Here is a 134,805-nt window from a genome sequence, read left to right as displayed (position 1 = left end):
AGCTGAGCCCTGAGCTGGCCTGAAGGGGAGGGGCAGCTGGTGGCTCCCGGGGCACTAAGGAAGGAGAGAATGCCACCTCTCCTTCAGGGTCAAATCCTAAGCCAAGTTTTTTAAACCCCTAAAGCCTGCTGGTTTTTTTTTTACTATACCCTCCTAAACCTCTAACCCCCTGAAATTTCTATACCAGGGAGCTAGGCCCTGGAGCTGGAGGGAGAAGGTACCCCGCAGCCCTAGGAGAGGAAGGAGGGAGCACACCAAAGTGTTACTGCACCAGTTCGACCGGCCACAACAAGGTAAGGGCCCTGTAAGTAGGTTTTTTAGGCAAGGAAAGGGTGGAGACACCCCTCTGTGGGGTATTCTCCGCTCTACTTCATTGATGGAACAGAGGGGAGGAGACCGGCACAGAGGGGAGGAAACCGGCACGGGAGAGACAGGAGGAGGGCTGCTGCGGGCTGGACCCACAGGCCGCGGGCCGGCCTGAGAACGGCCCAAGCCGAGCCCAACGCCACCCGGGCCGAGCCCAACTGGACTCGGCCTGCGGGTGACAGGCCCCGGCCATGGCTGCCCTAGGGCTGAGGGGCAGCCAAGGGCCGCCGGGTCTGCCATGCTGGCGACCGACGCGGCCTCAAGGCCGCCAGCCTCAGCCGAGCCCCACCTCTCCGCCGGCCGAGAGGTGGTGGCGTGACTTCCACAAGAAAAAGGGGGAAAAGGGAGAAGAAGAAAACGGAAGAGGAAGAAGAGCAAAAAAAAAAAAAAGAACAAGTACTTACCTCGGACCACGGCCTTACCTCGCCGTGGTCGGAGCCGGTGAAGTCCTCCCGGAGGAGATCGGCCTCGATCCCACCTCCCGGCTCTTCTCCTCTCCTCCGGCATCACTTCGGAGAAGGGGGAAAGAGCCAGCCTCCCACCACCGCCGCCCCGAAAGGGGAGCACCACTCCGGCCGGTGGATCGGGAGCCTCGCCTCCCCGGTCGCCTGCGAGAGGAGGGGAAGAACCGGAAGGCGGCGAGGGAAGAAGAAGAAGGGCACCGGAAGAGGAGGAGGCCGGGGAGGGTTTCAGCCGGAGCAGGTGGGTTTCGGTGAAGGCGAAAGGGAGCCGGCGGAGGGGGGAGATGGAGAGGCACGGGCGAAGAAGGGGGCTGAAGCCTCCGGAAGCTCCCAGAAAGGAGAAAAACAAACAAACAAAAAAAAAACAAAGAGGGGCCTTAACGGGCTAGCGGGTCGGATCCAAGCCCAGATCCGAAACCCATTAGGCCCAAATGATTCAAATCGGTTTGGGTGAGCCCAATGTAGGGTTGATCCAAGCCCAATCGAATTAAACGGGTCAATTAAGCCTAATTGATATTGGGTTTGAACCCAACCAAGCCTGAATGAACCCAAATTAAGCAAATTGGGCTAAATTTGAACCCAATTAAACTGGGTCCGAACCATGTTCATAACAGGTTGACCCCAGCAGGCCCAATTAGCCCTAAATCAGGCCCAGACCAGGCCCAATTAAATTGGCAGAAGGCCAAATTGGCTAGAAAAAGTGGACTTAACCACAAATCAGGCCCAACCTTTCCCATAGAGGCCCAATTAGGCCTGGTAGACTCAAATTTACTTTAATTGGGCTAAAATTTATGATAAATAGAGGATAATGTGAGTCTTATAATATGGTTCTAGGAATTAAAGACTCATCATCCGGACTCAAAGAATTGATGACAACTTATAGTGAGTAACCTGTTCTAATCCTGTTATGGATCATGTCATGTTATTAATGTTTCCTCACCATTTTTTTAAGTATATATGTTTCATGCATGATATGTTACAATGCATAAGTAACTTGCCTGATCTTAGAAGCTATGGCCATGTATGCAACATGATTATGCTAATATTTTAATCATGCATGTAAGTTTATATAATCTTAGCTAGCCAAGAGGCACTATAATGGGCTCAAAGATGCTACTGATCGAATGCAACTGAGCTGGCCTTGCTAGTGGCCGAAAATAACTTCGCTGGCCTTGTTAGTGGCCGAGAATGACTAGCTAGCCCCGCCAGTGGCCGAATGGACTTCGTAGTAGCATCCGAGAGAATGGACCACGGCATGCCGGGGGCACGGTTAGATAGGCATATTTTATGACTTGCAATACTGCTTTGTTTAACTTGCATACATATTATGCCATGATAATTGTTAGATAAACATGCATGTCAGCTTCTCAAACCCTGATAAACATGTTTAGCCTACTAGTCGATCCGGTAAGATTATGCATGATTACTTACTGAGCCATGTAGCTCACGTCTGTTTATTTTTCATTTTCTTTCAGATCCTCACCAGTGATTGCCATCAGATGTATTTTTATTTTGTTACAGAGCTTCGTTATTTTTGGAGAAGCTTATATACTTTTGTACATCTGAACAGCATAGAAGTTCTGTATTTTGGTATCAATCTTCAAGGCTGTAATGCAAATATTTTAATATATGAAAGTTTGAAATCTATTGGCTACCTGTTACCCCTGTACGAGGCTGCGTGCTATTGTGGGCGGTAGTCGGCAATAGTACGGCCGTGTCACGGATCCGGGTTCGGGACGTGACAACTATTGTGTGATCTAATAATGGATTTGTGCGGCACTATTTTTTTTTTTTTCGTGCCACAGGTGCAACCCCTATTCCATGGTGAGTTAGTGACCCCTTTGTGTGACCTTATGGGTGTTTGACTCATTCACTGCAGTTAGCATTTTTTTAACCAAACTATGTACCAAGTTTTCTTAGCCAAATTAAAATTTTAAATTGTTGCTGCGACCAAATTAGCTTTGCAACTATGCATAGATGGGTCTTTGAATTATTATTGTAAGTTGAGCTTGCAACAAAGTTTAACTTTGAGTTGTTTTATCAAAATATCTAGTTTAACTTTGAGTTGTTTTATCAAAATATCTTTTCCATATATGTATCATGTAGTACAAATTATTTGAGAAATTAATGAGAGCGACCATCCATTCACCATCTCTTATTTCTTATTATCATGGAAGAGGTAAAACTGAACTGGTTACAACAATAAATCAAAATTTTAACTTGGCTAAGAAGTTTCCAATCACAACATTATCTCATTTTAAGCTAATTCTTAGAATTCTTTCTTTAATGCTGCAGGTAAGATGTCACCATTGGGCGATCTGTTCTGTAGTGCTGTCGCATACTGTGGGCAATAGCTTTGGCATTTACTTTTCTTCTCTACAATATTACTGAAAATTGGAACAAATGAGTCGCACCCTTTTCATGAATTGAAGGGACATCTTCTTATTGCGTTTTTGAAGGTCCTTATTGTTAATTTAATGTTGTTTGAATCCCATATATTAGCACGTACCTGTTAAATGGGTTATTTCTATCATGTTAGTGGAGTTGTCCAGATGCAGTACTGCCAGCTTCAGCGACGAATCAAATCCGCTGCTAAACGGCAGTTGCTATTGGCCATATTCGAAGGTTTTCAGCTTTGTTACTTTGGGTGGCAATGTGCTGTTTTGAATCGGACCATACATATGACAGTAACATATGCAATCTTAACCTATACCTAAACATAATCCCACATATCGGATCTTGCAACCCATGCCTCTCAGTCGTGACTCAACCGGACCAGTATCAGCTTTAACCCATATGAAACTCTACTTTTCTTACTCCAGATTGCAAATCATATCCTGCAACATGCATCATGGCAATCAGGTTGTCTAGGTTAATCGCCGATATGAGTGCACAATGAATAGGGCCCACAAGAATGAAACGATCTGATTGGTGGGGTGCATAGATATAAAGAGAAATTAAGGGCCGGTCAATCCTTGAACTGGCCATTAACGATTGGTCCCTGTGGACCATTTCCATCATCATACGAGAAAATCTTTCCGCTCTTCCTGTTCTTTTCTAGTTTCCCACCCCTAATGGCTACCTCCGATATTTTTCTATTTTTCCACTGGTAATCCGTCGAAGGATCTTCCCGACTTCCTCCTAGGGCTCGTTTGATTCGCGGGAAAAGGAGGAAAAGTGTGGTCAACGAAAAAGTAATGAGATACCTCTTGTTTGTTGGAGTTTTCAAAAGAGAGAGACGAAAAAGTTGTATTCCCATGAGAATATGATTCCTACATTTCATGGAAAAGTTACTTTCTCATGAGGCGTGAATCACTCCATTTTTATTTTTTTCTGAAAAGACCCTTCAGCATTAAAGAAGAATTAAAGAGGCATTAAAGACCTAATTTTTATTAAGGGCATAACATGAATTATACATAACTTTTCTAGAAAAGTGGATGGCCAACCAAACATAAGCACTTTGAAAATTTGTCACTTTCCCATGGTTAACCAAACATGCCAAAAGTACTTTCCTAAGCATCCTCTTTCTAGAAATTTATTTTTCAGAAATCATATTTCTAGAAGAGAAAATGTTTTCCGTGAACCAAACGAGCCCCTAATGTAATCCCTAGTCTCCATGTTCAATTTTTCGAGTTCATCCCAGTAGGCCTTATCCCATTTTTCCGACCGAATCACTGCCCTACAGCATTCCGTCGACAGCTCTTCCCAAACCTTTCCCTAACTCTCCCGACTTCGCCTGACTCAGATTCAACCAAAGCTTTCATGATATTCTGACTCTCTCTCAATCCATCTCTTCGCTCGACACACTTCCCAAACTGTCCCATCTTTCCTAATTTACCATCCGGTCAAAGAGTTTGAAAATTCAATCTTTATGGCTTCAAAGTGCCCAACTTCCACACTCACAATTTTATTCTTCTACGTGGGTAGGGGTTTGTCATTTTGTCTCCGGTCCCTAAGTCATCTCTGCAGCCTCTCACCGGGTATGTTGACTGTTACAGCATAATTAATCTCATTTTATTTCGAACACTAAATTGTTATATAGTATTATAGATCATTTGTTTTAAAATTGTAAAAAATGATTAGAATTTGAGAAAATAATAGATAGAGAGGTTGAGATAGCACATTTGAACATAATAACCGAAATCTCATCTTTGCATTGTAACCATTTTGGTAGGGTCATGGGGTATCTTTGAATTTTTTAAGAATTGAAATAGCTATTAGGGCCGAGAATTAGGAATTGCTTGGACCGAAAATGGCAGTTGGTCAATAGAGAGATTTTGTTATAAGGTGGCCATCGGAAGAGTCGGAAATTAATTTCCTCCAGTTATAATTTATAATCCCAGATGGCTTTAGAACACTAACCAATGCACAGTCACGAGGTTCAGCTCAAAAAAAAAAGAGACCTGTATTCCATCCAATTTAAAAGATTGCCCGTCCAAATGTGTTACAGGTCAGGCTTCCAGAAATTTCGCCATCCGTAGTTGTAATTCCAGGGTTAATTTTATAGCAGTGGCGGCGCGGCAAACAAACAAACAAGAAAGATGTCCCTCGTTGATATACATCTCTTTAGCCTATCTCATAGTACAGAACAAACGAGCAAACAAACAAATGCAATAGAATAGCGCATCCAAACATGTTTGTTATTTCTTTCCCCTGTTTGTAAACAAAAAGGATAGAATATTCGATCCCTGCCCCCATGCAAATAATCTCTCATTTAAAAAAAGAAAGAGAGAAAAACGAAAAAATAAAAAAGGATATTATATTTACTTCCATCAAGAACCCTGTAACCAATGCCTAGTAAGAGAAGGAAGTCCGAGGTGACGATTCTTGAATGCGTTGGCTTGCTAACTGATGCAACCTTGCAAACACTCCCACCATTGGCGCAGTGTTGTAAGTGCATGCCTCCGTCTGCATGTAATTCCCTCGGTCATCGCTGAAATTATCCTGGAAGTCGGGGCCACCGACAAGAGCCCCGACGAGCACATTCGGGTTGGCCTGCCGCCGGTGATACCAGTCATCATACCCTTGGGTGCACCCCACGAAACCCTTGCTCTCCTTGTAAGACACAACGGATGCCCCCCGGTGGTGCACCTTCCTTGGGTACCTAGGGCCATAGCCCACGAGGTAGCTGATGCCCATGGGATTGGAGCCCAAGATGTAGTCAGCCTGGGATCTGGCCAGAGCCAGCAGCTCTCCTGGCTTGACGACCCCATCAGGGCAATGCAGCTCCCGACGTAGCTCTGTTAAGTAGTCGGAGTAGATAGTGAGGAGGAAGGCAGCGCCGGATACATACTGCATGTTGTTCCATTGGCGAACGTAGAGAAGGCCGCCGGGGGTGCGGTCGACGTTGCTGCCGTTGTTCTTGTCAAGGCAGGCACATATGTAGTATTCAGCCTTTGACCTGTACTGTTCCAGTATGTGGTTGTGCTTCTCTGGTAGCTCTCCTCCAGCCAACAGCTGCAGAAAGTAGTCACTAGTTAGACTGGTGTCGTTACTTTATTCTTGTAACCAAGAACATGTAAGGCGACAAAGGATCGAGGTTCTGTTTGGCTGTGGGGGAACTTCATGTAGTTACTTCTAGTATGGTCCCTTTATTCTTGTTGCAAGGGTCATGTTATATATAAGGCTGGAAAAGAGACCATGTTCCTCTGTTTGTGGGGTTAGTGGTACGAGGCTTTGTAAAGAGTGTCTGACCGAGATTTGCCGTGAAGATCCAAGTGGGAGATGTGGAAAAAGAGGTTCGGGGTAAAATGGGGCAGACCAGGTGGTTTAGATGCCCCAGGAAACAAAAAGAATGGTAGCCAACATGGGTGGTACTCAGATCCCCAAAACTGACCACATGGGCCTGGGCTGAAGATTGGGTTGCGTGTCTAAGGTGCAAAGCCTCTCTTTAACTGCCCATACCTTCCCATGTTCTATGAGGCTTCTCCCCGTCCAATATTTTATTGGGCCTGAGGGCCCCCCCTGCAGGCGTCGGTTAGGATCCCTGGCGGCCAAATTTTCAGTGATGAATTAGCTAAAATTTGGTGACTAGAATGGTGGGATTTCTTTTCTATTACTTCAGATTCTTTTTTATAGAATAATTTTTCTGTATTAATCTTCTCATGCCACGTGTTATAGAAAAACTTTTGTGTGCACTAGATGAGCTCCCAAAAGCATCACTAATGTTTAATAGATTATGTTCCAACGGCATGCTTAGCTATTTGCGGATGATGTGGTATGGCACAGCACCCTCTATTTCTAAGCATGTTCCGGTTTCAACTAATTTCCTATTGCTTTGGCATTATTTGAAAAAAAATAATAAATCAGAAGACAACGTGTCATCCTCACTCCTCTCCGCACACCTTTATCACGTGCCAAGTGTCAAAGACGAACGTTAAATTAACCAAGCTTCTACTTTGTCCGCATCGCAGCGTGGAAAAAAGAGAACGACAGAGTTTGAACCGAACTTCGCCTTCAGACTGCACAGATGGCCTTACCTTTTCTTGTCGTCTCTTCTATCCTTCTCATCAAAGAGAGAGAGAGAGAGAAAAAGAGAGAGAGAGAGAGAGAGAGAGAGAGAGAGAGAGAAGAAGAAGAAGGAGGGTGGTGTGTTTGGTTTACCTTGGCAGCAAGGATTTGAACACCAGCATATTTGACATCCCAGCTGAACTCGGCGATGGCCCATTCGGTGCCCCCGAAGCCGTGTGCCCTCTCCACCGCGTAGTCCAAATACTCCTCCCGCCCGGTGGCCCTGTGGAGCCACAGCGCGGCCCACAGCAGCTCGTCCCTGTACCCGCTCACCGACGCATAGTAACTCTTCACCACTCCTACGCTCCGGTCATACTTCCCGATATACTTGTCCCCAAACTCAAACAACTACATTACAAAAAGAAAATATTTGTTAATAAAAAATGGGACCCTTCATTTGTTATTCCCCTTCTTGGGATGAAGTTTGGAAATCATACGAACGTGGGACTAGATATATATACCTGTTGGGCATGATGCAGCAAGAGATGGGAGTAATGTGGGTTGGATTTCTTGAACACGATGGATGCCGCCGCCATGGCTGCCGCGGTCTCTCCGGCGAGGTCCGATCCCGGATTCTCCATATCAACCTTGTACGCCTGCCGCGACGTCGTCATGTCCTCCGGCCTCTGCCAGCAGTAGTGGTCCGTGTCCCCGTCCCCCACCTTTATCCATCAATCAACACCACAAAATGCTTACTGTACAACTCTGGGCCATGATCTAGCAGATGAAGCCAAATTCTACCCCCAGAATCCTTCCTTACCTCGGCCCAGAGGACGTTGGGTTGCGTGTGGGCTTTGATGAAGTAATCGGTCCCCCATTTGATGGCCTCCAGGGCGTGCTGGTACTCGCCGGCTGCCGCAATCTCGTCACCGTACTCGATGGTGCTCCACGAAAGCATCGTGACCGTGAAGGCCATTGGCAGCCCGAACTTCACATGGTCTCCTGCATCGTAGTACCCTCCTACCAGATCCACCTGCGCAGTATTTATTTTTAGTATTCCCTTTAAGCTAAAATTCGATATAAACCAAGAATACAACGAAAACGGGGCCATTTTGGTGCAGGAAGGGAGAACTGACTCCTTGTTCGAGGCCGTCCGTGAGGCCGGAGTGGCCGCGCCAGGTGACGCGCTGGTTGTGGGGGAGGCGGCCGGAGCGCTGGGCCTCGAAATAGAGCAGGCTCTTGGAGAGAGCATTTTTGTAGTCAAATTTGGCAGCAGCAGCAGCAGCAGCAGGGAGGAGGATCCATACAAAGGCTAAGATTAATAGTAAGCTGGAGGAGAGAGCCTTCGTGGTGTTTCTGCTTGCAAAAACCCCTTCCATTCTCACCACTACGGGAGGAGCAAGCGAAGGGAGAGAAGTCGTCAAGCTTTTAGGGGGATGCGCTATAGACAAAGCATGTGCGACTCGCATAGGGAAAACAGAGAAAGAGATGAAAAGCTCCTCTTAAAAAATTTTCCCAATTCCTGCTTCACTCTCACGGTGTCCTTAATTTCTGGGCGAGCACAAACAAAATTGTGGAAGGGACTCTGAATCTTAACGAGTGAGATTGGGCAAATGTGGAAAGTTGCTTCCGTTTATGAAGTTCTTTGCCTCCTCCGTTGGCCCCCAAAACTTCGCCGCTATTGCTTGAAAGCACCGTTACAACGGCCGAGGAGGTATTAGTAGGAGCCTCAAAAGGCGTGGGAAATGGCCTGATGGATGGGGCGTAAGAGACTGGGTGGATCAGTAAGAGTAGAGAATCGGCACACGGTCTGTATGTCTAGAAATTGTAAACGGTGGACCAAGTAACGCTCGCGAGGTTCCAATGTATTGGACTATTTGACTATTTGACCCTTTCATTCAAAAAAAAGAACGCTTGGGACCGGTTAAACACGCCAATGTCTTCACCAAATCAGAGCTTGTTCCCGTCATTCTGATTTCGCTAAAGAAATATTTTTTAGGCATTAAAGAGAGGTTGGAAGCGCCGAAGTGCTTCCGCATTAAAAGAGGCAAGTGTGATCGCGTGACCTTGGGCTGGCCACCGGCTGTTAAAAAAATAAACTGCTGGTTTAAGAAAGAGTCGCGCATATTTTTATTGATATACATAATATATATATATATATATATATATATATATATATATATATATATATATATTGATGTATTCTAAAAATAAGCTAAACTATAACAACAGATCTTCTATATAAAAAATATAATTTTTAAAATAGTGCTACGCTATAACAACTTTGTGACAACATATCTTTTATATAAGATAAACAATAAGCTAGCCAAGAAAATGTTCAAATCTCGCTGTAGTTGCCACTATAACAGCAGATCTTCTAAGAAATATAATTTCTAGAATAGTATTACGCTATGCCAACTATATAACAGCATATCTTTTATATAAAATAAACAATAAGTCAGCCAAGAAAATGCTCGAATCTAGTTGCAGTTGCCATTCATGGAGGAGCTGATTGCGATGGATTGGTATCCGTATATGCCCCCTCATGATGGATGTGCCATCAGCAAGGCCTATCTTGGATTTAAGAAATTGAAAGCGTTGGCGAGCTAATGGTTTAGTCAGCAGATCTGCTAGCTGATCAAGAGTGTAGATATGATGAACACCGACTTTTTTTTTTCTGCACAAGATCACAGACAAATAGCAGGTCAACTTCAATATGCTTCATGCGGGTGTGCTGCACAGGATTGAGACTAAAATGATTTGCTTCTATGTTATCATAGTAGAGATGTGGAGCATGAGGGAGCTTGAGACCAAGTTCAATGAGAAGAGAGTGCAGCCAAAGTGTTTCGAAAGTAGCAGCTGTTAAAGCATGAAATTTTGCTTCAGTTGAAGAGTGAGAGATGGCGTGCTGCTTACGAGCTGTCCAAGAGATGGGATTCTTTCCAAGGAAGGTGATGAAGGCAGTAGTGGAAATCCGAGGGTCATGATCCCTAGCCCAATCAGCGTCCGTGTAGGTACATAATTTCAGTGCACTATCCTTTCAAAGGTGAATGCTATCAAAAATCGTATGCTTAAGGTACCTGAGTAATCTCTTGATAACAGCCCAGTGTGTGGTAGTAAGCTGATGCATGAATTGGGAGAGACGGTTGACAATGAAAGCAATATCTGATCTGGTGAGACTGAGGTACTGAAGGCTATCAATGACTTTGTGAAATGCAGTGCTGTTGGCGGGGGGTGAACCATCGAGCAGAACAAGGGGAGTGCTTGTGGACGGGAGGGTCTGAACCGTCTTGGCACCATCCATGTTGGTGCGGGTTAAGAGATCGTGCACGTACTTGTGCTGTGAGAGAAAGAGACCTTGAGTAGTAGGTATCACCTCGATGCCCAAGAAGTAGTGGAGATTACCCATGTCTTTGATAGAAAATCGGGAGCCAAGTTGTGCTATGATCTGGACACAAAGGAAGAATCACTGCCTATTATAATAAGATCATCGACATACACTAGGCAGTAGCAAGTAAGACCATCGGAGTTATGGATAAATAAGGAAGTGTCAGTGCATGAATGTGTAAAACCATAGCTGAGAAGAGTTGCTCGAAAGGACTGGTACCATGAGCGAGGAGCTTGCTTAAGATCGTAAATGCTCTTCTTCAATTTGCAGACACAATAGGGCTTAGAGGGATCTTCAAAACCAGGCGGTTGTTTCATGAATACTGAGTCTTCGAGAGTACCATGCAGAAAAGTATTATTTACGTCTAACTGTCGAAGAGACCAACCTTTCATCACGACAAGGGACAGTATAAGTCAGATAGTGGCCGGTTTAACAACCGGAGTGAATGTCTTCGAGTAATCAACTTCAGGGCATTGGTGAAAACCTTTCGCAACTAGACGGGCTTTTATACCGACTGATAGAGCCATCTGGGTTGTTTCACACGAAACACCCACTTACTACCAACTAGATTCTGACCAGCATGAGAGGGTACAAAATCTCGAGTTCCGTGCTTGAGAAGAGCCGTGAATTCATCCGATATAGCTGCACGCCAGCGAGGGTCCTTGAGAGCTTGACTAACACATGTAGGTTCTAAGGGTGTAGGGAGTGGATATTTTGGGGCAACAAAGAGTTGCTTGGGTCGGTAGATGTTGTTCATGGAGCGGGTAGTCATGTGGTGGTTGCGGATAGGTATAGGTGGCAGAGGTGGGGCCACGGGTGCATCGATAGGAGGTGCATGTGTGGGGCTTGGGTGGGATCGCGAGGTGGACAGGGAGGACTTATGGGGCTCGATCGAAGTGGACGGGGAAGAGACCTCACAAGGATGTACTTGCATAGGTGTTGCGGCATGAAAGACCCCCAGCAGCACAATAGAGACTACTGGAACTCCAGAGAGATGCTTTTCACATGGTGGCAGAGTCGATTTTGATGCTATGGTGGACTCTCTGTATGGGTAGATAGATTCGTCAGATTCGTCGAAGGTGACATAACGGGAGACATAGAGTCAGTTTGTGGGAAGATGGAGACATAGATAGGTTGGTGCATCCTAAAATTAAGCTAAGCTACAACAGCAGATCTTCTATACAAAAAATATAATTTCTAAAATAGTGCTACGCTATAACAACTTTGTGACAATATTTCTTTTATATGAGGTAAACAATAAGCCAACCAAGGGAATGTTTGAATTTCACTGCAGTTGCAGCTATAACAACAGATCTTCTAAGAAATGTAATTCCTAGAATAGTGCTATGCTATGACAACTTTGTAACAACATATCTTTTGTATAAGGTAAACAACAAGCCAGCCAAGGAAATGCTTGAATCTCACTGCAGTTGCCATTCACGGAGAAGCTAATTGCGGTGGATTGATAACTGTCCGTATACCGGCCACCTTCTGATTTCAATTGTACCATCTTCTTCCGCCCAGCGGCCGCCTCATTGCAGATCTTAGTATTGATCTGCGTGTAAAATATGTTATACTCCTAATGATAACCTATCATGGCTTTATAATTTGAAAAACCCAGTAATTCAAATTCGTTTATGCTTTTCCTTTAAATCAGCTTCTTTTGTCCCCATACAGGAAAAAAAAGAGGGGTGCAAACGCAAGTTCAAATATAAATAGACCTGGCTTTAGATCCAATACTTAGATTTAAAATTGATCATCAATGGGAGAAGCTGGATCTAGCCAAATCTCTTGGAAAAAGGCTTATATTTAAGTTGATATATCTAAATTTTGGAGCTAATATTTTTTGGTTTTGGCATCGATTTTTTCCTTCAGAATTTACCTAAAGTTAGTTTTGCAAGAACCTACTTTGCCCGACCATCTAACCTCAATTCACCCAGTTCAATCTTTATTCTCATAATTGGTGATGTTAATGTTTTGAGGTTTATTTGTTAACAAATTGCTACCTTTTCAGATTGATGAAATTAGATCCATCTTGTCATAATTTTATAGTCTAACTAAAATATCAAGAATGATCGAAGTATTAGTTCCATGTGGCTAAAATTATATATTTTTTTTATAAAAAAATGAACGTGGTAAAATCTAGTGGGCACCTCACAACTTCTTCGTACCTACTAATCCGAGCATATCATGATAGTCCAAATAAATTAATGGCTGCGAAATAGTATGACGCATGACATCTAAAGGAAAAACGAATGCGACATTGCCATTGAACTTTGTTGACCGTTATTGGGAGTTTAAATTAAAGTTCCGCGTATCACGCCAAGTTTCCGGCAGTCTTCCATTTCAGTTTCGGATTTTTGTCGGTAGCACCGCCACGTGCCCGGCGCCCCCGCCGTCGCCCGAGTCGATCGTATCGACTCGACCGCCTCCGCACTTTCCATTTACTGCGACCGGCTGGGCTAAGTGGCAACTGGCTCACCCGGTCACCGACCCGGTCTCCGTGCCCGCGGTCCCACCTGTCCCTGGCCGACACGGTAATTCTCCTAAAATGTAGAATAAGGGCAAATCAACTGCTTGAGTAGCTTGTCGCTTCGTATCTATTTCTCACCTTTTATTAAATATTCAAAAGTATCTTTCAACCCTTATCTAAATATTAGAGGATGGCCACCTAGGAGCTCTATCTCCCCACCATAGGACCAAAAAAAGAAAACTAGTGCCTTGATCAAGGATATCAAACAGGACTTCGACCCACTCCAGTTGAATAAGAGTAGAGTAGGTAAGGCCAGGGCAACTACACTCGCCTTTTTAGTAGTTGTCCGCCTGGTGAGGCCTCTTGCATTTCGGCAATTGTAGCCCACTTTTTGCTCTTTATGAACTTTTTGAAGAAAAAAAAAACATGTCCAACCAACCTTTAAAAAAAAACATGAGATCAATTATTGATGTTTATATCTTGGCATATTTAGATTTTAGCTGAAATAAAAAAATCTTTCTTCGTCAACGAGAATCCATCTTTTCGATAAAAAGATCATTCACTATTTCCATCTTTGGTAACAGTTGAGGCTGAAAAAAAAAAAGAACGGATGATGCCATGAAATTTAGACTTGTATCTGTTCTTTAACTTCATCTTAATTTTTTTTTTCCTCTCTTGTACCTTCTCAAATCTTTTTTCTTTTTGTACATATACTTACATTAAATTAAGTAAGAAGAGTACCTTATTTTCTCCACATTTCATCAAAAAAAAAAAAACCTTCTTCGACGAAAGTGGTCTGAAGACTAGTTGTGGCATCTATATTTTATTTGCTTAGGTGAGAGAATTATCTCCCTTCAAATAGCACCATAAGTAAGAAAATAACCCCTTCAAAACTAACACATGGAAGGTCTCCAGTTCAAATTCAAACATCAACAAATTTTTTGGAAAAAAAAATCAAGAAACTAAAATATAGACCTTAAGCTGCATCATCTGCAATTTCATCTCTAATTTCTGCAATTCGATATGCATGTAATTTCTGTGCACCATCAAATTTTATCATTGCATCATCTAGCAGAAAAGGAATGTAAATAATACATGTTAAATTGCTATGATATGATAAATTTTATAAGTACTGGTTACAAGGATAATATCAAAGAATAACCAAATTTCTGAGTTCATCGTGAGGATGCCTGTTCAGTGTCTCAATTTTTTTCGGACAAAGAAATCTTCAACTAAGCTCACATGTCGAAAATAGCCAGTTGCTTCAAGAATTTCCTTTCCCAAAACCGTGACTGTCCGACCCTTATTCTATGTGAATAAAATAATGTATTTTAAATTCATGTCTTTATGATAAATATTTTTAGCAAACAGTAGCTATAGCAAATAACATTATTTAAATTTTTATTATTATCTGTTCCTTTCTATTGTTTTACTTTTTAAACAAACTGGATCTACGACACATAATAGCTGTTATTTTTTATCAATATAAAATAATAGTTTTGGTTGGACCTCTTTTTTTATACTGCAGCGATATTAAAATTTTCTTGCTTCATTGCATTAAATCAAATAGGTACCAAGGAAAGCGATTGGAGAAGCAAGTCCAGTGTCCCAAATATACAGCAAAGAGATTGGCAGAGAGATGGAAGTAGTTGGCGACAGCTCTAACAAGAGCTCCACAAGATGACAGAAAAGACTTTTATAGCGGTTTAGGCCGAATTTCCTGCCAGCTCCGGTCTTGGGGAGGCTCACCTCGCATCATTTTTCCACGTTGTCCCACTCCATTGATTTGTTACTAGATTAGTTGAACCCAAAAGCCATAAGAAAACGATGGTCATATAAATCAAATATGTCTGCCAAAATAATTTAGGTGGAGTTCGTCCATTGACATGTTCTCCTCTGAATGTCTTATATTTCCAAGAGCACATATGAGGTTGGATTTGGAGGTCTGCAGAAATGTAGAAAAAATTTATAAGTTTGGTATAAGCGTGTTCCCTCGGCATAATTCTGTTGACTGGGGTTGTTAGGCTAAACCTTCTGGAAGAAATGATATTGATTGAGTCTAAATTGCAGGACAAGGCAGTAAGATGCGACGTATTCTGCATGCTTATAGTATTATTTCAGTATAATAATCCATGATACAAGGTGACGTGACAATGAGCTAGATGTGCACTTCCTCTATATTATATTATTTTATGCAGTTCATATCATTGAACCTACCGACTAAAAATCATATGGGGCAGGCACAAAAAAAATAAAATAAAGAGAGTAGAATTTTTTTTTTTGATACACTTTTTCTTATCTACCTTAATGAGAAAATTTAAAAGTCAAATAGAGATAAAAGAATTTCTGCTAATGGAGCCTATCAATCCTCTAACTTAAAAAATAAATAAAAGAAGAAAGAAATTGCACGCGCCAACGGAGACTATTCGTCAAAAAAGATCATCTGTATTCTTTTTCTTTCTCGTTAAGCCTCTCTTTCCATCATCTTCCTCATCAAATCGTCTCTCCTATCCGTGAAGTCTTCCTTCTCCTTCCGAATTCTTTTCTCCCTTCTTTCTATAAACTATATATTGATTTACCTAAATGTATGTATTGAAACATTAGATGACTATTTTGCTAGGTGTGTATCACCTGACTGTGCAGCGTGCACTGGTGAATATATATTTTGGAAAATATATATCGATTTACCTGAAAGTATATATTGCATTGATGTTGGGTGTGTATCAGAAAAGCTTATAATATATATCAAAAAGCCAATAAGTGTATATCATTTGGCAATATAGTGTATACTGGTGAGCATCATATTCTGAAAATTATATATCGATTTACATGGAGATGTGTATTGGATGTTTGATGATTATATCGCTAAGTGTGTATCAACTAGCCATTACTATGTATTGGTGAACATCATATTTTGAAAATTATGTATTAATTTATCTGGAGGTATATATTGGGTTGCTACTAGGTGTGTATCAAAGAACCTTACAGTATGTATCAGGATACTGATGAGTATGCATCACTTGATGAAGAAGAAAGAGGATGCGGCAGTCTTTCTACGCACACAATCTTTATTGACACGTGATTTTTTTTATATTTTTTTAAGTTATAGAATTGATGAACTTCGTTAGTAGGAGAAATTTTATCTCTATTTTACATTTAGGTTTTCTCTTTAAGATTGCTGTAAGAGAAAATATGGCTAAAAAAAAAAAAAAGTCATGCCCTATCTAATGTACTATAGTGCCTGCTTATATAATTTTTGTTCGAATCTGCCTATTCAACCATCTCGCATTCTTAAGAGTACTGCACCAAATATTTTTAAGATAAAGCTTTGTGAAGTGGGTCAAACGACAAAGTCTAAGCGGGCTAATGAGCAAGCCAAATATAATTTATGAAGGAAAAATATACTACAATACACTTTGGCCTAAGTTTCACAGAGACCATTCCAAAACTACTGTACCAATTATGAAATTACTGAATTGATGTGTGCATATTTGTAACTTGGCATTCATTTATATAAAGATTAGATGTCTACAAAATAAATCATGATTTAAGGAAAGGTGATCCAATTCATACTCAAGTTGCAATGCTTTGAACATGGAAATGATTGATTATGCAGTCCTCCTCTTTATTGCTTCTAATTATTTTATCATATAACTCATTGATGAGAAAATTGATTTCTCCCCTTTTTGAATAAACACATTTTATCTCGAGTAGACTGGTTTCATGCAAGTAATTGATTTTACTCTACATTGACTTGTATTATTAGCAATATTTACGTAGAGAAAGTTTGTAGATTCTTTGTTCAGAGGGAGGAGGGTGGCAACATGGAGGGAGAGAGTAATCGTAATTGGTTCCAAGGAATTGGTTAAAACATAAAAGTAAGGCTAGACCTTCTTGGCGCAATCTAATACCTCTTATCTGTCAATCTTCCTTTAGAGATATGCATGATGAATGCAGGAATGACAGTCAATTCTTGAAAGATATGGTGCAAGTGCAAGACTTCGTAGTGCAAGGTTTGTGCTGCCATCAAATTAGTCAAAGCTAAACTTGCCTTATAATGAAAATTCTTTTAAACATTTAAACAAGATATGACACTCAATTAGCCTCCATGCACAAGATAGAACTAATCATGCTCCAAATATCTAAGACAATCTTATCAGTCCAAGGCACCTATTTATATGCCTATTGAACTATCAATATTTTAGCACACACTATTGCAATAGAAAATCCTTCTTTTAATATCTAAGTATATGGATGGATGGATGGAGAGAGAGAAGCATAATCGTAGTCATAGCAATCACCCTTTTTTGAACCATTTGGGATTCGCTTATGATTCTCATTTATCAAGCATTTCTATCTAGGGCCACCTCTTATATTATTCCAAGTTTTTTCATATTCTTTCTTGTAACTTCTATCCATATTAATTCAAGTATTTCTCTCAAGGTACACCGTACCGGTGCGAACCAGACGGTACAGGATGTACAGTACCGTACCAGTTCGGTACTGAAATTCGGTACCGATATCCGGTATGGATGGCATACCGACACTTGGTACGCTAAAAAAACTCCATATCGTACTGTACCGATATTGTGCCAGTATGACACTGGTACAAGGTCCGTTATCGAGACGACGAACCTTGATTTCTTTTCTTTTCTTACAACCTTCAGTCCAAACTAAAATCTCTCTCTTTATAGGAGCCTTCTTAGATTTTATTGTACATGTTCATGCCATTTCAATCTATTTTTTATCAATTTTTCTTAGTTTGAGCAAGTCACTATGAATCTATGATCCCTTTTGCTCTTATTTGAGCAACTCCTGCAATTCCTCCAATATATAAGCACTGAGGTTCCCAAAAAATAGAAACAAAGAAAGGAAAAAAATCACAATGTTGATCTGCAGATGAGCTTAGCTTTCCGAACATTGATTTGCCGATGGCTGCTTTTTTTTCTCTAGTCTTCCCAACCAAATCCATAATACTATATATTGAGAAATTTAGATCTTTGAAGTGCAAGTTGTTTGGTGAAGCGTGGAGTTGATCGTGGACCATGTTTGGATCTAGAAAATATCCAAGTTTAAATAAGCGCGGCTCGAAATCTAGTTAAACTAACTGTATTTTTGGCCCAAAGCCTGGCCCATGATCAACTCTTGCGAAGCGACGCCTTTATAAAAAGTCCAATACAACAGCATTCATGGACGGCAATTAGGCCTGCACTTTTAGCACATCGTCGCAGCGGGTGCCTGGAAACGAGCGGGTTATGCCCAACCTTATAGTGAAAATTAAAGTTGGATCGGGCTGAAAACTCGCTCTTTGATTAAACTGTCCAATTGAATTCCATACAATGACAAAATTTCAATTCGCAGGCAGAATTTTTTGGGCTCGAGTTGGGCCTTGGCCTGGTGGTTTGGGTCTCCATACAACCTTAGTTTAAGGCAGGCTGAATGCTGATGACACTATTAGATGTAGCCTCCTGAAAGGTATCAAGATACATGACAATATGGTTAACCTAAGAGCATAGAATAAAAGTATATCACAGACAATTTTGATTGTAGGTTGATGGCTGTTGGCTGTAGGTCATCTCTTTTGAGTGTACTATGTCCATAGCATGCGGTTAGATATTGCATTTGATGCGTGCATTCCATATGCGATGATTAAGATGAAGAGTGCATAAATTGTTGTACTAGGAATTCTAAGACATATGTTATAGTAGCATTGGGATTTATAAGAATAAATCACTAATCTCTATTGTTGCCATTGCATATATGGAAGACAATAGAGCTTTGTGTGTCATTTCATAACCTACACAATAAGTTTTATTCAGAAGAATAAGCTACACAATTAGTTGTCATGGCTTGCCTATAAATGATACTCTCCTTAGGAATTAAAGCCAAGTTCCAATAAGAAATTTAAGAAGAAAAATGAAAATAGCCTTGCAAACAACTTTTGTAGATGGCAATGGATATTGATAAACAACACTTATTATCTAGGTAATTGTAGTACAACCTAGAATTCTTGCACAATGGAGTCAATCAACTAGTTTGTGGAGGAAGAGGATTTAGGAATCTCTATATACACAGCACATATTGAGTCCATCATTTGAAGATTACATAGCTCTGTTTGTTCACCCAATTAATCCTAAATAGATTGTCCTCTGAATAAAAACTATACTACTAATCAAAAAGATAAAGTTTTAAAAAAGAAATAGAAAAAGGATATCAACTAATACAGATATCCCAGCCATCTACGCTGCATCATTTAAAAACGGCTATAAAATAACGGCTTTTTTTTTTGGTACTTTGGAAGAGATCCGTTGCGTGGCATATCGGCGTTCTTGAATTTGAAATGTAGCTTGGCGTTTACGCTAAAACCCGGTCTTTGTTCTTACATTATACTTGTGGCCCACCCCTTATCCACGCATCATGGCGTAAATTGCACGGACTCCTCTCTCGTCGCTCCGTCCTTCCTCTTCGCCCTCCTCTCCTCCTTCCCTTCTCCCTCTCCTCCTCTCTCGTCACTCCGTCCTTCGTCTTCGTCCTCCTCTCCTCCTTCCCGTCTCCTCTCCCTCTCCACCACTCTAATGCAGTCATCAGCTATACTTTACCCCCCACGCGCCAAGAGCATCACCGCCTCGCTTAAACCCAAAGGCCTCTCTCTCTATCCCTTCCTTCAAAGAAGACGCAAATGCTTTCTTTGTTTCAAGTTCCCTCCCCAACCCAAAGAAGTATTCCAACTCTCCGCCGTAAACGAGCCTCCTCCTTCCCCTCTCACCTCCGACTCAGGTTCGCTCCTGCCCTATTTTTCTTTTCTTTCCCAGGCTTATAAAACCGGCGCCCTTCTTGACGATTTCTGTGACTCCTTTCGGCCCTTTTGAAGGCACGGATGGGGAGAAGCCGAGTCCTTCACAAGAAGAAGAAGCGGGAGGTATCGACCTGAGTTGGTTGCCGGCTTTCCCTCATGTTCTCACGGCCTCCATGTCTAATTTCCTCTTCGGGTATCATATCGGGTGAGTTTTTCCCTTGGCTACTATTTTTTTTTATTTTTTATTTATCTTCATTTGTCTTTCTACCTACCAAGAACCGGTTTCTTGAAAACTTAAGGACCCAGGAAACCTAGATTGATGACTCGTTTGGAAAGCGTCGAAGATGTGGTCATCGAGACGAATGGGTGACCAAATACTCATAAATCCGGATCTGAAAGATGTGTTGTTTTAGGTTCGTCGATTATGGTCTTATACAAGAAGCCAACTGGTATCATCAGCTTTTGCTCTTCCACCCTCTTCTTTTTTTAGTTCTTGTACGTTTGCATTAACCGATGATATACCCATTGAAACAGACGAGGTGAAAGAGGAAAATCAAAAGATGGGTTAGGTTCGTTGATTTGGTCAAATAGAAATTAATGGTGTCATTTTTTTATTTTTGCATATTGTCAGGACTTGGGAGTGACCCATTTGAGATGAAACCTTTGTGTTTGCCAATTTGTTTATCCATAATATTGTGATTAAGGTCTATCTTCAATTCTCATGCATATTGACCCCAAATTTCACTTAATAGGGACTATAATCTGTTAGGCTTTCACTTACGATGGACTGCTGAAAATGCTTTAGAATTCATTTCTTAAATTGCTTTATGTAGCTCCTAACTAGGGAATGTAATGTGGGGAACTCATAAACGACATGGGTACTTTTGTTTCCATGACAAATCTGTGTAAATTTGCTCCTTTAAATCACGAAGATTTGGTATTGCATTCATTTGTGGCTGGTCAGTATGGTATGATCCTCAATATGGAGGGGGTATGCCTCAGTAATTACAAGTAAAAGAAAAGTAAAAAAAAAACCCCCAAGAAATACAAGGTTGATATGGGTTGATAAACCCCAATATTGTGCAATACCAAATCAGCTTATGGTCAGTATAGTACATAATAACTGGTATGTAGCCAGTATGCATAAGACTCCAATCCTTGATCATGACTAAATTCTGTTTACTAGCCATAATAGTTATCTATCCAGATGTGTGACACCTCGTAGATTATTTTTTCAGAACTGATTTATCGTCATCACATCTCTTGTTTTATTCTCCAATTGTAAACCTTTAGAGGAATGATGAAGGGTTGATATGCTTACAGGGTGATGAATGGTCCAATAGTAGCTATTGCACGAGAGCTTGGCTTTGAAGGAAATTCCTTTCTGGAAGGTCTTGTGGTGAGCATATTTATAGCTGGTGCATTTATTGGAAGCATTTGCTCTGCATCATTCGTTGATAAATTTGGTTGCCGACGCGCACTTCAGATTGATACAATACCATTGATTCTTGGGGCACTTTTGAGGTTCATACTATCTGTATTTTATTGGCATTATCATGATTTACATGTTTAATTTCTTTATGCATCTTGAAGGATATCCATTATTTGTCATATTATTGATATTGTAGTTCTGTTTTGATCATTACTTATAAGTTTGCAGAATATAATATCAACAGATGCATTCAAATGGTGAATGCCATTCACCATTTGAATGCATCTGTTGATATTATATTCTGCATCAATACCTTTTTAAATTTAATGTGGGGTTGCTAACTTCTGATTTCCATCATTGTAGTGCACAAGCCCATTCCTTGGATGAGATGCTCTGGGGGAGATTTCTTGTTGGTCTTGGCATTGGTTTAAATACTGTACTTGTTCCGCTTTATATTTCTGAGGTAATATATTGCATCACGAAGATGAAACTAAGTTGGTAGTAATGCATTGGAGTTTTTGACATCATGAATACCTATCAAGTGAAATCAAAATTTCTTTTGCTAATAGTGCTAGAAATATCATATCAATCTTCTTCCTAAGAATTTATTTTAATTGCTATATATATTGTGTCATTTTGTCTGATAGTGGATTACCGCACCATTTTTAGTTTTAACCATCTAGAACTTGATTTCAAGTTCCATTTTGCCTGAGCAATCAGTCAATTTTTTCATGCTAGCAGCAGCATTGAATTTGGAAGACGTCATATACTGCATCATTTTTTTAGTCCTTCCGTTTAACCATTGGATCATAATCTAGATTAGGCTGCATTTGCTGACAGCATTTGTTATGCTATTATATGATCACCTTGTCCTTGCCAGTGTCACGTCTTACTTTAGCAGCTTGGTCTTCCTAAACAGGGTATTTTATCTGCATTGTTTAACTAGTCAAATTTAACACCTTCTAACTTCAGTTGCAGCAGTTACCTCAAGTAGCAAATAGTGACATATGATTCTTTCTTTCTCTAGCAGCATTGAATTTGGAAGACGTCATATACTGTACCATTTTTTTAGTCCTTCCGTTTAACCATTGGATCATAATCTAGATTAGGCTGCATTTGCTGACAGCATTTTCTTATGCTATTATCAAAATCCTGGAAGTATAAACTATGATCACCTTGTCCTTGCCAGTGTCACGTCTTACTTTAGCAGCTTGGTCTTCCTAAACAGGGTATTTTATCTGCATTGTTTAACTAGTCAAATTTAACACCTTCTAACTTCAGTTGCAGCAGTTACCTCAAGTAGCAAATAGTGACATATGATTCTTTCTTTCTCTAGCATGCATATACAGGTTGCATATTTTCTCTTAAGTTTTGATTGTAGTGTTACCTTAGAAATAAATCTTTGATTTTTATATATATTCATGAAATTTTCGTTTCTAATGTTGCATTGCAAAGTCTGTCTCTTTAGATAGTTTTTCATTATGGGAACAGTTGTACATCTGGTATTGCTTTATGTGCACCAACATGCTATATGATTTTTTTTTTCCCTTTCAGTTTCTACAATTTCCCATGCAACTGCTTCAAGTTTTGACTTCCATTTGTTAGATAAAATGATACATATATTTAATCTAAAGATATGATGTTGTAGGTATCTCCAACAAAACATAGAGGTTCTTTGGGAACTCTCTGTCAAATTGGAACTTGCTTAGGGATTATTGCATCACTTTCTATAGGAATTCCTTCTGAAAGTGATCCTCATTGGTGAGGAATCCTTCTGGTATCAATATTTTGATTATTTTTCTAGTTATTATCATCGATACAAAAGGGATCCATGTTTTGCAATTTAAGGGAGCTTTCTCCATTATCTCATGTCAGACCATTTGATCATATGTTGCATAACACTCTAGCTTCAAGATAATAATATCTTTCTACTTAGCACCATTATGGTTAATCTTTTTTTCTCCTTTTGTAAATTTGATGTATTTGGTTTTGTACACTCTGAAGATGAAAGGTGGCAAGGCAGGCCAACAGCTCTAGATTTATTTTCTGAACCATAAATCAGATTCGATAATATTTTGACAGATTTCCATACCTAGATCAAAGATTAGTTGGCATCTGGATCCTTTTGAATCCCAATCCACCTGACTCCAAAATAGTCTGTTGAACAATGTACCATGTTTCTAAGAACTTGAAATGGATTGACATTCACATAGATCACAAATCTGAGGATAAATCAAGTCCATATTTTGATCTCAGCCTCTTATGGATTCTGTATCCGGATTTTGATTTCTATCTATGTCTGGATTTGGATCTTGCAGGTTATCAAGATTTGGTTACATCTAGAAATTCACCTGTTTCTTCCCAATCCAAGTATCAATCTGCAACTCTATTATTTGTAACAAAATCATCTGCCTTTCTTTTATTAAATTTCTCACCTTTCAATAACTTGTCTTTAATGCTCATTGAGTTTGCATGCTGTAAGAGCAGAAAGAATAATGAAGAAGCTCAAACAATGTTTTCACCTTCTATTTATTCTATGAAAAAGCCCTTGATTGTTAACAGCCCCGTTGGAAACATAATAGCTCCGTTGTTAACAGCCCCGTTGGAAACATAATATCTATATATGTATGTATTCATGTATGTATATGTGCATATACATGTATATATATATGTGTGTGTGTGTGTATGATGCATCTGTATACACGCACACACACAAATATATGAGTTAGAGTTCATATATTTTAAAAATAATAATGAGCTATTCGGATTGAAGATCCACACAATTGAGTTTTGATCTAGACCTTAAAAACTGGGTGGAAATTAAAAATGCTATTCTTTTGAGATCTTTAACCTACATAGCAAGTACAAAAATGAACAGTATCTATTGCTATACTATGCCATTATGATGGGTACATAAATTGAAGGTCCACTTCGTGGATCATAATCTACATATCTTAAAATATGTATGTGTATGATACATTTGTACACACACATACACACACACACATAAGTAAACGAGTTAGAGTTCATATATTCCAAAAATAATAATGAGCTATTCGGATTGAAGATCCACACAATTGAGTTTTGATCTAGACCTTAAAAAACTGGGTGGAAATTAAAAATGCTATTCTTTTTGAGATCTTTAACCTATATAGCAAGTACAAAAATTAACAATATCTATTGCTATACTATGCCATTATGATGGGTACATAAATTGAAGGTCCACTTCGTTTATCATAATCTACATATCTTAAAATATGGATATATTTGAATTAAATGGTTCTTCATGATTAGATCATAGCAAAACACAACATCATGCTCTTAAAACCATTCATTTTTTTTTACCCATTTGATGCTTAGGTTAAAGCAAAGTATGACGAACCGGACTGAACCGCCCGATTCTAGCCCATTAAAATTTGTTCTGGCTCTGTACCGGCCGGAACGGATTTCAAACCAATTGGAACTGGCCGAAAAAGGCTCGAACCGGCTGGCTCCGTTCGAACTCGGTGTGAACTGTTCGGTTCGCACCGAGTCGACTCGGTTCGGAACTAGGCCCCCTACCCCTTTGCTTCTTTATTTAAAAGGAGGTGTTGCGGAGACCTTCCCAACACCTTCTCTGTTTCGTTTAGTCTTAAGACGCCTAAACGGCTTTTCCATTCTCCCAATTTGCAAAATCACACCGATTTAGCGCAATTGAAGGAAGATTCAAGCTTAAATAAGGTTGTGCTCTCTCTTTTCTATCTCATTCCTTCTATTTTTTGGCTTGAAAAAATTGCTTAAAATTTGAAAAATAAGGAAAGATCATGCCAAAATTTTTGATTTTGGCTTGATTTTATTATATGTTGTAGATCTATAGATGATTTACATGACATAAAATTTTTTAATTTTTGGATTATATATAATTTTTAAAAATTAAAAATATATTTTTGGATTAAAAATGAATATATATAAATAAATTAAAAAAAAGCCTTTTTTTAGGGGCTTGCAAGCTACTTTTCAATAAAATTTAGTATCTATTTATTCAAGTTTTGATGTGATCATGCGCACAGTAGCCTAGGCATAAATTTGAAAAAAATTGAGAAATAACTAGACTTTGATGCATGTCCACGAGCCTAGAAAAATATATGTAGCATCCATTATTGGGTTCTACATGGATTTGAGTTGAAATTAATTTTGGGTTTTTTGTATGAATACCCTCCTAAATATCGGATTTTGCATGAATGCCCTTCCAAAATTAATATTTGCATGTATACCCTCGTAAAACACTTGTTTTTCCATTCTACCCTTTTTTTATTTTTGTTTTTGCATAAGTACCCATGCTATCTAATGGCGTTAAAAAATTAACGGTTTCAAATTAAAATGACTAAAATATCCTTAATGGGTAGACATGCAAATAGATCGCGATCCCGACAGTAGAGAAAGAAAACAGGGACAATTGCGTAATTTTTATTTTTAATTAATATAAATATGATTTCGTTTAACACCGTTAGAACAACTATTATATTACGAGCATTTGTACAATAACAGAGTTTATGAGGGTATATATGCAAATATGAATTTTGGAAGGGTATTCATGCAAACTTCGATATTTAGAAGGGTATCCATGCAAAAAAACCCATTAATTTTTTAAAATATTTATAGTTAAAACTTATTTTTAAATTTTTTAAAAATTAAAAATATGTTATTAATATCAAAAATTATGAAAAATTAGTAGTAGATATTACATAATTCAAAACTATTTTTTTAAAATAGAAAATATTTTTTTTCTGAGTTTATGATACTTAAAAATAATATATAGTTTATGCATGCTATATAAGATAGGGATCACGATGCACAATCTAGTGAAGCCCGCGAGAATTCGATTGCATATAGAAGATGGGCTTCTTGAGGCCATTCAAGAGGATACGATGCAACTGCAGATGACCTCGCCCATGGAGTATAATTCATAGATGTATCATGTTCTGAGTTATATACTAGATCTTATTACCCGCAACCACAAAAGCCTATAACACATACGGATACGGATATGGATATGGTGTGTTCGAGGCATCTTCCGATGGCTATTACCCTATGCACCTAGAGCATCTTACAGGTCGGATTTTGCTGTCGGCTTATTTGGATGAGCTTCTTCACAGCCATTTTATCAGTCAGTTTATCAGCTAGACGACATCTTTCAGAGCTAGAGCTTTAGTGAGAGATCCGAGAATTCTTATAACCCAGAGCGTGTTCCTTATGAGATGAACATACAAGACTACAATGATGCTTGGTTAGAGGGGTAGGCTGATGTGCCTTCTAACTATGCTAATGATTTGGATATCTACGAGAGGCATTGCCACTCGACGAGATTTTAGATATCGATTTATATGTTGTACTTTAAGTATATGTAATTGATTGTATTATTTTATATTTTTGACCTCACTACTTGATTTGGGAATATTTCATATTGCTTCTTGTAGTATGCAACATTTTACTAATTATTTTATGTTTTGTATCATTTTAAAACAACAAGATGCATCATTTAGGTTAAACTGGGATTGTAGAAACCTCAAAAAAAATCAAAAAAACATCAAATTAGATTTAAAACCTTTGAAAAAGTTGAAAAAGATTGATTACCAATTAATTGAACTTGAAAAGCTCAAAAGAATGGACATGCGGGTATCGTACCGTCACGCCCAAGCGTACCATATGTCGGTACAGTATCGAACTGGTACCGTACCGATCCGTTCGCCGATTGGTACGGTCCTGGCACTGGTTCGGAGGACTTTGGGTTAAAGATCATCACAACACATTTATTGGTTTTTGGGCTTTTTTTTTGATGTAGATCATGTTTAATGGTTTGGTTCTTAAATTTGCATAGTTCTTCATTTATTTGAGTTGTTAAAATCTGTTACTGAAGATTTTATGTTTAGTGTCTAGTCCATCTCTTTCTGTATGTATATATGCAATATGATTCTATTCTTCATTGTATATGGATCATAAATTCTGTTAAAACACTAGAAGATTGAAAGATAACATTGAAACCTTACATTGACAACTATCACAAATCTTTAGTCTACATGAACATGCCAATACATGAAAAAAAGAGCTTGGAGAAGCAAAGTCTGAAGAATGATGCCTATTTTATTGTTCACTCAGGGAAGTTACCCTAAATACATATATGCACACATTTGATGCACTCATCTAGGTAATAAAAATATAAAAAAGAATGCATGCACACATGGTTTACACGTAGCTTAGTTCTATATATGCTCTAACACTCCCCTAGTAAAGCTACAATATATCCTACATAGAGAATTAGCCAAGAAGGAACAATAACCATAAAGTGGTCTTTGGTTTTAAGGAGAAGTCAGCAAGCTGCTCTAAAGAAGAACTAGAATACTGATGGCACCTAAAGTGATTGTCAGCTATTGTTTTTCATGTTTAATTGAAAAATTTAGGGGCAGGGTCCTCCCTAGTGAATGACATGGTTGAATAAACCAGAGCAATGAAGTTTTGGTGTTTGGATAATACCCATTTCTCATCTAAAACATGCTAATAATTTTACATAAATTGTAATCATCGCCTAGATATATTGGAAAATTGTTTTTTGATTATCTAGTAATTGTAATCCATTATATAGATCCATCATAACAGACGAGCTTATGTCAAATTTTTTTGGATTTAGCTTTCTTAGGGGAGAGTTTTGCATAAAAATCAATTCTTGCTTTGAACATGTTGATTTTGTCGAGGTTCATGAAAAATTTAACAAATCTAGACATATTGCGTTCTATAGGCTTAAAGTTGTCTAAATTCCTTTGACCAGATGTACTAGACTAGTAGAATCTGTCTAAATTAGCGCACACAGTATAATGGTCACACTACTGTATTGTGCACACTTTTGGATGGTTTCTTATGTACTAGTACCATATAGTACAAACTAGTTTTTATCAAGGAATGCGGAATTGTCCTAAACCACCTGGTTTATGGTGTATAGAGCCATGCTACCGGCAGACCGGGATGGTTTCAACATTCAAAACGAGAAACTAACAAAGGAGAGGGAGGGAGGGAGAAGGAGGGGGAGAGATGGAGGCCGTTGGAGGGCCACACAAGGCGAGAAAGTGGAGCAGAGGGGCGGAGAAGGGGCTCCAACCTTCGAACCCCTGTTTTGTTCGAAATAGAGGTTCGTCGAGGCTCGTTTTTATTTTGAAAATATTAATTAAAATCGACCGACTTCACTTAAAATTTACAAAATAAAAGACTTCACTTAAAATTTTAAAATAAAAAAGGGCTCTGATGGACCCCTGTTTCGAATGAAATAGAGGTCCGAAGGGCGGAGCCCCTGCTCCGCCTCTCCACACCACTCCCTGGCACTCTGCGGGCCTCCAATGGCGTCCATCTCTCTTCTTCCCTCTCCCTCTCCCTCTCCCTCGCTCTTTTCCTCTCACGTCCTTCGTCTCCCCTACCTTCTCTGTCGTGTTCGGCTGCGTTCCATTGGCCTTCATCATCTCTGTTCCTCCCTTCTTCCCTCTCCCTCTCCCTCTCCCTCTCTATCTTTTCCTTCCATTCTCCCTCTTCCCCATCCTCTTTGCTATGTCGGTATGGGCCCGACATGGAACAACATGGGGGCGTACTGAACCGTGCCGCCAGTCAACCTGTACGGGCCCTGGTACCGGCATAGTGATCCTTGGTTTTTATTGTGCTAAAAGTGCTGATTTTAATAGTTGTAACAAATTTAAAATATTTTTTGCACATGTTTGCCCTACTCTCAAACTTGATGCATTTTTATCACTTGAAACAAAGAATTCCTCATCCTTTATCTTTTATATTTTTTTGATGTGGTAGTTTCACTAATTAATTTAGATCTTAAGTCTGGTAAATTGTCACAAATGTTTATAACCAATTAGATGTGCTGATGTTTTCAGTAATTCTCTTGCTTCCATATTGCTATATGTTTATATAGTGCTGATGCCTTTATAGAAGTATAATAAATCCTCAAGCATGTCAACTTATTCTAAGTTGTACTTATTATGTATTCTAGTGCTTACACCTATCTGGTTTGATATGTGAATTTCATAAAATATTCATTAAGAATTTCTTGGTGCAGGTGGAGGACAATTCTATATATTGCATCTGCCCCTGGTTTTATTCTTATAGTTGGTATGCAGTTTGCTGTTGAGAGTCCACGATGGCTCTGTAAGGTAGCTTAGTTTTTGATTCAAATATGGTTCTTTGGTCAAACTTTTCTACAAGTATGTATATAAAGAATTTAACTTGCATAGGTAGGAAGATTTGGTGATGCACAAAGAACTGTAGAAAAACTTTGGGGTGAATCAGAAGTTGAGGAGTCTATGAAAAAAATTCAGTCGGTCATTAAAAATGACGACAACAATCTGGAGACTAGGTCGTTGGAACTCTTTGTGGAGCCCCACAGCAGAGGTCTCATTTTATGTCCTTTCTTTGGTTTTCATATTTGGTATGTTACCATATGTAGATACAGCTGATTCCATGTCAATATTTTACTCTGATGCATTCAAATTTTTGCCTTGATACCATTTTTCTTCTATTAACGTCTTTCAGGTATTATAGTCTCGTTGCTTAACATGCTATTAGGTTTGGTACCAAATTTTCCAACTTTATTTAGGTTGGATTCAATCCTTTTAAGGTGGGGATGCCACCGCCAAGGTTTGAACCCTAAATCTCTGCGAAGCAGAGAGGGATACCAACCTACTGAACCAGGGCTGGTTGGTAGTTCAGATGCAAGCTTGGACAACAAGTAAGTTTATATAGTCATTTGGAAGTTTTAGTTCACTCAAACATTATGCTTTAGTGATTTCAGTTACAATAAAGTGCTCATTTCATTTTGCCGATAGATTAAGTAGAACGATTAGTATATATTATGAGCTAATGAGAACATTTCCAATGAAATTAGATTGTGGTGAAGGTAGTGGAGATGTAAAATAAATACCAGAGAAGAACTCTAGAAATGCAGGGGCTTGGATCTATGTAGGATAAGGTAGTAGAGATGTATGTTACATAAATTAAGGTGCCATATTGTGCAAATCTGTACACTCAGTACGTGATGTGGCATCTATATCATAGTATACATGTTCTTGTAAATCAGTAGGTTACTTGTACCCGTGTACCGGCATGATTGCCCATGCTGAGTACATATTGGTCTGTGCTGGCACACGTCTTTTTGTCAGGCTCATGCACAGGCCCATTTAAATTACCATGGGCCTAGCATGTGACTGGGAACGTGATCAGCAAAGCAGATAACAATACTTGCCATAGAAGACCACTACCAGCATAGGCATTCTCATGATACTTCAACACATGGTTTCAAGTGCAGGCTGTGCTGATCTATGCCAGTTTGCACATAATTTGCCCAGCCAATACTGGAATCGATCAGCATGAGACATATTCAACTCTTTTTAAAACATTTTTAATAAAAAATTTCAACTCCTTTTTTTTTTGTTTCAGCACGATGCACAGCACGGTGTGGCCTTTGGTTGATTATTCCGTGAGCCTTATATATATAATACAGTATACTGTTTGTTAATGTAATTTGAACACCCTCCATGCCAAAACAATGCACAAGCTTGGTATTGAAAATGATCGAGAAGCATGCTTTCTGTCTTCACAATATAAGATTTGAAAAGATAAAACATCAGTGAGAAATGATAGAGGCAGAAGGATGATGGAGTTCTACGTTAATGGACAACACATTGAGTTGTTAGGGAAGAGATCTGCCTATCTTTTTTAGCAGGGTATCTACTAATATATAGTGTGAGAGGCTCTGAAGCCCACCATGTTGGAGCTTGAAGCTGCAAAACTGCTGTCTACGAAAAATAAAACCACTTGCGTCCCAATGAGAACAAACATATTACATGCAAATAGAGTGCCACCCCCATCACCTGGGTATACTATTATTCTTAAGTTCTTGAATCCTACTGGAATTAGAACTTTTCAACTTCCCTAATTAAAATTCTACTGTTGATGGATCTTTTTTTAATAACTTATGGATTCTATCATGTGATATTTTTAAAATTAGCATCAGGTGTTCATCCTGCGTGCACATGCATTCCACATGCTGATATCTAGTGGAAATAACTGAATAGTGGAGTCAACCATTTCTAGCATCTACCTGTGTGAGTCTGTGACTCCAAGTCTACAAGACCTACATATGCCATTTACAGTCAGCCACATGGTAGTACTAATCATGTGGAGGCATCAATCGGAATAGGGATGTTCTGTAGGAGGAGGTCATCTGCAATAGCTGATTATCACTGATCTTTCAGTGATTATGGTGGTGGTGATGGTGACAATGATGGTGTAAGATTTGACATTTTTATTACACTATTGAGGATCTGAAATGACATGATTGCATGATACCTGAGGCTATTACAGATAATTGACCCATCTTTTGCAGGGAGAGATCCTGCAGCAGTTATATTGAGAATATGCAAGCCAACTTTCTTCCTAATCCTAGTTGCATTTGCAATGCGGTTCCATCATTTAATGTCACCTATGCTTATCATTGCTAGTCAGAAACCCTTTTAGTTGATAACATGAACTTTCTGGCTGCTAACAAAGAACTCGTTAATATACTTTTACTATAACAAAAATATGGTTGCTAACATGAACTTTCTGGCCAAGTATGAGAGCTTAGTGGATGCATGTCCTATCAAGAGATGCAAAAAGAATATTTCTGGTAGGCACTTTCTACTATGACCCATTTACCATTGATATTATATTCCTACATTGTTAAGAAATTTCATAAATCTTGCTGCTCTCAGTCACCATGTGACTTTTTAACTGTCAACAGCTGGTTTCTTTCTTCTTGATTGTTTCTAGGAGGCATAACTGAGGTTCTAATATTAATGCAGTTGCTTTTATTGGAGGGTCCCTTTTCATACTTCAACAGTTTGCTGGAATAAATGGAGTACTTTACTTCTCATCCTTAACCTTTCAAGATGTAGGCGTTACTGATGGTGCATTTGCTAGCTTATTTGTCGGAATTACCAATCTGGCAGGTAGAAAACACAGGGATGCTATTTCTGGGTTTTTATATGCTTTAAAAAGAAGCTCAGCATATAAAAAGAAGCTCACAGTTACTCTTTGATGGCATTATGTAGGAGCATTATTTGCTTTATACCTGATGGATAAGCAAGGAAGGCAGAGGCTTTTGATAGGAAGTTACACGGGAATGGTACGAAGCAAGCTAGTATAATTATCTCGAATTGTTGGAAATTGTTAAAGTCTGTCAATGTTTCTGTTTGAAGAGCATGAAGTTCTATTGATTTTTATGGTTTCCAATCCCTGCAAACCAGTAAAAAGTACTATATGAAATTATGAATGTTAGAGACAAGTTACTTGTTTGATCTGCAGATGGTACCCTGAGAATATTTAGTAATGAATTAAAGTTAATGCTCTTGAGCATTAATTGTTAATCGTGTCATACTATTATCAGAACCCTCGAATCACCATCACCGGTGGCCACCTTTGCTAGTATCTAGGGACAAAAGTTTTTGTCAACTGAAACATGAGCCTGTAAGTGATTGCCTGGTACCTATACATGCAGATTTGTGGGATGAGATGAAAACATGAGATTGATGAATGTGCGCTTTGTTATATCCAAGACATTCTTTTTTTAGCTTTTTGAATTCCAACAGTGCCCACCCACACAAGGCTGTTAGCCAGTGAATTGAAGAAAGGTATTGAACATCACCTCAATTCCAATAATCTTTACTAATAGGCTGTTAAGGGCTCTACAAAGCTTGCCCACTTAGGCCCCATCAGTTCTGCTCTCTCTCATCTATGTTAATATTTGTTGGTGGTTGTATGTGAACTTATCCAAGGCACTCTTTTTTTTTTGCTTTTTTATAGTATATGAATCCTATCTTAGGAGTGGAAGCAGGGATCTTGAGGGCAAACAAATTAATATAATTTATGTCCTTGACAAATTTTTGCTTGTAAAGTTTGCATGTTGCACATAGTTTCACATTACACATCTATAATATGGATATAATCCAAAGTACTGCAAATACTCCTGTTTTCCATCTTGTTTGTGATATTACTTTCTCCATCTTTGTGCAGGCATGTTCAATGTTTCTTATAGTTTATGCCATTAGCTTTCCACAAGATGAAGGGCTCAGCCACAACCTATCAGTACTTGGAACTATCATGTATGTATGTTTCTCTGTATGAACTGATGTCAAGTAGCTTATGTTTATTCAGTAATTCAAATGAAATTTATCTAAAGCATGCTATAGGATAAAATAATTACATAAACACTTGCACGGCTTATTCATTCATGAGCATTTTATAAAAGATACAACAGAACCTGTTAGATATGGATCTAATAACTAACAAAATTTCGGGTGTTCAAGAGACAAGGCAAGCAATGTGATCTTTTCTTGGTTATTTTTAGCTTAACATGTTACTAATGGGTGCAAAACTTAAGCTGTTACTAGGTAATATATGATTTAAACTTCCTTGTTTAGATATAACATGCCCCTTTTTTACCTTTTAACTCATTTGTTCCACAATTTCTTTTTTCATGTAGCTTTTTTCAGTAAATGTAAAGATCATTAAATGAAATAAGTAGTGGTCCCTTTTTTCCCTTTCATGCGTGTATTTATCAGTTATTTAGTTTGTTGATACAGTGGGACATCTGATATCAGAAATGCGGTTGTTTTTGTCCTTTGTTTAGCTCTCTGCCTCCTTATTCCTGGTGCATCTTTCTAAAGGGGCTTTTTCTATTCATGCTATTGCAATTTCCCCATCTATTTATCATATGTAGTGGCGATTTTGTCCTTATTCAGATTTGATAAATTTTCTGTTCCTTTTGTAAGGGAATTAGATGATTGACATATTCTATACTGAAAGCTGGATTTGTTGATGAGTTTTTTGATATGCCAACTACTTAACGTAAGAGAAGGGGAGTCCATGAAAGATTATTCTAACCCTTCGTTAAAGATTTGGTCTTGGTGATAATTTATGAATAAAAAAATTATCCTTAGATTTTGCTCAATGGCTCCATGGTTCATGCAACAGGTTTATATTGAGTATGTCTCTGCATGTGAGTTATATTGAGTATATTGTTGTCGGCTTTCTTTCGGTAGACCTGAGGATGACTTAAAAAGGGTGTCGTTGTCAAAATCTTAACCAAAAAACAAATATTTTTTTTTACTCTTATCATCCTCTATTCGATGAATAGTGGTTGTAGGAAGTCGATCCACAGGAAGGCGATTGGAGTACACAAATAGAGAATAGAAACTCCATTAAGGTTTATTTTTTAAAAAAACTATTCATTGAGGATATTCGATTAATCTCTAACCAAGCAGTGCTATTTTTCTAAAAAATAAACAAAGAAAAGAGAGTTTTTGCGATTAAAATAAGAATTCTAGAATGCATAAAATAAATTGTAGAATATTAAATTAAAACTTAGACACAGATTGCATAAAAGAAAAATTAATAGATTGCATAAAAAACAAAAATTAAACTGAACCTAGAACATGGATTGCATGAAAGAAAATTGATGGATTTCATAAAAAGAAAATTGATTCCAAAAATAAAAATGGAGATTAGAAGCCTAATGCTTCTTCTCTTCTGCAAATAAAATAATAAAAAAAAGAAAATTGCATTGTTTCTCTCCCGTTCTCTCCCACGGTGGAACTCTCTTTTTTTTTCTTTTTCTTTTCTCAAGAACAGAGCATCCTCTGTTCTTCTTTGAATGTGAGCTCCTCCCCCCTCTTTTTCTGGCCCAGCCGAGAACCCACCCCCTCGCCTCTTTCTTTTGAGAGCCTCCCTTCATATAGATCGCCAGAGTCTTGAAGCCAGCCATGGATCCCTTGATTGCGCGTGGAGAGGAGGGGGAACGAGCACCTGGGATCGTGCGCAGGAGGCTGGGGATGCTGGGATCACGGGAGCTGGTCGTGGGAGGGTGATCCGTGGATGATGAATGCGGACGGCTGGATCGCGGACTCGGAAGAATGCAGAAGGGCTGGATTGTGCGCGGGAGGCTGGGGATGCTGGGATCACGGCTTCGAAACGGATGCGGGATCCGTGGATGATGAACGCAGGCATGCATCATGGGAAGCTGGGATTCCGGGAGGTGGATCCGAATGAGGGGCGCTGCGGGATCGCTGGGAGGAGGCGATCGTCCGGGTCGCACGCGAAAAAGGATGCCACGCTTTGGGAGAGCTAATCCGGAATGCACATCCCGACTATTGCTTCATCGCGGAGGAAATGGAAGCAGAGAATCGTGCGCGGGAGGCTGGGATCGCGGAGGGAATCCGGAAGGAAGAAGTTGGAGATCGCATGAGATGCTCGGGAGGAGCGACGGACGCGTGGGATCATTGCTTCTCCCCTGTTTTCACACCGGATGAAGTTGGAGATCGCACAAGACGCTCGGGAGGAGCGATGGACGCGTGGGATCATTGCTTCTCCCTTGTTTTCGCACGGGATGAAGTTGGAGATCGCACGCAGGCTCGGACGCTTGGGTGCAAATGTGCTCGATCAGATCATGGTAGGATTGGGCCTGCGCAATTTGGGGCCATGATGCATCTCTATAAACTCAATTTGTACTAAATGCGCATTGTAACTTTAATTCATAATAACCTTGCCAAACAAAAAAAATAATATTAACTTAGCGATTTTATCGTTATATGTTAGCAGTAATACTAATTCAAGCAGCGTGTAGATCGCACTTTTGTGCTCTCATCATATATCCCTACAACCTAATGTCCGCCGAACCAGTATCGGGACTCGTACCAGTCGACGACCAGTTTGCTATTTTTTCTCATTTTTTTTAAAGTTTAAATTAATGGTAATCATTTTTTTTTTCAATTTTTTCAATGATTTTAAGTATAATTTGATATTTCTTGATGTTTTTTGATGCTTCCTCTTCTTTTCTTCTCCTTCTCCTCTTTCCCCTTCTCCTTTTTCTTCTACTTCTCCTCCTTGTTCTTGTCAATCTTCTTCTCCTTCTTCCTTCTTCTTCTTGGTGTTAATTTATGAATAAAAAAATTATCCTTAGATTTTGCTCAACAGCTCGATGGCTCGTGCGACAACTTTATAATGAGTATGTCCTTGCAAACCAAGGTCTGCCGAATTGGTATCGGGACACGTATTGGTCGGTGGCCGCTTCGCCATTCTTTTCAATATTTTTAAGTTTGAATTAATGGTAATCATTTTTTTCAATAATTTTAAGTATAATTTGATGTTTCTTGATGTTTTTTGATGTTTTTTTCTTCTTCCTCTTCTTCTTCTCACTCTTCTTCTCCTCTTCCTCTCCTCCTCTTCTCACGCCATTTTTTTTCAATGATTTCAAGTATAATTGACATTTTTTGATATTTCTATCCTCCTTCAACTTCACCTTCTCCTTCTCCTTCTGCTTCTTCTTCTTCTCCTCCTTCTTTTTCTCCATCTCCTTCTACTTCTCCTTCTTCTACTTCTACTTCTCCTTCTCCTTCTCCTACTTGTCCTTCTCCTCCTACTTCTACTACTTCTACTACTTCTCCTTCTCCTCCTTCTCCTCCTTCTAATTCTCCTTGTACTTCTCCTTCTCCTCCTTCTAATTCTCCTTATACTTCTCCTAATTCTCCTTATACTTCTCCTTATCCTCCTTATCCTCCTCCTCCTCCTTTTTCTTCTCCTTCTCCTCCTTCTTCTCTTTCTCCTCCTCCTCTTTCTCCTCCTCCTCCTCCATCTCCTTCTCTTTCTCCTCCTCCTTTTGCTCCTTTTTCTCCTTCTCCTTCTTCTTCTCCTTCTCCTTCGACTTCTCCTTTTACTTCTTCTTCTTGTCCTTCTCCTTCAACTATGCATGATAAGGTTAAAGAGAAGAACCATTATACCTTCGAGTGCCTTAGCACTCCCAAGCCAGACGCCTCTTAGCCTATCATTAGGCTAAGCCCTGTTCCTCCGGCCTACCGGGATCCGGTAGCCTCCTTCCTAACCAAGAACGTTACTTGGCTCTCTGATACCAGCTTGAGGGGGGTGAAACCCTCGGATGCGGAAGCGGGGATAGAAGCAAGGAGAAGCAAGAGCGCAAAGACAGAGACAGAAGCAAAAGAGATTTTCTTATTACTTCAAGGGGCTGTCTAAGGTTCCTCCTCCTCAATGTGAAGAGTCGAGCGCCTTAAATAGACCGCAGGTTACAATGGATTCCAATTCATTTTGGAGTCCGGGGTTAGACTGTCTCCTCACATGGACGACAGACAAATAAATACAATAAAGAATGACACGACGTAAAGAAAAGGAAAAGAAAGACCGAAAAAATACGAAGCTATAAAAAGCAGTGAACAGTTTTGCTTTTGTAAAAGGTGCTTTATTGCACAGTGTCCTTGGTCCGCCGAAAGTGGATTCCTTCGTACTTCTTTTTCTTGTCCTCTGCTGGTGGAGATGCCATCCGTCAGAGTGACGTGACATTGGTCTGCTGCTTTCCGCCGAAAGTAATTCCTTCGTAGCCAAGAAAGCATCTTTCCTGCCGAAAGTAATTTCTTTGCCGCCAAGAAAACATCTTTCCTCGGTTGGAGGGATTCCTTCCGCCTGAAGGAAAGGAATGATGTGATCAAAGGCGATTCCTCCTATTGGGTGGAGGACGTCCTTCCTTGTGCTGGCTTCACGGGCGAGCACTGCTGATCCAATTTGATTCAGCTTTGTTCAGAGCATCATCTCTGGACTTGTCCTTGTGCTTGGTGAGAAGTCATTTCTTCCACCGAAAGCATTGCTGATGAGACACAAGGCTTGGTTCTTTTGCCGAAAGTAGATTCTCTCGGTCATAGAACAATCTTGTTCTCCTCTGCTTAGTCAGAGGCAGGTTCTTTGCCCTTGGTTTGGTGCAGCTTTATCGGCTTGAACCTGGGATCATCAAATTGATGCTGGGTCTTGATTGCACCCTTTCTTGGATGGATTGCCAAGATGCTTTGCCACATATGTTCTGTAGCTTCAGCCCTACTTGCCTTATGCATTTGATTATGCACAGAAGTAGACTGTTCTTCTTCCTTTTCAGGAGATGAAGTATCCTCTGCATAAGGATCTTGAGCTTCTTCTGCAAGACACCTGAACATATTAGTATTATCAGGTAAAGAGTTAGATGAACTCTGTGAGGCAGTATCCTTCATTGACACCGTCTTCTTTGATGCAATACTCTTGATGGAGTCTGTCTTATGTTCTGTTTCAAATGTAGAACAGAACTGCTTCTTAAGCTGGTCCAGACATTTGGACATAATCTCTTCAGGAGAACATTGTGGATATTTCCTGGAGAGTTTAGCTTTAAGGCTGGCAAAATAATTGTCAGTAGAACCTTCAGACTGCTGAATTTCAGTACTGTCTTTCTTGAAGGTAGCTAAATCAGATTTAATGGTGGCAATTATATCATCATATTTTTCTCTGGGCATTCCCCGCCACCACTTGTAGAGATATTTTCTCTTAAGGACAGGAATATTTGTCTCCGTGTCCATCTCTGCCGATATGATCCACTTCATTATCCAAGGGATCTTGTTCTGGATTACGAACAACATCGGACATAGCTCTGAAGAGATGCATTCATCTATAAGCTTGTTGATGGTGGGATGATTATCCACCCATTCTTCAAAATGTTGAAGTATTGGTGAGGGCAGCATGTTAATTTCTGGCCCAAACTTGGTCCACCATTTGTGAAACCATCCTGGTAGTGGTTTCTGCAGTATTTCTGGCTCCACCTGTACAAACCAAGAATGCTTTTTCTTGGAATTTTCATAATAGAAAATATTGGTGAATGCCTGAACATAGTCCCAATAATTAACTAGATAGACTTGTCCGTTAGTTGTGATCTGCTTGGCCTAATTTGGGTCAAGTTCCCATTCATTTGGTCTGATCACCTTCAAAATGTAGCATTTGCTAAAATTGATAACTCCACTCCTGATATTTCCATTCTGGAAATTATGTTGAGTTTCTACAGATTTAGTATGGAGCAGGAGCGCCTCCATTACTACTCTGTTTTTTCCCTCCATTGAAGGGTAACCCCGTTCGTCAAAATATTTTTGATGTATGAACCATGGATCACTTAGATGAGAAACTTCACTGTGATCCAGGTACATAATAACCTCCTCGAATTTCTTCTCCGAGTAAGTACTGTCCAGGAGATTCTCCTGTAGTACTTCCTTGATCGTTGGGCTCGACGATGAAGTTGGTTGCAAGGAAGTTCCTTGCCCAGCACCACTGTGCTGTTCATGGTCAACCTTCTGTTTCCCTTTATTGAGATAGGCTGCCAAGTCCACCAGTTTCGAACTGCCAATAAAAGACTTGGTGCTGGGCAAGGAACAGAAGGTTGACCATGAACAGCACAGTGTGCTGGGCAAGGAACTTCCTTGCAACCAACTTCATCGTCGAGCCCAACAATGAAGGAAGTACTACAGGAGAATCTCCTGGACAGTACTTACTCGGAGAAGAAATCCGAGGAGGTTATTATGTACCTGGGTTACAGTGAAGTTTCTCATCTGAGTGATCCATGGTTCATACGTCAAAAATACTTTGACGAACGGGGTTACACTTCAATGGAGGGGAAAAACAAAGTAGTAATGGAGGCGCTCCTGCTCCATACTAAATCTGTAGAAACTCAACATAATTTTCAGAATGGAAATATCAAGAGTGGAGTTATCAATTTTAGCAAATGCTACATTTTGAAGGTGATCAGACCAAATGAATGGGGACTTGAATGTACCTGGATCACAGTGAAGTTTCTCATCTGAGTGATCCATGGTTCATACGTCAAAAATACTTTGACGAACGAGGTTACACTTCAATGGAGGGGAAAAACAGAGTAGTAATGGAGACGCTCCTGCTCCATACTAAATCTGTAGAAACTCAACATAATTTTCAGAATGGAAATATCAGGAGTGGAGTTATCAATTTTAGGAAATGCTACATTTTGAAGGTGATCAGACCAAATGAATGGGGACTTGACCCAAATCAGGCCAAGCAGATCACAACTAACGGACAAGTCTATCTAGTTAATTACTGGGACTATGTTCAGGCATTCACCAATATTTTCTATTATGAAAATCCCAAGAAAAAGCATTCTTGGTTTGTACAAGTGGAGCCAGAAATACTGCAGAAACCACTGCCAGGATGGTTTCACAAATGGTGGACCAAGTTTGGGCCAGAAATTAACATGCTGCCCTCACCAATACTTCAACATTTTGAAGAATGGGTGGATAATCATCCCACCATCAACAAGCTTATAGATGAATGCATCTCTTCAGAGCTATGTCCGATGTTGTTCGTAATCTAGAACAAGATCCCTTGGATAATGAAGTGGATCATATCGGCAGAGATGGACACGGAGACAAATATTCCTGTCCTTAAGAGAAAATATCTCTACAAGTGGTGGCGGAGAATGTCCAGAGAAAAATATAATGATATAATTGCCACCATTAAATCTGATTTAGCTACCTTCAAGAAAGACAGTACTGAAATTCAGCAGTCTGAAGGTTCTACTGACAATTATTTTGCCAGCCTTAAAGCTAAACTCTAGGAAATATCCACAATGTTCTTCTGAAGAGATTATGTCCAAATGTCTGGACCAGCTTAAGAAGCAGTTCTGTTCTACATTTGAAATAGAACATAAGACAGACTCCATCAAGAGTACTGCATCAAAGAAGACGGTGTCAATGAAGGAAACTGCCTCACAGAGTTCATCTAACTCTTTACCTGATAATACTAATATGTTCAGGTGTCTTGCAGGAGAAGCTCAAGATCCTTATGCAGAGGATACTTCATCTCCTGAAAAGGAAGAAGAACAGTCTACTTCTGTGCATAAGGCAAGTAGGGCTGAAGCTACAGAAAATATGTGGCAAAGCATCTTGGCAATCCATCCAAGAAAGGGTGCAATCAAGACCCAACATCAATTAATTATTGACGATCTCAGGTTCAAGCCGGTAAAGCTGCACCAAACCAAGGGCAAAGAACCTGCCTCTGACTAAGCAGAGGAGAACAAGATTGTTCTATGACCGAGAGAATCTAGTTTCGGCAAAAGAACTAAGCCTTGTGTCTCATCAGCAATGCTTTCGGTGGAAGAAATGACTTCTCACCAAGCACAAGGACAAGTCCAGAGATGATGCTTTGAACAAAGCTGAATCAAATTGGATCAGCAGTGCTCGCTCGTGAAGCCAGCACAAGGAAGGACGTCCTCCACCCAACAGGAGGAATCGCCTTTGATCACATCATCCCTTTCCTTCAAGCGGAAGGAATCCCTCCAACCGAGGAAAGATGCTTTCTTGGCAGCAAAGAAATTACTTTCGGCAGGAAAGATGCTTTCTTGGCTACGAAGGAATTACTTTCGGCGGAAAGCAACACAGACCAATGTCACGTCACTCTGACGGATGGCATCTCCACCAGCAGAGGACAAGAAAAGGACGTACGAAGGAATCCACTTTCGGCGGACCAAGGACACTGTGCAATAAAGCACCTTTTACAAAAGCAGAACTGTTCACTGCTTTTCATTCTTTATTGTATTTGTCTGTCGTCGATGTGAGGAGACAGTCTGACCCCGGACTCCAAAATGAATTGGAATCCATTGTAACCTGCGGTCTATTTAAGGCGCTCGACTCTTCACAATTGAAGAGGAGGAACCTTAGACAGCCCCTTGAAGTAATAAGAAAATCTCTTTTGCTTGTGTCTCTGTCTTTGCGCTCTTGCTTCTCCTTCTATCCCCGCTTCCGCATCCGAGGGTTTCACCCCCTCAAGCTGGTATTAGAGCCAAGTAACGTTCTTGGTTAGGAAGGAGTCTACCGGATCCCGGTAGGCCGGAGGAACAGGGCTTAGCCTAATGATGGGCTAAGAGGCGTCTGGCTTGGGAGTGCTAAGGCACTCGAAGGTATAATGGTTCTTCTCTTTAACCTTATCATGCATAGTTGGGATAGTATAGGGTTCTGCAACTAGAAGCATGAACTGGTAGTTATGTTCTATCCTATTTTGGACTATGAATCTACTGATCAGTTATGATATTTAAGCATGAACTGTTGTATGGTACTTTAATATTCCATATCTAAAAGCATCATATGATAGCATTTTATCTAGTATTGGACAATATGAATATGTCTTCATCCTGAATCCGTCATAAGGATGGTTAAGTATACAACTATCCCTCTTCCGGGGATAATGTACTTGGATGGGTTGAGGCCGAGAGCGGGAGGCTGGTGGCGCCCGGAGAAAAGTACCCGTTGAAGGCCGAGTGTAGTGCCGTGTAAGGGGAAAAGGTAGGGCGTATAGCTACGTGCCTGTAGTGATCCTCCCCTGTATGGTACATCGCCTGCGATCGAGGACTGTCGGGTTGATCATCCATAAAATGGCAGGATAGGAGAATTGTGTTCTCCAATGCTAGAACAAAAGCCATCATACTATGCTTTCAAGTTCCATAGAGTTGAACTATCATATGCTTTGGCTTGCTTCTGTATCATATGCTGTATAAGAAGATTTATTTTTCAAATATGGAAGAGAATGTTACTATCATATCATTCATATGATACTGCTTTTATGTTTCAGAATCATACACTATTCATCAGCTATTCCATATACATATCTGAGAATAAGGTTAATAGTAGAGAAATTATATCTTCACTGTGCATGTTCAACTTAGTACTCGCCAAAAAGCCAGCACAGCCTGAACCTATGGAGAAAGTCTCCATATGCCCTGGTTCCAGCCCTATGGAAAATTATTCCATAGATATCGAGGAAAACTCCATCGGCTTAGTCTCCACCCATAATATAGTATTATGGAAGAACTGTTTTTGTTTTTTAATTTTAAAACAATGAGTCTAATAGACCGAAGAAGGAATCTTCAATCTGGAAGTTCCATAAGACAAATCTTAAATAAAGATTTTAAATCTAAAGATAATAAGATCTTTAGAAAATGGTATAAAAACCATTTTACTAAAACTGAGATGAAAATTCATCGAAATCAGTATTTCCAAGACTTAGAAACCATAGGAGAATTACAAGGTTTTGTCCTTTGGTTTTGTAGGTTCTATAAAAATCAATTAGAACTTAAAGGTCTTGAAGAACTTCTAATAAAAGAAGAAGTCTTAGATAATTCTAGGACTAACCCTGATAAATCAGTTAGGGTAGAAAATATATCTGATAAGGAAACCAGTGAATTAAAATCTCTAGATAATGAAAATATAATAGAGATCATTAGTTTGCCTATGTCAGATGTTGATCCTTTCCAAATTAAGGAAAATCAAATAGAGCAACATAAAGTTGAGTCTGATCTTCCAGACTTAATAAGTTTTGAAGAAGATCACCTAGATAATAACTCTAGGCAATTACCAGATCTGATAGATCTGCCAGACTTACCTGAATGGAATACTAGTAAACTCGATAACATTCAAAATATGATTGAAAATTTAATAGAGTTTACTAATATCCCTACAACAGGTAAAGATCCCTTTCAAATTACTGAAAGGAAAATAGGTCAAGAAATAATTGAACTTATGGAGTAAACAGAAAATATTCTGTCTGAAACTGAGTTAGTTAAAATTAGCAACTCAGAAAATATTAAGACTTCAAATACGTCTTACCCAAGGTTTAAGAATAAATTTAGCCTTCCACAAGTAGGAGTAAATCAACTCCCAGAATGGATATTGAATCCTAAATTAGGATCAAATCTGGATAGACAGTCTTCCCTGGCAGTCCATTATTGGAAATCCAAAATAAGGGATTATCCATTAGAAAGCCCTTCTTCAAATGGAGAAGAAGAAGAAAGTGAAACAGATGTAGATTATAGCTCTATATCAGATGGTTCTATTTGGTTAATAACCAAATCTCCAGTGTTGTTGGAAAAAATATGTTAGCCAACAACCATAAAGATTCTGTCTCAGTAAATGAACTGAGATATGAGATTAAGCAATTAAAAGCAGAAATAAAACTGTTAAGGTCACAAAAGGAAGACCAAATAATTAAAGAAAATTTACAGACTACATCTTGTATCTTAAATCAAATAAGATATAATAGATGGACTACAATAATTAATATTGTGGTAAAAGACAAATTAGTCTTACAGAATGTTGTGGCACTAATAGATAGTGGCGCAGACTTAAATTGTATCCAAGAAGGTATAATTCCTACAACCTTCTTTAAGAGAACAATGCAGAATTTAACTGCAGCAGACGGGAATAAGATGAAAATTAGTTATAAAATACCACGAGCCTATGTCTGCAATACAGAAGTCTGCATAGAGACTTCATTTATTCTGGTCAAAAATTTGACTCAATCAGTTATTTTAGCAATACCCTTCCTAAATAACTTAATGCCTATAATCAGGATAGATAGCAATGGCATCTATTCAAAAAGGCAAGGAAAGAAAACTTATTTTCCTTTTCATACAAGACCCCAAAAGGAGGTCAATGAGACTATAAATCTTTTAGTCCAAAAGGAAAGACAATTAGCTTTTCTTAAACAAGAAGCAACAATGTTGCAGATAAAAAACAAATTGCAAGATCCCTATATAAAGGAAAAAATTAAGGATCTTCAAATTCAACTTACAGATCATATCTGTAGTGAATTACCTCACCAATTTTGGTCCAGGAAGAAACATATTGTTTCTTTACCATATGAAAACTCCTTTAATGAAAAGGATATACCTACTGAAGCTAGGCCTACACAAATGAATAGGAAATTCCTTGATCTCTGTAAACTAGAAATAGAAACACTCCTGAATAGAGGGTTGATTAGGAAATCCCAATCCTCATGGAGTTGCACAGCCTTCTACATTAATAAAAACGCAGAAAAAGAAAGAGGTAAACCAAGGTTGGCTATAAATTACAAACCTCTAAATAAGGTTTTAAAATGGATAAGATATCCATTACCTAATAAAAAGAGTCTCTTAGATAGATTAGGAGAAGCACTAATCTTTTCTAAGTTTGACCTGAAATCAGGTTACTGGCAGATCTAAATAGAGGAATCTGACCGATATAAAACAGCATTCACCACACCATTCAGACACTACGAATGGAATGTAATGCCATTTGGTTTAAAGAATGCACCCTCTGAATTTCAGAGCATTATGAATGAAATCTTTAATCCATTTGATTTCATTATCGTTTATATAGACGATATTTTAGTGTTTTCTAAATCATTAGAACAACACTTCAAGGATTTGAAAACCTTTGAAATGATAGCCATAAAAAATGGCTTAGCAGTATCTGCTACAAAAATGGACTTGTTCCAAACCCAAATACGATTTTTGGGTCATTACATAAGCTTCGGAAAAATAGTTCCAATTGAAAGAAGCATTGAGTTTGCATCCAAATTTTCGGATGAAATATTAGACACCAAACAACTCCAAAGATTTTTAGGAAGTTTGAATTATGTGTCTAATTATTATAAGGATTTAGCACGGGACACTGCTATCCTTTATGACAGGTTAAATAAAAACCCTGGTCCATGGAGTCAAACTCACACTAAAAAAGTTAGACTAATCAAGTCTAAGGTAAAGAATTTACCGTGTTTAACTTTACCAAATCCAAATTGGTTTAAGATTGTCGAAACTGATGCATCTGACATTGGTTATGGAGGCATCTTAAAACAAAAGGATCCAAATATTGGTAAAGAAATATTAGTACGATATGTCTCTGGCAAGTGGAATCCTATCAGAGGCAGTATCCAACAATTAAAAAAGAAATGTGTGCAATCGTAAAAACCATTTCTAAGTTTCAAGATGATCTCTTAAATAAACAATTTTTGTTAAGAGTTGATTGCACAACGGTAAAACAAATCATTGAACAAGATGTAAAGAATCTTGTGTCAAAACAAATATTTGCATCATGGCAAGCACAATTAAGTGTTTTTGACTTTGAAATAGAATTTCTTAAATCTGAAGAAAATTCTCTTCCTGATTTCCTAACCAGAGAATTTCTGCAAGGATGATTAAACAAGAATTCTTGTTCTCTTTTGAGGGTATGAATCATCTTAATGAAAAGGTGAAATCATCCCAACCAAAACTTTAAATTGCAAAGTTTCGAAGACATTCTTGATGCAGGTACAGTCAATTATGGCGGCTGCATTAGTCCACGGCAACAAGCCCTGGTAAGTAAGAAAAAGGGGAAAACCCCCAAGGTAAAAAGTTTACCGTGTTATGCATCAATAGATGCTAGAAAATATTATAAATATTATAATACTGGATTTGAAAATAGTCCTCCCTAACTTGTTTACTATACAGGAACAAGGTCAAGACAGAAAATTTTATCTGCTTGATAAACCAGGGGACGCAGTGCTAATAGCACTTCCCACATGTTATGACAGGGGACGCAGTGCTGATGCACTTTTTGAAATAATGGGAAATATCCCCAAGGGACGCAGTGAGGAAGCACTTCTCATAATGAGACGCAGTGCTGATGGACTTCCCGAAATACTGGAAATAATCCTACGGGACGCAGTGAGGCACTTCCCACATTTGGCATTCCGTTTGGAGGAATAGCCCTAATAGCAAATTGCTATATTGCAATAAACGTATTGCAACCAACTTCATTCTTAGCCAGGGATGAAGGGAGTATTATTACTCTCTCAGAAAAGTACTCTGAGTGGTTACATGAACCAGTATCATAATGAAGTTAATCTGAGTGATAAATGGTTCATTGAGTTAAAAATTAAGTTGACTCATTGGCAACAGATTGGTAATAGCCAATTCTGGTTAAAAGAAGCTAATAAGCTCTATAGCTACAAAAGCCGCTAATAAGCGCTATAGCTATACTTGACAGCCTCATCAGCAATGTTTTCGGAAGAAGAAATGACTTCTTGCCTAGGACAAGTCCATAGAAGATGCTCTGAACAAAGCTGAATCAAATTGGATCAGCAGTGCTCGCCCGTGAAGCCAGCACAAGGAAGGACGTCCTCCACCCAACAGGAGGAATTGCCTTTGGTCACATCATCCCTTTCCTTCAGGCGGAAGGAATCCCTCCAACCGAGGAAAGATGCTTTCTTGGCGGCAAAGAAATTACTTTCGGCAGGAAAGATGCTTTCTTGGCTACGAAGGAATTACTTTCGGCGGAAAGTAACACAGACCAATGTCACGTCACTCTGACGGATGGCATCCCCACCAGCAGAGGACAAGAAAAGGACGTTATCAGAGCCAAGTAACGTTCTTGGTTAGGAAGGAGGCTACCGGATCCCGGTAGGCCGGAGGAACAGGGCTTAGCCTAATGATAGGCTAAGAGGCGTCTGGCTTGGGAGTGCTAAGGCACTCGAAGGTATAATGATTCTTCTCTTTAACCTTATCATGCATAGTTGAGATAGTATAGGGTTCTGCAACTAGAAGCATGAACTGGTAGTTATGTTCTATTCTATTTTGGACTATGAATCTACTGATCAGTTATGATATTTAAGCATGAACTGTTGTATGGTAGTTTAATATTCCATGTCTAAAAGCGTCATATGATAGCAAGTTATCTAGTATTGGACAATATGAATGTCTTCATCCTGAATCCGTCATAAGGATGGTTAAGTATACGACTATCCCTCTCCCGGGGATAATGTACTTGGATGGGTTGAGGCCGAGAGCGGGAGGCTGGTGGCGCCCGGAGAAAAGTACCCGTTGAAGGCCGAGTGTAGTGCCGTGTAAGGGGAAAAGGTAGGGCGTATGGCTACATGCCCGTAGTGATCCTCCCCTGTATGGTACATCGCCTGCGATCGAGGACTGTCGGGTTGATCATCCATAAGATGGCAGGATAGGAGAATTGTGTTCTCCAATGCTAGAACAAAAGCTATCATACTTTGCTTTCAAGTTCCATAGAGTTAAACTATCATATGCTTTGGCTTGCTTCTGTATCATATGTTGTATAAGAAGATTTATTTTTCAAATATGGAAGAGAATGTTACTATCATATCATTCATATGATACTGCTTTTATGTTTCAGAATCATGCACTATTCATCAGCTATTCCATATACATATCTGAGAATAAGGTTAATAGTAGAGAAATTATATCTTCACTGTGCATGTTCAACTTAGTACTCGCCAAAAAGCCAGCACAGCCTGAACCTATGGAGAAAGTCTCCATATGCCCTGGTTCTAGCCCTATGGAAAATTATTCCATAGATATGGAGGAAAACTCCATCGGCTTAGTCTCCACCAATAATAATAGTATTATGGAAGAACTGTTTTTGTTTTTTAATTTTAAAACAATGAGTCTAATAGACCGAAAAAGGAATCTTCAATCTGGAAGTTCCATAAGACAAATCTTAAATAAAGATTTGAAATCTAAAGATAATAAGATCTTTAGAAAATGGTATAAAAACCATTTTACTAAAACTGAGATGAAAATTCATCGAAATCAGTATTTCCAAGACTTAGAAACCATAGGAGAATTACAAGGTTTTGTCCTTTGGTTTTGTAGGTTCTATAAAAATCAATTAGAACTTAAAGGTCTTGAAGAACTTCTAATAAAAGAAGAAGTCTTAGATAATTCTAGGACTAACCCTGATAAATTAGTTAGGGTAGAAAATATATCTGATAAGGAAACCAGTGAATTAAAATCTCTAGATAATGAAAACATAATAAAGATCACTAGTTTGCCTATGTCAGATACTGATCCTTTCCATATTAAGGAAAAGCAAATAGACCAACATAAAGTTGAGTCTGATCTTCCAGACTCAATAAGTTTTGAAGAAGATCACCTAGATAATAACTCTAGGCAATTACCAGATCTGATAGATCTGCCAGACTTACCTGAATGGAATACTAGTAAACTCGATAACATTCAAAATATGATTGAAAATTTAATAGAGTTTACTAATATCCCTACAACAGGTAAAGATCCCTTTCAAATTACTGAAAGGAAAATAGGTCAAGAAATAATTGAACTTATAGAGAAAACAGAAAATATTCTGTCTAAAACTGAGTTAGTTAAAATTAGCAACTCAGAAAATATTAAGACTTCAAATACGTCTTACCCAAGGTTTAATAATAAACTTAGCCTTCCACAAGTAGGAGTAAATCAACTCCCAGAATGGATATTGAATCCTAAATTAGGATCAAATCTGGATAGACAGTCTTCCCTGTCAGTCCATTATTGGAAATCCAAAATAAGGGATTATCCATTAGAAAGCCCTTCTTCAAATGGAGAAGAAGAAGAAAGTGAAACAGATGTAGATTATAGCTCTACATCAGATGGTTCCATTTGGTTAATAACCAAATCTCCAGTGTTGTTGGAAAAAATATGTTAGCCAGCAACCATAGAGCTTCTGTCTCAGTAAATCAACTGAGATATGAAATTAAACAGCTCAAAGCAGAAATAAGTCTGCTAGAAGCTCAAAGGGACATAGAGCCTGAAATTAAAAGGTAAAAAGGAAGAATTACATTCTCCTATGTCTCTAAACCTTAATAAGGTATTATCGCAAGCTAGGAATCAATTAGCTTGTAGAGAAGAATACCTGAGTTTTCTGCACCAAGAAGCTAAAATATTTAGCATAGAAAGAAAACTTAGAGATCCTTACTTAATTCAAAGAATTAAGGATCTAAGAAAACAGATAGGTAATAAACTATCTAGGTCTAGGAGAAATATAGTCTCTCTACCTTATGAAGATTTCTTTAATGAAAAAGAAATACCTCTTAAGGCTAGGCCGGTACAGATAAAAAATCTTAATTTGTATAAAAAAGAAATAGAAGCACTCCTGAATCAAGGTTTGATTAGGGAATCCCAATCACCATGGAGTTCTGTAACATACTATGTTAATAAAAACATAGGAAAAGATAGAGGTAAACCAAATTTGATTATAAATTATAAACCTCTAAACAAGGTCTTGAAATGGAAAAGATTTCCATTCCCAAGTCAAAAAGACCTCTTAGATAGATTAAGTCAATCACTTATCTATTCTAAGTTTTATCTGGAATCCAGATATTATTAGATCCAACTAAAGGAATCTGATAAATATAAAATTGCATTTGTTACACCAATAGGGCAATACGAATGGAATGTTATGCCATTTGGTCTAAGGAATACACTCTCTGAAATTCAGAGTATATAGAATGAGATTTATAATCCATTCTCACATATTATCATTAATTATAATGATGAAGTCGTAGTGTTTTCTAAATCACTAGAGCAACACTTTAAAGACATAGAAATCTTTAAAATGGTGACCATTAATAATGGATTAACCATCGCCGCTGATGCAATGAACTTGTTCCAAACCTCAGTTAGGTTCTTGAGCCACTTCATCAGCTTTGGGAAAATTGTCCCACTTGAAAAATCCACTTTACCAAATCCAAACTGGACTAAGATCCTCCATGTATTCACCTCTCTTATTGGTTTTGTTGGAATCTTAAAACAGTTGGATCCAATCCCTGGTAAAGAAACCTTTCTACAGAGTACCTCTGGTATGTGGAATACCGCCCAGATCATAATGAAAGTTATCTCCTTTCAAAATGATTTGTTAACCCGACAATTCGTGCTGAGGACAGACTGCAAGGCAGCTGAACAAATCATCAAAGCCCAGCAGAAAGGATCTGCTCAGTGGCAAGCACAATTATGTGTTTATGATTTTCAAATCGAAATGCTAACAAAAGAAGAAAATTATCTTCGTTACCCCTTGTTTCATGAATTGCAGGGATGATCCCTAGGCGAGACTATCATGAACAAGGCTGAAAATCATCTGCCCGAAATATCAGGGGACGCAGTGCAAATTTAGCACTTTCCGAAAATACTGGGAATACATGGCCCCATTATGGTCATTATGGCAGGGGACGCAGTGCTTATGGACTTCCCACTTATGGCAGGGGACGCAGTGCTTATGCACTTCCCACTCAAGCTACTCCACAGTTAACTGCAGGAAATTTCCCACCAATGGAGCCTAGCAGTTCGAAACTGGTGGACTTGGCAACCTATCTCAATAAAGGAAAATAGAAGGTTGACCATAAACAGCACAGTGGTGCTGGGCAAGGAACTTCCTTGCAACCAACTTCATCGTCGAGCCCAACGATGAAGAAAGTACTACAGGAGAATCTCCTGGATAGTACTTACTCGGAGAAGAAATCCGAGGAGGTTATTATGTACCTGGATCACAGTGAAGTTTCTCATCTGAGTGATCCATGGTTCATACGTCAAAAATTCTTTGACGAATGGGGTTACACTTCAATGGAGGAAAAAACAGAGTAGTAATGGAGGCGCTCCTGCTCCATACTAAATCTGTAGAGACTCAACATAATTTCTAGAATGGAAATATCAGGAGTGGAGTTATCAATTTTAGCAAATGCTACATTTTGAAGGTGATCAGACCAAATGAATGGGGACTTGACCCAAATCAGGCCAAGCAGATCACAACTAACGGACAAGTCTATCTAGTTAATTACTGGGACTATGTTCAGGCATTCACCAATATTTTCTATTATGAAAATTCCAAGAAAAAGCATTCTTGGTTTGTACAGGTGGAGCCAGAAATACTGCAGAAACCACTGCCAGGATGGTTTCACAAATGGTGAACCAAGTTTGGGCTAGAAATTAACATGCTGCCCTCACCAATACTTCAACATTTTGAAGAATGGGTGGATAATCATCCCTTCAGAGCTATGTCCGATGCTGTTCGTAATCCAGAACAAGATCCCATGGATAATGAAGTGGATCATATCGGCAGAGATGGACACGGAGACAAATATTCCTGTCCTTAAGAGAAAATATCGCTACAAGTGGTGGGGGGGAATGCCCAGAGAAAAATATGATGATATAATTGCCACCATTAAATCTGATTTAGCTACCTTCAAGAAAGACAATACTGATTCAGCAGTCTGAAGGTTCTACCGACAATTATTTTGCCAGTTTTAAAGCTAAACTCTCCAGAAAATATCCACAATGTTCTCCTGAAGAGATTATGTCCAAATGTCTGGACCAGCTTAAGAAGCAGTTCTGTTCTACATTTGAAACAGAACATAAGACAGACTCCATCAAGAGTATTGCATCAAAGAAGACGGTGTCAATGAAGGATACTGCCTCACAGAGTTCATCTAACTCTTTACCTAATAATACTAATATGTTCAGGTGTCTTGCAGGAGAAGCTCAAGATCCTTATGCAAAGGATATTTCATCTCCTGAAAAGGAAGAAGAACAGTCTACTTCTGTGCATAATCAAATGCATAAGGCAAGTAGGGCTGAAGCTACAGAACATATGTGGCAAAGCATCTTGGCAATCCATCCAAGAAAGGGTGCAATCAAGACCCAGCATCAATTAATTATTGATGATCCCAGGTTCAAGCCGGTAAAGCTGCACCAAACCAAGGACAAAGAACCTGCCTCTGACTAAGCAGAGGAGAACAAGATTGTTCTATGACCGAGAGAATCTCCTTTCGGCAAAAGAACCAAGCCTTGTGTCTCCTCAGCAATGCTTTCAGTGGAAGAAATGACTTCTCACCAAGCAGCTCTTCTTTTCTTCTCCTTCTCCTTCTCCTCCTCCTTCCCCTTCTCCTTTTTCTTCTTCTTCTTCTCCTCCTTTTTCTTGTCAATCTTCTTCTCCTTCTTCTTCCTTCTTCTTCTTGGTGTTAATTTATGAATAAAAGAATTATTCTTAGATTTTGCTCAACGGCTCGATGGCTCGTGCGACAACTTTATAATGAGTATGTCCTTGCAAACCAAGGTCTGCCGAATTGGTATCGGGACACGTATTGGTCGGTGGCCGCTTCACCATTCTTTTCAATATTTTTAAGTTTGAATTAATGGTAATCATTTTTTTCAATAATTTTAAGTATAATTTGATGTTTCTTGATGTTTTTTGATGTTTCTTCTTCTTCCTCTTCTTCTTCTTCTCACTCTTCTTCTCCTCCTCCTCCTCCTGTTCTCACGCCATTTTTTTTCAATGATTTTAAGTATAATTGACGTTTTTTGATGTTTCTATCCTCCTTCAAATTCACCTTCTCCTTCTCCTTCTGCTTCTTCTCCTCCTCCTCCTTTTTCTCCTTCTCCTTCTACTTCTCCTTCTTCTACTTCTACTTCTCCTTCTCCTGCTTGTCCTTCTCCTCCTACTTCTACTACTTCTTCTTCTCCTTCTCCTCCTTCTAATTCTCCTTGTACTTCTCCTTCTCCTCCTCCTAATTCTCCTTATACTTCTCCTAATTCTCCTTATACTTCTCCTTATCCTCCTTATCCTCCTCCTTTTTCTCCTCCTCCTTCTGCTCCTCCTGTTTCTCCTCCTCCTCCTCTTTCTCCTCCTCCTCCTCCTCTTTCTCCTCCTCTTCCTCCTTCTTCATCTCCTTCTCTTTCTCCTCCTCCTTTTGCTCCTTTTTCTCCTTCTCCTTCTTCTTCTCCTTCTCCTTCGACTTCTCCTTTTACTTCTTCTTCTTCTTGTCCTTCTCCTTCTTCTTCTTCTACTACTTCTTCTCTTTCTCCTTCTCCTTCTCCTCCTGCTTCTCTTCCTTCTGCTTCTACCTCTTTTGCTTCTACCTCCTTCTCCTTCTCCTTTTCCTTCTCTTGTGATAGCATAGTACTTGGCAAGATTGATAGGATCAGAGACAACTCCTGTGATAGGATAAATATCTAGAGTCTAATGATTGATAGATGATCATAAAATGAAACATTTAAGATCAATAACATCATAACATCATATACTTAAGTCATCATTTAGCCAAAATATGGAGACATCTTCCATAAGCTCCCAAGATAATAATTTAATTAAAAATGCTCAATTAATAGAATATCCAAAAAAATTGGATGACATAAACAACCGGACAATTTCAAAAGTAATGCCTAATGAAACATATAGGACTTTTTGATTTTAGTTCTAAAATGGTAATAAAAACCTTAAAACAAACAATCCAAATGGATGGATCACCCCAAACTATCAAGTTATTGAAAAAAGAAGATATTGAAAAATATAAGAAAAAATACAAATTCCTACATATAGGAATGACAGGTAGCATTTAAACCTTTAACTCTATTAGGGACAAATACTAGTCTCATGTCAATCATAAGAGATGGACGATGTAATAATTTTAAGGAATCTTTAGCAGTAGTAGTAGAAACTAGTCTCTGCCATGGATCAGTATACTTTAGCTGTGTTCCAAACCTTAGTCTGTCACTGACAGACCAGAATCTATATGAAGCATTAAAACTAAATGTAATTACATCTGGATATAATTATATACCCGGATCAAAGGTTATGGCAATAAGTTATAGAATATACTACAAGGTACTAAATAGCTTAGCACCCAAGAACAAGATAGAAAACCAAAAGGGTCAAACAACCTTAGTTCTAACGAACTTAGAAACTTCTAATATTGCTACAAATAGATTGATTTCTTGGAATGAAATAAACTTCACAGATGTATGGTCTTTAGAAGAAATAATTCCCACTCAGCCTATAATAAATACGAACATAGATCAGATAATACAAATGACTGATGGGTCAATAGAAGTTATGTTTAATAATTCATCAAGAAAAGTAAAAATCGCTGAAATCGCTAGATCAGATATGAGTTTTCATATTTAATCAGATATGAGTTTTCATATTTAATGGATTTTACAGAGGGAAGCATGTTAAGGAAAGCTCTTAATGAAGAGTTTCAGTCATCCTGGTACTTTAAGAAATTCTCTCCATTAGAGTTGAGATACTATAAAGAAAAATATTATGAAAAATTAGAAGCCTTCCTGGAGGTAGAATATTTTACTCCTTGGTTTCTAAAGTTCTATATAAATGAACAGGAACAAGAAATATTAGTTATCCAAAAAATATGGACGACTGCACAAGATGAAATAATTAATTCACCATTTCCCCGACGACAACTATTAAAACTTCAATCAACAGAAGCAATGGCTTATTCTAATCTAAATAAAATGGAACATGCCCATATAACAATAAGAGAACCTAATTCTCTAATTAGAGCACAAAATTATACAAATGCCTATCTATGCTGTGTAGGATCCCAGTTAATACAACTAGAAACAAAATTAATGGAAATGCATAGAGATATTCAAAGAGATATCCAGGCTTTATCTAAACTTAAAGAAAAGTATGAGGAGAAGAACAAGGAGAAGTAACTCCTATAATCCAACTTTCGCCGGAAGTAAAAAAATTCAAACTAAAAAAACCAAATTCAGAGTTCAAAAAATTTTTAGAAATGTGGCAGACTGTCTTGGCCACCAAAAGGAACAGTTAAAACTATTCCTGATAAGGGAAGGAAAAAAGGCAAAGAGCCAGCTAGATCGGAGTAAACTACAAAGAATCTCCACTATTACTGACAAAATAAGTCACTTGCCAAAAAAAACCAGACTTCACCAAGAAGAAAAGCATCTACTTTTCCTAAAAGAACTTATTAAATCATGCCAGCAAGAAAAGTATTTACTTTTCATAAAACAAAAGTTGCTTTAAGTCCTTTCAACTTTATGTAAAGTCTCTTTAAGTTTTTTCTACTTTATGTAAAGTATCTTTAGGTCTTTTCTAGTCATGTCATGTCTGCCACCATGTTATGTTAGACAGATAGTTTCAACGGACTCCAAACTAAATTGGAATCCCACTTGTTATTTTTGTCATTAAAAGGGAAGGAGCTCATCCTTGTTGAGGCAGAACTTAAAAATTGGAAGAAATAAATCTTTTGTTTCTCCAAACCTCCGGTTCTAGCTTTGTCTCTCTCTCCCTCTCTCCGCTTGACTCTCTCCCTCCCGTTATGCACCTAGGTCAAAGTAACATACAACATATGGATGACCCATGGTTCATATATCAAAAATATTTTGACGAAGAAGAATATCCTTCACTAGAAGGAAAAAACAGATAGACAATGGAGAAAATAGTACTACTTTATGATTATGTAGAAATTAATCACAATTTCCATAATAATAATATGAATAATTATATTAATTGTAGTAAATGTAATTATTCAGCCACAGGAATGGGGACTAGACCCTAAGTGGAGAGTCAAGCGGAGAGAGGGAGAGAGAGACAAAGCTAGAACCGGAGGTTTGGAGAAACAAAAGATTTATTTCTTTCAATTTTCAAGTTCTGCCTCAACAAGGATGGGGTCCTTCCCTTTTATAGACAAAAATAACAAGTGGGATTCCAATTTAGGTTGGAGTCCGTTCAAACTATCTGCCTGACATAACATGATGGTAGACATGACATGACTAGAAAAGACTTAAAGATACTTTACATAAAGTAGAAAGACTTAAAGATAATTTATATAAAGTTGAAAGGACTTAAAGCAACTTTTGCTTTATGAAAAGTAGATGCTTTTCTTGCTGGCATGATTTGACAACTTCTTTTAGAAAAAGTAGATGCTTTCCTTCTTGGTGAAGTCTAGTTTCTTCTGGCACGTGACTTGTCTTGTCAGTAATAGTGGAGATTCTTTGTAGTTTACTCCGATCTAGCTGGCTCTTTGCCTTTATTCCTTTCCTTATCAGGAATAGTTTTAATTGCTCCTTTTTGGGGTTTGGTGGCTAGGATAGTCTGCCACATTTCTTCTATAGGAGTGGATTGCACTTCTTCATTTGGATCTTGGGATTCTCTAGCCAAGCATATGTACTTGCTGCCTTCATCTTCTAGAGTACCTGAGGATGAATGCTTTGATAAAGTAGTCTTCATTGATTGGTCTTCAAATGCTTCAAAGAATTTTTTTTTGACTTTATCCAAGCATTTGGCCATAATTTCTTCTTCAATGATATTTGGATATTTTTGGGGTAATTTATGTCTCATATACATAAATAGATTATTATTATTAGTCCCAGATTGCTGGGTAGAATTAAGAACCATTTTCTCTTTATAAAGAGCAAGATTACTCTTAATGGTGGTGGTTATCTCATTTAATTTTTCTTTTGGCATTCCAATCCACCATTTATAGAGAGATTTTCTCTTTAGTACAGGAATATTATTCCTGTCAAATCTAGTAAAAAGTGTCCATTTTCATATTCATGAAATTATGTTTTCTATAAAATAGAATATTGGACACATGCTAGAACAGATTTGCTCATCCAACATTTTATTTATGATGGGATGATTATCCACCCACGAAAGTTTTATTTATTACTAAAGTGATTTCAATATACCATTTTTGGTTTAGTATATTTAAATATTCAGAAAGGTTATCTGTTTCCTGAATCATAATTTTTCCTTTTTTCCTTTGTTCTAAAGGGAATTCCTTAGATTCTCTGCTGAGTTTTTCGGCTAGTTATTCTAGCACTGATCTGCTTGTTTTCTTGTTTCAATATTGTTATTTCTGTTTTTAATTATTTATCTCGTATTTTAAGTCTGTTACTGAGGCAGGTTTCTTCTTGATTCGAGAATTTTGAAACCTATTTATTACTTCACTAAGTTGGTATCCTAGACTAGGTAATATTAGTCTAGATGATTCCCTGTTATTTGGGTTCTTCTCTAATAAAAATTCTAATAGTTGCTTTTAGTGTGGTTGTCACTAATTCTAATATTTTTAATATTTCTTCTTGATTAGTTGTCAGAACATTTAATGATTTCATTTTTACTAAAGATTTTCAGTAATCTTGACTACATTGTGCAGTATTACATTGACACTAGCTTGAATCTGTGTCAGATTCAGATGAAGTTGAAGAAACGATTTTATTAATATCTTCTTCCGAGGAATCCGCATATTTCGATTCTTCTTCAGAAGATGAATTTAACATTACTTTAGTTAGTTGATTATCCAACTGATCATCAACTTGTAATTCTTTTTTTTTTTTCCTCATTGAGCATCTATTAGTATAGTGCCCAACCCTACCACATCTGTAACGTTTTGGTTCATCTTTAATTGTTCTTTTCTTTTTCTTAAGAGTTAAGAGCATATTTCTCTCTTTGCTGTTGTTTCCTTTTTAAATATCTTTTATCTTTATATTTTTTATATTCTTTTCGAGGTGTTTTGTGTACATATTTTTTGTACTTTCTCTTCTTTTTGGTTAATCCTTCTGGTTTTTGTTGCATATCATATGCAAATTGATGACAGAATTCATCTAATTAGTGTTTTTCTGTGATTCTTTGCTTTTTTAATTGCCTTTTTAGCTTTAAATAATTACATAAAGTTAAACCTTCTTGGACACATGTCGCTATTAACTGTCCATATGTAAAATTGTCGTAATTAATGGAGATTCCATCATTTCTACCCCGTAAGATTTTTCTAATTCTTTCAGCAAATAAATATTGTAGCCCATCTATAAACTTGGATTTCCACATTTCATTATTCGAGTCAGCTAATTGCGTTACTCTAGTCATAAAAGTATCTTTATACCATCTAAAATGTGTTAAAGTTGGACATCTTAGATTTCATAAGAGGGTTTTCATTCCTTCTCCTCTGTTTAATTCTAATCCTATAAAATTTTGGAAGGACCATTGACTGTTACAGCAACTCTATTGGCTGCAAAGTTTACGATCAGCCGAGAAGTGGACCTCCATGTTTCTCCTAGACTTTAAAAGTGATTAAAGAGCATCATTTAGAATGGGGACTTGCAATGATCCATAAGGCACAACTTAAAAGTGAGATTAAAGCAGCCCAATCTCTAAATCTTTCTCCCTTCTTTTACGTGAAATAATTCATCATACCTCATATTCTTGCTTCATCTTCTTCCTCGAATCCAATTTTCAATATTTTAACCTTTCCTTTTTTTTCTTTTAAAAGGGAACTTTGTGTAAAATCTGCCTTTAAAATCTTGACATGTAATATAGTTAGCTCATTTTTTTCCCCATTTTGAAGCTCCATTATCTGTAAAATTCTAATTTTGCTAGTCTTTATAGAATCAAATCCAGTAAACTAGTTTTTTCATTTTGAAATTTTCAATGTAGTGAAGCTGAAGCAGGAAGCTATATAAATACAGTTGCAAGATAGTACACTAAGCAGTCCATGCACATACATGCATAATTTTCTCATATATTTGTTTTCTCATAAGACAAGAAAAATATGTACAAGGAAATAAGTTTTTACTTATATACAAGAGAGCAGGGTACTCTACTGACAGAAGCAAATGATATCTTAAAAGTGTAGCATTCAGTTCTCTTTAACTTCAGTTCAGTAGAACTAATGTTTTGTCATTGACATGTAGGTATATTTTCTCTTTTTCGATGGGCGCCGGGCCAGTTACTGGTATTATTATACCAGAGCTAAGCAGTGCCCAAACACGTTCAAAGATCATGAGCTTGAGCTTTTCCATACATTGGGTATGCTTTCTGAAAGCAATCTATCATGATGTTTAACCCTTTCTCAGAATGATAGTTAATTTGTGTCATTGCAACTGTTTGCCTTTGACATGATATTCATGCCGGCATTGAGCATGGAATTTTGAAATCACTTTCTTTCAAGTGGTCTCAAGTATTATTTTCCCCTAATAACTATTGTTGTAAGAAGGTGTTCACTTGAAGACCACACATGATCATCAATAGGGTGTGTCATCATCGCTAATAGAGTGAGCACTATTATGTGGTAGTCATCATCTTGATAATGCACTGGTAGGAATCTTTTCAACTGCTAAAACATGACCTTACTTTTGACTCTTAAGAGTAAATGGATAATAGATTGATGAGAGCAACTGGAAATAAATATGCTGAGAAGACCTTTTCTTAAATTTACTGAGCCGCTAGATAGCTGTTCGGTCAGTCACGGTGATCCATGCTGCTTGATTGTTAGGTTATAAAAAAATCAATCAGGAGTTCCTCCTGTATTTGTTCTATCTCATAGTTATGCCTATGGTTTGCTGCATTAAGTAACTTCTTTTACTGTATATTGAAAAAAGCATTATATGCACCCAATCAGGAAGTGGGGTATCAGCACTGAGTATTCAGCACCGATAATACAGAAATGTAAAAATTAAGTTAAAATTAAGAGGAGGATTAGGAAGAAGAAAAGAGGATTAAAGAGAGTGTCCAAAGTAAGAACAGGAAGAAACAAAGAAGAGAAGGCTTTGGTGTCTTTCTTCCTAGATAGTAAACAAATATTTTAGCCAATATGTCTGCATATATCTGTTATATCACCCCTGACATCCATGCCTATGAAGACCTTCTAGGATATTGCATTGCTTTCGAGTCAGCCAACAGAATCTGCCATATACAATGTGAAAAAATGGTTTTTTCCCATAACATGAATATAAGTTTTCTATTAAGTTTCATTTGAACCAAATTAGTGCTGAAGTTTAGATACCCCAGTTTTCAGAAGTAAGTTATTGAGAACTTGACAATTATTTATTCCAAAATCAATGGTTATAAGTTGAGACATCATAAACAATTCATTCCTGAATCATGGCATAGATGTTCCAACATTCTTAAATCAGAGTTATTACTTATTAGTGATTTAAGGGGAAAAAGCCAATTATTTCTTTCTTTAAAAAAAAGAAACAAGAAACATGATGGAAAACCATGAGCTCTGTTGCTGTACTACATCCTTAAAAAGAAAACACTTTTGGAAGCTTTTGTTTAGTATAGATCTGAGAATGAGAATGCCTTTCATATAGATCTCATCTTGATTCAGCAAGATCACAAAACAACTCTTTCTTCTTTTCCTCCTATTCCACAAGTAGGCTTATTATCATGTTTTAGGGTTCACCTAATTTAAGTCATCTTGCCCAAGACAAAGCAAGTAAATAGAACTAATCTTGTCCAAGAACTGTATTACAATTTCAAAATAGTTTCTGAATTATTCGGGGCAGTCTCATGTTGAAACTTTAAAATTGAGAATATTCTTCAGTTCCAAAGCAAGTTTGTGGGATATCAAGTTGGAAAACAAACATCCAGTGATTTCTTTAGCATCGAGACTATACTAATTGATTCTTTGATCAAATGTGAAACTCATACACATTATTTAGGATTTAAGCAATGCTCAATGACGAATTATATTTCACTTAGAAGAATCAAATATTACCAGTATTTTTTGCTTGAAGATTTATATCCATTCTTATTCCTTAAGATTGCATCACATTTAATGATTCTGTTCCCTTAGACCATTCACATTAACCTCTTCATTATCATTAGATTCATTAATCTCATTGTTGACTTGTTTTATTCCTATTCACTGGCAGCAATATCATTGTCATCCAAGTCTGTTCCCATGACATGGATTGACTATGGAACATCACTTACAAGTCAAAAGGACTCTATGCGAGGAATCAAAAATTGGATATAAACCTAGATTGGGCCCGCATTAGTTGGTTCCAAATTCTAGGCTAAGGTTTTTGGCAAGAGAGGGATCTGCCATGAAACGTGGAAATTCTTGGCTGATAACTATAATTACATTCTTCAACATAGTTTAAGCCCCACATATACGAGGAAGAAAATTTCAAAGTTTTGCTAAGCTTGGAATGATTCATGACAGGGTTTAAAGTAGAGATCGTTATACAGAAGCACAGTTACTAAGTAAAGAGTCAAATCGAAACAAAGTCTCAAAAATACTTCAACAGTTACAGTGATCTATGAGTTGACAATGCATATTAACATAGTTTGCCCCTTTCTTGATCATCATGATCTTTTGAATTTTTTCCTCTTTTTTATAATCTAAGTTAGCATAGATCTTCGCACATATAATGCACGTGATTTTCCTCTAAAATAAGGACATTTAATGGATCGTCTGTCCTTATTGCATCTGTGTTTGATTGCCATAATTGAGATTAGAAAGGAGTGTAATCTCTATATTGCCCTTGGTAAAACTAAAATGACAAACACGAGAATTCATTTTCCTATTTTTTCAATTGAATAATATTTATATACATTCACAAATTATTGCATACTGGTTTTCTACTCTGCCCCTGCTTACTGAACTTTTAGTGCATCCCGTACTTAGCATTGGATTGTCAGAATTTTAATTTATTATCAGAAGTGTAATTGATGGTATTTTCATTTTGGCATGAATGTGTAACATGTCAGCTTCAATATATCATCAAGGGATTTATGGGGTATGGAGTGTAAAAAATCACTTGCCCTACATGGATTCTCAAAAAACCCCATGGCTACTTGAGCACACAGATTGTTGCAACGAGTCAAGGCTTCTCACATGATTAAGCGCATATACTCTCTAAAATCATAGGCAAGACCTCGGCGAAGCTAATCAGTGGAGGCTAGCAAAGGATTCACTAGATCCCAGCCTAAAGTTAAGCATGAAACTTTATCATGGCTTGAAGTAAGACCAAGCTAATGAGCTTATTATCCTAGGTCGGAACAAGTTAGTTGATAGGATCTCCGTTTTTACGTCCCCATGCTGTTACACGGGAGGGATATGGGGGCACAAAACAAAAAGGAAAGAATCACTCTTGCTACAAAACTGTTACAGTCTTCAGTTTGTAATTATCAAAAAGGTATTGTGGGATGGGATAGTAGTAAACTGCAATTCAAGTGGCCAACTAGCGCAGGGGCTAGAGTCTAGTACCCTACCTGAGATTTTCAGGTGTGAAAGCTCAGCAGACTAGGTAGTGTCTCATATGTCATAACTGCTGTATTGTTCCTAGGAACCGTGCACTTCCATTCTGTGTTCTATGTGCATTGTTGCCCCTCCTGATCCATGCTTGGGTATGTATGCAGTAGACGATTTAGGTTCTATTCTGCACATATGACACGCTGAATTATCAAATGATTTGCCAGCAACGGCATACATACAGCACATGTATTTAAAACCATGACCGCACAAGCATCATTTTGTTCTTTTTCTCAATACGCATATAACAGAACTTTCGTGATGAGACTGACCATTGCTTTTACATTTCCAGATTTGTAACTTTTTGGTGGGATTATTTTTCTTAGAATTGGTGGAAAAATTTGGAGTTGGACCGGTCTATGCAGGGTTTGGAGCAGTTTCTGCGTTGTCTGCTGTATTCGCCATGTATTTCGTAGTTGAAACGAAAGGTCGCTCTCTTGAGGAGATAGAGTTGTCTCTGAACCGTAGTTTCCCCACTGAAGGCAAATGAGGCAACCAATGGCACTTTGTGCGGTCAAGTTTATGCAGAGCAATGGAGCAGAAATTTACCATTTGGCAGTTCGAGTGAACTCGATTGGTATGCAAGCTCTGCTTACAGCAGGCGTCATCATGGTCCTAGAAACATACTGCGGTGAACGGCTACCAGCATCTCCACATTGCTCCAAGCAACAAGACAGGCTGGCTGTATTAATTAAAAAGCAGAATCACAACGATTTAAATATATCATCAAGCCTTGTTTGTAACCTTCATACGAATCTTTGTGCGGATTGCATTTTTATCGCTCCCTTTTTGACCGACCATAATAGAACGGCACTAGCGCATGATGTTATTGTGCCTTGGAAAGCAATGTCTATTGATAAAAATTCAGGTGCAAGGAAACCCAAACTTAGTCGTACCAGGCTCTTGGTCCGGTGCTCGACATGGCACATATCCAGGAATAAGACTGTTATGCGCTGGAGTACAAACAGTACTCATCCAATAAAGGCTACAAAATTGCAACGATCTGGGATACACTGTTCCAAAAAGTGGAGCCGTGCGAGATCCGGACCTTCATCTATTGAGCGGTTAGATCACAGCCCAGGAAGACCTATGTTGAAAAAGCAAAATAATGAGAAACTGAAGCCTGACAGATCAAAATGTTTGGATCGCTCATCCATCAATTTACATTAATATTTATATGTATGGTTGAAAGAACATCACAATGATATTTGAAACAAGAAGGTACCATTGTAAATTAACGCCACCGAACCTGGCAGGTTATATTGTGAGGCTTAACCGTTGTACTTGCCTGGAGGTAGACTTGCATACGAAATGACCTAAAAGTTGATGACTTCAAGCACGAGATACGACGCACATCATGCAGAGTACCAGGAAAAATTAGACAAGTAGCATTTAGAGTTTCTCAAACATCCCAGATATAAAAGAAATTTCGGACAAGCAACATACTTGCACTAAAGTAGTAAGTAGCCCCATTGAGCTAGTATGAAATAAATTAAGCGGGCGACAGACTACAGTAATATATTTTGTCTTTCAGCAATCTACCACATACGATTGCATACCAACTGATTTTTCTCTCCGAGTTCTTCCTCAAAGGACCTACTCAACAAGGTAAAACTGGACTTCAAATTTACATCCTCAGGTGCAACTAAAACAATACTCAATTTCCTTCAGCTTCAAAGTATACACTGAATTTGATTGATGGTAGATTTTTGCAAGAAGGAACGATCGAGGCCATCCCACCAGGTGCAGACACTTCATGAACCAAGAAAACAGATGAAAGGAGCCAAAAATCATGCGCCCCTCTGGTTCAGGACATGAAATGTGCTAAGAGAGCTTTGAGAGTTTTTTGGCTGACGGGGGGCGGTGCATCTTGTGTCGAAAGAGGCAAAGCTCAACTATCTGGTTCCAAACAGGAGATGGGCATCCAACTGGTGATTCCCAAATGGGCTCTCTTCCATGGCAATACCAGTATCTACTATGTTGCTAATTTAGCAAGAATAACCATGTCTAATATTTTGACTTCATAGGTGTCATCCAATTTCACTATGCCATCAGAACCATCAATGCCAATGAGTTTTCCAGTGACTCCGCGGAGTGAGCCATTCATGATCTTGATTTTGTCGGATTTCCTGGGCCTCACCACCTCCAACTCTGTTGGAAGTGCAGTCACAATCTCTTTATTTCCTGCTGACTCAAGGGCAACCTTGCATGATCCATCCTGCAAGTCAAGTCGTCATTTCATGCCAATTACAAAAGACACTGGGATACAAAAATGAAATGATAATATCCAGTTATATGTATGATTTAAATCAACAATATAATCACATTTGCATGCAGTCATGTGCATACCATCAGCACCTCCCGGATGACTCCAACATTAGAATCCTCACCAGGCCTTAGAACATTCACCAAAATGTCAGGCATGAACCAATTGCCTTCTTCTCCACCTGCAACACAGAACCCCATGTTAAAGATATTATTGTCTTGGACATGCTTATTATAAACAATTAATGCTTTATGAACCACAAGAACAGCCTTGCTTCTTGTACTTTACAATGCTACCAGAGTACATATAGTTTTCCGTGTTTTTTTTTTTTCTGAGAATATTTTGAGGGGAAAAGAGGGCATTGGACAAGAGGCAACTTCCCACCCTAGAACCACTAAAAAGATGCTCTCTTAATAACCATTGCACATATAGCTCGCTGCAATCTAAATGGATGCAAGCATGCAACCAGGGGGAAAAATAGCATACAGCAATCCCATGGAAAATGGAAGGCATATTTGGTAAGTTCAACTAAAAGATGCAAACAGGCAAGCTAGGGGTATTTGCAAAGGTAAGTTGATTAACCAAAGTAAACCGGTTCATGAAGATTCGTGAAGGGAAATCGTTCAATGGAAATGTTTGGAGAGGGCGAGAGTTCAAAAGGATCATATAATTCCTGTTCATAAAATAAAGATGACAGCTCTGACCTATTGTTGGAGACATAATATCCAGCCCAACATTTCCAGGTGTCATGGGCTGTCCACCAGGAGTACCAGGAAGATAAGATGCAGAACTTGGGGTCATTGGCTGTCCACCAGGTGTTGATGGTAAGTAAGGGCTTGGCGCACTTCCTGAAAAGAGCAGATAATCAAGTTACACCTGTCATCATAATAAATATAAAAAGGAAATCACCAAGTCACAAATTCATATACCATAGCTGCTTTCCCTTGGTGTTCCAGATTCACTATAACCTCCTGGAGTGTTGGCCCAACCAGAACCAGGAGTAGGGGCTTCATATGACCGGGCAGGTGGAGTTGCTGGCTGAAATGAATTGCCCACACATATAAAGTTGACTAAATAGTATAATTTGAGAGAATCGAGTGACACAAAAAACTAAATGTCTTAATATATTATTATATATACAACACAGTCCATATCACCCAGAATGAGACAAGATACCGAACCTGATATTGTGGACTGATTCCCCAAGTGCCAGGGTTTCCATCTTCCCAGCCATCCCTGGTCAAATTATATTAAGATCATGAAAACCAGTATTAGTTAGCGGCTGTTCATTCCATCTGCTAGTAAAAAAGATATACAAAAGACCTAAGCAACACCAGACATTTCATGCTTCTAGGTAATTTGCCTTCAAATTAAAAAAAAAAAAAAAAGAGCCTGAAGTTCACATATTCGTTATGGGACAGAGTTGAAATCCAAATAACAAGTTCAGAAACTTCATACACACACACATGTCAATCTGTTCAAAGTCAACTTCAAGAGTTGTTCCGGTCACATCTCCATCATTTCTATCATAACTTGCATCCATCTTTTACATTTGTATTTGTCCTTCCAAACGCTCTCCTTACTCATCTATTTTCCATCAGATTTGATTTACCTTATCAGAACCTGAATTTGTAAAATACCAGATATGCATGCTATGTAACTCATATGACGAGATTCAACAGCTCCAATGGATTTGCGCCCCATCTGTCCCCCACATAGCGAGTTGGCTCAAATCACACGGGCTACCAGATCTGCTCCACAATCCATGCTTTCCCTGTTCTTGGTAATGCATACAACTTCCTTTCCATCTATGCCCTAACACCACTTTGAATTTTCAAAACACATTTCTAGATTTTCAATATAACAACATTTTCACACTCATGGTCATGCACTCATTATCTCTTGCTCCAACTAAAATTATGCACCCATCATGTATTTGAACATCATAACATATTTCATTTAGTCACACGGCCATTGAGCAAGCACGTAATTATAAAATGTATATCCATGTCACCAGTTTCACTACGATCCAAGAGAGATATAATAACTCTTTCACACAATTTAAAATGCTTATAAGAGAAAATAACTTAGAGACTCTCCTTGAAATAATTTTTGACCAACGTAATGGCTCCACATTAAGTCACACTATAGTTGCACAAAGTTGTTATAGCTATAACAGAATTCAAAACTTTCCTTTGAAGCATTCATCCACATTTTAGCTTAGTTAACCAGAATAATGCCATCATAGATTTTGTACAAACATTAACCTTCCTCTGAACTATACTCTACTTTTCATGTAGGGCTCATCCGGTGTTGGCTTAAAAGAAGTCCTTTTGCAGTTTTAAAGTAAAAGTAATACTTCCTAAAAAAATCGGGCATCCTAAAAAAATGAAGTGTTTCATTATATCATCTAGAAAGTGCTTTTAAGAGAAGCAAAATCCAAAAAAGTGCTTCTAGAAGAAGCTACAAAAATGATCTTCTAGCTTCTTTTGTGTGATTGCTTGATGTCTTTCAAGTATGGTAAAGCCCATCCATAACAACTAGTTATATAATAGGTGACTACCAAACATTAAATATACCAGAACACACTGTTTGTTTAAGAACTTAAATAACTCTAAATTTTTAGAATTGCTTTTTAAAAAGCAAAAGCAACACCAAACATGCTGTATATTAAACTTAGAAATAATCATTAAAGCACATCCCCTAGTGGTCAGTGGCGAGAAGCTTCTACCAAGGGTGTCGCATCCACTGCAAGATCTCCTAACTATCTCACTCTTGTGCTCGCTTCCTTGTGGTTCCTTGCTCTATTGGAAAACTCCGGTTCCCCATTTCCACACCCATAGTTGCTGCTACTTCAGGTAACCAAGTACAAGCACTAGTCCTAGAAACTTACGAGTATCTTCATGAGTCTCTAATTTCCATCATTTCATCGTCACGGAGTAATTAAGACAATGTGATGGCCTTCTTTCTTAGTGCTTGTCTCGCACTAACAGATACAAGTCAAATTTTGGAAACTGTTAAAAGTTTAATCAACAAGGGCGAGATATCATCATTTAGGGACTCAATAATAAATGACATATCGAGAAAATATGAAATAAATATTGCTAAAAAGTTGAAGTTTATTAAATAGGACAAAAAGAAATTAACTTGTTTAAATATTTTATTATTCATTATGATTTCTCCTTTACATGTCTATAAACTTTTTACAAACTTATGCACTGAAAATTCAAGGAGTAAACATCAAACAATTTTACAATATGCATTATAAATCATATGGTGGGTGTCTCATCAGAATTGCCCATATGATCCTTAAAGAAGGATGTCAAGATTTAAGACAACGGTGTTAGTGAGTCAAGGATGTTTTGCAATGCATTCCACTTCCCATAAGAAGAACGGCCAAGAATTGAACATAACTTTCATGCCCCAAATCTGGAATATGACAAGGTTGTGCTACCATGGAATATAGTCCCCAATAGCAGAAAGCCAACTATAGTAAAATCTGTATGAAAATCCATCCCATATAAAATATGACAAAAATGGTCCAAAGTCTACCTAAAGAACAAGCGCTAGTACGGAGCTTCTAAATTCAGAATTCAAATGTTCAAAGACCAATAACCTTAAAATCCATAAAGTCATTAACTTTAGGTCTGTAATCAATTAAATAACTAAAATTCTGCTACAAAAGCCTCTAAGCTTGTTAGTACGAACTCCAAGCCTAGATCATTCCCCACTCCCAATAACTTTATTCATCTGAAAAGAATAAAATAGTGAGCTACACAGCTCAATAAGTAAACCTTACATTACCTTACTAGATCAAGCATAAATTTAACGCAGCTTAATGAATCAATTAGGGAAAACAACTTTCATTGGAAAATAGAATATTTCATATAACAGTATAATAGAATAAGTTATAAAACTAATCATGCCTTCATATATGTGTAAACCATGCAAATTTCATAGATATGGTTCCAAGTGTAACTAGAGTCATAAAATGTTCCATCATTTAGCAATGTAATAGTTCAAAACAATACTCTCGGACTAATGCTAAGGTCACTCTGTACCCATGACGGGGTTGTAATCGACAATATGCCAACTGCTAAAACCCCTTGGTAAAGTTGTATGGAACAAGCTCCAAGAATATCGACCTGCCCTACTTCTAGAGGATGTACATAGCTATATGAGAGCTTCTAGCCTATTTTCTCAAAACATATTTTCTTAAATCGTACATAAATAAATAGGTTGAAAGACACTAAATGGCATTATAGAGTTCTTTATTCGCAAATAAGTCATTAATAGTAAAATAGTCAAGGAATTATTCTTTTCATAACAAAATACAAAATTTCATAATTTAGAGTTCATAGTTTACAAACAAGTTATTAACATTAAAACATTGATGGAACCATTCTTTTCATGACAAAACATGATTTTCATAATATCATATGCTTGATCATTAATTTTAAGAAAAATACAGAATCATCCAAGTCAAACATCATTTATAAGTTTAAAATCTTAAGCATTGAAAATGACTAGTAGTGTAAAGACTAGTTCCTAAAGAAAAAGGAGTATCAAGATTCCTTGCAAGTTCGAAAACTAGTAAGGAATGTAAGGATTACTTACAAGTCCGAAAACTAGTAAGGAGTGTAAGGATTACTTATCTCTACTGATGAGAAACTCAGATACAATGTTTACCAATCCACACCTAACATGTCCAATTAATTTAAAATTAATATAGATCCAACTTATCCATATTAACCATCAACACAAGAAATAAATTATTGCTAATTCTCTAATTCCATATTTCTAATATTCGATTACCCATAATCTTCCTATCCTTCCTTAATTCAAAGCTAAAAAAATAAAAGTCTAGGGTTTTACTTTGATTTAGAGAATAGAGCATAAAACCCCTTGCTAGGCTCCTTATCCAGATGACTGCACCTCCACACAAAGTCAAGGCCGATCATGAAAAGAGATTTGCACACCAAGGCCGACTTGGTGGTAGCGCCCATTGTCTGAGATCGATTAAAGACAAATTCATCAAATCTAGAAATAGATATCCAATCAAGGCAAGGGTAACATGTTAGGGATTGTCAAGGTTGGGATCCAGGGATTCCCAAAGAATGCTGGGATAGAGGAAGGACAACTGGTAGCATCCAACGACCACATCAATCCGGTCTAGGTAATCCAACCGATCAAACTACCAATCAAGCATCGAGCTAGGGTACAAATAGCTCAATAGAAATTGATGATGATAGTCTAGCGGTACTCAGCAAGAGTCAGGATGGGGGCCGACACGCTATGCAGCTACTAGGGGGTTTCAAATCTTTGGCTTCGGGAAAAGAAATCCTCCGGGTTTCTTATCCCTCGTCCCTTATAACACTCCTACGTGAAAGTGGTAACTCCGTTACCTCTTTCACTCCTCTAGAACACGGAATTTCAGAATTCCGTGTTCCGTTCGCTAGGTTAGTTAGGAGCTCGCTAACTAACCTAGCTCACTCTCTTCCGCGTGACTGTTTTGAGGATGAGTAATTACTGGATCCGCTCGTTTTCTTCCTTCGCGTACTTAGTTTAGTACAATGGAAACAAGGATCTCTTTTACTAGGGTTAATTTGGATCTGTATAGGACTCAACTTCCGGTGGGACGTTCCATGGGACATCGAGATGGGGTACCATCTTGAGTGTCGGGATAAGACCATCCCGCTATTATCCCAACATTCCGATCGGCATGTCTTAGGACATCCCCTATCCCAAGTGTTGGGATGGGGATGCATCCCATTCCATGAAAAAATCGGAATAGCCCCATCCCACAGGATTTAAAGCCTTCTGCGGTACAAGAGTATGAGACCCTCCACCGGGGTTTATATAGAGAGATGAGAGGAAGATAAGAGTGTGTGTGAGGAAAACAAAACAAGGGAGGGGTAGTACATCCTTCTCTTAGGGGAGAGGGGGAAGAGAGAGAGAGATGAAGGGGAAAGACCCTTCGCGATAACCTCAAAACAAGGGAAGAGGGGAGGAGGGTTGAGCGTAGTGGTGGCGGTGGCCGGAGGGCAGTCCCCATGGTGAAGAGAGGTGACATCAAGAGACCAATGACGATAGATGGCCAACGTAATAGGGAAAAAAACATAGTAAAGAAGGGGAGGCAGCCAAGTGCTCAACCTACAGTGGGGAAGGCCGATGATGGCGATAATGACCTCACCCAAAGGTCTCACCTCCGACGAGAGCTATAACAGTAGCAGCCGATGGCCGGAGAAGGTAAAATAAAGAAAAAGAGGTTGAGATAGGGGAGGCCCTAGCAACAGAATCCTGCGACGATTCGACCGACGACTGATCTTAAGGCTAGGGAAGGTGGAGAATAATTTAGGGATGGGGGTCTAGTACCTTGGTTTTGGCGAGGTTTTGAGGTCAACACAGCGAGGGGAACCAGTTGCAAATCTAAGGGGACTCATGGCACGAACAACAACGATTGGTGCTGGAGCTCAAAGGGGGTAGGGAGGGTTTAGTAGCCGGCAGAGACTAGGTTTCCTAGCCCCATCAAAAACAAAAAAAGAATGAGGAATCTAAGGAGGTGGTGGAGTCCACCTCCTCTGTGTTGAATAGGAGCTCTGCCCTGATTATTCTGGAAGCAGGCCTTTGGGCCTTGTTTTGGTACCAAGCTAGGCCAAAGGGCCAGGCTAGACCACCTACCAATTAGGCCGATAAATGGACTAGGCCAAGTTGGGTTAGGTCGGTCAGTGGGCCGAGCCATAAAATAACGACATGTTGTGACTGAAGTATGTGTCACTATGAAGCACATACATAGGTACAAGATATGTTACAATACAGATATGACAATACAGCAAATCTTGAAAAAATAAGATATTATACAGCTAGGATACATTAAGGAATATAACTCATGTATATAATGTATGTATTTTATACATTATATAAGTGTCCATGCACACAAATACATATGTATGTACAAAAAACATCCATAAAGCATAATAGGCTATCAAAATGATATAGTCCATACTTTTTATGGTAGATTAACTTTTATAATTTCATTGTTAATCATTGTTCCATGGACCATAATCCATGCTTTATATTTTAAAATTAGAATCATAGACTACAAAATTGACCCCTCCCCCTTATTTTTAGAGGTATCAAGGAAATATCTGAAATGTATCTGCGAAGTATCCCAAGTGTTTTCTAAATGTTGAAAAAAGGACACTTAAGAATCAGATACCTATCTGAGAAGTATCCAGGAAGTGTTGGTATCCAATGATACAGATACGGCAAATAACTAGAAGTATCTACACTTCCAAGATGTGTCACAATGCGTTGCATGTAACATTATTTCATGCACAACAATTGTCTCTTTCCCCTTACTGCACATCCAATACTTGTACATAGTCAACATCCATGATCCAAGCCTCAGAAAATAATAAAAAAAACATATCATTATTTTCCAGCCCTTAACATTGAGAAGCAATTCATTCAAACTCTTGCATGCTTGCTGTTTTAGGAAAGCAAATGAGATGTCCTAAACCTTTCAAATTCTTGCTGACATCAATATGCCTTGCCAGCATATCCTATAGCCTTACTGAGTGGTTCATCATCCTAAATCCATGATTGTCACAAGGCAGCGATGCCCTACAATATCAGATGTTTCCCAAAAGAATCTAGATTTTAGCATAAAAGGAATATCTATCCCAACAAGAACACCTAACTGCTAACTGTAAGCTTGAAGCCTCTATTTCGAGACATCAAGATTTATATTTTTTAATAGAAGGTGTGATTCTCATCTGTGTGTACCCCTCCAAGCTCACCCAAGTGCTTATAGTGATCTCAAATGAGAAATTGAATGATTAGCAGTTGAAATGAATCATCAAAGGTCAGTTGATGTTTTAAAATCATCCTAACATGTCAAAATGAAATTTCCACCACAGTGTCAGTTGCTTGCAAAATATAATAGAATTCCTATGCATCTTCATTTAAGACGCATAAAGAGATAGGAGATTGCCCTAACATCCTACCTAGCCCCCCACAAACCAAACACTCTTGTCACCATTGTTCAAAAAGGCTTCTCTGATGCAAGACTCACATGGCCTCATGTCTTGGAGAGAGGCTCTCCAAAACACATTGAAGCTTATGGCTGAAGCCTCTCAGTGTAGAGTGTATTGTGCAAAGATGCTCATATAAGGCGCACATATTGCACTTTTTTGTTACAACATATACAGGTGGCCATGTTGGATCACCAACAACGTTGTTATTAAAATAAATGTTCCTTATTCAAACTCTTAACATTAGCTCAAGGATACAAGAAACATGACATTTTATGTTTTTAATACCTACACTAACCAAGACACGGAAACAACAAAAAGCTTGCTCTGAACATTATTAAGGTCAGCCAGACTCATTGTTGGAAGTATCCAACTCTCCAATGTTCACCAATCCCTATATATAAATTTTGCCAGTAAATAATTTGTTAGCTATCCAAGCATTCATTGTGTCAACTTGACAAAAGATGTATGATATGCACTCTTTAAGCTAGACAGTTAACACATTATCAAACAACCTTTGTGAATATGTATAACTTAAAGAACATCAGAAACTAAACTTGTTTGACGAAATATTAATTCCATTCAAGTAACATAAATTGATCCTTTGGCCTTAGCATCATTAAAAAAAAAATTCAACTTTCATAAGCATTTTTAGTTCTTGACATTATGTGCATTGAAATAATTATTTCAAGCTAAACTGTTATCATGTTTATATAATGTAGGCAATGCTACTCGTACTGTGACATGGGTGTCAAGTCTTGATGTATCTAGAAGAATATGACGCATGAAGCTTCATGAAGTTCGATGATGGATGCATCTATAACTTTTAGGTTTTGGTGTAAATATGTATGGCTGTATGTACATGATAAATCATCGGTTGAACAACTTGCTCAATTATTTTATAGATCTTGTGCTTGGCATTATGTGGGGCACATGGCTTACCCAAGGAGAATTTGATGCCAAGATTTGGTCTCTCCAATCAAGATAATTTGTAGTAGATTCGAGAAAAATACTCCCAATTCCAGTTCCACCCTTTTTTTGGTAGATTTTACAGCCATTTATTAGAAAGTGAATGTTCGGGAAGTATTTACTACATGACGGGTGTAATTGCAAACGGATTCATGCATGTTAGCTCAAAAGATTGGACTACCAAGTCCCAATGGCAGAGGTTTGAAAGAGCATTTCATCATAGAATATTGATAAAATTTTCACTAGATGTGACAGTACTAAAAGAAGATCAAGAAAGCAAATCATAGCCCAACATATTACATACAGTATGGCAGATAACGCATGAAGTGAGATAAAATTAAATGCATAAATAGACGAACCTAGCAGGGCTCATTTGAGCCCAGGCCCGATCACGCATTGGCGTCCTCATACCATCATGTAACGGTGTGGCTGCAAAAAAAAAGGAAGAAGATAAACAAAGAAAACAGAGTTAAGTAAAACCAATAAAGATTTTACAATAAGAAAAGGCAATTTAAACAAGCTTCAGGTTTTGATTTGGAATATATATCAAGATGTTGGATGCTCATTACACTTACCTTCAAATTTAGTATAAAATAGCAAATATACATTAGTATCTTATTGAAGAAATTACGCATGACCAACAGACCAAATTGTGATAATGCAAGAAACCCTCTGATATGTACAAAAAGAAGTAAAAATAGATTTCACATTTATCTTATGGAAATTCAAAAAACAGATAATCAAAATTCATAGAAGATATCGAAGCAAACTGACCTCCAGGATCTCTCATTGGAGTCTGCATTGGATGTAGTGGTGTCCGTGATGGATGCATTGGTGTTTCACTACCCATACCATATCGAGATTCACTGGTGAATATAAAATTTAAATCAGGAAAAATATAATTATATCTAGCTTACATAAAAAAGACATCATGCGATATTACCGGAATGGAGTTGCTATAGTATTGGTATCAGCAATATCCTCTCTCTTAACTGCAAATGTATAAATTGTTAGTGTGCAATTAAAAGCAAAATTAAGAAAAATAAGAAGCAAAATTACTATTGCCTGTAACAATTTTCATCTGTGAATCCAGCTCCACACGCACCAATGGACCTGTAACCTCTTTAACCCGGCCACGATATCCCTTCATGGGACCAGATTTAATTTTAATACATTTATTCACTAAAGAATCGTGTCCTCTTCCACCTCTGCCTCGTCCCCCGACTGCATCAGATAAATAAATGGGGTTCATTATAAAGCTTCATTCCATAACGGATTATCATTTGCGCAACTCAACAACAGGTGGTAAAGAAGCATGAAAAAAAAATCATGTAAATAGCAGCAAGACATCAAACATTAAAAGTCATACAGTCTATAGGAGGTCCTCTAGGAGGCAGTCTTCTTGGGGATTGAAGAAACTGGGATGATCTCAAACCACCAAATCTCGAGTCGAAAGGATCTAGACCCTACAGTAATCATCAATGCATTAGACATGATATCAACCAGTAAGATTTACCTACAAAAACTAGCACCAGTAAGATTTACCTACAAAACCTAGCACATCAGATTTCAATAATCCCATAACAACTAAGAGCATTGAAAGCATACCTTTCTGTCATGATTCCCATGGGATCCACCTACAATTATACAGGACTGAGCTTTTGCACAGATAAAACCAGCATGCTCAAGATGATGGCGATCATAGATGAACAAGATCCCTTTATGTATGTGTTCAACGGGACCTTGCTTCCCCTGATTGCGAAAAACAAAAATAAAATCTATATCAAGAAGAAAACACCACAGATATTGAATTTGAGTTGAAAGCATCAAGATTACTTTTTTATCAGGTAATAGAACAGGGAACTAAATCAGACCTTGCACGGTCCCTCAATAACCCTCACAACATCCTTGACTGACACTATATTGTTTGACCGATCTTTGGCATTAGTTCGTCGTTCAATCTTGCTTTTTATTTCTCTCAATTTAACAAGCACGACCTCAGGTCTATCTGGTACACCTTTGAGAACCTAAACACATGCAGAAAACAGTTTAGAAATATAATAAGCTAATGGGCCATTACTACAATCAGGATGCAGGAGTCTTCTGTCTTGCCTGAAATGCTTCACTTTCCACACGTATAATTACACCAAAAGACATATTGCTGCACAACATTCAACTTGTGAACAAAACCAGGAGAAAAGATTCACTGCTTCATATTATAAACCCAGAATAATGATATAAATAATACAGAAAACTTACTCCAGAAGCACAAGATCATGTAACTCATAATCCCCAATTCTTGTAATCCCAGTGGTTATTTCAGAACTCTCCACAACATGATCCGCAAAAACCCGGATCTAAGTGACATCAAAAAATCATCAATAAACCAAGTGTCAGCAGAGGGTAAAAATCATATCCTATAACAAATGCTTTTCCAAGGTTATATTGTAAGAGTACTGCTTACATCTTCTTTTGTAGTGTCTGATATGATGATCAAAACATGGCCTTCAACTTTTACCACCATACCAGTTGCACCTTCTTGAACACCAGAGACCACTTTTACATGGTCTCCTGGTTTAAAATACTTGCATAATTCCTTTTCATTAAAAGCCAGTGTTTTCTGCAATAAGCAATGGAGCTTACCTATTCATTTATCTTTTTTTTTTTTGAAGTTAGATGCTGAAACCAGATACTGAAAGTAGTAAGAACAAATAGTCAAGAAGTGATTACAGGCAACCCTGACATCTTTGGTCTGATATGGACTGTATCATCCTCTACTTTCTCAACCCATCCCATCAGATTTTTGAGATCTCCACGAACAACTATAACAGCATCACCTTTCATGAAATGGCCCTTCTTCCTGTTTGCAAATAAAGTAGATAAACTAGCCACATCCCCATCAGCATCATCTCCAGGCTTCCGGAATTTCTCAAGTTCATCAAAAGTTGGCTGTATGTTTTGTGAACTAATTGATTTTATGGACATTGTTTTGTACAGAAATCCATCTTTGAACATCAATCCATCAACCATCTCAAAGTATTCACCAGTATCTTTGTCCCTTCTACGCTCAACCCGGATATGCATCTCCCTAAACACAATTAGTACCAAAAAATGAGCACGAGTTTTTGTTGTATACAAAATTCATCTTACTAGTAAACAGAGATGAAGAATAAGAAACAGAATTACCTTGCTTCATCAATGTTAAAAAAGCGTGGCGGAGGAACGAATGTCTTCTTCTTCGGAACCTCCCTACCTTCCTGAAAATATATAGAGCCTAGTTAAAATTGCTCAAAAAGACAAAAACAGTAAAGAAACAACAATGACTGCAAGGAACAAGAGGGGGAGCGCGCACCCCCCCCCCCCCCCGCCCCCCCCCCCCCCCCCCCGAAAGGCAGCAGAGGGATGAAGAGCAAATTGAAAAAAATTTGAATCTAATAAAGCTCCAAGAAGAACAAATCATTGAAAATGATGACAACCTCAATTGGTAATTTTGAAATAAGTATGTCACTGCATTTTAAATGAAAAAGAATGCATTATACTAATAAATAATAATCAAGTTGAAAATTTTCTTTGTTCAACCAAAACACAAGCTATAGATATATGCTAGTTACAATGCACATACATATGCATGTGGCTACCAAAAATCTCGAATTGAGGACAAGTTAACTAAAATCTAAATTCTAAAAAGACCTAAAAACATGATTTACTGTGCAGGTACCGGGCTCCGGACCAATTGCCCGGCACTATGGATAGGTACAGGCCCGCGTAGTGTCGTATCGGGCATGTGCCAACACAGTAGAAGAGGCGGGGGAGAGGACGAACAAGGGAGAGAAAGAGAGAGAGAGAGAAGGGAGAGAGAGAAGGGAGAGAGAGGGAGGGGGGAGAGAGAGAGAGGAGGGTCGGTGACCCGGGCAGAAGGCGAAGGAAGGCTCCACGGCCGAGTCCCCTATTTTTGCGAAATTAAAAAAGTGGCCAAACCCTTGTTTCGAATGAAACAAGGGACCCGGCCATGGAGCCCGAAAGAGTATCCTCCGCACGGCTAGCGGACCTCCGGGTGGCTCGTCAGCTCTACCGACCCTCCACCGGTCGGCCTCCACCTCCCTCTCTCTTCCTTCCTCTCCCTCCCTCCCTTTCTCGCCCTCTCTTTCCTTCTCCTTCTCCTTCTCCCCCTCCGACAACGAGTTTCGTTTCCGTTGCCGAAGCCATTCCGGTCTATCGCCGGGACGGCTCAGTACGACCGAAACCATCCGGTTCGGGACGGTTCCGCCAACCCTGCTTGGAAATAATTCACTCATAATTAACTTTTTCTTTCCAATGCATTATATCTCATTGCCTTTTAGTTTAGAAATATTTTCTTCATTTAAGTTCCTAGAGGCCAGATATACCATAAAAAAAATTCTTTAGAAGCCCTTAAGTTCTTTTTTGCTAAATTAGATTTTCTCTCATCTGTTCCTGTGTACTCTATACTCCTCTTTCTATTCTCAAATCCAGCAACACTTGAATCCCTTATTCCATATAGATCTTTTAAGGGAAAATCTAATTAGGGTCATTGGAGAAATAATTTAAATGTTTAACCGAGTAATCTTATTAGGGTTTCTTTTGGAAATGAAAAATTTGGAAACTAAGCTGCTCTTACATATTTTAAGGATACAGTACATACATATATAGACACATACATATATGTGTATGTGTGTACATATAAAGATATTAACATAAATATATGTCAAACACAAGTTTAAGATATATAAATGTATGTATGTATGTATGTATATGTACACACTATATTTGCATGTATCTATATGAAATATCTACATGTGTATATATAAATACACTTATACCAAAAACAAGTTTAATATATAAAAATATATGTATGCATGTCTGCTTCCTTCTGTGTGTGTATGAAGAGGAAAAGATATAATTTCATTTCCTTTTCAATTGTACTGAAAAGAGATTCATACCAATTTATTAGCAAGGGCTTGTAAATCAATTCGTGGGATTAGTTTGACTATCACTTTCTGGCGTACATTATCGACATCAACAACCTGCAAAAGTAAAGCTAGCTGAGGAAAAGATGGACACAGAACACAAGGCACAAAGTAGCAATAAAGACAACCATACCTTAGCAAGATCTCCTTTATAGATACCAATCTTCATCCGAACCCATGTGTCCCTAGAGAGATCAACAGTTTTGCTTTCAACTGATAGAACATCAGTCATTTCTTTTATAGGTACAAGCATCACCTTCGCCGAAGAGTATATATTTCGTAAACCTTTGCAAGCCTGAACACACAGAGGTCAGCAGCAATACCAAATTTTCAGGAAGAGGTGCCAAAAAAAAGGTAGCAATAAAATCCGCACAAACCTCTTTAACATGAGCTTCTTTCTCCGCTTCAACATATATATAGTTTTTAAGATGGTCCAATGCAATAGCGGACCTGATCTGGAGATCTGACCTGTCTATAAATTTTTGCATGAGGCATATAGCTGTTTCACGCTCACGACCAATCTGAAAGACATTTTGAGAGATGTTAATTAATGGAACTAAACAGTTAGGAGGACTATGACTAACTACACTACTAAGATCAAGACTTGAGACAAAAGAGCAAAAATAGAAAACATCATACCGCACATTTCACCATCCACAATTTTGGATCCTTGACTGATGGCAATAGAGCTTGCTGTTCAACATCAGTTGCATCCTCAGCATATTCTATATGGCTTGATTTTGCATATCGTTCATAGACCTGTCTCTCCATCTCATCAACATCTTCTTGATCCTCTTGCATTAGAATTGATGGACGATGTACCCTTCTGTCTTCATCCTCATCAGGTATGTCAGCTCCAGCATCATTTATAAAATCTACATTTTTTGCACCATTTAGATAATTGTTAATCATTGAACAATGGAAGTGAAGATTAGGGACACTAGTAATTGAACAAAGGTTTAAAATTCACCCTGAAGCTGCATTCCTTAAAAAATGTTTATATATAGAAGGTATCGAGTAAAGTCGATGACTTACTTCCATGCATGTGCACATAGACAAATAGCAAGCATAAACATTTACATACCAGAGTATGTGCATTGGTGGAGCCAAAGGTGCCAAAAGGGCACAAGCCCTCTTGACCCAACAAGGTCCTTCACACTTCCACCCTAGCACCTCATAAATAGCCCTGCAGGCCCCCATCCCTATCCACTTCCACCATCACCCCAGGTCCCCAGCCCTCATGCATTACATACCACTTTCCTACATATGAGTGTTCCCAAGCCACTGTCTACCAGGCCCATTCTAGTCTCTCCCAATTTCAACCCCACAAGAACTAGCTATAATCTCCCTCTCCATATCTAGTACCTCATTATCTAAGCTACCCCAACCCATCACTCCTGATTTTCTATCCTATGTTGCTCTTAAGATATTGCAGTTGCACAAGGATCGCCCTTTCTTTCTTGGATCAGGCCTACAGAACTCCATATGATTATTCTTTTTGCTTCTTGATAGATGATCTACCCAGAATACTTATTTAGTTTCACAAATATTTGATCTTCATATGGTTGGCTACTGGAGGAGATAGTTCTGCAGGGGCATCAACGAATATTGATGTTGATCTGAATGTTAAGAGATTGCCTGTTGCTTCTCTTAATTATTACTGAAGTAGCTAAAGATTGATAGAGCATTCGTTAACATGAATGCTGAAATTATACCTCTAATGCAAAAAAAACTGGCCATTGTTTTTTTTCTCCTCTGATGCTCTTTTGTTTCTAATATCTTTTTGTTTCATTTGGGAACAGATCTAGTTTCTGAAGTACCCAGCCAGCTGCCACTATTTGACATCAACAACACAAATAAAACCTAGCTCATACTTAAAAGTTGTTCTATTTCATAGGCATATAGACAATCAGGTACACGTTAAATTAAAAAAAAAGATCCATATATTTAAAGCTCAATCATCGAAATATAAGGCCAAAAACCAAGAAAGCCCATGACCTATATTTGTGATCAAGGTTCAATAATCACCCATTGACAACAGTGTCCCTCACCCCAAGCAGCGAAAAAAAAAAGGCAATTCAGATTGTTAAATATCAATAAGAAGTGGGGAAGATAAAAATGAAAGCAAATCTGCAGAAAAAAACTTCCCATTGGAAAAAGTATGAAATACACAACAAAAACTTCTTTTGCTGCATATTTCTCTCCTTTTGATAATTGTTGGCAATGTTAAATCTAACCAAAGTTTGCTCTTTGTATATAACTATAACCTTGTTCATTGTTAAGAATTTATGAAAAGGTGAGACAGCACTTTGCATCCAAGCATGCCGTGTGCACCAAAATTGCATCTATACAAGAAGTTACATACTATATACCTTGCATTTGTTTTCGAAGACACCCAATGCTTCACCAAAATGCACACCTCAAAAGAAAAAAAAGAAAAGAAAGAGAAGAGGCCTTCGATCTGCCACTAATGATTGAAAGATAACTTATTTATGAGAAAAATGCTCCAAACACGCTGACAAGGTTTTAAAAGAATTTGGTGACAGCAAAAGATGATGTACTTACTACATCCAGATACGTTGCCACTAATTCTATATGAAACCATAAAATTACATTTTTTTTCCTTACCAAAAAATTTATAAATTAATAAATGATTTGTCAGCTATTGAAGTTAATTTGCTCCAAGAAGGTTGTATCAAATTGGATTAGGCTCATAAACTTATTACTTGTGAAATCTTTCCTGTTCCCTTTAATTATTTGCTACATCTTAATCTTCAATTATACTCCCATGACAAGTACTCATGCATCATATTTCCAAAAATACCTCATAAGTTTAACTTCCCTAAATCCTCTCTTTTTTCCCAAAATGCATGGAAAACAGAGAAAAATAAAAATAGGAATGTAAAACATCAGACTGCAAGAACCAAGTAGAACTAGGGTTACCATCTTCTCCTTCCTCTTCCTCTTCCTCCTCGTCACTGTCGACGGCCGCTTCGAGATCCAAGAACTCCGAACCGGAGCGCCTCTTTTGCCTCCGGCCGCGGCGGACATCATCGCCGAACTCCTCATCCTCCTCGTCGTCTTCCTCCTCCTCCTCATCGTCCTCGACGGCGGCGTCATCGATGAACTGGGATCTGCTCCGCTTCCTGCCCGCCTTCCCTTCGTCCTCCTCTTCGTCCTCCAGCTCTTCGTCGTACTCCTCGTCAAACTCCTCGTCTTCGTCGCCGCGGCCACCCCGCCCCATCCCGGGGCGATCGAGATTTTTCCGGGAATTTGATTAGGTTTGGGAAAGGAAAGGCCGCCGTCGCACAACCCCAATTGCTACCTGCTGGTCACGGCAACGGGTAGGGTTTGGATCGATCTCCTTGCATCTGCATCCAAACACAAAATCACGCAAAGATTTCGAACCCGTTTTACGACCTCAATATTATTACAACTACCTCAGAATAATATGATCCGCCTATTACCTCATACCTCAGGGCAACAAGGATGGGTAGGGGGAGGAGGAGGGGACTGCTTGCGAGAAGCGGGAGTGGGAAGGGGAAGAGGGTTTGAGCACGAAGAAAGAGAGGGATTCGCGATTCACTTCTTGAAGCGGTGCCGCTCCCGACACGCAACTCTATTACGTGGGAACTGCCCGATAGCCATATACTGTGATGCACATACGCCCCCTTATTTCTTGAAGAGGATAGAAGATGATGGGTTTTTTTTTTTTTTTTTGGCGCATGAATATTTTTTTAAATATCGAATTTTATATAAATATTTTTATAAAATCTATATTTACATATATATATCCTCATTAAATATTTATTTTGTTATTTTTTTTTTTAATCTTTGTTTTTACATATGTACCTATGCTATCTGTTGCTGGAAATTGGACCCGAAGGTGACCACCGGCGGAAAAGAGGGAGCTCCGGTGGGAGTGGTATATCGGCGGGCTGCAAAAAAACGGATGGCCGGGGTTTCCGGCGCCGGTTCTCCGATGCTTAAGTTAGAGGGGGCTTTTGTGAAGAAAGAGAGATAGATCGCATGCTAGGTCCCAAAAAAGGTTTTTTTAAAGAGGAAGGAGTTCCCCTTTTATAGGAGTAATACAGGGTTACCTGTGATGTGACTGGGCGAATTAATGGGTTACCGTCATGATTGGGTGTGATCTTATGAATTAATGAGTTGCCGTGGGCGACTGGATGGAGTTAAGTGAGTCAACTGGTTGTCGTGGATGGCCTGAAATTTTGAGTAAGCTGGAGGTCTGTGGAGATCGTGCGCATTTAATTGTCTTTATCATACTGGTGGAACCAGGTAGCTTTAAATTGCTCCGCCGTTCCGCACGCTTCAGGGCATCTTTAATGAGGGCTCGAGGGCACGAGGCGACGCCCTTTCGCCTTTTAAGGCGGTTTTGAGCCGCGGGCTCATGATGAGGCTCCGGGATCCGACGGGACGCCGCTTCGATTTTGCTTTTAGAGCGTCGATCCAGGTTGATACGCCGCTTCGATTTTCGGAGCCGACACGTGGCGCGATCTAGACGAAAGGCGGGATCTGGCTCTGTCGATCTAGGCCGTTGGGGGGTTTATATAAACCCTGGCCTGACCCTAAAAGCTCTCATTTGGCCACCGCAGCTGTTGCTTTCCTCTTCTTCCATCTTCTTCCCCATTTTTCCTCCAGTCGTCGCTCAGTCTTTCCCGGCGGTGCCCTAAGGCGATTTCCGGTGGTCGTCTTGATCTCTCACCTTTGGTCGGCGGCATTTCCAGTGAAACCCACGGTAGGTCTCCTTCCCTTGTTTGCTCGGAGGGTTTTTGTCCTTCTGCTTCTTTCTTTTCTTCCTCCTCCTTTGTCTTTCTCTCGGAGATGGGTCACGGTCTGGACGAAGTTGGGTCTGGCTTGACTGGGGAGGAGTTAGAGTTGATCCGTGCCCAGTTGTTCTCTCAGCGCGGGTTTCACCTTGAGCCCGCTGGGTCGGAAGACCGGATGACGAGACCTCCTCTAAGTCGGATTGGGGTGTACATAGAGACACTCTAGGTCGGCCTGCGATTCCCTCTGCACGAGTTCGTGAACGAGCTCATGGTGGCGTATCAGCTCGTCCCAGCGTAGCTCGCTCCGAACTCGTGGAGGATCATCATCGATTTTTTATCCTTTTGCCTCGCGCACGGGATACCGACTTCGGTGAGCGTCTTCCGCCAGTGCTTCATGTTGAAATCCAATCCGGCGGATGGAGAATGGCTCTACCTCGCCCTTCGGGGTGGTAGGCCATTCTTCCGAGATGCTCCTTCCTCCATTCGTGGGTGGAAGGAGAAATTTTTCTTTCTTTCCTTCGAGCGCACGTGGAGATTTGACCCGAGGTGGGGGCAACCCTGGCTCAAGGCCATCAATAAGCTCCCCAAGCTTTCGGCGGATGAGCAGAGGGTCCTCGATGCTCTTCATGGCCTCGGGGGAGACATTCTTCTGAACGACCTCCTGAGTGAGAAGGCCCTAGTGAACGTCGGCCTGAGCTTGGCGCGCCCCGAGGGTAAAGGCGGTTACATTGCTCCTCCTCCGTCTTGTCATCCTTGTCTTATTTGTTCCTTCTTCTTTTTTATTGTCATCCTTTGGTGTCGATCTGACACTTGAGGGTTTTTTTCTTTTCAGATATATCACAAATGTGACCAGCAATGTCGCTCTTTTTGCCCGATACAAGAAGAGGGCAGCCAAGGCTGGCGGGGCTCCACCCGAGCCCAGGAAGAAGGCCAGGTCGGCCTCGATTTCTACTCCTACCGAGGCGAGGGGCCTTGAGGCCGGCGCTTCCGACTTCATCCGGAAGGAAGCCCCTCCCGTCGAGAGCGCTAGCTCGGGCTCATCTGGGGGCGCGGGAGGCTCTGTGGCTCCAGCCTGCCCGGCTCCCATCTCTCAGCGGCCAAGTCGCCAAGTCCGATTGCGACGCTCAGGTCCCGAGCTGGGCAGTGGTCTCGAGATCCCGAGCTCTTCCCATCCTTCTGCTCCGAGCTCGGCCAGACCGAGTTGCTCGAGCTCATCGGGGGCCGACGTCCTGAGCTCGTCTGGGGCCGAGGGCCCCCCTAAGAGGAGGCCCTTCAGCCTGGAGTGGTCGGTCTATGAGGACGACTCGGCCCTCCATGACAGCAACGTTTCACACCAGGTGTTCCGTTGCGCACTGCTTCTAGCCGACTGGGCCGAGTTCGAGGCTGCCAATCTTAGCAGCCTCGTTGATCAAACTTACTGCTCTGCCATCTGAGTAAGTCATCTCTTTGTTTTTATCTCCTTACTTCAATCTCGTATCCTCTTGACTTTTACTCACTTTCACTTTCTTTCTCTACCGCATCTTCATGAAATCAACACGCTGGTGTTCATAGCGTCCGAGTGGTAGAATAAGGCTCGAAGGAGCCTAAGGGCGCAGGAGGAGGCCGAGAAAAAGCTTAGCGAAGCTTAGGCCTCGCGGAGGGAGGCCATTGCGAGGATGGAGGTCGCCGAGGCCGAGCTGTGATCCGCGGTTGAGTGCCTCGACGAGAAGAAAGCCTCGCACGCTCTGGCCAGATTGGAGCTCCGCGCTTCCGAAGCGCGTCTGGTCGACGCTCGTTCCGAAATCACCGGCCATCAATACGAGGCGGGGATCTTCCGCCTGAAGATCGAGCAACTTGAGGCTCGAGAACAAAGGGCTTTGGGGCAAGCTCGGCACGTGGTGCAGATCTTCCGGGAGTCGGAAGAATTCCGCGACTTAATGGAGGAGGAGGTCGTGGATGGATTCATCCGCGGCTTCGAGAACTTCTGGAGGCAAATGCAGCGGTATTGCCCCCAGTTCGACCTCATAGGTATTCGGCCGAGAATGGGGATCGCCGAGAATGAGGGCGCGAGCCCGGGGGTTCCGATGGTGGAACTGGCAGCGCGCCCGCAAGCCTTGAGGCCGAGCGGGAGATCGTTGGGGCCGGCACTGAAGCGGCCGAGCAGATGGCTCGGGAGGCTCTCCCTGGAGAGGTTGCCGAAGGCGCCGCTAAAGAAGTGCCTGAAGCCGCTTCTGAGCTCATCGGCGAGGCCCCGACTGAGGCCATTGCGGATGTTCGCGAAGATGGAGCAGCGGAGGACCCTGAAGCAGCTTCCGCTGAAAATCCCGATGTGATTGTCATGGATGACCTGGAAGCCGAAGCCGAGGCTACTACTGCCCCTTAGGACTTAGTTTTTCTTTCTTTTTTCTTTCTTTTTTTTTCTTTTTTTTTTGTAAATGAGGTCGGCCTCTGCGGCCACTGTACGACCAGATGGGTCGGCCTCGAACTCAAACTTTTACTAAGCCTTCGGGCTTTTAATCAATGAAATATCTTCTTTCTCAAGTTTCGTTTGCACTTGCTTTCATTTGCATAATAGATAAACTTTTATCTTGGCTGCTCGAGTTGAACTCTTATTCGGCGAATATTTACTAAGTTTTCGGGCTCGGTTTCTCGAAAAACTTGTTAAAACTTTGAGTTCGGACTTCGGAGAAATCCCGCTAAGCCTTTAGGCTCAACTTCTAGTTGAATCCACTTAGTCTTCAGGCTCAGCTTTCAGTAGAATTTGCTAAGTCTTTAGGCTCAGCTTCCAAAAAAAGCTTGCTAAGGCTTTGGACTTAGACTCTGGAAGAGTCCGTCAAGTCTTTGAGCTTGGGCTCAATGTTGGTATAGGTCGAGGCTGGGCTGCCATCGGAGCTTGCAGGCCTCTTAGCCTCGAATTTGGTAGAGGCGCTGTTAGGCGGAACTCGAAGTTGAGTTTGCGGCTAGTGCGGCTAGGTGTCCCTGAGCTTGGTCGGGACGTCCTCTGATAGAGTTTGAAGTCGTTGCGGCAGGCCATCTCGAACTAGGTCAGCGTCCGAACTTGGCTAGGCCTTTGTTTGGAGAAATTTGAAGTTGGTGGAGATCGAGCTGGAGGTTGGCGGTGTGGAGCATTCCGAGCTTGGTCGGAGCATCCCAAACTTGGTCGGAGGATTGTGCGCGAGGTCGAGAGAGCTTGGGCTCGCGGTTGACTCTGCGGGGCATTCCGACCTTGGTCGGAAAATCTCGGGCTTGGCCGAGGCTTTATCGGAGATACATACAGGAGGCGGGCCTCGCCTGCTGATCGTTCTGTAATATAACCAGGTAAATATAGAGAAATGTATGTGTTGAGTAGGGTATACCTCTCGTGCAGCTGGAGCTAAGTGTCTCAGGTCGAGCTGTCCGAGCTGAGCTAAGCGACTCTGCTCCGAGGTCGACTTCAGCGGCCTGTAGTCGACTCAGCAAGGTGCCTCCACTTAGATCGGGGAGTGTTGTCGTAGGAGGTATCGGGGGGCGTTGAATGTTGTCGAAAAGTCGTGGAGATGTCGCCACGAGATCGAGGGAGACTTGGCCTGCGGTCGACTTGGCAGTGCTCAACAGTGCTTCCCGAGGTTGGGGGAGACTTGGCTTGCGGTCGACTCAGCGGTGCTCAGCAGTGCTTTCCGAGGTCGAGGGAGACTTGGCTCACGGTCGACTCAGTGGGGCATCTCGAGGTCGAGGAAGGCTTGGCTCGCGGTCGACTCAGCGGGGCATCCCGACCTTAGTCAGGGGATCATCCCGAGGTTGAGGGGGCTTGAGCCCGTGGTCGACTCAGCGGTGCTCAGCAGTGCTTCCTAAGGTCGAGGGAGACTTGGCTCGTGATCGACTCAGCGGGGCATCTCGAGGTCAAGGGAGAATTGGCTCGCGATCGACTCAACGGAGCATCCCGACCTTAGTCGGAGGATCATCCTGAGGTCGAGGGGACTTGAGCCCGCGGTCGACTCAGCGGGGCATCCCGAGGTCGAGGGAGACTTGGCTCGCGGTCGATTTAGCGAGGTATTCCGACCTTAGTCGAGGGATCATCCCGAGGTCGAGGAGGCTTGGGCCCGCGGTTGACTCAGCGAGGCATCTCGAGATCGTGGGAGACTTAGCTCGCGGTCGACTTAGCGGGACATCCCGACCTTAGTCGGAGGATCAACCCGAGGTCGAGGGGGCTTGGGCCCGCGGTCGACTCAGTGTGGCATCCCGAGGTCGAGGGAGACTTGACTTGCGGTCGACTCAGTAGGACATCCCGACCTTAGTCGGGGGATCATTCCGAGGTCGAGGGGGCTTGGGCCCGCGGTCGACTCAGGGGGACATCCCAAGGTCGAGGGAGACTTGGCTCGCAGTCGACGCAGTAGGGCATCCCGAGCTTGACCGGGGCATCCCGAACTTGGTCGAGGTCTTGTCGGAGATAGAGACCGAACTAGGAGTTGTCGTGACGGAGCATCTCGAACTTAGTTGGGGCATCCGAAATTGGTCGGGCATCCGGACTCGGCCGGGCATCCTGAAGTTTCACAAATAGATTAATATCAGAAGAAGTGTTGAGTAATTAAAGAAGAGTCGCAAGTAGATTAACGCGAGGAGTATCGGTTATGTCCTCAAACATCGGAGACCCCTGGGAGCTTCATTGATAGTACATTTGGAGATTCTCGGAGTTCCAACTTCGGAAATCAGGGATCCTTCAAGGGACTCCAACTTGTACGCTCCGGGCCGTTGGACTCGAGCAACTCGGTACGGCCCCTTCCAGTTTGGGGCAAGCTTTTCTTGCTCGGTAGGTTAAGAAGCTTCAGCTTTTCTCAGGACGAGATCCCCCATCTTGAAGAATTTGACATTTACCCTGGAGTTGTAGTATTGCGCCGCTTTCCGTTGGTATCTTGCCATCCGGACTCAGGCAGCCTCCCTCGTCTCTTCAACGAGATCTAAATTGCTTCTAAGTTGAGAGGAGTTGGAAGCTTCCAAAGGGATAGAAGGAGGTCTCGCCAGTGGGGAGTCGGAGTGTAATCCTGTAGGCCCAAAGGTTATTGTAGAGATCTTCGACCCATTGCCCTTTAGCTCGGTTGAGTTTGGCTTTGAGTCCTTGGAGGATGGTGCGGTTCGTCACCTCGATTTCTCCGTTCGTCTGTGGATGAGCGACCGAGGTGAAGCGATGGTCGATGCCGAGCTCGGAGTAGAACTCCCTGAAAACGGGCGTTGTCGAACTGACGGCCGTTATCGGATATGAGGATGCAGGAAAGTTCAAACTTACAGATTATTGACTTCCAGATAAAGTCTCGCATCTTCGGCTCAAAAATTTGGACCACCGATTCAGCTTCAACTTACTTGGTGAAGTAGTCGATGGAGACAATGAGGAACTTCCTCTGTCCAGTGGCCTGGGAAAATGGTCCCAAGATGTCGATCCCCCATTAGGCAAATGGCTAGGGGGCGCTGATCGAGGTCAGTGGAGCCGAGGGTCGGCACTGAATGTTGGTGTTTCGCTGACATCGATCGCACTTTTGGACAAAGTCTAATACGTCTTTTTGGAGTGTGGGCTAGTAATATCCTTGGCACAGAATTTTGTGGGCCAGGGTCCGACCTCCTAGGTGGTTCCTGCAGATTCCTTCGTGAACCTCTCGTATGGCATAATCCGCCTCTGAGGGGCGGAGACATTTGAGAAGAGGAGAGGTGAATGACCTGCGGTAGAGCTTGCCTTCGTACATGAGGTATCGGGAAGCCTGACGCTTAACCCGGCGGGCTTCGAGCTCGTCATTGGGGAAGACTTCGTTCTGCAGGTAGGTGACGAATGCGTCCATCTAGCTCGGCTCAGTCTCGATGCAGAGAGTTAGTTCAGGCTCCTCGGTGCTAGGTACTTGGAGGTACTCGAGCACCTTAATCTTTGAGAGCTCGCTCATGCGGGAAGTCGCCAGCTTTGATAGTTGGTCCGCCCTCGCATTCTCCGCTCTGGGGATATGCTGAATGTCGAAGGAGCCTAGTGAGGAGGTGATGTCACGCACCTTTTGGAGATACCTCTGCATTGATGGCTTCCTTGTTTCGAAGTCCTCCAAAATCTGGCTCACGACCAGTTGGGAGTCGCTGAAGACTTTTAAGTTTCCGACTTTTAGCTCCTTTGCCAGCTTCAGCCCGGTGATAAGCGCCTCATACTCCGCCTCATTATTTGAGGCAAAAAATTCGAAGCGTAGGGCCTGCTCTGCAACTACCCCATTCGGGTTGGTGAGGATGAGGCCTGCTCCGCTACCCTCCGAGGTCGAGGAGCCGTCTATATGTAGTACCCATGGCTGCCTCGGGGTCTCTTCTGTTGGTGTAAGCTCGGGCTCGAGATCATCTAGCAGAGTGCATTCTACAATAAAGTCGGCGAGCACTTGGGCCTTGACTGCCGGCCTCAGGCGATATTCCAGGTCGAACTCTCCAAGCTCGACTGCCCACTTTGCGATCCTTTCCGCACGATCCGACCGTTACAGAACTTCCTTAACAGGCTGGTCGGTCAATATGGCCACAGTGTAGGCCTGGAAGTAGGGTCGGAGCCTTTGGGCTGAGATGACCAGTGCATAGGTCGTCTTCTCCAGCTTGGAGTATCGGATCTCGGCATCCTTCAAGACCCTACTAGTGTAATATACTGGCTTTTGGGACTTATCCTCTTCTCAGACCAGGACCGAGCTTGTCACCACTGAAGAGACGGCCTGGTATAGATAAAGAAGCTCGCCCTACTGAGGCTTCGTGAGTAATGGAGGGAAGGTGAGATAGCGTTTGAGCTCTTCAAAGGCTTGTTGACATTCCTTTGATCATAGGAAGTCCTTCGGCCGCTTGAGAATCTTGAAGAATGGGAGGCACCACTCGGCTGACTTGGAGACAAATCTTCCTAGGGCTGCGACTCGTCCCGTGAGCCGTTGTACCTTCTTGACTGTTTTTGGCAGCACCATTCCTTGCAGCGCTCGGATCTTCTCGGGGTTTGCTTCGATTTCGCGCTGGGTTACCACGAAACCGAGGAACTTGCCCGAGGTAACTTCGAAGGCGCACTTGGTGAGGTTGAGCTTCATTTGGTACATCCTGAGGGTGGAGAATGCTTCATTGAGATCGGCGATGTGGTGCTCTGCCGTCTGGCTCTTCACCAGCATGTCGTCTACATAGACCTCCATGTTCCGGCCTATTTGGTCTTTAAGACCTGGCTGACCAGCCTTTGGTATGTCGCTCCAGCATTCTTCAACCCGAACGGTATCACTTTGTAGCAGTAGAGGCCCTTGTCGGTGATGAAGGTTGTCTTCTCCTCATCCTCAAACGCCATTCGGATCTAATTGTACCCCGAAAAGGTGTCCATAAAGGTCAGCAGCTGGTGTTCTGAGATAGAGTCGATGAGCTGGTCGATCCTGGGGAGGGAAAAGTTGTCTTTTGGATAGGCTTTGTTCAGGTCGGTATAGTCCACGCACATACGCCATTTTCTATTAGCTTTCTTCATAAGGACTACGTTGGCAAGCCAGTCGGGGTAGGAGACCTCTCGGATGAAGCCGGCCTCGAGGAGTTTGTCCACCTCCTCGGCCGCTGCTCGCTGTCGCTTCGACGCAGAACTTCGTTTCTTCTGCCTTACGGGCTTGCAAGTTGGTTTCACCTGGAGTTGGTGGACCATGACCTCAGGATCTATTTCCGGCATATCCGTAGGCGACCAGACGAAGATATCCATGTTGGACTGGAGGAACTCGATTAGGCGGTCCCACTCGCGAGAGCTCAGGTCGGAGCCAATCTGCATGGTTAGCTCTGGGCAGTCTCTTCTCAAGAAAATTTGGATGAGGAGCTCACCAGGCTCTACCCGTTCTCTCTGAGGCTCGTCCCGTACTTCTAGGGTTTCAATGGCCAACACCTAGTCCGACGTTTGGGCTGGCGCCTCAATTGATTGCTTTATTCAGCTCGGTGCTTTGGTCGGTTGCTTTGCTTTAAAGGTCGCCGCATAGCATTGTTTGGTTGTCATCTGGTCCCTACGAACCTCAGCTACTCCTTGCTCATAGGGAACCGCATGTGCAGATGGTACGTTGAGACCACGACTTGGAGAGCGTTGAGCCCTGGTCGTCCAAGGATGGCATTATAGACTAAGGGCAGGCGGACCACAAGAAAACCCATCCTCACGGTGCTCTCTCGAGGGGCGAGCCCGATCGTGACAAGCAGGTTGATCTCACCTTCAACCGGAACTGAGTCTCCGATGAATCCGACCAGTGGAGCATTCATTCTCCGGAGCTAGCCTTCTATCATTCCCATTTTTTGGAAGGCATTATAATACAAAATGTTTGCTGAGCTTTCATTATCAACTAAAACACACTTTACATCAAACTTATTCATGACCATTGAGATGGCCACAGCATCATCATGAGGAGTCTCAACTCCTTTTAAATCCTCGTCCGAGAACGAGATGGCTTTAAAAGTACGTTGACGCTTCGGAGGGGTCCTTCTCCCGGTCAATTCTCCAGCCGAGCTTCCTTCGGCCTGGCGGCTCCCTATGGTATTGATGGTGCCAGCGATGGGCCTATTGTCGTTTGGATTTTCGGGCGGCGCAGCATTTTCCATCGACCTTCTTTCGTCATGTTGGTTCTGCACGAACCGGTTTAGTACTCCACGGCGAATGAGCACCTCAATCTCATCTCGGAGTCGAAAGCACTCCTCTGTGTCGTGGTCGTGGTCTCGATGGAAGCGGCAGTATCTCCTGGAGTGGCGCCGGAATTTTGACTCCTGCATCGGGGGTGGGGGTTGGAGATAGTTTCGGCCTTCTATCTCCATGAGGATCTCTACCCGGGGTGTATTGGTGGGGTGTAGTTCTCGTACCTTTCCGAAGGCATCCGCTGCCGAGGTAGGGATCTCGGCCAAGGTGGGGATCTCGGTCGAGTCTGGGCCCGCTGTCGAGGTGGACTCCTCAGACGAGGTAGATTCTTCTCTCGGCGGGGGGGACCAATTTCTCGGACGGCCGTGCTCCTCGCAGCGCCTTTTCTGCTTCTTCGAGATCTGCTCGACCGCGCCCTGCCTGGAAGCGATGGCCTCCTCGGCCTTCGCATACTTCCAAGCTCGGGCCAGCATCTCGTTGAAGTCGGCGGGAAAGTTCTTCTCAAGGGAGAAGAGAAATCTGTAGGACCGAGCTCCTGTCTTCAGTGCGGACATGGCGATCGACTGATCGAGCTTGCGAACCTCCTAGGTGGCGGCGGTAAAACGGTCGATGTAGTCCTTAAGGGACTCTCCCTTCTTTTGTTTGATGTCGAGGAGAGAGTTCGACATTCGCCGCTGGCGTCGGCAGGCAGCAAAGTTGGTGGCGAACTGCCTGCCGAGCTGCTCGAAGGAGGAGACAGTGCCCGGCTTCAGTCCGGAGAACCAAAGCCGGGCCGTTCCTCGGAGAGTTGTAGGAAAGGCCTTGCATAGCATAGCCTCCAAGGACCCCTGCAGTGCCATAAGGGCTCGGTAGCTTTCCAGGTGGTCAAAGAGGTCGGTAGTTCCGTTGTAGGGCTCTACCTGAGGCATTTTGAACCTTGGTGGGACCGGTTCATCCTCAATCTGCCGGAAGAAGGGTGACTTAGTGGAGAACTCAAAGTCACCCTCGTGCCTTGCCTTCTGGCTGTGGAGCGCTTCAATCTGCCGCTCGAGTTTCTCGACCTTCCTGTCGAGTTCCCTACCCTGGGGGACTGCCACGGTGGTCTGCTTCGGTGCTGGTTCGCCTGGAGCTGACTCGGCCTCCGAGGGCTGTGGCCGTCTGTCCAGGTTCCTTCCTAGCAGTTCTCTCCGGGGAGACGCCCGGGTTGACTCCTAGTAGCCGTGTCGTTCTCTATTGTTGACCCTCGAGGAGTCATGAGGATTTTGGCCTTGGAGAATGTTGCCCAAGATGACAATCCAAGAGGGGGGCGAATTAGGTTTTCTAAATTTTAAGGCCTCAAATTAATTTTTAAGTGAATGTAGCTTGGCCTATGTGATAATATAGGTGCAGTGGAAGCAATAGTAGTAAAGCTCTAAACAATTGTGATTAAGTTACTTTTAGAATTTAAGCTGGAGCAATTACTTAAGTAAAGAAAATAAACCAAGAAGCACACAATACAAACACAATCAAGTATAGTGGTTCGGTGCACCCCAAAGCACCTACGTCCACTCTCCAAGCGTTTTCTTGGGAATTCACTATAACTCCTCGGATTACGGTTGGATTGTTTTTCCAGGCTCACAATCCAAAAACTCTTACAATTGATTTTATGGGATCACCAATTAACCTAACCATTGGTTTTACGGGCTCACCAACAACCTATATTGGTTTTACGGGCTCACCAACAACCTACGTTGATTTTACGGGCTCACCAACAACCTACACCGTTGGTTTTACGGACTCACCAACAAATCTTATAATGAATGAAAAATATAAAGTTTAAATCTCCTAAGTGAGCAAATATAACAAATATGCACTTCAAGAAGGGATAAAAAAATAATTATCGCTTTGAGGATCCTCTTCTCTTCTTTGCTGAGATTGCTTCACTCCTCAAGGGTTGGTAGAGCTCTTGAAGTTTCTTGAATTCTGCTCAACCACCTTCTTTCAGATTTTGAGATGAAGCAATGAATGAAACTCTCTTGGATTTTCTTTTCTGTTGAATGTACACTTCAATTTCCACCAAGATCCCTTCCTTTGATGAATAGTGGATCTTATATACTTCTCCAACCTCCAAAGATGACTTCCTAACCGTTGGAATGGAGAAACTAGCCGTTTATAGCCGTTGGGAGCTCAAAAAGTACTTCTGCAGAACTAGCCGTCATGCTGTCAGCCATACTGGGGTCGATCCGAGCAAATCTAAGGTCGGCTCAAGTTACTGTTCATCTGGCTGGGGTCGGCTCAAGTTTTTCTGGGGTTGGTCCTCTCAGTCAATTCCAGAAAGCTGTTTTTGCAGTGGCTGAAGCTGGGGTCTGCCGGACCTTTTCTGGGGTTGACCTGAGTTACTGTTCATCTGTGCCAGGATGTGCCAGAATGTTTCCAAAATGTAACAGGGTCGACTCCATCTCTTCTGGGGCGAGTCCTATTCTGTGCCAAGTGTTCCAAAGGCATACCACTTCGTTCCAAGGCATGCCAAATATATCGGGGTCGACTCCAAACTAATTGGGGTCGACTCTAACCATGTTTTTCTACACATTGAATGTTAGTTATGCACATTGAAACAACAATATGATATTCCAAGCAAATTAGGATGCTAGATACAACAAGATTTTATTCTCTTGATAGTAAAAATTACAGAATTACCCTTTAAGGTAATCTTAACTTGAAACTTTGTCATAATCAATTTCTAAGTTTTCTCTCTTGCTCTACTATAACCCTTATCTCGAAATTTACTCTTGAGAGTTATTTTGATCTAATATCCATGATGTTTTATGAATGTATCGAGTATGTATCGAGCGTATCGAGAATGTATCATTTCTTACTTATGTACATACGCATTTGAGTTAATGGCATTAGCACTTTCATATGGCCTCAATGGCTTTGTAAGCATCAAAATAATACTAGAATCGTCAGAGAACCAGTTCATCCGGAGGGGGCACTGATTGGATCTGAACCTGCGGAGGCGGCATAGGAGGGGCCTCCGCGCGTTGCAGACCTTGGACTGCTGCAGCCAAGGCTTGAACTTGCTGCACCAGGATATTGAACTGCTACGGTTGGACTTGAGGGGCAGGATCCGCCGGAGGCCTTGGCGGTGAGTTATGGACTGGACGTCCAGAACTTGGTGCAAGGTGGCGGGAGGTGTTAGAAGCTCCTTTGCTCCTTAGCTTCATGGCCACGACTCGGGCCCTTCCTCTAGCGCCAACTGTTGCTGGAAATTGGACCCGGGGGTGACCACCGGCCGAGGAGAGGGAGCTCCGGTGCGAGTGGTACATCGGCGGGTTGCGTCCTCTGGAGGACCTGCAAAAAAATTGGTAGCCGGGGTTCTCGACGCCGGCCCTCCGATGCTTAAGTCAGAGGGAGCTTTTGTGGAGAAAGAGAGAGATAGATCGCATGCTAGGTCCCAAAAAATGGTTTTTTCTAAAGAGGAAGGATTTTTCCTTTTACAGGAGTAATACAGGATTACCTGTGATGTGACTGAGCGAATTAATGGGTTACCATCATGATTGGGCATGATCGTGTGAATTAATGAGTTGCCGTGGACGACTGGACGGAGTTGAGTGAGTCAACTGGTTTCCGTGGATGGCCGGAGATTTTGAGTAAGCTGGAGGTCCGTGGAAATCGTGCACATTTAATTGTTGACAGTCGCTCAGGCAGAGATCGCGGGATTAGATCCTGGGGGAGAAGAAGCTTGACTCCCGGTGCAGTGGAGAGGTCTGCTTCATTCTTTGACTGGATCTTCTTCGGACTTAAGGTCGATCGAGGCCGCACGGCTGTGAGCTCTGAGGTCGGGCTCCTTGGGGTCGGGCACCATGAGGTCGGGCACCTTGAGGTTGGGTGCCTTGAGGTCGCTGCCGTGGCGCTCGTCATCATGTGCCGTTGATGCATCCACGTGCTTCGGGGCAGTTCATTTTTCTTTCAACACTATCTAACGCCGTTAAAAAATTAACGGTTTTCAAATTAAAATAACTAAAATATCCTTAATGGATAGATGTGCAAGAAGAAACATTTATAAGGTGATCGCGGTGGAGGACAAAAAAATAATTTCAAAATTTTATTTTATTTTTAATTAAAATAATATATTGTTTTTATTAACAGTGTTAGAAGAACCGTTATATTAGGGGTATTTGTATAAAAATATTGTTTTATGAGGGTACATAAATAATATAAATTTGAAAAGGGTATTCACGCAAATTTGAATTTTGAGAAGAATATTCATGCAAAAAAAACTCTTTACAGCAAATCTGTTCTGAAAGTTGATAGGAATCCTCGTTCGATAAATTAATAGTTTTGCCACGCTCCTCACGCTCCTGACCCAAAACTATAATTTAGAAAACAGACAATTTATTTGCCAATGAATTCATTATAATTTAAAAATTATATAATTTATATAAAAAATAATAAATATCAAAATAACTAAATTACTATTTTAAAATATTGTAAATATTATACACATCGTCCTAAATCATACCATGGAATTTTTTTCTTAATTTTATAATTCAAAACTTCTAGTATTTAAATTATTTAAACATATCTCATAGTCAAATACTGATCAAACTAGCTCTCCTATCTATGTAAATGGCCTCGCTTCTAATATTTCTCCAAAATACTAATACCATTTTAGATTCTGGTCTCGAATCTGAAAAATATAGTTGAAAATTATGAGCTTCCCATCTTGGTAAGCAACTTTTATAAAACTAGTTCAAGCCATATTAATAATGTAATTTAATTAAATCATACAAGATATGATACATCTTTACAAGTAATGTTTATAGCATTTACTATTAATAATATCCACATACCAAAATTATAGGTCATATTTTTAATAATATCAATATACAAAATCAATAGGTCATAACAAAGCCTAATATATGTTATAGCCATACTTATATTTATATACTTGAACCTCGAGTATCCGATCCTTTTAGCTTTATAATGTTGATTATATCGCATTTATATTCTTACAGCTCAGATTATCACCATGATTAACCCTGTGGCAGGGTTACTATGATGTCCCTCGTGGTAGGGATCACCACAATCGCCCCATGTCGAGGTCACCACACAATATCTCTATTGCAGAGTATCACCAGGATCAGTCTCATGATCATCAGACAATCAAGTCTAGACTCATACATAATAGGACTGAAAGTCAGGTGATACATACATATATACATATATTCATACACACACACACACACACATATATATAATTTAAGCATTTCTTTTTTTTTTATAAAATTGCTTTGAAGTGTACCATTAAATATGTAATGTTTGTAATTTTACGTGCTCGATCCAATCATAACAAGCATCATCGTTCAATTTAATGTTAAATTAACATGATTGTAATCATAAATTAATAATCTATATTTATAAAAATTTCATGCACAATTAAATTTGAATTTATTATAAGAATTTGCACTACTGATTGACAAGATAATTTAATTAATTGCGACTAATTAATATAAAATGCATATGTTACTTATCTCGTAGATGCCAACCGCTTGGCAATCTAAGCATCCTTTTGGGAGATATAAAAAAATTATCTCGTAGACCTAATAATCCAAAATCACATGCATTTATCGAATCAATAGCATGATGATATTTTAAAATTAATTTTTAATTTTTTTCAAAAAAAATACTCTTTTTAAAATTATTTAAAAAAATTTAAACTTTTCACCCTCTAACACACATAAAGGGCTCGTTTGGTTCGTGGGAAGAGGAAAAGTGTGGTCAACAGGAAAGTAATGAGATGCTTCTTGTTTGGTTGGAGTTTTCAAACGAGAGAGATGAAAAAGTTGTATTCCTGTGGGAATATGATTTCCACATTTTATAAAAAAAAAATTTCATGAGAAACATGGGAAAGTTGCTTTTCCATGAGGTGGAAATCACTTCATCTTTATTTTTTTCCAAAAAGGCCCTTCAGCATTAAAGACCTAATTTTTATTAAGGGTATAACAGGAATTACACATAACTTTTCTAGAAAAATGGATGGTCAACCAAACATAAACACTCTGAAAATCTGTCACTTTTCCATATTTAACCAAACATACCAAAAGTACATTCCAGGCATTCTCTTTCTAGGAATCTTCTTTTCAGGAATCATATTTCTAAGAGAGAAAATGCTTCCAGCGAACCAAACAAGCCCAAAGGAAGAGAGAAATGGTAGGAAGAGGAGGAGAATAGAGAGAGGGCTTGGGAGTGAGAGGGAATGTGTGAGGGTGAGAGAAAGAGGGCGTTAGAGAGCGTGAGGGAGAGATGGGGCAATGGGGGAGAAGGAAGAGGCGGCGGACCGGCGAGGTGTCTAGAGGGGGTCCAGGGCGGTGGTGAGGTGAGAACGGGGTGTGGAGGAAGGGAAGAGGTGAGTAGGGCGAGCGTTCGCGGCGGTGGGAGGTCTAGGGCAAGAAGAAGTTAGAAGAACAGGGGAATCGCTCTCCTCCTGCTCTCTATCTCATATAAACACGGAGCACCGCCCTAGGGAAGGCCCTAAGGAGTTTGGGCTTGGGCCACGACCCAGGTATCTTAAGTTTAAGCTAAAAAAATAAAAAATAGATATAATTCAATCACTTTCAGAGAATCAAAAGGTAAATTCAATTAGACTGATTTCTTATGTATTTATAACTCTTGACAAGAAATATACTAATAGCAAAAATACTAAGAAGATAACAGAAAGAAGATAAATTAAAAAAAAATAATATATTGGTGATACTGGAGAGCTTACTCAGTGGTGCATATTTCCTATTTGGAACAAATGTATCATATTGGATTATATCAAGCCATATCTGGGGAACAATTTACTAAGAATGCCAGGCATTTTGTTTAGTTGAGCTGCGCATATGTCAATAAGAACTATGAAAAAAATATCTCTGCCTCTTGGTCATCATAATTCTTCGTCATCATTTTATAAGTAATTTTTTAGATCCCTGATGCAATTGAGAGAAAAAAAATCAATGTGTGTATTTTTTCTCTTTTTCTTGTATCGCGCAACTTCAAGTTTTCATGTTTCGTCATCCCTCTGCCAAAGTTTTATGAGTTGCATGTGTGTAGTTCTATTTCTAACAAAATAAGTGAGAATGGATAAACTCATTGTATCTTGTAAGCATGTGAGCATATCATAGTTTTATCATTACGTAAAAAGAATTATAATGGCTTAACATCGAACTGAACTTTGGATAGTACCTCCTCTTACCACTTGGAAAAGAGGTTGAGGTTCAATTCCAGTTGATAATTGGAATCAACCTCAAGATGTGGGGTTTAGCTCCTTTGAATTTCAAAAACAAAAAGACATGAGGGCTTCAAATTGTAATAATAGAGGGCTTTACCTAGAAATACTAGCCATAAAATTGTAATTTGGAACCTTGGCTCCAAGTATCCAAGACTATCCCACCACACGCCCAATTCAAATACAAATGCGATCGTACGAAAGATAAATTCTGCTACAAAAGGAGACTTTATATACATATATACACACAAACACATGTCTAACTATTACCTTTTCTGAGGATATTACTTCTTCATGTGTCCAACCATTACCTTCTGTTACTCTGGGCAAAAAGGCAATCAAAATTTCTTGAGCAACATGTAATTTCTTTTTCTACGTCATTGTTATATAATTTTAATGTCTGTGTCAAGATTGAAAAAAATATATGTTTTCCAAGTTTAATGGTTCACTCTGTATGGCTTTGGCCAACCAATTTAACCTGTGCTTCTCAGACTATAAACTTCGGTTCAAGATTAAGAAGAATAATTCTAGAACAAATCAGTAGAAAAAAAAGGTCCAAGCTTTATCCATGGGGGCAAGTAGATGGCTTTCCGGTGAGGGAATGGATGGCTTGGGCATAACTCGGCGTGAGTAGGCCGAGAGGTGTGAAGTCTGGCTCAGCGGACAAGACAAGGTTGGCCCGGATTCAGGGTCATCCCAACCCAATGGTCACCCGGTGCTAGGTGCCACACTGAATTTTTGGCAGTGAAAAGGGCATCAGTTTGGACAAATATTCTTGCCTGAATGAGATTATTAACAGGACATTTGATGCCTGAAGCCACGCTGAACATATAATTGGTGATTGACTCTCACCCATTGTATGCAAGATCAGATGACCTCAAATATACGATGCAAGAAGATAAAAGAACCTAAATCTGGCATGTATGATAGCATGACACCATGAACTATGGAAGACCTCAACCTGCTCTTTAATAAGATAAAAACCAATTTTGGTTTTATTGCTCCATTGTCTTCATGACCTACATAGTTTGGCTTACAGCATAAAGCAAAATTGGAACTAAGAAGTAATCATGGTGTCCTACAATCAGTAGTATGAGTTATGTACAAAATGATCTTTTAGTGAGTGCTCGGATACCAAGATGCATCATCCATATGATTGGAAAATATATTTTAAAATTCTGAATCAACTGACTGAGCGAAGGGAAAGCTCGAAAAGGTTTGAGGGTGTTGATTCCATGGTTTTGGATGAGGAATGCAACGAGAGATTCAGAACTTTGAGTTTGTCGCGACCTGTATTCTATCAACGTAAATACAAGGCAATGGAAGTGGATGGCATTGTTATTTAGGTCTCCAGGACATGGGAAAATAAATCTTCATTATGAAACGAGAGCTGCCTGTTACCTACCAATGATGAAGAACGGTGCATTATTCATAACCCAGTTGCACCGTAATCATACAAATGTCACCCTTGAATCAGTTAAATGCCCCCAAACATAATATTCTTCGTTGTTGTTAGTTAGTACATTATTGGATTTATTTCTCTATTGAATCCGAGGTATCCATCAGTTATTCTTTTATTTTGAATTATTGGCATGCGTTTCGCCTATTGAACGACATACTACTCGTGGGGCGTGAGCTAAAAGGTGGCCGAAGAATTTGAATCCGTGCTCAGCTGGGGTGGCCTAATGGCTTTGTCCTTGGCGAGCCGAGCCCAAAACAAATCATGCCTGCGATTGAGTTCGGCAAAATAGACGGTTCTTAATGTGGATGGCTTTGAATGCCCGCTTTAGTTGGTTCCGGCAGTCGGCAACATAAAAAAGATCACAAGATTCACAGCACCAATTATGACTCATAAGGAAGCCTAATTACCATCGAAATATTTGTCATTATAGGGCATGAGTTAGAACTTTAAAATTTTGATAATTCAGTCACGTAGATCTACCTGATAACTTTTATTCATGTCACACTACCGATCACATCTCCCCTCTTTTCCCCAATAGATTCCCAGACAAATTGGTAACCTGATCGCGAATCATCAAGTCTCCACAGTCCCCACCAAACATGAATACCTAAATACGGTATGGGCCTAAACCCCATACTCCTCCTGTCTCCGTATTATTTGGCCCCTTTTTTTTCTTTCTTTCTTTCTTTTTTTTCTTAGGCGGGCATCCGTACAGTACACTAGTACGGAGACACCCAATAAAGTCAGAAAATAATATATCACGGAGAGCCCAGGGCAGCTCTCCCTCTGCATTCACAAAATTCCGCCTGAGTGACTGGCCACGTAAGAAGCCACCCAATCCGCGACGCCATTAGCCTCCCTATAAACATGCCTGGCCAGGAAGGCGTCTCTATCTCTACCCATGGCCCAAATGTCTTGAAGTAGGAGATGGTCCCACCTCGACACCTGCGGACCCTCCTAGATCCACCCTATAATAGTAGCCGAGTCGCCCTCCATAATAATGGAGCGAGCCTGCAACACTCACTGCGCATATCGAAGGCCCTCCCATGCAGCCCTCAGCCCGGCATTGGGGACCGAGGTCTCCGCTAACTGACAGCCACCAGCCGTCACTGCACGAGAGCTTGGGTCCTTAATGACGAACCCAGCGCTCCCTCTACATTCTCTGTCATGTACCGACGTGTCAAAGTTAATCTTGAGGAAGCTCGGAGATGGGGCTCCCAGATGAAAAACACCAAAGAAGACGCCGCATGAGCAGAATAAGAGTTCCAGATATTCCGAACTATAGAGGTACACCTGACGAGATCCGGTATTATTTGCCTTTCAAACATACTTCTTGTTCCAGCTCTTTTTATTTTCCACGTAGAGAGAGGGGATCGATGGAAATGAGATGGACCATTGTGAACCTCCTGCTGCTCCCATTGATGATGTTATGGTTCCCGCCACCCAAGACTGCCGCCATCGCTGAAGTGCCGGCGATCATAGTGTTCGGCGACTCCACGGTCGACTCGGGGAACAACAACCGGATCCCGACACTCCTCAAGAGCAACTTCAGACCGTATGGGCGCGATTTCATGGGGGGGAAGCCCACCGGACGGTTCAGCAATGGCCGGCTGGCGACCGACTTCTACTCGGAGTTTTACGGCCTCGGTCCCTTCGTGCCAGCTTATCTTGATCCCCAGTATCGGATAGAGGATTTTGCCACCAGGGTCTGCTTTGCGTCTGCTGGCTCCGGCCTGGACATTGCTACGTCCAACATTCTAGTAAGTCGTCCTTCTCTTCAACACCCGTAAATTAATGCATGGGCGGGCCTGGATTCTCGGCACTGTAAGATATGATAATTGTTCATTATTTTTCTTGATCATTTAATCTGAAACCCAAAATAACAGACTTATGTTGACATATTCGGCATCATGTCCGACATAAACAAATGCATGCAGGGAATCCATGCCAGTGTAGTAGTTATAATATATATAGGCTTCCAAGCAAGATAAATACTAAGCATTCAAATATATATATATAATATTTTTGCGGTCATAACTCAAACTCTTCTCTGTTTCCTGATTACAAGTCTGTGATACCCTTGTGGATGCAAGTCCGGTACTACAAAGAGTATCAAACCAGACTGATAAGGTATCTCGGAGAGGAGAAGGCCGAGCATACGTTGAGGGAGGCCGCGTATGTCATCAGCATCGGGACTAATGATTTTATCGAGAATTACTTTGCCAACGCTTCGGAACGAAGGAAGCAATTCACGGTTGGTGGGTATGTGGACTTCCTCACGGGTCTTGCCCGTGACTTCATCAAAGAACTCCACGCCTTGGGGGCCAGAAAGATCGGCTTCACAGGACTGGGTCCGATAGGGTGCGTGCCTTTGGAGCGAAGCATGAACTTTGTGACCGGCCGTTCATGCGTGGAAGAGTACGATAAGGCGGCAAGAGACTTCAATGCAAAGTTGCAAGCCACGATTGATGAGTTGTGTGCTGCTCTTCCGGGCATCCAATTGAAATTAGCCCCTCTCTATGACTTCTTTCTTTACGTCGTCCAAAATCGATTTCTCTATGGTAAGTTCTTATCACCTGTTTAGTCTTTAATTTGGTTATTAAATACGAACAACTTACCGTGATGTTTGATGGTGTGCGGGGGTCTGGTTGGTTGATGAGACGAGTCTGTCCTGGTCATGTTAGATGGGAAGCACTGACCTGACCTCAACTATGTGTCTTTACTTAGATGGGCCATGCCAGTATCGTGACCGTTTTTATTCTAGTTCTGATGTGCGATGTACATCCTCGGAATGCCAGAGAAGAACTTGGAAGCTGGTACAGGGGATGAGGGTCGGACATTTAAGATATTGCTTCATTGCGCTGGAACAGTCGGCTGCTCCAACCTCCGTTGCATGTAACCTCCCATGTTGATTACTAGGTTGGAACAAGAAAAAGCTAGTGATCAACCACAGTTACTTATATTTTCTTGAGAAAAATTATATCGGTTCTTCATTGCTTCATTTCTACGATATTATAAAATTAGAACTGCAGCTTCCTCAGTTACTTTTATTTATGATGAGTTACAAAATAATTTGGTTTCCAATTGGATCCATATATATATATATATATATATATATATATATATATATATATACCTAACTGTAATTTTTGCTGGGTAATTATCCAAATTCGAGTAATAGATAATTTAGCAAGCCAACTCATATCTGGAGTGGTGTCCATCTTTGACAATAAAGCCATAATGATAACCATACACTGGTTGGAAACGTATATGAAATAGTAGTTGTAACCACCTTTCCGGCCTATGATTAATATTACATTAGTACACTATTGGAGAGGAGGAAACCAAATTTACCATAATGGTGCTGATCATGCTTGGATCAATAAACTAATAGGGCAACTGATCTGGGTTCGAACCATGTCTGATTGAATCCTTACACAAACGAGGTTTTATCTTCTCATATCTGTCTTACACCGAATACGCTATCTGTAGGATCTACTCTCTTAGGCTTTCGAACTACCAGATTTGAAACAGCACGAGTAAAAAAACAAGTAGATCAACAGCTCTAACCTTTTGTTATTTTTTTTTTATTACTTGGAGGGTTTGAGAATGTTGAGTTCGGATGCTGTGCCACTGGAACATTCGAGGTGGGATACGCATGCAACCAATTGAGCCCGTTTACTTGTCCAGATGCAAGCAAATATGCATTCTGGGACGCCGTCCACCCAACTGAGAAGATGAGCCAGATCATTGCCGAGTACCTGATCAACACCACATTCGCACAATTCAAGTGAACTCAAAAAAATAGCTACTTTTCAAGAAATTTACCCATGAAGAACGTGGAGTCTTTTTCTTTTTTTTGTTCATCTTTTCCTTTTTCTTTCTTGAGATTCATATTCAATTGGCTTCATATATATTTAATGATCGATTATGTCACATGTAAGTTTCTGTACTTGAAGCCTGCACAAATTTGTTGCTAAATCTTGTTGATTTTGATTTGGCTTTATGGAACCTGCAATCTTCTGCAAGAAATTTGCTTAAGAGAAACTTCAAGACCTTTCAACATTCGAGATGAATTCTTATCTTTGCACCAAAGGAAAGACTTACTTACACCCTACAAAGATGAACAAACTACAAGAAATTTGCATCATGATGTCTCAAGCTCCAAAGTTTCATAGTAAAGTATGATCAACATCCAGAAATAAGGCCTATGCTAAAAATTAATCTTATTTTTTCTTCACAAATTACTCTTTTGCTCCATGGCCTTGTCACATTCATTTGACTTGATACTTCACATTTCTTTAGAATTCTGCACCCTGAACAATTAATCTCAACTTTGCAAATGACACAACTATCCATCTACACACACACACACAAAAAAAAGAGAGAGAGAGAAAGCAAGAGAAGATTGTTAGATGTTGGAGTTTAGTAGCACGTCATAAAAATGAACATAAATCAACTTTATATAAGATGAGAAAATTATCTAGTCCCTTTCCTGTACCAGTGTTCTTTTGATCCAAAAACATTAGACTACAAATAGTCAGCTCATTATTTCTCCACAAAAAGGAAAAATAAAAAACAAAAAAACTCAGCAGACAAGTATAAAATATAATATCAACCTTTTCCTTGTGCAACAATGAACTGCTATGTGAATATTCTGATTACCAAGTAACATACAGAAAGTTTTGGTCTCATTAACAAGATTCTATTACAAGCAAATCTTGTGACTCATCAAACGATTTCTTCACTAAAAGAAATATTATAAACCTGTGGCTGGAGATGGATCCAACATATTTGCAACTCACTTATAAATGAATATAGGTGCAGCATACCTGTAGGAAACAATAATCCTTAGCAACTCTTAACAACAATAAAAATTCTGCAGCTATCTGATGAATGATCATTATCAATGAAGAAATAACTGGGATGGACTTTCTTAGAAAAGGGTGGAATATCCCTCAACTGAAATCCACAATTACATCTAGAAACGAGTCCTGAGTGCATGCATGTCTTTTGGTAGCTCCAAGAGTTCAGCACAAGATGGCTGGTGCATAAAGGTCTGTCTACATTTTGTGAGGATACCTATGCTTTGTCTCTTGAAACTTTTCTTAGTAGGGACTCTTTACTGAGAGTGACATTGCATGCATGTGCATGTGCATGTACTTGCACCGTTGCACGTGCATGTATGTGTGTGTGTGTGTGAGAGAGAGAGAGAGAGAGAAAGAGCCCATATAATTTTAACAATAGAAGGCCTTTGGGCTTTGTATGTCAATCACCTTATTAATATGATCTCTCTCAAGAAAAGGAACAGCCGTACCAGCGCTCCTCATATCCACAGTTCTCAAATATCCAGTCCATCTAAAAAGCTGTTTTCCAGCATGACATAATCATGGGATTGCAGAAGAGAACACACGACAAACACACCACCACCACCCCCAACCCAAAAAAAAGAAAACTTCATAATGCCCAACCCCCACAAAGTTTGTTAAATTCTTCCCCCCTCGACCTTCTCAACCACAAGAGAAATATAATAAGGATAGGCTCATTGGGACTCCACAGAGGCTCTTCATCCCCCTTCAAATTTCAAAACTTGTTTGTTTATGTATTTTGGGCAAAGTTTCAAATACCGCCAAATTGGGTCAGTGCAAACGGCACTGTACTGTTCCAGCAGGTTTCCAGCACTGGAAGACGGTGTATCGGTATAGGATGCAATCCTGCACTGTGTTTGGTAGCCAGCACCGCAGCATTCTAGCAAAAAACCAGTACTGAGCTTTTGCACAGATAAAACCAGCATGCTCAAGATGATGGCGATCATAGATGATCAAGATCCCTTTATGTATGTGTTCAACAGGACCTTGCTTCCCCTGATTGAAAAAAGCAAAAACAAAATCTATGTCAAGAAGAAAACACCACAGATATTGAATTTGAGTTGAAAGCATCAAGATTACTTTTTTATCAGGTAATAAAACAGGGAAGTAATTCAGACCTTGCAGGGTCCCTCAATAACCCTCACAACATCCTTGACTGACACTGTATTGTGTGACCGATCTTTGGCGTTCAATCTTGCTTTTTATTTCTCTCAATTTAACAAGCACGACCTCAGGTCTATCTGGTACACCTTTGAGAACCTAAACACAGGCAGAAAACAGTTTAGAAATATAATAAGCTAATGGGCCATTACTACAATCAGGATTCAGGAGTCTTCTTTCTTGCCTGAAATGCTTCACTTTCCACACGTATAATTACACCAAAAGACACATTGCTGCACAACATTCAACAAGCGAACAAAACCAGGAGAAAAGAGTCACCGCTTCACATTATAAACCCACAATAATGATATAAATAATACAGAAAACTACCACTGAGGTGGTAGCCCCGTGGGAGCGTGACCTTACTTCCAACCAAGTGGTTCCGAGTTCGAAATGCACGGGCGTCGATTAAATTGTGGAGACCGGATGCTTCCTGCTCGGACACGGGGTCTGGAAGGGCGCATCGCTCTGCTGGTAGCCTCGGGGGTGCCAGGTGTGACGTACTCACACGTGGTATTCGTGCTAGAGCCCAGAGGGGTAACCGAGCAGGGCCCACGATGGGGAGGGTATGAGCAAAATCGGCCGGGGTGTCCAACACACGGTCATTTTTGCCCGCATTGAACATTCTCCTGGCGAGGTGAGGGCCCAGTGGGGGCTGCTACACGGCGGGGGTGGGCTTGTCCCTTCCTCCCTCTTCCCCTTTTTCAAAGCAAAATAAAATAAAATAATAATAATAATAATAATAATAATAATATAGAAAACTTACTCCAGAAGCACGAGATCCTGTAACTCATAATCCCCAATTCTTGTAATCCCAGTGGTTATTTCAAAACTCTCCACAACATGATCCGCAAAAACCCGGATCTAAGTGACATCAAAAAAATCATCAATAAACCAAGTGTCAGCAGAGAGTAAAAATCATATCCTATAACAAATGCTTTTCCAAGGTTATATTGTTAAGAGTACTGATTACATCTTCTTTTGTAGTGTCCGATATGATGATCAAAACATGGCCTTCAACTTTTACCACCATACCAGTTGCACCTTCTTGAACACCAGAGACCACTTTTACATGGTCTCCTGGTTTAAAATACTTGCATAATTCCTTTTCATTAAAAGCCAGTGTTTTCTGCAATTAGCATTGCAGCTTACCTATTCATTTATCTTTTTTTTTTTTTGAAGTTAGATGCTGAAACCAGATACTGAAAGTAGTAAGAACAAATAGTCAAGAAGTGATTACAGGCAACCCTGACATCTTTGGTCTGACATGGACTGTATCATCCTCTACTTTCTCAACCCATCCCATCAGATTTTTGAGATCTCCACGAACAATTATAACAGCATCACCTTCATGAAATGGCCCTTCTTCCTGTTTGCAAATCAAGTAGATAAACTAGCCACATCCCCATCAGCATCATCTCCAGGCTTCCGGAATTTCTCAAGTTCATCAAAAGTTGGCGGTATGTTTTGTGAACTAATTGATTTTATGGACACTGTTGTGTACAGAAATCCATCTTTGAACATCAATCCATCAACCATCTCAAAGTATTCACCAGTATCCGTGTCCCTTCTACGCTCAACCCGGATATGCATCTCCCTAAACACAATCAGTACCAAAAAATGAGCACGAGTTTTTGTTGTATACAAAATTCATCTTACTAGGAAACAGAGATGAAGAATAAGAAACAGAATTACCTTGCTTCATCAATGTTAAAAAAGCATGGCGGAGGAACGAATGTCTTCTTCTTCGGAACTAGAGATGGGCATCGGGCCGTGCCGGGCCGGGCCCGGGCCCACCGGGCCACAGACCAAACGGGCCGTGCTTGGCCCGGCCGGTTACTAAACGGGCCTGCCTGGCACGGCCCGCTTAACCTAAAGGCTAAGCCGTGCCAGGCTCAGCCTAAAGGTCGGGCCAGGCACGGCCCGCTTAACCTAAAGGCTAAGCCCGGCACGGCTCTAGGCCTGTGGGGTGGCGGGCCATGCCGGGCCTGGCACGGGCCGTGCCTGACACGGCATGTCTGTCCAAAAAAAAATAACCATTTTGAGTGGCCCATAATGGCTATTTGTGACTTTTTACCCATTTTGCCCCTCCCAATAACCATAAAACGGTTAATTTGAGGGGTATTTTGGCTAATTTCCGGGCTAGCCCGCGGGCCGTGCCGTGCTTGGCCCACGAATCGTGCCAGCCCAGGCCCTTATGGGCTGTGCCAGGCTCGGCCTGCGAGCCAGAAATCCTTAACCCAGCCCGGCCCTCTTTTATAAACCCTGCCGGGCCATGGGCGGCCCGGCCCAATGCCCACCTCTATTCGGAACCTCCTTACCTTTCTGAAAATATATAGCCTAGTTAAAATTGCTCAAAAAGACAAAACAGTAAAGAAACAACAATGACTGCAATGAACAAGAGAGGGTGGGGGGGGGGGGGGGATAGAGCAAATTGAAAAAAATTGAATCTAATAAAGCTCCAAGAAGATCAAATCATTGAAAATGATGACTACCTTCATTGGTAATTTTGAAATAAGTATGTCACTGCATTTTAAATGAAAAAGAATGCATTATACTAATAAATAAATAATCAAGTTGATAATTTCCTTTGTTCAACCAAAACACAAGCTATAGATATATGCTGGTTACAATGCACATATATATGCATGTGGTTACCAAAAATAAATAATCAAGTTGATAATTTCCTTTGTTCAACCAAAACACAAGCTATAGATATATGCTGGTTACAATGCACATATATATGCATGTGGTTACCAAAAATTTTGGATTGAGGATAATTTAACTAAAATCTAAATTCTAAAAAGACATGAAAAAATGGTTTGTTGTACTGGTACCAGGCCCCAGACTAGTTGTCCGGCAGCATGAATAGGTACGGGCCCGTGTCATGCCGTACCGAGCCTATACCGACATAGTAGAAGAGGCGGGAGAGAGGATGAACAAGGGAGAGAAAAAGAGAGAGAGAAGGGAGAGAGAGGGAGGGAGAGAGAAGGAGAGCCGGCGGAGGGTAGGCGACCCGGGCAGGAGGCGGAAGAAGGCTCCGCGGCCAAGTCCCCTATTTTTGCGAAATTAAAAAGCGGCCAAACCCTTGTTTTGAACGAAACAAGGGACCCGGCCATGAAGCCCGGAAGAGTATCCTCCGCACGACTAGCGGACCTTCGGGCGACTCTTCGGCTCTACCGGCCCTCTGCCGATTGGCCTCCACCTCCCTCTCTCTTCCTTCCTCTCCCTCTCCCTCTCTTCCCTGCTCGTGCTCTGTTTTCTTTTCTTCTCCTTCTTCTTCTTCCTATCCGGCAATAAGTTTCGTTTTCGTTGCCGGAACCATCTCGGTCCGTCACCGGGATGGCTCGGTACGACTGGAACCACCTGGTTCGGGACGGTTCCACCGACCCTGCCCGAAAATAATTTACTCATAATTAACCATTTCTTTCTAATGCATTATATCTCATTGCCTTTTAGTTTAGAAATATTTTCTTCATTTAAGTTCATAGAGACAAGATATACTAAAAAAAAAATCTTTAAAAGCCTTTAGGTTTTTTTTTGCTAAATTAGATTTTCTCCCATCTGTTCCTATGTACTCTATACTCCTCTTGCTATTCTCAAATCCAGCAACACTTGAATCCCTTATTCCATATAGATTTTTTAAGGGAGAATCTAATTAGGGTTATTGGAGAAATAATTTAAATGTTTAACCGAGTAATTTTATTAGGGTTTCTTTAGGAAATGAAAAATTTGGAAACTAAACTGCTCTTACATATTTTAAGGATACAGTACATACATATATAGACACATACATATATGTGTGTACATATAAAGATATAAACATAAATATATGTATGTATGTATGTATATGTACACACTATGTTTGCATGTATCTATATGAAATATCTACATGTGTATATATAAATACACTTATACCAAAAACAAGTTTAATATATAAAAATATATGTATGCATGTCTGTTTCTTTGTGTGTGTGTGAAGAGGAAAAGAGATAATTTCATTTCCTTTTCAAGTGTGCGGAAAAGAGATTCATACCAATTTATTAGCAGGGGCTTGTAAGTCAATTCGTGGGATTAGTAGTTTGACTATCACTTTCTGGCGTACATTATCGACATCAACAACCTGCAAAAGTAAAGCTAGCTGAGGAAAAGATGGACACAGAACACAAGGCACAAAGTAGCAATAAAGACAACCATACCTTAGCAAGATCTCCTTCATAGATACCAATCTTCATCCGAATCCATGTGTCCCTAGAGAGATCAACAGTTTTGCTTTCAACTGATAGAACATCAGTCATTTCTTTTATTGGTACAAGCATCACCTTCGCCGAAGAGTATATATTCCGTAAACCTTTGCAAGCCTGAACACACACAGGTCAGCAGCAATGTCTATAAATTTTTGCATGAGGCATATAGCTGTTTCACGCTCCCGACCAATCTGAAAGACATTGTGAGAGAAGTTAATAAATGGAACTAAACAGTTAGGAGGACTATGACTACTAAACTACTAAGATCAAGACTTGAGACAAAAGAGGAAAAATAGAAAACATCATACCGCATATTTCACCATCCACAATTTCGGATCCTTGACTGATGGCAATAGAGCTTGCTGTTCAACGTCAGTGGCATCCTCAGCATATTCTATATGGCTTGATTTTGCATATCGTTCATAGACCTGTCTCTCCATCTCATCAACATCTTCTTGATCCTCTTGCATTAGAATTGATGGACGATGTATATACCCTTCTGTCTTCATCCTCATCAGGTATGTCAGCTCCAGCATCATTTATAAAATCTACATTTTTTGCACCATTTTGATACTTGTTAATCATTGAACAATGGAAGTGAAGATTAGGGACACTAGTAATTGAACAAAGGTTTAAAATTCACCCTGAAGCTGCATTCCTTAAAAAATGTTTATATATAGACGGTATCGAGTAAAGTCAGTGACTTACTTCCATGCATGTGCACATAGACAAATAGCAAGCATAAACATTTACATGCCAGAGTATGTGCATTGGTGGAGCCAAAGGTGCCAGAAGGGCACAAGCCCTCTAGACCCAACAAGGTCCTTCACACTTCCACCCTAGCACCTCATAAATAGCCCTGCAGGCCCCCATCCCTATCCACTCCCACCATCACCCCAGGTCCCCAGCCCTCATGCATTACATTCCACTTTCCAACATATGAGTGTTCCCAAGCCACAGTCTACCAGGCCCATTCTAGTCTCTCCCAATTTCAACCCCACAAGAACAAGCTATAATCTCCCTCTCCATATCTAGTACCTCATTATCTAAGCTACCCCAACCCACCTCTCCTGATTTTCAATCCTATGTTGCTCTTAAGATGCTGCAGTTGCACAAGGATCGCCCTTTCTTTCTTGGATCAGGCCTACAGAACTCCATATGATTATTTTTTTTGCTTCTTGATAGGTGATCTACCCAGAATACTTATTTAGTTTCACAAATATTTGATTTGCATCTTTATATGGTTGGCTACCGGAGGAGATAGTTCTGCAGGGGCATCAACGAATATTGATGTTGATCTGAATGTCAAGAGATTGCCTGTTGCTTCTCTTAATTATTACTGAAGTAGCTAAAGATTGATAGAGCATTCGTTAACATGAATGCTGAAATTATACCTCTAATGCAAAAAAAACTGGCCATTGTTTTTTTTCTCCTCTGATGCTCTTTTGTTTCTAATATCTTTTTGTTTCATTTGGGAACTGACCTAGTTTCTGAAGTACCCACAGAGAGAGAGAGAGAGATGGAGAAAGAACGGAGTTGTTCGGTACCTGCATAAAGCAATATTGGAACTAAGAAGTAATCATGGTGTCCTACAATCAGTAGTATGAATTATGTACAAAATGATCTCTTAGTGAGTGCTCGGATACCAAGATGCATCATGATCCATAGGATTGAAAAATATATTTTAAAATTCTGAATCAACTGAGTGAACGAAGGGAAAGCTCGAAAAGATTTGAGGCTGTTGATTCCATGGTTTTGGATAAGGAATGCAACGAGAGATTCAGAACTTTGAGTTTGTCGCGACCTGTGTTCTATCAACGTAAATACAAGGCAATGGAAGTGGATAGCATTGTTATTTAGGTCTCCAGGACATGGGAAAATAAATCTTCATTATGAAACGAGAGCTGTCTGTGACCTACCAATGATGAAGAACGGTGCATTATTCATAACCCAGTTGCACCGTAATCATACAAATGTCACCCTTGAATCAGTTAAATGCCCCCAAACATAATATTCTTCGTTGTTGTTAGTTAGTACATTATTGGATTTATTTCTCTATTGAATCCGAGGTATCCATCAGTTATTCTTTTATTTTGAATTATTGGCATGCGTTTCGCCTATTGAACGACATACTACTCGTGGGGCGTGAGCTAAAGGTGTACGAAGAATTTGAATCCGTGCTCAGCTGGGGTGGCCTAATGGCTTTGTCCTTGGCGAGCCGAGCCCAAAACAGTCATGCCTATAATTGATTTCGCCAACATAGACGGTTCCTTGCCACGTAATCAGCGGCCAACCTCTTTCTTAATGGATGGCCTTGAATGCCCGCTTTAGTTGGTTCCGGCAGTCGGCAACATCAAAAAGATCACAAGATTCAAAGCACCAATTATGACTCATAAGGAAGCCTAATTACCATCGAAATATTTGCAATAATAAGGCATGAGTTAGAACTTTAAATACGGTATGGGCCTAAACCTGATCGTGAATCATTGAGTCTCCAGAGTCCCCATACTCCTGTGCTCCGCATTATTTGCCTTTCACATGCTTCTTGCTCCTGCTCTTTTTATTTTCCACGTAGAGAGAGGGGATGGAAATGAGATGGACCATTATGAACCTCCTACTGCTACTCCCATTGATGATGTTATGGTTCCCGCCACCCAAGACTGCCGCCATCGCTGAAGTGCCGGCGATCATAGTGTTCGGCGACTCCACGGTCGATTCGGGGAACAACAACGGGATCCCGACACTCCTCAAGAGCAACTTCAGACCGTATGGGCGCGATTTCATGGGTGGGCAGCCCACCGGGCGGTTCAGCAATGGCCGGCTGGCGACCGATTTCTGCTCGGAGTTTTACGGCCTCGGTCCCTTCGTGCCGGCTTATCTTGATCCCCAGTATGGGATAGAGGATTTTGCCACCAGGGTCTGCTTTGCGTCTGCTGGCTCCGGCCTGGACATTGCGACGTCCAACGTTCTAGTAAGTCGTCCTTCTCTTCAACACCCGTAAATTAATGCATGGGCGGGCCTGGATTCTCGGCACTGTAAGATATGATAATTGTTCCTTATTTTTCTTGATGATTTAATCTGAAACCTCAAATAACAGACTTATGCTGACATATTCGGCATCATGTCCGACATAAACAAATGCATGCAGGGAATCCATGCCAGCGTAGTAGTTATATATATAGGCTTCCAAGCAACATAAATACTAAGCATTCAAATATATATACATATAATATTTTTGCGGTCATAACTCAAACTCTTCTCTGTTTCCTGATTACAAGTCTGTGATACCCTTGTGGATGCAAGTCCGGTACTACAAAGAGTATCAAACCAGACTGACAAGGTATCTCGGAGAGGAGAAGGCCGAGCATACGTTGAGGGAGGCTGTGTATGTCATCAGCATCGGGACTAATGATTTTATCGAGAATTACTTTGCCAACGCTTCGGATCGAAAGAAGCAATTCACGGTTGGTGGGTATGTGGACTTCCTCGCGGGTCTTGCCCGTGACTTCATCAAAGAACTCTACGCCTTGGGGGCCAGAAAGATCGGCTTCACAGGATTGGGTCCGATCGGGTGCGTGCCTCTGGAGCGAAGCATGAACTTTGCGACCGGCCGTTCATGCGTGGAAGAGTACAATAAGGCGGCAAGAGACTTCAATGCAAAGTTGCAAGCCACGATTGATGAGTTGTGTGCTGCTCTGCCGGGCATCCAATTGAAATTAGCCCCTCTCTATGACTTCTTTCTTTACGTCGTCCAAAATCGAGTTATCTATGGTACGTTCTTCATTGCTTCATTTCTACGAGATTATAAAATTACAACTGCAACTTCTTCAGTTACTTATATTTATGGTTAGTCATTGAGTTACAAAATAATTTGGTTTCCAATTACTTATATATATATATATATATATATATATATATATATATATACACCTAACTGTAATTTTTGCTGGGTAATTATCCAAATTCGAGTAACAGATAATTTAGCAAGCCACCTCATATCTGGAGTGGTGTACCATCTTTGACAATAAAGCCATAATGTAACCGTACACTGCTTGGAAACGTATATCAAATAGTAGTTGTAACCACCTTTCCGGCCTATGATTAATATTACATTAGTACACTATTGGAGAGGAGGAAACCAAATTTACCATAATGGTGCTGATCATGCTTAGATCAATAAACTAATAGGGCAACTGATCTGGGTTCGAACCACGTCTGATTCAATCCTTACACAAACGAGGTCTTATCTTCTCATATCTGTCTTACATCGAATACGCTATCTGTAGGATCTACTCTCTTAGGCTTTCGAACTACCAGATTTGAAACAGCACGAGTAAACAAACAAGTAGATCGACAGCTCTAACCTTTTGTTATTTTTTTTTGTTTACTTGGAGGGTTTGAAAATGTTGAGTTCGGATGCTGTGCCACTGGAACGTTCGAGGTGGGATACACATGCAACCAATTGAGCCCGTTTACGTGCCCAGATGCAAGCAAATATGCATTCTGGGACGCCGTCCACCCAACTGAGAAGATGAGCCAGATCATTGCGGAGTATCTAATCAACACCACATTTGCACAATTCTTGTACGGACACCAGTCCCAGGTCAGCCGGTCGCCACATGATCTAGCCAGTTCAGTGGATCCAGCCAGTTCAGCCAGTTTTGGATTGATTTCATGTGATTTTATCTTATTCTATTTTATGTTGATTGGGCTTATTTGCATATTGTCATTTGAGGACCTTTATAGGATTGTTTTCTTTGTAGGAGTTTTTTTGTTATTTTGTGACTATATATATATGGGTCCATGCCTTTATTAGGATGGATGAATGAATAATTGAATGAAAATAGCCTCCTTTCTCTTGAAGCCCTGGTGTGAAGTCATAGCTAGAGCCAGGTGAGAAGCTTGGTTCTTTTTCTTCCTCTCCTCTTCTCTCCTTCCTCCCTCTGCTGTCCTGCATCAACTTTGGTATCACAGCCACGACAACTAAATTTTCTGGACTGTGGGCATTACTATTCACGTGCTGGCCTGATTGAAAGGGTTTGGACGTCTTCTCCAAAGCCCCTTTCTCCCGGCCTCTTCTTCCCCAAGTAAAAAAAAAAGAGTCTTCCGCACTGCCGAGAAGCTCCATCGTGCCCCTCACCAAGCACGTTCTCACGCTGATGCCGCGCGACGAATCCGCTCTCTCTGTCACCGTCTCATCACCACCGACCGCTGCCGAGAAGCTTGCTCCCCAGCCGCAGCCATCACAGAGGCCGGATCCGAGGAGAGGGGCATCTGTGTCCCAGGCTGCCTGTTGCCGCCAGCGACCCCACATTCGGCTGCCACCGCAGGGCAGGTACTCCTTCCTCCTCAGAACCCTAGAAGGAACCCGGATCCAGTCGGGTTGAAAAAAAAAAAAGGGGAAATTACTTTCCCCAAAAAAAAACCGCACGCGTGTCGCACGTGCTCCCTCGCACGTGATCGACCGTGCTTTTCCAACGAAAAACAAAAAATAAAGAAAAATAAAGAAAATAAAGAGAAAAAAATACATGTCATCTTCATCATCCGCTTCGCCGCCTCCGCTCGCCGCGCCCGCAGCGCCGCTCCGCTGTCGCCACGTTCGCCGTGCCGCCTTCGTCTCCCCGCCGCCAAGCTCCGCCGCCACCCGCAATGCCGCCTTGGTGATCTCCGCCATCGCCGCCCTCGCGACTCTGCCATGCTATCTCTTGCTGCCGCTGAGTCCTGCCTTTTCCTTCCTCGCCGAGCTTCGCCGCCCGAACCGCGCTGCCGGAGCTTCCGCCTCACCATCTCCACCGCCGCCCGCAACCTCACACTGCCCCTACATGCCGCCCCTTTGCACCCCCCTCTCCCTTACACCAGAAAATGTTCGATGCAGGCCGCAAGTTTCTGCATACCTTTTCCGACCCATTGGTTCTCCCCACTCGGTTCGTTACTCGCGTGTGTATACGTCACCCCAGCGCCATCTTGGTACCGGCAGACTAGATGGCGACTCCACCGGGCAAACTAGACAGGGGACATCCGGTCCCCACATTTAATCGACACCCGTACGTTTTGAACCTGGGCCACTCCGGTGAAATCTTAGCCTCATTCCAACCGAGCTACCACCTTGGTGGCCCTCCTTCTTTCATCTCCTTGGTTGAAACCCTTTTCACACCTTTACCCATCAGGCCACCCCCCCCCCCCCTTCTTCTGACCCACAACCCATCAAGCCTTCTTCTCGTCCCCCTTTTTTCTTGACCCGCGGCCTATCAAGGTCCCCCTTCTTGTCTATTCTTCGGGCCTTTCAGGCTTGCCACCGTACACCACAGATCCCCCCTCCTCTATTTAAATAGGTCGCTGTCATCAGGTCCACCAAATTGCCTTGTCCAAGCCCAAGAGTTGCTGAAATTAGACCCACCGAGCTGCTATAATCAAGCCCTAGTTGAGTCAAATGAAGAGCCCATCAGCTGCAACTGCGCCCTGATCGTCGCCCAGCCCAGGTCAGGTTTCTTCTCTTACTGAAAATTCTATTTGTTTGTCTAAATTTAGCATCAATTAGCTCTTAAGTGCTCTACTAATATTGTTTCCTGAAAATTTCAACACACCCACTCCAGATAACACCAAAACCTTAGTAGTGGCCTATCTCTGCTATTAATTGTAGGGTACCTAATCTTTGAAAATTCTTCGAGGCTCCATGCAACCCTACAATATACTGAATAATTAGTACTATTTGACTGCAACTATTTGCCTGGATTTATTACATAATTTTGAGCTGATTTCAATTACTAGGAGTTAGCTTCCGTTTATAAGGAGCATATACGTTGCATTTTAGTCATCAATTTCATACATTAGGTCTGCCTAGGAATCACCACTGTCTTAGCATTGTAGGGCCAAGCACAACTTTGCACACTCATTATATGCACCTTCGTAGTGGTCTTGTCATTCCGCATTCTGATACCTAATCTACAACGAATGCCCACATCGAAGCCCTAATGAAGGCAATCCAAGACTTGACCACAGTGTCCACCCAGGCCTGCACTTGGCTAGACTCAGCTGAGGCTAACCTTCAGAGGATTATGGGATCTAAAGAAGGTAGTGCCTCCCATTTGGAAGGCCCGGAGGTCGAGGATGAAATCCTAGACCATCTAGGGTCGGTCCGACAGGGTCAATTCGAGACTAGCTCTTTCCCAGGTCGTCCTCAAACCTACCCTCGTCATAGAGGATAGGGCCCTTTCTCTAATGTCAATAGGGGTTATCGATACAATGTAGAACCCAGAGAGCCCGTAATCATGATGAGGATGTGCTAAAAAGTATTAGAGTTGAAGCACCCACCTTTGATAGTCGCCTTGACTTAAAAGTTTTCTCAGACTGGCTACATGAAATGTATGACTTCTTTGAGTGGTACAACTTGTCTGACGAAAAGAAGATCTGATTTGCCAGAATGAAGCTCATTAGTCGAGCTAAGCTTTTTTCGTAAAACACTGAACAACTTCTGGCTAGGAGACGTCAGCCTGCCATAACTGATTGGATAGAAATGAAGGAAAAACTTAAAGAAAAATACTTGCCTGTCAGCTACCAAGACGATCTCCTTGACCGATGAAACAATTTACGACAAGGTACCCAATCAGCCACTGACTACATCACACAATTTAATGAATATATGATGAGATGTAATGTGATTAAGAATGAGAGAATGGTCCTAAGTCGGTTCCGTAGAGGTCTCAATGATAAACTCCAAAAGGAACTTTTCCTCTGAGAAGTGTCCACGTTAGACTAGGCCTATATATTCGTAATGAACTATGAGCAGGTCTCCAAGTCCATGTTTGTGAGGCGCCCTAACATTCAGGGTGCGTCTACAAATCTTAATTCTTCAAAGCTCAAACCTTTTGTAGGGTCCTCTGCCCCTAGACCCCCTCCTATTGCCTCTACCACAAATTGGGACACCAAAGGCAAGAGAATCCTCGGTGAACTCCCAAAACCAACCTCTAGAATTTAGTGCTATAAATATCAGGGTTTTGATCACGTTGCCTCCCAATGTGCCAATAAGACTCTACTTATTGATCAACAAGATTCGGGTAATGACACAGATGACTTCGAGGAACAAGTTTATGAACCAAATATTGATGACATTCAGGACATTGATGAGGAAGCGTGTGATGAAGAACCTAATATCCTAGGATGCATCCACGCTACACCTATATCTGTTGCGCATTTAGAGAAAAAGTCTGACCAGTCCACCGTGAGTGTAGTCCTCATTCTGCATCCCATTGAATTTGAAACTTGAGGTTACGTAATGGTCCGTATTAAAGAAGTGGAATCTCTTAGTATTGGACCATTCAGGGTGTTGCACAAGGATGGCACCGACGCCTATGCCATTAACTTTCCATTTGATTTTGGTAATAGCCTTATTTTTAATATCAAAGATTTAGTTGTAATCCCTAATGACTTTTTTGTTGAACCCTCTTCTGAGCCACTTGCTTATCCTATTACTGATTCCATGCCATCTTCATTTTCTTTTCTTCTCCTTCGAGCATGAAAAGTGTTACGGGGGAACTCAGCCACCATGCCCCACGTGACCGGCACGCGCGCCCAAGAAGACTACAGCTGCCCCTTGATCCAGTAACCCGACCCCGAGTCGGATATCTTCGGCTTCGCAGCCCGACCCCGAGTCGGCTGCCCCTTGATGCAGTAACCCGACCCCGAGTCGGATATCTTCGGCTTCGCAGCCCGACCCCGAGTCGGCTGCCCCTTGATCCAGTAACCCGACCCCGAGTCGGATATCTTCGGCTTCGCAGCCCGACCCCGGGTCGGCTGCCCCTTGATCCAGCAATCCGACCCCGAGTCGGCAATCTCTCGACAGCGACAGGCTGTTCCTCTGAAGCACGCCGCGACCCTCTGCTCCACTACTCCCTGCAACGGTCGTATCCGGCGCTGCTCCACGATCTCCTGTAACAGCCGTACAAAGCGGAGCTCCACTACGCCCTGTCATGGCCGTACCCAGCGTTGCCCCACGACGCCCTGTAACGGCCATGTCAGTGGCAACTCCATCGTGCCACACGATGACCAACCCCCCAGAAAGAACCCCCAGCCTGGTATATGTGCGGCTGGGGGGAGAAGGGGGGAGGTAAGCAAGAACTTCCAGAGCATTCTCCTACTTGCTACTATTATCTCTTCTTCTCCTCCAATCTCCTCTGACTTGATCGTCGGAGGGCCCCCACTACCCCAGTGGTGGTGCGAGGCTTGCTTGCAGGTTTTCCGGTGGAAGGTGGAGCGCAATCAACACCAACCAAGGCAATTCAAACGGAACCCCGTTCACACCACTGTGCCAATCGTTCTCGGTTTGGACCACCAGCAACAGTTGGCGCTAGAGGAAGGGCCGAATCTCAGAGCGATCGTAATGGCACGGCGAGGTGGTCGTGGAGCTTCCAATGCCTCCGGTCGCGGGGCCTCTCGCGCCTCCGGCCGGGAGGCCGCTGCGTCTCCAACACATTCTCAGCAACACTCCACCGTTCCACCCCCCATTCAGATGGTCGAAGCCGCTCAGTTCGACCAGTTAGCCCAGCAGGTTCGCACCCTCGCGGAGGCAGTGCAGAACCTGCAGGGTGTGATGTCTCGGGCGCCGCAGCGGGCCCAGGAGCCGCTGCTCCCTGAGCGCTCACCTGTCCTCCTCAACCCGCGCTCCTTCCTCTCCCATGGGGAGGAGCGCCGGCGCGAGGAAGATTCTCGAGCACGGTCCATTCTGCCGGGACCTTCCCATCGGAGCTGTGCGGGGTACGAGAGGCGGGCCCGGGCGCGTTCCCAGACCCCCCAGTCCTCAAGGAACCCGCGCTCCAGTCGGTCCCCCTCTCGGTGCTCCTTGTCTCCCACCCATCGGTCGCGCTCCCTGGACCGGCGGGTGGACGATCTCCACCGACAACTTCAGGTCCTGAAGGGCCACTCCAAAGATCCCTTCGCCGACTTGGAGATCTCCTCCCAGCCGGCGCTTGCCTCGAGGATCCTGCGGACCCCGAATCCGCCGGGGTTTAAAATGCCGGCGATCGAGCCCTATGACGGGGCGGTGGACCCGCGGGATCACGTCGAGAGTTTCAGGACCCTTATGCTCCTCCACGGAGCATCAGATCCTCTCCTCTGCAAGGCCTTCCCGGCGACCCTCTGTGGCCCGGCAAGGGCGTGGTTCGCCGGTTTGGAGGCTAACTCAATCCAGTCCTTCGACCAGTTTACTCGCCTCTTCATCACCCATTTCGCCGTCAGTAGCCGGCGGCGACTGGTCTCCGACTCCCTCTTTGATGTCCGGCAAAACGAGGGAGAAAGCTTGCGGGATTATCTTACCCGCTTCAACAAGGCTACGCTGGAAGTCCGGAACCTGAGCCAGGAGGTGGCTCTTTCAGCCCTGAAGCGTGGCTTCCGAAAGGGCAGACTCACCTTCTCCCTGGACAAACGCCTGCCGCGGAGCTTTCCGGAGCTGTTGTCCCGGGCGAACCAGTATGCGGACGCCGAGGAGGCGGCCGCCCACCGAAGCAAGGAGGCCGCCGAGATCCCTCCAAAGCTCGGGAAGAAAAGGCGAAAAGAGGCACGCCAGAGGAGGAGCCCGACGCCTCAACGTCGGCGCAGAAGTCTGTCACCGGCGAGGAACCACGGCGCCCTACGCCCTCGTTCTCCGCCCCGACGTTTCAACCGGTACACTCCACTCCTGACTCCCCGGGCCCAGATCCTCATGGAAATCAAGGGGCGGGAAGACCTCCCGGTCCCGAGACAGATGAAGAAGATTCCTGGGAGGAGGCCCTCTCGGGCGTACTGTGAGTACCACCGGGACCACGGCCACGACACCGAAGACTGCTTCCAGCTTCGGGACGAGATCGAGGCTCTCATCCGCCGAGGGCGTCTCGGTCGATATGTGAACGACCGACGTCCCCCCGCAGACCCGCGTCCGGCCGACCCGGCCCCTCAGGAGCCTCGGGAGCAGAATCGACCCGTCGCGGGCGTGATCCACACTATCACTGGGGGCTGCCCCCGGCCCGAGAGGAACGCAGGGGGCTCGACTGAAGCGTCAGGGGCAGCCGTCGCAAAGAGGCAGAGGGTCGGTAATGTAATCACTTTTTGTGATGAAGATGTAAAGGGGGTTCAGACCCCCCACGATGACGCCATGGTGATCTCCCTCACTATGGCAAACTATGATGTAAGGCGTGTTCTTGTGGATAGTGGAAGCTCAGCTGATATTTTGTTTTACGAGGCCTTCCAAAAGATGAGCTTGTCCAGACAATTGTTGCACAAAACATCTACCCCCCTCATAGGATTCACTGGTGACGCTATCTCGGCCGAAGGTGTCGTTGAGCTGCCTGTGACTGCGGGCGTTGCACCCGCAGAAGCCACGGTGCTGCTCGGGTTCTTGATCGTCCGCGTCCCCTCGGCCTACAACGCTATCCTCGGACGACCCGGACTGAACGCCCTTCGCGCGGTGGTCTCTACGTACCACTTGCTCATGCGGTTCCCCACGGCGGCCGGGATTGGAGAGGTCCGAGGTGACCAACCGACCGCAAGGCAATGTTTCCTAGCAACTCTCAAAGGGAAGAAGCCCGTAGAAGCCTTAAGCGTCGAGTCCTTCGACGCCAGAGACGAGGTGGCCTTGCGGCACGGGGAGCCGGCCGAAGGTGTGATCGAAGTTCCCCTCGAGGAAGGTCGCCCGGACCGGACGGTCCGGGTCGGCACCAATCTCGACCCGGGAGCTCGGGCTCGGTTGGTGGAATTCCTCCGAGCCAACGCCGATGTATTTGCCTGGTCGGCGGCCGATGTACCTGGGATCGACCCGGAGGTCATTTCTCACGCCCTCAACGTCGACCCAACCCACCGACCAGTAAAGCAGAAGAAGAGACACTGTGCCCCGGATCGGATCCGAGTAGTCGACCAGGAGGTAGACAAGCTCTTGGAGGCAGGATTCATAAGGGAGGTCAGCTACCCCGAATGGCTGGCAAATGTCGTACTTGTCCGGAAGGCGAGCGGAAAGTGGAGGATGTGCGTTGACTACACCGACCTGAACAAGGCATGCCCCAAGGATAGCTTTCCGCTTCCACGGATAGACCAACTGGTCGACGCGACTTCCGGATATCAGCTGCTGTCTTTCATGGACGCCTTCTCCGGCTACAACCAGATAATGATGGCTCCACAGGACGAGGAGAAAACTGCCTTTATAACAGACCGGGGGCTGTACTGTTACAAGGTAATGCCCTTCGGTCTGAAGAATGCTGGCGCCACTTACCAGCGCCTCGTCAACAAAATCTTCAAAGAGCAAATCGGCCGGAACATGGAGGTGTACGTGGACGATATGCTGGTGAAGAGTCGCCATGCAGACCAGCACATCGCGGATCTGGAGGAGACTTTCGCCACCCTGCGGAAGTTTTGCATGAAGCTGAACCCAGCGAAGTGCGCCTTTGGCGCTTCGGCCGGGAGGTTCCTCGGTTTCATTGTCAACCAGCGGGGGATCGAAGCCAACCCGGACAAAATCAAGGCCATCCAAGATATGTCCCCTCCGACCAAAGTGAAGGAGGTTCAGGAGCTCGCTGGGAGGGTCGCCGCGCTTGGACGATTTGTGGCAAAATCGGCCGAACGCTGCCAACCTTTCTTCAAGGTGTTGAAACGCCCGAAAGACTTCCTCTGGACGGCCGAATGTCAAGCAGCATTCGACCAGCTCAAGGAATACTTGGCGTCTCCTCCCCTGCTGTCCAAGCCGCAAGAAGGGGAGATGCTCTACCTCTATCTGGCGATCTCCCCAACCGCAGTCAGTGCGGTACTGGTTCGGGAAGAGGCAAAGCTCCAGAAGCCTGTGTACTACATCAGCCGGGTCCTACGGGATGCCGAGACGCGGTATACGAAGGCTGAAAAGATCGCCTTCGCGCTGCTGACCGCGACCAGGAGGCTTCGCCCCTATTTCCAGGCCCAATCTGTCACCCTCTTGACCGATCAACCGCTGCGGCAGATCCTCAGCAATCCTGAGAATGCGGGACGGCTGGTGAAGTGGGCAGTAGAACTTGGTGAGTTCGACATCCGCTACCAGCCCCGACCCGCCATCAAGGCCCAGGCGCTCGCGGACTTCCTCGCTGAGTGCACGGTGCAGGAGGCGGAACCTAGGTCGCCGGAAATACCCAGCCTCGACCTCCCGATTTGGACGCTTCACATCGATGGGTCGTCGAACCCCGAAGGTGGAGGGGCCGGGCTGGTCCTCACCAGCCCTGATGGAGTGATAGCCGAGTATGCCTTGAGGTTCGGATTTCCAGTGACCAACAACGAGGCGGAGTACGAGGCCCTAGTCACGGGACTCAAACTCACCAAGGAGCTCGGCATCCGGCGCCTGAAGGTCTTCACCGACTCCCAGCTGGTGGTCGGGCAGGTCCGTGGGGAGTTCGAAGCCCGGAACCCGACCATGCAGAATTACGTCCGGAAGGTGCAAGCACTCATTCCCGACCTCGGCAGTGTCGACATCCAGCAGGTCCCAAGAAGTGAAAATGCCAGGGCCGACAGGTTGTCCCGCTTAGTGGGCGCAGACGCGCACAACTTGTCGAGGGCGATCTACCTAGAGACCCTGGATGCCCCGAGCATCGGCGAGGCTGGAGCGGTGATGGTGATTGATCCGGAGCCGTCTTGGATGGACCCGCTTGTCGCCTACCTCGCCGAAGGGATCCTCCCTGAAGACGAAGATCAAGCTCGGCGACTTGTTATGAAGTCCGCCCACTACGTACTCTATGAAGGGAGGCTGTATCGGACCTCGTTCACCGCCCCCCTCTTAAAGTGCCTCCGCCCCTCGGAAGCGGCCTACGTCCTCGGCGAAGTCCACGAAGGCGTTTGCGGATCACACTTGGGGGCTAGGTCCTTGGCGCACAAGATCATGAGGCAAGGCTATTATTGGCCTACCTTGTTGGAGGACTCAAAGGATCATGTACGGAAATGCGACGCCTGCCAGCACCACGCCAACGTCCAGAGAGTCCCTTCTGTCCCCTTGGCACCAATCACTGCACCCTGGCCCTTCGCCCAGTGGGAAATGGATATCCTCGGACCATTCCCCGTCGCTTCAGCTCAGCGGAAATTTTTGATTGTTGCAATCGACTACTTCACCAAGTGGGTGGAGGCAGAGCCGCTGGCCACTATCACGGAGGCGCAAGTCCGGAAGTTCGTGAAGAAGAACATCATTGTCCGATTTGGGGTACCTCGGGTCCTCATCTCGGATAATGGCCGACAGTTCGACAACAAGCATTTTCGTGACTTCTGCGAGGAGTTCGGGATCGAGCATCGGTTCACATCTGTGTCGCATCCCCAAACCAACGGCGAGGCCGAGGTCACAAATCGGACAATCCTTCAAGGAATCAAAGCGCGAATCGGTCGGACGGGGCAAGCTTGGGTCGAAGAACTCGAGAATGTCCTTTGGGCGTATCGGACCACGCATCGGACCCCTACCGGGGAGACGCCTTTCGGCCTAACCTATGGCACGGAAGCCGTTGTCCCCGTGGAGCTCGGACTCCCCTCACCTCGGGTGGCCGCGCACCGACCCGAGGCCAATTCGGAGCAACTCCGAGGGAACCTGGATCTCTTGGAAGAAGCGAGGGAAATGGCGCAGGTTCGGATGGCGATGTATCAGCGGAGGGTGGCCCGATATTACAACTCCAAGGTCCGACCGAAGCTTTTCAGAGTTGCAGATCTGGTGCTAAGGCGAGCTAAAGCATCTCAACCTGCGGAAGGTGGGAAGCTAGCGCCAAATTGGGAAGGCCCGTATAGGGTTCGCTGGGTAAACCGACCTGGCTCCTACCAGTTGAAGGCCCTAGATGGTCGAGAAATTTTAAGGAGCTGGAATTCCGCTAACCTGCGGATGTATTACCAGTAGAACGACAATGCCAGAAAGACAGTTCAAAAATGTATAACACTTTTCATTTCAATAATTTCTGGTTACAATGGCGTGCTCGTGTGATTACAAGGAACTCCCAGAGGGGAATTAGGGTGTAAAGAAAGTAAAGAAGAGGCGGAGACTCCGAGGAGCTGAAGATCTGGGATCCCGAAACCTCCATCCGAAGCGGCTGCAATCCCGCCGGAAGTGGGTGCTTCCAACCGGAGGCGCCATCGGCGTCTCACGAAGAAGACGAAGAGCCGGCGCGGATGAAGAAGAAGTGGACGAAGGAGAAGTCCACACTGCTCCTACCCAGAGGCGCCATCCACGCCTCACGAAAAAGACGAGGAGCCGCCGCAGACGAAGCTCCCGCTGCCTCCAGGGGAACGCCACCTCCAAGGGATATTCCGGTCCTCCCCAGTGTTAGGGGAGAGAAGGAATACAAGGGGGAAGAGCATATGGAGGCGCGGTCCCGGATCAAGCGCCTGGTGCGGAGCTCAATCGGGAGGCCGAACTTCAAGGAGGGGAGACGTGATCCCGGATGAAACGCCTAGAGCGGAGTTCCGCCGGGGAGAACCTCCTTGTTGATCCCAGATGAAACGGCTAGTTGGCGGAAGTCGCGAAGGGCGCGCCTCCTGTTCCTTCGGTAGGGGTCTCTCAACCATGCGCCGGAGAGGAGGCCCACGATCCATGGCAACCTGAACAGCTCCGGCTTGGCAGGCTCCATCGCACCTGCACCTATATTTATAGCCAAACTGCGGCCCCCCGGTCGTTCCGATGCGGGTGGCTCCAATAAATGCGGGCGCATTGAATCCGGAGCAGATCCGGCTCTCGAGGCGTATCTTTCCGCGATTTCCTAAGCGTCATTCTCCTTAATCGCATTCTTTGTGCAGGACACTCCGGGTGGCCTGTACCCCTAGGTCCACGTATCTCCGCTCGCGCCCAGGCCGCATCCGCCTCGAAGAACGCGCGTATCGCGGCCGCTTAACTGACACTCCTCGCAAGCAGCAGCTGGCGATCCGATTTCCCAGGTAACCCCTTAATTAGCATTTAATGCCCATCTGGTGTTCCCCAGGCGACGCTTGGAGAGGAGGAGAAACACGATCGCAGCTGGCCACGGAGAAATCCCGTCGGGCGGCAAGCGACAGGCGCACGACCAGCGAGCGGAATTTCCTGAGGCTCGGCCCTCGGATGCCAGGCTAACCCGATGATCATCCCGGGAGCAGACTAGCCTGAAGCCCCGACCGGTCGCCTCGGCTTGCGCCAGCCTTGGCCGACCAACGAGCGGAATTTCCTGAGGCTCGGCCCTCGGATGCCAGGCTAACCCGATGATCATCCCGGGAGCAGACTAGCCTGAAGCCCCGACCGGTCACCTCGGCTTGCGCCAGCCTTGGCCGACCAACGAGCGGAATTTCCTGAGGCTCGGCCCTCGGATGCCAGGCTAACCCGATGATCATCCCGGGAGCAGACTAGCCTGAAGCCCCGACCGGTCGCCTCGGCTTGCGCCAGCCTTGGCCGACCAACGAGCGGAATTTTCTGAAGCTCGGCCCTCGGATGCCAGGCTAACCCGATGATCATCCCGGGAGCAGACTAGCCTGAAGCCCCGACCGGTCGCCTCGGCTTGCGCCAGCCTTGGCCGACCAACGAGCGGAATTTCCTGAGGCTCGGCCCTCGGATGCCAGGCTAATCCGATGATCATCCCGGGAGCAGACTAGCCTGAAGCCCCGACCGGTCGCCTCGGCTTGCGCCAGCCTTGGCCGACCAACGAGCGGAATTTTCTGAGGCTCGGCCCTCGGATGCCAGGCTAACCCGATGATCATCCCGGGAGCAGACTAGCCTGAAGCCCCGACCGGTCGCCTCGGCTTGCGCCAGCCTACCAACGAGCGGAATTTCCCGAGGCTCGGCCCTCGGATGCCAGGCTAACCCGATGATCATCCCGGGAGCAGACTAGCCTGAAGCCCCGACCGGTCGCCTCGGCTTGCGCCAGTCTTGGCCGACCAACGAGCGGAATTTCCTGAGGCCTGACAACCCTCAGATGCCAGGCTAACCCGATGATCATCCCGGGAGCAGACTAGCCTGAAGCCCCGACCGGTCGCCTCGGCTTGCGCCAGCCTTGGCCGACCAACGAGCGGAATTTTCCGAGGCTCGACCCTCAGATGCTAGGCTAACCCGATGATCATCCTGGGAGCAGACTAGCCTGAAGCCCCGACCGGTCGCCTCGGCTTGCGCCAGCCTTGGCCGACCAACGAGCGGAATTTCCCGAGGCTCGACCCTCAGATGCCAGGCTAACCCGATGATCATCCCGGGAGCAGACTAGCCTGAAGCCCCGACCGGTCGCCTCGGCTTGCGCCAGCCTTGGCCGACCAACGAGCGGAATTTCCCGAGGCTCGGCCCTCGGATGCCAGGCTAACCCGATGATCATCCCGGGAGCAGACTAGCCTGAAGCCCCGACCGGTCGCCTCGGCTTGCGCCAGCCTTGGCCGACCAACGAGCGGAATCTCCCGAGGCTCGGCCCTCGGATGCCAGGCTAACCCGATGATCATCCCGGGAGCAGACTAGCCTGAAGCCCCGACCGGTCGCCTCGGCTTGCGCCAGCCTTGGCCGACCAACGAGCGGAATTTCCTGAGGCTCGGCCCTCGGATGCCAGGCTAACCCGATGATCATCCCGGGAGCAGACTAGCCTGAAGCCCCGACCGGTCGCCTCGGCTTGCGCCAGCCTTGGCCGACCAACGAGCGGAATTTCCTGAGGCTCGGCCTTCGGATGCCAGGCTAACCCGATGATCATCCCGGGAGCAGACTAGCCTGAAGCCCCAACCGGTCGCCTCGGCTTGCGCCAGCCTTGGCCGACCAACGAGCGGAATTTTCTGAGGCCTGACAACCCTCAGATGCCAGGCTAACCCGATGATCATCCCGGGAGCAGACTAGCCTGAAGCCCCGACCGGTCGCCTCGGCTTGCGCCAGCCTTGGCCGACCAACGAGCGGAATTTCCCGAGGCTCGACCCTCAGATGCCAGGCTAACCCGATGATCATCCCGGGAGCAGACTAGCCTGAAGCCCCGACCGGTCGCCTCGGCTTGCGCCAGCCTTGGCCGACCAACGAGCGGAATTTCCCGAGGCTCGGCCCTCGGATGCCAGGCTAACCCGATGATCATCCCGGGAGCAGACTAGCCTGAAGCCCCGACCGGTCGCCTCGGCTTGCGCCAGCCTTGGCCGACCAACGAGCGGAATCTCCCGAGGCTCGGCCCTCGGATGCCAGGCTAACCCGATGATCATCCCGGGAGCAGACTAGCCTGAAGCCCCGACCGGTCGCCTCGGCTTGCGCCAGCCTTGGCCGACCAACGAGCGGAATTTCCTGAGGCCTAACCCTCGGATGCCTGGCTTAGTGCCGGAAGAATTTCCTGAGGCCTAACCCTCGGATGCCTGGCTTAGCGCCGGAAGAATTTTCTGAGGCCTAACCCTCGGATGCCTGGCCTAGCGCCGGAAGAATTTCCTGAGGCCTAACCCTCGGATGCCTGGCTTAGCGCCGGAAGAATTTTCTGAGGCCTAACCCTCGGATGCCTGGCCTAGCGCCGGAAGAATTCCCTGAGGCCTAACCCTCGGATGCCTGGCTTAGCGCCGGAAGAATTTTCTGAGGCCTAACCCTCGGATGCCTGGCTTAGGGCCGGAAGAATTTCCTGAGGCCTAACCCTCGGATGCCTGGCTTAGCGCCGGAAGAATTTCCTGAGGCCTAACCCTCGGATGCCTGGCTTAGTGCCGGAAGAATTTTCTGAGGCCTAACCCTCGGATGCCTGGCTTACCGCCGGAAGAATTTTCCGAGGCCTAACCCTCGGATGCCTGGCTTAGCGCCAGAAGAATTTCCTGAGGCCTAACCCTCGGATGCCTGGCTTAGCGCCGGAAGAATTTCCTGAGGCCTAACCCTCGGATGCCTGGCTTACCGCCGGAAGAATTTTCCGAGGCCTAACCCTCGGATGCATGGCTTAATGCCGGAAGAATTTCCTGAGGCCTAACCCTCGGATGCCTGGCTTAGTGCCGGAAGAATTTCCTGGGGCCTAACCCTCAGATACCTGGCCTAGCGCCAGAAGAATTTCAAGAGTCGGGAGTCAGCGAGACGCTACCAAGAGTTAGAAAGAAGAAGGATGAAAGTAAAATGAAGAAACTCTATTTGCATTAACTTTCATTGTTTCAGGGTCGAGACCCATACAACTTGGCAAAACGCCAACACACAAAGAAAAGTACAGAGGGTCAGCTTGGAGGAACCCCCGGGTCGGGAACGCCCGGCACGTCTGCAAGGGGTAGGGAGACGGTTGGAGAATCAACAGGCAATGGCGCCGGAGGGGAGTCGAGAAGGGAGATCCCACTCAGGTCAATTTCGGGGTACTTAGCCGACACCCTTGCCAGGCCTTCCTCGAAGCCTAAGACAAAGGAGTCGGACCCCGCGTCCGACATGTCACGGACGAACTCGTCAGACTGACGATAGGCCTGTACCGCCCCCGACATGTCACGGGTGAACTCGGCGGACTGACGATAAGCCTGTACCGCCTGACGCCCGATCTCCGCACTCTTCTCGGCCAGCGCCGCCTCTGCTCGCTCCATAATCTGAGCTTTTGCCTCCAAGACCTTCGCCACAATCCGGTCATCCGCCTCAGAGGAGACCCTCAGCAGATCAGCTTGGGCCTCCTTGTGCTTCGCCTCGGCCGCGATGCGAGCAGCCCCAGCCTCCTCCAGGCGCGAATGAAGCTCCTGGTCGCTCGCGCGGGACTTCTCCAAGGCCGACTCCAATTCGCCCAGCTTGGCTTCAAGAGACCGGGTCCGGTTGCGGGCGTTGTCGGCTGACCGCTGGGCCTTCTCCCACCTCTCCCGGTAGTCGGCAGCCTTCCGGGACTGCTTCTCGGCCCGCTCCTCCGCCTTCTTGATCTCGCCCTCGAGACCCGAGGCAACCTTGAGTTGCTCCCGAGCCTCCAACAGTTGCTTCTCGAGGGTGGCGAAGCCGAGTGCCCGCTCTTCGGCCACCTGGAGCCTTGTCTCGAGGTCCCTGGTCGTCCTCCCCGCCGCAGCCTGACCTCCCTCCTCTACTGCCTTCAGTTGGCTCTCGGCCCTCGCCAGAAGCCTCGCCTGTTCCTCGTAACACTCCTCCAGGCGGATCATGTACTGGGCGAGCTAAGAGATAGGAAAAACGAGGGCGTCAGGCGGGGATCAACAGAGCCTATAAATGATGAAAGCGACCGAAAGAACACTCACCGACATGAGACAGACGCAGCTGGCAGCCCCAACGTCAGGGACCCTCATCTCCCGGACCTGCCTGCGGTCCTTCTCCAGCAGTACCGTCTCGATGAGGTTTCGGGCGCCGGCGAAAGTGAAGGCCGACCCCGACTTCTCCCCGGAGTCGGACGGTGGTTCTGCAGCCTTACCCTTACCCATCGCTTGGGGAAGAGTCATGCTGACCATGCTCGGGGCGGGGACCGCCCCTGAAATTGACAGGGTCCCGCTCGGCCGGGGCCTCGGCGCGTCCCTCCTCGTATCATCCGGAGCCGACCGAGTCGAAGGCTGGGCTGGGGACCGATCACGTCCGACCCGTCCATCTCGGGCGCGCCCGGGTGATGCCTCCGGAGAAACGGTAGTATCGGCATCGGAGGGCTGATACAGCGTCAACTCCCGGTCCGCGCCCGCGGCGTCCCCCTGATCGGTGGGTCCGGACCCGTCTGTCGGCGTCGGAGTCGCCTGCTGGCGGGACTTCTTCGCCGGTGGGGCCCCGCTCGGAGGAGCTTGTTTCTTCCTCCGGACTGCTTCCAGTAGGGACGTCCTACCAACAGCCGTTGCCTTGTCCGACCGCATGACGTCGTCGATCTCTGCAAAAAGGACGAGGTGGTCGGAGGTTGAGAAACTGAAGGAAAGAACGAAACAAAAGAGGAGAAAAGAGCTAAAAAAGAAATGGTGGCGGGCTCACGGTCAGTGGGGACCGAGCTCAGACCGACGTTCACCAAGGTATCCTCGGAAATAAGGCGAGCCACCGGGGGGAGCCGGCCCTCGGCAACCAACTCCTTCAAGACGGCGACGCCATCGGATTCCTCCCTCGACAACCTCGATAGGCCAATCGGGGACTTCATCGGCGTCTCCCAGGTTGCCCTGATTCCCCAAGAGGGATCTGCGTCAACGAAAAAGAAGCGCCCCTTCCAGCCGTGAATGGAGGTAGGAGCCTCCTTGACGAGGCCGCACCCTCGCCGCGCCGCAAAGCACCACCACCCTTTATCCTGGGGGTGGCCGCTCAGGCCGTAGCATTCCCAAAAGACATTCAGGGTGGCGGGAACCTCGTGCATGCGGCAGAGAACCTGAAAGGCCGTCAGAGCGCGCCATGAGTTCGGCACCAGTTGTGTCGGCGCCACTCTTAAACCCCGAAGCACCTGAACGACTAAGTCTGAGGGGGGAAAGCGGAACCCGGCCTGAAGAATGCCCTCATTGATGGCAACCTTCCCTGGAGGAGGATGGGACATCCTCTCCTCAGGCCCCCGGGAGTGTAACATTGCAGGCCTCGGGAAGGTGGTATCGAGCCACGAACCTATCTAGGTCTTCGGCGACCAACTCCGACTTAATGCGGTCTGCTCTCACTTCGCCCATCCCTAATGGCCAGTGAATCTACGGTCAGGACAGGGTCAAGAAGGGGGAAAGGACCGGAACGACTGGAGTACACTAATACAAAAGGAGAGTATGGAGAGCCCTAAATTAAAGAACGAGGCAACTAACCGGAAGAGAAGGAAGAACGGCTCCGAGAGCGTCGAAGGAGGAGCAAGCGAACAGTCCGACGGCGATGACGACAGCGCAAAGGAGAAACTCGAAGATGTCTGTAAAGAGAAAGGCGGACGGAGGAGGACCCCCGGTTAAATAGGCGGAAAGGTGGGTGACGCCTCGGTGACGCCAGAGGACGCCTGGCTGCCGAAGGGTCGCTCGCGCCCCAAAGGCGAATCGACGCCATTAAGGAAGGATGTCCGCCGAAATCCTCAGACTGCCAGGTCAGCAACAACCGCCATACGCCATAAAGAAGGCGGGGAGCTCGAAGCGCGCGCGCCTCTCCGAGGGATGGCGGCAATCTCGAAGCATCACTTCCTTCACCCGTTCCCCTTCTGGTTCCAGGCTCGGAAGTGGGGGGCTACTGTTACGGGGGAACTCAGCCACCATGCCCCACGTGACCGGCACGCGCGCCCAAGAAGACTACAGCTGCCCCTTGATCCAGTAACCCGACCCCGAGTCGGATATCTTCGGCTTCGCAGCCCGACCCCGAGTCGGCTGCCCCTTGATCCAGTAACCCGACCCCGAGTCGGATATCTTCGGCTTCGCAGCCCGACCCCGGGTCGGCTGCCCCTTGATCCAGCAATCCGACCCCGAGTCGGCAATCTCTCGACAGCGACAGGCTGTTCCTCTGAAGCACGCCGCGACCCTCTGCTCCACTACTCCCTGCAACGGTCGTATCTGGCGCTGCTCCACGATCTCCTGTAACAGCCGTACAAAGCAGAGCTCCACTACGCCCTGTCATGGCCGTACCCAGCGCTGCCCCACGACGCCCTGTAACGGCCATGTCAGTGGCAACTCCATCGTGCCACACGATGACCAACCCCCCAGAAGGACCCCCCAGCCTGGTATATGTGCGGCTCTGGGGAGAAGGGGGGAGGTAAGCAAGAACTTCCAGAGCATTCTCCTACTTGCTACTATTATCTCTCCTTCTCCTCCAATCTCCTCTAACTTGATCGTCGGAGGGCCCCCACTACCCCAGTGGTGGTGCGAGGCTTGCTTGCAGGTTTCCCGGTGGAAGGTGGAGCGCAATCAACACCAACCAAGGCAATTCAAACGGAACTCCGTTCACACCACTGTGCCAATCGTTCTCGGTTTGGACCACCAGCAACAAAAAGAGAATATTGATTCTATTTTAGCCGAGCAAATAGTTTTTGCCAGTGATGGAGGCATCCAGCATTTCCTGGTTCGTTGGCGAGGACGACCAAAGTTCGGCTACACTTTGGATCCCACGTGAGGAGCTGCAGCAGATTAACCTGAACTTGTTGGAGTACTACCGAGGCTACACCGAGCTGCTTTTATCGAGATCGACTTCTTTCTACCCAGGGAGAATTAGTGTGAACACCAGTGGCAAGTCAGCCGATGCCACAGGTTCCAACCAGTTCATCCAGTTTTGGATTGATTTTTTTGTGATTTTATCTTGTTCTATTTAATGTTGATTAGGCTTGTTCGCATATTGTCATTTGAGGATCTTTATGGAATTGTTTTCTTTATAGAGGTCTTTTTGTTATTTTGTGACCCTATATGTATGAGCCCATATACTTTTTAGGATGAATGAATGAATGATTGAATGAAAATAGCCTCTTTTCTCTTGAAGCCCTGGTGTGAAGCCATGGCCAGAGCCAGGTGAGAAGTCTGGCTCTTCTTCTCCTCTTCTCTCCTTCCTCTCTCTTTTCCCTACTGTCCTGCATCAAATTCAAGTGAACTTAAAAATAACTACTTTTCAAGAAATTTACCCATGAAGAACGTGGATTCTTTTTCTATTTTTGTTCATCTTTTCCTTTTTCTTTCTTGAGATTCATATTTTTTTTTTTTGCTAAAACTTGAGATTCATATTCAATTGGCTTCATATATATATATTTAATGATCATGTCGCATGTAAGTTTTTGTACTTGAAGCCTGCACAAATTTGTTG

General features: G+C 42.7%; 5 protein-coding genes and 1 pseudogene across 17 annotated transcripts; 3 read left to right on the top strand and 3 right to left on the bottom strand.

Annotated features, from left to right (window-relative positions):
• Nucleotides 1-5,436: 5,436 nt before the first annotated feature.
• On the bottom strand, nt 5,437-9,091 carry LOC148714691 (endoglucanase 11-like). Its single transcript, XM_088715967.2, has 5 exons — nt 8,414-9,091; nt 8,098-8,310; nt 7,799-7,999; nt 7,431-7,685; nt 5,437-6,284 (listed from the first exon to the last, which is right to left on the bottom strand). The coding sequence occupies exons 1-5, from the start codon at nt 8,744-8,746 to the stop codon at nt 5,622-5,624; spliced, it is 1,665 nt and encodes a 554-aa protein (XP_088572093.2). The 5' UTR covers nt 8,747-9,091; the 3' UTR covers nt 5,437-5,621.
• Nucleotides 9,092-19,529: 10,438 nt separating this feature from the next.
• Nucleotides 19,530-63,531, top strand: LOC148714690 (Major facilitator superfamily protein). Of its 11 annotated transcripts, none has more exons than XM_088715966.2 (13): nt 19,553-19,915; nt 20,010-20,139; nt 21,258-21,333; nt 21,730-21,829; nt 23,015-23,127; nt 29,450-29,543; nt 29,625-29,818; nt 29,923-30,118; nt 32,232-32,378; nt 32,481-32,554; nt 33,442-33,530; nt 59,339-59,453; nt 62,981-63,531. In XM_088715966.2, exons 8-13 carry the CDS (start codon nt 30,100-30,102, stop codon nt 63,176-63,178), a joined length of 642 nt encoding a protein of 213 aa, XP_088572092.1. In that variant the 5' UTR covers nt 19,553-19,915; nt 20,010-20,139; nt 21,258-21,333; nt 21,730-21,829; nt 23,015-23,127; nt 29,450-29,543; nt 29,625-29,818; nt 29,923-30,099; the 3' UTR covers nt 63,179-63,531. The 11 variants fall into 11 exon arrangements, with proteins under 11 accessions (XP_088572082.2, XP_088572081.2, XP_088572092.1 ...); XM_088715964.2 differs by having other exon boundaries at nt 19,556-19,915; nt 21,258-21,458; nt 29,625-29,781; XM_088715956.2 differs by lacking the exon at nt 29,923-30,118 and having other exon boundaries at nt 19,530-19,915; nt 21,258-21,458; nt 29,625-29,781.
• A 609-nt stretch (nt 63,532-64,140) lies between these two features.
• On the bottom strand, nt 64,141-82,608 carry LOC148714689 (putative transcription elongation factor SPT5 homolog 1). 2 transcript variants are annotated; one of them, XM_088715953.2, is made up of 23 exons: nt 82,412-82,608; nt 81,888-82,315; nt 79,584-79,819; nt 79,322-79,465; nt 79,078-79,239; nt 78,918-79,001; nt 77,146-77,216; nt 76,690-77,047; nt 76,424-76,579; nt 76,219-76,316; nt 76,072-76,120; nt 75,834-75,986; nt 75,568-75,711; nt 75,329-75,425; nt 75,025-75,183; nt 74,903-74,951; nt 74,734-74,825; nt 74,319-74,388; nt 66,136-66,190; nt 65,884-65,992; nt 65,659-65,802; nt 65,038-65,135; nt 64,141-64,906 (listed from the first exon to the last, which is right to left on the bottom strand). In XM_088715953.2, exons 2-23 carry the CDS (start codon nt 82,186-82,188, stop codon nt 64,664-64,666), a joined length of 3,072 nt encoding a protein of 1,023 aa, XP_088572079.1. In that variant the 5' UTR covers nt 82,189-82,315; nt 82,412-82,608; the 3' UTR covers nt 64,141-64,663. The 2 variants fall into 2 exon arrangements, with proteins under 2 accessions (XP_088572079.1, XP_088572080.1); XM_088715954.2 differs by having other exon boundaries at nt 82,419-82,604.
• Nucleotides 82,609-102,021: 19,413 nt separating this feature from the next.
• LOC148714688 (GDSL esterase/lipase At2g04570-like) lies at nt 102,022-105,110 on the top strand. Its single transcript, XM_088717232.2, has 3 exons — nt 102,022-102,750; nt 103,059-103,551; nt 104,591-105,110. The coding sequence occupies exons 1-3, from the start codon at nt 102,199-102,201 to the stop codon at nt 104,782-104,784; spliced, it is 1,239 nt and encodes a 412-aa protein (XP_088573358.2). The 5' UTR covers nt 102,022-102,198; the 3' UTR covers nt 104,785-105,110.
• Nucleotides 105,111-106,498: 1,388 nt separating this feature from the next.
• On the bottom strand, nt 106,499-111,870 carry LOC148714687 (putative transcription elongation factor SPT5 homolog 1; annotated as a pseudogene). Its single transcript, XR_016398825.1, has 11 exons — nt 111,575-111,870; nt 111,219-111,457; nt 111,056-111,142; nt 109,341-109,359; nt 108,715-108,772; nt 108,260-108,616; nt 107,993-108,148; nt 107,786-107,883; nt 107,204-107,252; nt 106,977-107,118; nt 106,499-106,854 (listed from the first exon to the last, which is right to left on the bottom strand). The product of XR_016398825.1 is annotated as a putative transcription elongation factor SPT5 homolog 1 (transcript).
• A 712-nt stretch (nt 111,871-112,582) lies between these two features.
• On the top strand, nt 112,583-116,129 carry LOC148714686 (GDSL esterase/lipase At2g04570-like). The gene is made up of 3 exons (XM_088715952.2): nt 112,583-114,237; nt 114,545-115,037; nt 115,661-116,129. Exons 1-3 carry the CDS (start codon nt 113,851-113,853, stop codon nt 116,080-116,082), a joined length of 1,302 nt encoding a protein of 433 aa, XP_088572078.2. The 5' UTR covers nt 112,583-113,850; the 3' UTR covers nt 116,083-116,129.
• The last annotated feature ends 18,676 nt before the right edge of the window (nt 116,130-134,805 follow it).

Source organism: Phoenix dactylifera, chromosome 2 (genome assembly GCF_051530095.1).
Source record: "Phoenix dactylifera cultivar Ajwa chromosome 2, Ajwa_hap1_PhDact_Kaust_v1.1, whole genome shotgun sequence".
Classification (NCBI taxonomy): Eukaryota; Viridiplantae; Streptophyta; class Magnoliopsida; order Arecales; family Arecaceae; genus Phoenix; species Phoenix dactylifera.
The sequence above is the reverse complement of the archived record's forward strand: the minus strand, read 5'-3'. Positions and strand labels throughout refer to the sequence as shown.

Bases quoted from the DNA above. Each gene is read 5' to 3' on its own strand.
- LOC148714691 (XM_088715967.2), bottom strand. From the start codon at position 8,746: ATGCGAGTCGCACATGCTTTGTCTATAGCGCATCCCCCTAAAAGCTTG. The intron at 8,311-8,413 runs GTCAGTTCTCCC...AATACTGCGCAG, and splicing joins CGGACGGCCTCGAACAAGGA to GTGGATCTGGTAGGAGGGTA. The intron at 7,686-7,798 runs GTATATATATCT...TTTGTAATGTAG, and splicing joins TGCTGCATCATGCCCAACAG to TTGTTTGAGTTTGGGGACAA.
- LOC148714690 (XM_088715956.2), top strand. From the start codon at position 19,714: ATGCAGTCATCAGCTATACTTTACCCCCCACGCGCCAAGAGCATCACC. The intron at 21,830-23,014 runs GTAATATATTGC...ATGATGTTGTAG, and splicing joins TTCCGCTTTATATTTCTGAG to GTATCTCCAACAAAACATAG. The intron at 59,454-62,980 runs GTATGCTTTCTG...TTACATTTCCAG, and splicing joins TGAGCTTTTCCATACATTGG to ATTTGTAACTTTTTGGTGGG.
- LOC148714689 (XM_088715953.2), bottom strand. From the start codon at position 82,188: ATGGGGCGGGGTGGCCGCGGCGACGAAGACGAGGAGTTTGACGAGGAG. The intron at 79,466-79,583 runs GTATGATGTTTT...AATGTCTTTCAG, and splicing joins TGTGGATGGTGAAATGTGCG to ATTGGTCGTGAGCGTGAAAC. The intron at 74,826-74,902 runs GTAATATCGCAT...TATATTCACCAG, and splicing joins ACTATAGCAACTCCATTCCG to TGAATCTCGATATGGTATGG.
- LOC148714688 (XM_088717232.2), top strand. From the start codon at position 102,199: ATGGGGCTCCCAGATGAAAAACACCAAAGAAGACGCCGCATGAGCAGA. The intron at 102,751-103,058 runs GTAAGTCGTCCT...CCTGATTACAAG, and splicing joins TTGCTACGTCCAACATTCTA to TCTGTGATACCCTTGTGGAT. The intron at 103,552-104,590 runs GTAAGTTCTTAT...TATTACTTGGAG, and splicing joins CCAAAATCGATTTCTCTATG to GGTTTGAGAATGTTGAGTTC.
- LOC148714686 (XM_088715952.2), top strand. From the start codon at position 113,851: ATGGAAATGAGATGGACCATTATGAACCTCCTACTGCTACTCCCATTG. The intron at 114,238-114,544 runs GTAAGTCGTCCT...CCTGATTACAAG, and splicing joins TTGCGACGTCCAACGTTCTA to TCTGTGATACCCTTGTGGAT. The intron at 115,038-115,660 runs GTACGTTCTTCA...GTTTACTTGGAG, and splicing joins CCAAAATCGAGTTATCTATG to GGTTTGAAAATGTTGAGTTC.